Source organism: Parasteatoda tepidariorum, chromosome 3 (genome assembly GCF_043381705.1).
Source record: "Parasteatoda tepidariorum isolate YZ-2023 chromosome 3, CAS_Ptep_4.0, whole genome shotgun sequence".
NCBI classification, from domain to species: Eukaryota; Metazoa; Arthropoda; class Arachnida; order Araneae; family Theridiidae; genus Parasteatoda; species Parasteatoda tepidariorum.
In genome coordinates, this window is record NC_092206.1 from 20,335,386 (window position 1) to 20,457,281 (window position 121,896).

Below are 121,896 nucleotides of genomic sequence, written 5' to 3' on the forward strand. Positions count from 1 at the left end.
CTACATAACTTTAAACACCTTAAACATATCCCTATATAACTTAGAACATATCCCCATATAACTTTTAACCGATCCCTATACAACTTTTAACATTCACATCTTTATATAACTTAAAACTTTTATTACTTTTTAGTGTCACATAATACTTTCATTTTTGAAATAGTTGCTTTTTGAATTGACATAAAATTTGAAAAAGAATTTAATTAGATTATTTGAAATTTTCTTTAAATCAGGGATCGAAAAAACTCAGAAATTTTACCCATCCCCGAGGACGGCTTGTCCAACAATGTACCCGTCCTCTTTTGAAACTAACCCACAGATTCTAAATTAATAAAAATATAATTTTCTCTTATTTATTTCAAACATTTATGTAAATTGCACAATGAATTATTAGTTACTAGGATAACAAATACTAGGATTACATTATACAGTAATAAAAGAAATACTAGGTTACTAATAGTAACCTAGTATTTCTTTTATGAAATAATTTATTTCGTTTATGAAGTAAAAAAAAACGACAAAGGTCAAGTTATCTGGAATGTCAATTTATCCGAGCGCTTTTTAAATGAATCAAATATGACGTTTGTCAGTTCCACAATCAAGCCAATGATTTACAGAGGTTTCTGCACAAAAATGTGAAAGCGGTTTTCCATTTAGGTAGATGTTCATAATTGCGTTTAACGCTTATTGTTTAAGACTTGTCCAAATGCACATGCACAGATCAACTTTTCTTTTGTTTACCAATTACGTGAGCATGCGCATTTGGTCTGACGAAGGAATTAACGGGATTTCTAGATTAGAGGGTCATTTTAGAAGTGACTCTTGTAAGATAACAAAAATTGAAAATGTATCACGATTATTAACGGGAAAATGGCCGTCCGCGCGGACGTCTGATTCGAGAAATTTGTTGTCCGCGGGGAATTTCTGACCGCCGAGGACGGGCGGACGTGCGGTTTTTCGAGCCCTGCTTTAAATTTTAAAAGCAATTTTTATATAAAATCTATTACAACTTCATTGTATGCAGAAAAAAACTTGCTGAAAACTACTTTTCAGCATGCTATGTAAAGTTTAAATTAGCTGTGTTATTCAGTAATCGAAGAAATAATGTGCTTGCATTGTTTTATTTATTTATTTATTGTGAGCAATTTATGAAGAAAAGTATTTTTCAAATGGAGTTTAATAAATAATACATTTTTCAAAGAAATAGGTACTTTTCTTTCAGTTATTATCACCAGAATGATATTACTGTTTTCTTAAATGTGCTCAATGCATTGAAATTTTTTTTTTAATGGTTCGATCTACTATAATACACAAAAAAACAATCTGTACTAAACCCAAAATTCGAATAAATAAAAGGGAAAAAGATGAGAAACAATAACACGGACAAAATAAAAATTTACAAAAAAACAGGAAAAAAAATAGAAACACGCAGGCAAAAAACAGTAATCATAAGTAACATATTTTTTTTTATCAACAATTAAAAATTTAATTAGTCTCAAATGCAAAGTATAAAGGAATTTTTTAAACGATGCAAAATATCATACATATGGATTTAAACCAACGACCCCCCCATTTTCTTTAAAAAATAATAATTAATAAAAATAATTCATATTTTTATCAATTAAAGAATAGCATCATCAACAATGTTCATTAAGATTTATTTTAAAATAAGATATTTCGGATTTTAAGAAAATTCGCATTTCTCACATGTGTGTTTAATATACTCAGTTTCACAATGAATTTTACTATGCTTATTTTTTGCTCTCTTTTATCTAATTATTAACTATACTAATAGTATAGAAGTAGTTTTAATCGTAAATAATATTACAAATACGGAATTAAATAAATAAGAATAGTCATAAAACTTAAGCTAAAATGTAATTTGTAAAGTTTTTGAGTTAAAAATTCTTACTTAATGATTATAGTTAAAAATGATAATTACTTTATATTTATTTTGCTTTAAAGTATTTTTTAAAGTTAAAAAATGTAAGTTTCGTAAAAGTATATAATATATATTTATTTTATACCTTTAAAGAACCTTTTTAATCGAAATGAGCTAATTTTCTAATTGAAAGAATTTTTTTTTAACGAGGTAACTGAATGGGTCTCGTTGCTATTAGTTATTCTATTAATAATAGAGCAGATTCGATATTCCAAATGTATTAAGAAAGTACTTTTAGTTACAGAGAAAAAAAATTCCTCAATTAAGTATTTCTTTTTTTTTTTTTTTTTTTTTTTTTTTTTTTTTTTTTTTTTTTTTTTTTTTTTTTTTNAAGGAATTAACGGGATTTCTAGATTAGAGGGTCATTTTAGAAGTGACTCTTGTAAGATAACAAAAATTGAAAATGTATCACGATTATTAACGGGAAAATGGCCGTCCGCGCGGACGTCGGATTCGAGAAATTTGTTGTCCGAGGGGAATTTTTGACCGCCGAGGACGGGCGGACGTGCGGTTTTTCGAGCCCTGCTTTAAATTTTAAAAGCAATTTTTATATAAAATCTATTACAACTTCATTGTATGCAGAAAAAAACTTGCTGAAAACTACTTTTCAGCATGCTATGTAAAGTTTAAATTAGCTGTGTTATTCAGTAATCGAAGAAATAATGTGCTTGCATTATTTTATTTATTTATTTATTGTGAGCAATTTATGAAGAAAAGTATTTTACAAATGGAGTTGAATAAATCATAAATTTTTTAAAGAAATTGGTACTTTTTTTCAGTTATTATCACCAGAATGATATTACTGTTTTTTGAATGTGCTCAATGCATTGAAATTTTTTTTTCAATGGTTCGATCTACTATAATTTCCAAAAAAATAAAATCTGTACTAAACCCAAAATTTGAATAAATAAGAGGGAAAAAGACGAGAAACAACAACACGAACAAAACAAAAATTTAAAAAAAAAACAAGAAAAAAAAAAGAAACATGCAGGCAAAAAACAGTAATCATTCGTAGCATATTTTTTTTTTTATCAACAATTAAAAATTTAATTAGTCTCAAATGCAAAGTATAATGGAATTTTTTAAACGTTGCAAAATATCATACATATGGATTTAAAGCTACGACCCTACATTTTCTTTTTTTTTTTTTTTAAATAATTAATAAAAATAATTCATATTTTTTATCAATTAAAGCAAAGGCATAATCAACAATGTTCATTAAGATTTATTTCAAAATAATATATTTCGGATTTTAAGAGAATTCACATTTCTCACATATGTGTTTAATATACTCAGTTGAACAATAAATTTTTTTCTTGTTTAGAGTTTGAATATTAAGCATTTTTTGTGCTTTTTTATCTAAATTTTAACAATGCTAATAGTATAGAAGAAATTTTAATCGTGAATAATATTACAAATATGGAATTAAATTATTTAAATAAATAAGAATAGTCATAACTTAAACTAAAATGTAATTTGTAAAGTTTTTGAGATAAAATTCTTACTTTATGATTATAGCTAAAAATAATAATTGCTTTATACTTATTTTATTTTAAAGTATTTTTTAAAATTAAAAAATGTAAGTTTCGTTAAAAGATATTATATGTATTTTATTTTTAAAACAAAGAACCTTCTTAATCGAAATGAGCCAATTTTCTAATTGTAAGAAATTTTTTTTACGAAGTCACTGAATGGGTCTCGTTGCTATTAATTATTCTATTAATAATAGAGCAGATTCGATATTCTAAATGCATTAAGAAAGAACTTTTAGTTAGAGAGACAAAAAAATTCCTCAACTAAGTATTTCCTTCTTTATTTTATTTATTTTGTATGCAATCTTTTGCACCCGAAAATCGAAGAAAATAACTAAATAATTATTCAAACTAGAACTAATGTATTACAAGTCTAATTTATAATTAACTATGTGCAATAGAAGAAGCTGAAAATTTCGTTTTTTATTCGTTGATTACTTACTTAACTCTTTGAAAGCACAAATCAAGAGCGAACTAATTCTTCCAGATATTTTTCTGTTGAGAACCGATTTGCTTTTTTTTCCCCCACAATGGCAACGTTTGAAGCCCACGTGACATGCCGGCATGAGATTGATTGGTGTATACCAGATTGTCAGGGAAGTAAAAGCGACTGGAGCTCAATACCTACCACAGTAATGTCCAAAACTCTACTGGCCTTCAACAGCCCATTGCGTATATGCTTTACTTTACAATGGAATAGCCGACCGGCCTGTGTAGGGGGTAGGGAACTGTCCTTGCATCAGAAAGGTTCTGAGTTCGAATCCCGGGAAAGGCATGGATGTTCTTTCCTTCTCTGTACTATCTGTCCTCACTGTGGGAGCGACGTTGGCCCACCTAATAAGGTGCCCCTGAAAGAGAGGCCAACAAAATCGCCCTGTATATGCCTGAAGTGACGGATGTTAACACAGGTGGGCATTGGAAAAAAAAATAGAATAAATTCCAAATTCCTTACACGTTTAAAACAGCCATAGTTTCAGTTACTAAAAATAGATTTTTTAAAAAAACTGCAACCTAGAACAGAACTTTTCTTCAATTTGTATACGACCTCCTAGACCCAGGCTAAAGAAAATAACCAAATAATTATTTAAACTTGAACTAACGTACTACAAGTCTAATTTACCAGACTATGTGTAATAGAGGAAGCCGAAAATTCCGTCCTTTTGTCGTTGATTACTTGCCCAACTCTTTGAAAGCACAAATCGAAAGCAGACCAACTCTTGCAGATAATTTGCTATTCTGAACCCATTTGCTTGTTTTCACACACCGTCAACGACATTAAAAGGGTTAGCATCAGGCCGATATTGGGGATAGAAGGACCTCAAGTGGAACAGTTTACCATGGTCAAAGAAGGACACTCCTTTCAAAGACTTTTGACCCATTCGAAGGGGTTTCGAAAATTGTTCAGAAAGGGGTAGAAGGCTTTTGGAAGAGTAAATGGGGAGGTTTGAAAGAATGACGAGAATTAAAATTTGAAGGAATGTTAGCGTCCGAGCAAACTCTTTTGTAATTGGAAATGTGTAATTAAGGTTCTGCTAATGGAACGCTAATGCGTGAACAATTTGTGACAATGAAAGCAATTCAATAACCGTGGAATTTAGATGGCTTTGATGAGCACCTACTTATGAACGCAGTTGTTCAGGCGTGAAATAGTCACGGACCCTAGAAGAATTCTAGGAAATGACCACGTCAATCATATAGGAAATGATTTTAGCGGAACGCTTGATTCGACAGTAAAAATAACATAATTATTTTTGGATACAATGTAATATTCAGGAATTGAAGGTAACAGAATTTTAAATTTTCACTATAATTTACAAGAAATGCTAAAACAAATTATGTGATTTTGTAATAGAAAAAGGGGTCAATCAAATTTAGTTTTAGTCTATTAACAAAGATATATTATTAGGAAAAAAAATTATGTACATGGTAATCATATTTGATTGTCTTGAAAAACAGTTGAAGTATGAAAAACTGTATGCAATAACTTTCAAAGAAAGATAACGTAATTACAAATAATTTTATTATAGTAAAATTTTTGTGTAAAATTTTTGTGTAAAATTTTTGTGTAATGTGTAAAGGTTACACACAATCTTGCCAATTTCTGCGCGTTTTAACTGGAATTTTTTATTTTATTTATTAAAGTGGTAAACTATTTAAAGTGATTGAAAAATGTATACTTTAACATTTCATTTTCAAATATTTTGATTACCTCGACAATTAAAAAATTTAAAGACTAAATTATCATGCCTTAGTGTTTCTCAAGGATTGAATGAATTTAAAAATTACTCTTGAAAAACTTTTAATTTTTACTACACTTTCCCATTGAATCGCATCCCACACATGCTCTTGTACTTAGGTTCTGCTCAGGTTTACGTAGGTAAACTGTGCAGCGCATATCTATGCAAAGTGCGAAATCTCTCTAATGCTAGTATCTTTTGGTTGGCAAATCTGTCTATACAATTCTTTAAAGAAATATTTTTACCCGCTAGAAATATCTTAGAACAAAACCTCTTTCTTCAGTTTACTCAGTTTTTTTGTCCGAATAACCGAATTTTTTTTGTAAACATAACAAACAATTTTATAATATAAGGTCGGGATATAGCCTGGTCAATAGGGTGCTGGGCCCATGTCCGAGAGTTCGTTGATTCGAACCCCGTCGGCCGAAGGCAGATGCACGTTAAAATTCTGTCGAGTCGCAAAGTCCTCCATGTTCCCATAACAAATCAAAGCCTCTGGGTGTACTGGATTGGAGATCGATCGTTCTCTGATTCAGGTCAAAATTACGATCTGTGGATGAATGAATGGATGCATGAATGGGTCAGCCTTATAAAACGGGTGTGACGTATGATATGGCAGAAGTCGAATTCTTGGCCATAGATGGCGCCCTGAAAAACAATAATCGCACACTCTGCCTTAAATTTGCTCGGTTTCCCCAAGCAGGTTGTCCGTGTGGCAAAGTGGCATTAGAACCAACCAACCAACAAACAAACAAATGTAATGTTTCACCCTTAGTTTTCATTAAAATTTGGTTAAATTTGCTACAACTTTAATAGGGTTCCAAGTTTGAACTATATATATAGAACCAAGTTAAAACCATATGTAAGGAACCAAGGTGGTATTAAGTCGGAGCCATATTTATTGTTTGCAAATCGGATTTTGTAATATTAAGTTTGAACTTCAAGAAGAAAAAAGAATGATTCAGAAAAAGCATCTATAGTACGGTTAAAAAGGAAAAGGAAAATAAAAAAAAAGAAGAAAAAACCCAGCATGAAGTTGTTTTTTGAAAGTTTTTGTGGAAGAAAAAAAAATAAATTCTTCCGCTTTTTCAGATCTGTTATAAATCTAAGGGTCATCCTATTCTTCGCAGCAAATTTCCGCTGCATATTTTCATTCATAGAGAAAGACACAAAGTATTCTAGAGTGTATTCGAGAACTTTTAAAACGTCTGCATTGGTCGAGATAAGCCCTCCTTCAACCTGCAACCAGATGTAAAATCTCAAGTGCGAGCCGTTGAATTTCATTTCCTTTTAGTCAACTCCTCGAAAGTCGATGAAAAACACGGTTAAAAGATGGAGCAAGATTCAGAAAGGTCTAAAAAAAAATATTCAAGTGTAGGTGAAGCTAAGGTAAATGCCATTCTCAATAGGATGCATGACTGGTTTAGAAAGGGAGGTTGTCCTCCCCCCGCAATGCTCCCGAAATACAATGACAGAAGCCCCTGTTCCCCTGTTGTTTCTTTTTCTAGTCCTTGTAGAGCGGCTGTTTTGCTGAGATTTGGCCAGAGGAAAATCAACGTCTATATAGCTGTCATAAATATCTAATACTATAATTCCGATATGAAGCGTTGGAAAATTATGAACTCAAATTTAGAACAATAATGAGGTTTCGGACAGATGATAATAGGTAGCTCTGAAAAAATAATAACTAAATAGGATATAGTATTTTTATAAGGATCTAATACTATAATTCAGGTACGAAACGTTGGAAAATTACGAGATCAACTTTGGAACAATAATGAGGTTTCAGACCGAAGATATAAGGTAGCTCTGAAAAAATAATAACTAAATTGGTAATTTTATTTTCATAAGGATCTAATACTATCATTCAGGTATGAAGCGTTGGATAATTACGAGCTCAACTTTAGAACAATAATGAGGTTTCAGGCAGAAGATAATAGGTAACTCTGAAGAAAATAATAATTTAAACAGTTAATTTTATTTTATATTTTAATAAAGTACAAAAATAAAGTTATAAGAATAAGAAAAATATCGCACTTACGCATTTATTTATCTATAAAGCTTAAGTATGAATTTACGAAGTAAGATTAATTTTTCTTGGAGTCAATCACACTCGAGTTTTTTCCAAATTTTAAATCTGTAAGCTTGTTTCTCAATTAATTGTTGATTTCTAAGATTATTTTAGTTATTACTTAGATGAGAGATTATCAGATTTAAAACGATATTCGCTGTTACATATTAATATAGTAACGCAATCCAACGAAATTTAATTGAATAAATGATTTTTTTTAAAAATATATTTCAAGATAGACCATTTTTTGTTTTAAAAAAATATTATTCCGGCGGAAAACATATATATTTATGTTTCAAAATTAAAATAAGGTACCGCAAATAATTTCATGAGTTGATTTATTAATGCCTGAAACTATTATGCTAGTTTCATAAGCATTTAATATGTTTCGGTGCAATCTACACCTTTTGTACTTGAATCGTATATAAAAGTTTCTGAAATAATGTTTTAAATTCTTTTTCAGAATGCTCTTCAATTCTGATGTCCGGGTTTTTTTTGTGTTATTGACATTCTTGAACCCAACTCCTTTCTGCAAATTTTCCAGTTTCAGAAACAAGAAAAATTCTGTACCAAGTTTGGGTGAAGAGTGAGGAGAATTTTTCCTTTTCATGGCCACCGCAATCAAAAAATTTAATTAATGAAAAAAAAAAAAAAAAAAAAAANAAAAAAAAAAAAAAAAAAAAAAAAAAAAAAAAAAAAAAAAAAAAAACAAGGGTGAAAGGGTAGACGACATTATGAAGACCCTTGACATTAGAATTGAAAAGAATTCCGAAAGGGGACTCTAAAACTTATTTCAGAAACTTTTAAGGACTAAAATAGTGCTAATTAAATAATACTTGATGCAAGCTAAAGCATTGCTAGCTGAACAGTGCTAACTGCAGACTATAACAGTGCTAACTACAAACTAAAACAGTGATAACTAAACGGTGTTAAATTCAGACTAAAACTCCAAACTAAACAGTGCTTAATGCGAACTAAAACAGTGCTAACTAAACAGTTAGCACTGTTATGGTCTGTAATTTACTGTTACTTACTGCAAACTGGAACAGTGTTTTTACTGCAAACAAAAACAGTGATTACTGCAAACTAAAATAATTCTTAATGCATACTAAAACAGTACTAACTGCAAAGTAAAACAGTGCTAACTAAGCAGCACTCACTGCTGTCTATAACAGTGCTAACTAAACAGTACTCACTGCTGTCTAAAACAGTGCTACCTTTAGACTTAAACTGTGTTAGCAAAGCAGTGCTGACTTCAGACTAAAACATTGCTAACTGAAGAATAAAATTGTGCTAATTAAATGAGTATGTATGTAGTCCACATAATATATTTAAGATTTATTAAACTAGTCCTTTAAGTTAATAGTTGTACCTTGTAAATGTTCTCATGTAGTAAATAAGATTTCATCAAAAACAAATAAATGCATTACATTTATTCTTATCAATATTATTTACTTTTACCAATCTTACGTTAAAATTTCAATCACATGTAGTATTGTGGTTTAAAAATATTTTTCATGAAAATAATTTATCTATCTACTTAAAAGTTGAATCTGCCTCGAAATGTCTCAATATTTATGTTAAACACACAACCAGCTAGTCAGTTATTACAATTGGATTATTAAGCAAGCTAATAAAATGAGACATTTGCCAATGATTCAACTCATCGTCAATTTAAATGGAACAAAAGGTCCTAGCGAACAACTAACTGAACGAAAGTAGAGGGGTTGCTGATAATAAGATGTCCCCTACTTAGGTCAAATTTTTTAAGTACCCTTTCCTGCGCACACGGACTGAAAGCTTTTGAGTGTACTTGTGGAAATAATTTTTAAAGCTAATTTTCCAATTCTGCAAGTCTTTCTCAATTAAACAGCTGCCTCTTTGCATTATGACTACCTTTTACGAATTGCAGACAAGGTTTATTATACAAGATTTCAAGTACTCTCAAGTTCGTCTATAAATCGAAAAAAAAAATATTCTCAGTGCCTTTATCAGTTGAAAGGGTGCTGGTCTCACCCCTCATGGCCCGGGGGTGCCTGGGTGGGTAGTTTCTCAAAAGATTTCCGGGTGAGGAGGGGATGCTCGATCTGACAACAGACGATTCATATTTTCTTTTCTATGCAGTTTGCCTTATAATACTGCCTTATGAGGTAGGTATTTTTGCGACAACCGCATCCATACAAGGGCGCGTTTTTATTTTTATGAATTTTATTATTATTGTTAGATATTTCATCCCCTCTATTCTTGAGGTTGTTCGACGTTCGACTTTCTTTTTTTTCTTCTTTTTTATCCCTGAGGTAAACCGATCGTCAGAGTTTTCGGACCGATATATGAATGCCAATGTCCCCAGGCCAATTATTCCACCAAATATGGAAGGATTGGCGTATCGCGTTTCCCTTTAGTAATTTTTATGCATTTTTTGTTCTTTTTTTTTTTTTTGCCAGATACAAAAAAAATATGAAAATTTGAGGGAGAGGGGGCAGCAGACGTAAAATGATGGTGTGGACTTATAGGGGTACTTTGCAAAAGAAAATATTCTATTATGATTGCATTCAGAGGCACGACGGGTAATTTTATTCATAGGTCTATTATTGTATTTGGAGCGAAGGAAACCGCAACGCTTTCAACAGCTTTACCGCAGTGGCTTCAATATAGCCAATTTTTTGTAATTTTAGTTTTTTTTTTTTCATGATTATTTTCCATCGTTTTTCACTTGTACGCTTCTTTTGAAATTGTATGAAGAGAAGTGGGAAAACATGTTTAATCTCTATGTAATCTATTTTAGCATAAATAGCGTTTTTTTTTTCTTTTTTTTTCATCGAACTAAACATGTTGTGACTTCTATCTTGCTAAATGTTTCTTGAAGTCTTGTCTGTAATCTATAAAGTCAATGGTAGTTGAAAAAGGTTAACAAACAAAAAAAAAAAAAAAAAAANAGCATTCATAATTTATTGCAAATGACTACAAGTTTTCTTTTTTCATTCTTTACTGATTTCGAACAAATAACGATCAGATTTGATTAAACGTTATCAACACTGGTTAGCCTATGGAAAAGTACAAATCTATATACAGTGCAGAATTAAAAATAATAATTCATATGAGTGAAAGTTTTAGTGTGTATAACAATGAGAATTATATAGATCAACAGTTCCCTAATGGTGTTCCGAGGAAGCCTAGGGTTCTGTCTAAGAGTCAAGAGGCTTCCGTGAGTTAGAACATTTCCTAAATAACTTTCTTTTTCAAATATTTTTGTAACTTGTACTTATATTTAGATCAAATAATTTTATTAATATTTCGGGTGCCTTTGAGAAAATATTTAAAAAATGCCAATGAAAAATTTAAAAAATATATAGATATAATTTTTCTAATAGCAACGCATTAATAACAAATGAAATGTACATGCGTTTTTAAAAGTTGCATTATTTCCCATCGCACTTTTCAAATGAAAAGAAAATAATTAAATTCGTTAATAAAGACATACGTTTCACTTATAAACATTTTCAGCATTCAGTCTTTTTATTTTTCATTTCAATGAATACTGTAATATGGCTTATGTTAGTCATTTTTAGCTTATTTATATACACTAAAATCAAATTAAATACTAGGATTAGAAAATCAACCATCGGGCATAAAACGTAATTTCAGGATGAAACAATGAAAATATTGCATTTCACTTATTAAATATTTTCAATACGTCTTTTATTGGTTCGCAACTGTCTTTTTATATTTTATTTATAAAGTCGGGGCTCCATCGAAAGAAGCTTAATCATTTAGGGTTCCATAACAGAAATAAATTGGAAATCACTGGTATATAGACCTGAAAATATACAGTCGCCACGTATATATATATATNAAAAAGAGAGGATATATATATATATATATATATATAAATAAATGAAAACTATGCTTCTAAAAATAACGTGGATTAGAAATCCATTTGTCATGTCATCTAGCTAACAATGGGAACTTGTTGCCGATCTCATCCCATCTAGAAGAATGGCAAGTTAACTCCATGCTAAAGAAAAAAAACATCTATTAAAGCAATTTTGTTAAGATATCCACTTTAGAAGCCTCTTGTTGTCTGGGTTAAGTTCAAAGGAAAAAAAAACGTCTCAGGACTTGATTCATAATAAAATGAGCTCTAGACCCGGTTAAGTTTCCAAATAACCTAAATGTTATTCTCTTATAGTACTAATATAATATTTTCGAAAACTAATATGTATTTCAAGCAATATTTTCGAGAAAAATACTTTTGAATTTATTTTGATGAAATATCCAAATTTCGCTTTGAAAGCTATTCTCTGAAAAACTTAATAAATGATTAAAATTAACGAATTTTTGGGGATTCTTTTCAAAGAATGGGACTTAGATTCATATTTAGAAATAGCATGGTATGAAAGTTTCGGCTCAATGATTCTCAGATAAAAGAATCAGAAGGCTGGTAAAATGAATCCGGATCCAGAAATGAATCAAAAATCTGATAAAGAAGATATCTGGTAACGGAGTGTTGAGTTTTGTCGCTTTCTAACTAACGATTTCATTTTATTCGAATCATTGTAAATTCTATTACGTGTATGTCATTTCAATTTCTCTAAAGTATTTGCTATAATTTTTGCAAAACAAATTTTCAAACTAATTTCAACCCTGCTCCAATTTATTTTATTGCACACAGGGCTATGAATTTAACATTTTTTAGAAAATGTTTCTGAATCTGCCCCCAATACAAGAATTTTCCCTTAAATTGCATCAGGCTTGTCACTAACAACATTTTGAAAACAGATTTAATAAATTTAGTGAAGCTCGAGTTGTGCAATCCCGCTATTTATGAATACCGTATTTAAATATTTTAAAAGCAGGTAATTTAAATTTTTTAAAAAAATCAAGTAGTTCTGATTATTTTTATTAAAATTACTCTTGGTGTCATTTACTCTTTTTCTACAATTTTTATTGACTTTAATAAGTTCATTATTTTTTTAAAAATATTAAAACTGCTGTTACAAACGTAACACAATATGTAACTTCCAGTTTTTAATTCTTTTAAAAAAAATTGAATTTTTAAAAGTTAGCAAAAGTAAAAGTAACTGTAAATGATACCAAGAGTTATTTTAACAAAAACTGCTTAATTTTTTTCAAAACTGAGATAATGTTTTTTAAACTAAATATGATTTTACCACTAGATCGCCCAAGGAAGTCATTTTGACTGCTTTTTAACTTCAATTAGAAAAACAATGATGTATATAATGACATAATTTCTTAGAATTTTGTGATTTTTATAATTATTTTTATTGTTGATATTTACTGATAACTTGTTATATAACTGAAAGCGATATCAAAAATATTAAAAATTAATTTTAAGCGAATTTCTTTATACATTAGTTATTCTTTCACAATGCAGTCATTTTGACTGCTTTTGGGAAATATAGGTATTTCAGTCTTTCTAGTGTTAAAGTACACAAATGTAACAATTGCAAATAATCAAATTGTCCTATTATGAATATGTTCCTTAAGCTGAATAATAATTATATAATTACTTATTGCAATTTCGGTTGGAAAATTAAATTGAGAAAAAAGAAAACTGAATCAATGAAAATGAATGTGGCAGATTGCTTCGAAAGTACGAAACTGTCGATCCATTCTTCTCTAACTTGTATCAGAATTAGTGACTACTGCAAACTATTCCAAAATTATTAAAGTGTTTCTCCAATCTACCGCACCAATACAGAACTAGTATAAAGTGAAACAATAGACTGCTCCAAAAGCATTAAAGTGTCTCTTTAATCTACCGTACCAATACAGAACTGCCGTACCAATACAGAACAGGTATAAAGTGACACAACAGACTGCTCCAAAAGCATTAAAGTGTCTCTTTAATCTACCGTACCAATACAGAACAGGTATAAAGTGATACAATAGACTGCTCCAAAAGCATTAAAGTGTCTCTTTAATCTACCGTACCAATACAAAACTGCCGTACCAATACAGAACAGGTATAAAGTGACACAACAGACTGCTCCAAAAGCATTAAAGTGTCTCTTTAATCTACCGTATCAATACAGAACAGGTATGAAGTGATACAACAGACTGCTCCAAAAGCATTAGTCTCTTTAATCTACCGTACCAATACAGAACTAGTATAAAGTGATGCAACAGACTGGTCCAAAAGAATTTAAGTGTCTCTTTAGTCTACCGTACCAATACAGAACTAGAATAAACTGATACAATAGTCTGCTCCAACAGTATTTAAGTGTCTCTCCAATCAACCGTATGAATACAGAATTATTGACAATTAATACAACTGACCAAAAGCAAGAAGTTGTCCTCCCACATTACTCTATATTGATCCAAAACCTATGACTCCAAAACAAAAACTCAAACAACCAATATTCTATCCCATCATCGATCATTAATCTGATTCTAGCATGCTTTATTAGAAAATTATTTCTTAAAGCATGTAAATTATTATTTTAATTAGTTAATACTTTGATATGCAGCATAAAAGTAACCGGCTATTCCTTTAGGCTATTTTCCATTGAATAAAATTCCCACAATGTTAAATATTTCATTCGAAATGTTTTACGTTAAGTGAAAACTGTGCCAAGTGATATGAATTTCTCCCAGTTACAAAGCACGCACGAAACGACATGTTTGTAAAGTTCCAAACTTACAATAAAGTTTTCAAAATCTTCCATAAAGTGTTCCGACATCAAACAAAAATTCATTTATTCTTTTAAAATCAAATCTTTCCGAGAGCAGTCCGGCGTGGCTTGAAGTCTGAACCATTTCTGGAATGAAATTACCTCTTTTAAATGTGGATTTTCCAGAAATTATTCTCCCATTTAAGAATAAGTGGAGAACATTTGGAATGTCTTGCGTCCTCCAAATATGTTTCAACTCTCGTACGGAAATATTTCCTTTTAAAATAAAGTCAGAAACTCGATATTATTTTTAAAAAGTCTTCTTTTCGGTACTAGAAAGAAGATGGTGGAATTCCAGAAACTTCTATGCTGTCTTTCTTCAAAACCTTCAAAACTTCTTTCCAAGAACCTTGAGATGTTTCCGAGAACAAGTGGGGAGTTAAAATTAATCTCACTTAACCAGGCGTAAACATGTTCTGGAAGTTTAGAAAACTTTTAATGCATTTTCTTGGTATAAAAATTTCTACCACAGCAGAAGAATCAGCTTAGCGGTTGACTTAGATCGTTTGAGTTCTCACAGATTGCAGACGACTTTTATATACACATTAAGCATATAAGAATGAACAGACGTTTTGAATAATCAATTTTTGTAATTTTGATTTTAAATTCTTGTTACATAAATTTATAAAATTAATTCAATTTATCTAAATTTTTGTTGTCTTAAAACAAAAGTAACAGATATTAAAAAATTAGAAACAATATATGTGTTAAGTTTTCAACAATATAGAATTATTATCTCAAATATTACCGACTATAATTGAACTTTACTTAGCAATGTAAGTTCAAGACAAAAAAGTGCAATTTTCATTCCGCCTTTTTTAAATTTTAACAGCATATCAGTAGCATTATTAGAAGTTTATGTAGAAAGTTTTAAAAAAAATAATAATTTGCTTTAAAGTTACAGCTGAAAGTAGGAATTTTAATTGTGGATAATTAGAAAGGTTCTTTTTGAAAGAATTTAATTTTTCAAAATTAAATTTTTACCTAAATATGTTGTTTATACGTATTTAAATAAATTTAAATGTTATGGCTATCGTTTAATGTCATACCATACCTAGGAGTGAAATTTTCATTCTTTAACCAAAATTGTTTTTCGAAAACACATTTTAATTATATTTGCTTAGTTATTAGAAAATTAAATTAAGGTATTGAGTTAATCAAATGCACTTAAAATTAAACAAAATACAACGAAGAATATATGATAAAATTTTTATAAAAATAAACCAAAAACTGATGAGCAAGGAACTTTTTAAAGTTGTGAGAACATTGAAAAATTCCATAACGAGAAAAAGCAACTTTTTTTACGAGAACTGCCAATTAATATATAGATATTCACAAACTTTTGTCGATAACTGAAATTTAAAAAAAAAAAATTAAAACAAAAGTTTTTGAGCAAAATATTTCTCTGCTATTTAAAAAGAATAAAAGCCTATAAATACTGATATAATAACTATCATTTAATTAACCGATTTAAAAAAATCAGTACGCAATTAAAATAATTTTTTTGAACTCATAAGACAAATGAATTTGAAAATATTCGCAATTTTTTTTAATTCATTGATATTAACTTAAAAAATTTGCATTATTTATATTTTTATATATATATGTATTAAAATAAATTTTTATGTTTCCTTAACTTTTACAAATTTTTTTCTTCATTAAATTACTGCATTTAATAATGAAATAAAAATAAAATAAATAAAATAAAACAAAAATATGTTAAATGAACTGAACAGAAATTGAAATTGTCTTAATCCTTTCCAAATATCATTTTTTATACCTCAATTTAAGAAGTAAGTTTTTATAAATCTAATGACCTGAAAATTGTATTTTGTATCAGACCTTTTTTTATCTATAAAATTTTGTTTTTTCTCTTTATATTCACATTTAAAATTGCACGAAAAACTTTATTTGCTGTTATTAGATACATATATTTCTTCAATTTATATTTTTACTTTTAAAAATAAACTTAAATAACTAATAAAATTTATTTAATTATTTTCATCCATTGCTTTGAAAAAGAAAGATAATATTTCAAACCTTTTATTAAGCAAAATATCATTGCACACTAATTGATAACGCAAAACAAAATAAATAAATTTGTATTTTATAGTTACAACTGTGTGTTTCTTGGTAAAGAAGAAAATAAAGCTTTTTGTTAAAATTAAAGTGAATTAATATCTGTGTTCCATAAATGCAATGTTTTTCCTAGAATATATAGTTACATTTTTCTTTCCATCGAACAAACAGCATATTTTTTAACTCATTCTCTCAATTCATAAACTCATTATTTTTCAAACAATAGCTTATCCGCGAAAAAATCCGCAAATGTTTTAATGAATGACGTAATGGAAATTCTTTTAAAACAAATATAAAATTATTTTGTTTAAGTGAACACGAGTTTTGGTTTAAAATGGAAAGAATAAACTTATTAGTTTTTTGGAATATATTCATTAACGTGAAAAATATGACGGAATTTATATAATTTGTGTTATAAATAATAAACCTATAAATTTTACTTTGGAATTAAACTAATTTAATGTAGTATCTAGAGAAATAGTTTAGGTAATATTTACAATATTAAAATATAAAATTAAAGAGGAAAAAATTTATTTTAATAATTTGTAACTAATTTATAAATCCAACATTTTTTGGAAAGTCTTTTTTTTTTCATTATAAACGACATTGAATTTTTTTTTACAAAAAATTTTTTAATTTAGCAACCGCAATACATCTTTTTAAAATTCAATAAAAACGTTATCAATGTAATAATTAGGATAGAACTATCAAGTGTTAAGTAAAATCAAATACAAAATGTATTTCAGAAATCAATACACTGTTATCTTTGGTCATTGATTTTTCCTCACCAGCGACACTAATATCGTTACAAAAAAGAATGTTGTTCTTTAACTGTATAAACGTAAAACAAGTTTTTAAAGTTCAATAAAAAACTTTAATTTGTGCCTGCGAAACATTTAATACCGATTTATGGTTTATACTATGGACTTTAATTAGAAAGTTACTTCTATTGAGTTAAAACTAAGTTTGGAGCCGTTTATTTTATTTTTTTAAATTTTATTTTTTATTTTTTAATTTAAAAGTTTAAAGTACGAGAGAGCATCACATTTTCTCTGCCAATCTCTTGGCATTTAACGCGATATGCGCAAAAGTATATTCCATCGCTCCTCATCGAACTCAATCTGCACACTGCACTAATGTCAGGAGCAGCTATAGCGGCCTTGGAATCTTGATTTAAAGCAAAAAGTAATAGTTGTCGAAAACGTTCATTTTTCTTAATTTGACATTCATTAATGATCTGAATAACATAATAATATGAAAACTATCATTAACTATAACTTACAAAAAAAATTACATAAATTCAGATTAAACAAAACATCTGCTTTCGAATGATCTAAAACATTATCGACAGTAATCCAATAATTCAATGTTAGAATTAGCATTATTACGTTAAGTATAATGCTAAAAATAAAATAAATTAATTAATAAAATACGAAAAAAAACTCTTACATCTGATGTTTCAGTTAATATTTTAAAATATAATACTACATTATATCAAAAAAATAAACAGCTATATCAAAAAAATAAATATCTTTCGAGCAGCAAGTTTTACAACGAAATGCTGTTTCGTTTTTTAATTTTATAACTCCAAAACAAATTTTAGAAGTTCAAAGTAAAACGTTTAATCCACGCGAACGAAGTAATTAGTTCACACACGAGGCATTAATCAGCTATATCAAATTAAAAACAAATCTTAAATCTGACCGCCACATTCTGAAATATTTACTTCAGATATTTGCATTTTTTTATTTTCCGCATAGAATTAGCAATGGCGCAAAAAACCTCTTTACATGACATGCTGTTGAATAAGCTGTGTAATATTTTTTGCAGACTACATCAAAATAATTTATGTTATAATTAAGTCAGTAAAAAAGAAAAAATAACGCATGACAAACCACTATCTCTTAAATTGAACACACCTTATTTACTCGAATTTTAATTGACTCCAATTACCAGGTACTATAAATCACCCATTTCATTATATCGATTATTTTAATTGTTTTGGCATCACTCTTCACATGTTTAGACGAGCAAAAAAAAACACAAACAAAAACAAAGCAGGCAGATGGTACTGAGGAAAAAACAAAACAAAAATCAATCGCGAACATCCCTATCACGATTTATTTCTATACACCTGGTAAAGATGTATGTTGTAGGAAATTCGCCATTTTGATGCCTGTTTGTAGTGATCAAAGGTCATGGCATAAACAAAAAGGTGTGTTTTATGGGTGCACGAATCGCCAAACTCATAGTGTTCGACCTACTCCTAAGGAATTCTCTGGAATATTTTTTAATTCATTTTTTTTTCTTCTTTTCTTTGCAGGCAGGTGGTGAGGAAATAGACAAGCTGAGAAAAGTAAGGTGCTATAGATATCGATGTTCTATATGAAACGATGTTCTTTTCGGTTCCTGCCGATAAATACAGACGTCGTTTGGCGAGTTTTTTATTTTTTTTTCGTGTTTTGGAAAAGGCCTGGTGTTTCATATAGTACACCAGGTGCTAAGAGACATTTGGAATTAATGAGGAAATTTAGAAGAAGTATGCTTCGTTTAAAATGCAATTATAAAGATTGTAAGGAACTCAGTATAGGGTACTTTCAAATGTTTGATAAATTTTATCGTAAACAGCATTTTAAAATTCTGTGAGAAATTTCCTCAATCGATAATTTTTTCTCTTGCGTATCAGAAGGTCTACATGCAATATCAATAAAGGGGAATTTTATAGTTTGTAATATAGTATGTTCTAAATCCTTCGACTACACTCAAAATGGGACAATTTTGACAGTTTTTTTCTAAGATGATTTTGGTACTCTGACAAGATCTTGTACGAAAAAATGGAGAAAACAATTTTAATTTCTGATTTTCCAGTTAATGAATTAGAGTTTTACGATTTTTAATTCTTAATGTTATTAACCATTGTAACTCTTTTAGAACGTAAACTGAGACAACTTTACAGACATTATCAAAGATGGTTTATTGTGCCCTGGGAAATTTTTTAGGAAACAATCGAGAATTTGTCTTACCTTTCGATTGTCTATCAATGAATTTGATTTCATGAATTTCAATACAGCAAACTGTAAATATCGGAAACTTTTCCAATGTATAACTGAGACAACTTTGCCATTTTCTTCTTTTTGGTGGAAGCTTTGAAACTATGACAAGCTTTTCTGCAAAACAATAGGGGAAAAAATTACCTCACTTTTGAAATATCTATGAATGAATTGGATTTTTACAATTTTTAATACAACATAATTTAAACCACGGCAACTTTGCAAGCGCACAAAGTATAACAACTTCGCTATCTTTTTCAAACATATGATTTATTCTTGTATGAGAAACTTCTGTACAAACAATAGGAAAAACAATGGCAGTAAATAAACTAGGACAACTTAGATTTTTTTTCTGGGCTCCGAAAATTGAAAAAAAAAAAATTTTAAAGTTGGTCCTACATGTATATTTAATTCTATGTGTATATGTATATAAAGTCTATCATACCATGCATGGTAAGGAACGTATTCAGTTTCTAAAATGAATTACTAAAATATCATATATGTTTAATACCTGAAAGTTTGATATTGAATCTGGGAAAGCTTTATAGGGATTTACTGAGAAACATTATGTAAAATGTTAGAATAGTATATAATTAAACTCGATTCAGCGTAGTTACAATTTTGTAGGATTAAGGATGTTTCTGGGAAAAGTGCCGTTATCTAACGGAAATGCCGGAAACTTGTTACGTGCCTATTTGGAAAAAATACTAATTTCATTTTAATGTCGCTTTTGGAAGAAGAAAAAATGTGGCTTATCACTATATTGTACCTAGATTTTTGAATCAAGTCAACACCCAAATTTGAGATTATTAGGGGGAAAAAAAAGACAATTCAAGTCATTTCTGAAACTTTCACCATCTGAAAAAAAAGGCAATTTGAGTCATTCTCCAAAGTAGACACCATCATAAAAACAAGACGATTCAAGTAATTCTCCAAACTTGACACCATNCAAAAAAAAAAAAAAAAACAAGACAATTCCGAGTCATTCTCCAACTTGACTCCGACACCATAACTAGACAAGACAATTTAAGTCATTCTCTTAACTTGAATAAGAGAATTAAAAAATAATAAATAAATAAATAAAAGCGATTCAAGTCATTTTTTCAAACTTAACACCATCAGAAGACAGTTCAAGTCGTTTTTTCAACTTGACACCATTAGAAAAAANAAAAAAAAAAAAAAAAAAAAAAAAGAAAACAGTTCAAGTCATTTTCTAAACTTGATAACACCAAATAAACAAATGAAAAAAAACGAGATTGTGATATGGTATCCTACAGTTAAATAACAGTACTGAATGCAATAGATAAAGAAAAAGGAAAAAAACTTTTAATCCAGCACCTTCTTTTTATTTTAAAATCAATAATGACATACTGTATTGTTAGTTTTATGGAGATAGTATCAGACTAAACAATCAAGACTTAATTTATAGTTCATTTAATTAACGCCTCTCTCAGTCTGCTAAACTTGTTAAAATTCACACACCTCTTACACATAAAAGCGTTAAATTTATTGTTGATTGAAAATTATACGTCTAAGCTTATACCAATTGCCAATTATTTAAGCAAACATAAAATTGATAATACAGGTAGTATCATATCTAACGAGCTTTAGTGAAACCTAATTTCAAGTGTGAAAAAAGGTAAACGCATGATGGATTATGTTAGGTATCTAAACCAGACGTAGACAATGACTAACTTCATTTTTCAATTTTTATTTCCTGGCCTGGCTATCAATATATTTCTTTCATTTCCAACCATTTATTATCTTCGTCATTATTTACTTTTCGCTCTTTCTTCTTCACATAGAGCATCCACATACTTTACAAATTGGAAGAACGGTTAGTTCTAAGCTTATCGCAAGGGGGCGCGTCTGACAACTCTTTGTTTAATGGCGGATCTTTTTTTAAAGGTCGAATGATTTGTTTAGTATTACAGTAAAGGAAGTTCTATTTGAATTCTTTAGTTTTTCTCCCCTCTAGTTTTTGTTTTTATTTTTAGAAAACTTGCTGCTTTGTTTAGATAGATGAGAAAAAGGGCTTTGTTAACGGATATCTTTTCTAGAAGTTTTGATTTTTGATTCCTGTTTCTGGTTTGGAACAAAGAATTAAATGTTAAAAATTCTAGCCTGCGTTGCCCCTAGTGTTTTTCTACATTCAAGGTTCGCTGCATTAATGAATTTTTGCCTTAAAGCACGACTTTCAAGTACTGCAAAAGCACTTTTAGAGCGTTGCTGTTAAATTTGTGACTTGCTTACTTTTCCTAACTTTTTTTTAATTTTAAATCTGCAAATCACTAGTGAATTATATTGAAATTTATTATTTTAAGAATGGGAAACACAAAGATTTGTGTCTTTAGTACATTTATTTCATTTTATTTTCACAGTTGAGAACATTTTGTACACAAAAATTAACTGTTTTTTTTCCGCTAGCCATTGCGCTATTTACAATTCGAAACAAATTAAGTATGTATAAAGTATGTATCAACATTATATTATTATATATTTTAGGAAAACCTTGCTTAAAAAAATGCTTATTCAAATGAATGAGCTTATTTAACAATATCTATTTGAATCCCCTAATTTTATACTTTAGTAATTTAACTTTTTACAATGATTCAAAATAGATAATAAGAACGGTTATTACAGCACACCCTATAAACTTAAATTGCAGTTTGACTTTGTAATTTGCAACCCTATTTTAAAATACCATATCCATTTCATATGCTATTGCGCGATTTACTTCAGAACACAAAATTAATTTCAAATACTGTGTAAAACATTTTTCAATATCTTCGTTAATTTGCTTACTTTATGACGTATTGAAAAATATTAGAACATAAAGATTAACCTTCACATACTTTAAACATAAAAACCACATAGAATAAATTTTCTATAATCTTGCATAAAAAATATATTAAAAAAATACTTAATATGAAATATTTTAAAATATTAATGCAACAAGAATTTTTCATCGTAATTACATCGCCTATTATGTTTATTCTTCCTGAGTTTAACATTAAAAACTGAAATTTTATACAAAAATCGAACTAAATATATTTGTCGTAATTTAAATCACCATAACTTTTTTTATCCTGAAATTTAAAAAAAAACTGCTAATTTAAACACATTTATTTAGGAAAAAACCTATGCCTTATAGCTCATTTTACTGATACTTTTACTCTAATAACTAGTTATTATTCCCTAAGTTATTTTTATTCAGCAAATTTAAGAAGAAAAAAAATATTTAAACCATGCTTAAAAGGATAATGACGCGACATAAGCAGATATTTTATTTAAAATATTCTAAAGAGAAAATTGAAAGGACAAAACCTGTATATATATATAAATCTTTGATCACAGTTTCAAGTAAATCATTAGTAAGTCATAATGGATAAATATCGTTGCACGACAATGTCGCAAAGTGAGCACTATGCTAAGGGCTGTAGGGATTTTAATATCGTGATTAAAATCAGTAATACCGAAATTTCACGATGTATCGCGGCTAAACTAAGATATATTACTTTAAAATTTGGTCAAAAATTTCTTTTGTCAAATTATGTTTACCAACTCTCATGATTACCTATCCAATAATTATCGTTACCGATTATCCTGGTAATTCGATATATATTATTGATATTAATTTATACTGATATTTATAAACTTTGTTAATCTAATTTTTTTCACTAATTTTTTGCAAGGCAATCCGAAAAGAGCCACGAATTGGTGGTTAGTGGTGGTTAGTACTCCCCAGGCCAGAGACATTGAAAAATATTTTTTTATTTCCAAGAGCTGCACAATCAGTCTTCCCGGTGAGAAGACCTAGTGCGTTCTCCAGAAGGAAGTGGTATCCACTCTTTCAGGACCACCACAATGGGTGAGATACCGTTGGTCATGTTAATTTGGACGTCTAGTTTCTGCCACACTAGATGGCAGCACCGAGACTCTATTTGGATGCTAAAGTGCACTAGGAATTTAATTTTGCCGGAAATGCCAAGAGCCAATAAGGCACTCCAGGGATCTTCTATATGCCGCATAATCATACGAGATGGCCGCTGAGGATTTTCTGCATCCCGAAAATCCGGTGTCTGGGCCGGGGATCGAACCCGCAGACTTGGTCATTGAAAAATACCATTATTGCAATATTTAAAAAAAATTTTATGATGTATTTTGTATCACCCAACTCCAGTAAGAATGTGTATCTATCGTTACACATGATCAGTACAAACTTTTATTAAATGATGATTTCAAATTACCAAAAGCAATTACTTTCAATCAAAGCAAAATTAATCGAAGTGATTTTTGTAAAAACAAAAGAAAGAAAAAGAATAAATGAAAGTACCTAAGTTACTTCCGATGACTTATATCCGGAAAACAGGAAATCCTGAAAATTCCGGAAAACATAGAAAAGCATAACTCAAGGCGATTGGTTAACGATATAGGAAGCAGAACCAATCCATTTTTCTCCCATCTCTTTGGCGACCAAAACTCAATCGGTTATAATTACTAGCGGGACCTTTCGAAGAAAATTACTCCCCCTACCTCTAGATTAAACGAGCAAATTAAATAAGTAAAGGAAATATAATTAAAACTTTTCACAGACGCTGGAGAATGCAAATTAGATCAGAAAGTAAAAGTAGTATGGTCGCCTTGGGAGAAAAATATAGAAAGTTTGCCAAAAAATGGCTAGAATTGTGTGAATTGGCGATTTTCTGTTCATTTTATTTTATTTTTTTCATTTCTTCTGTTGGCAGGCTAATGATGATTGGGTTTTCTTTTGTTAGTTCTTAATTACGCTTAATTAAATTTTCTTTCAGATCAAGATGTAAAAGGATAAAAGTGGGGGTTTCCATTTTTTTTATTGCCATTATTTTTTACTCTTGGCGCGAGAATTAACAATCCGGTTTTGTTCCCGTTTGGTGAATAAGTACAATGAGATAGATTCCAGACTAATGAGGAACAAAATCAGCCCAGATATCTTATTTGAAAGCAGATCCGAATTCCGGATCGAATATTTTCTTTTTTATTACGATTTTAAATTTTATTCTTCTACCTGATAATGGTATTTGATAATAAAATCGATATCACAGTCCCAACTATTAAAAAGTAATTTGCGACGAATATTTTTTTGAAATTAATATTCATTTTGTGATACGATTGTTTAAAGAGCTAAAAAATGGGAATATTTTACTTTATTCTGTCGGCATAACACTTTGAATAAAACAAAAATTTAAATTATAATATACTGCGTCTATTATTATTTTGAGAAAGTTTTATTATCGTCAGTATCTCTAAATTTAATACAAGTAATATTATTGGATTTTGTTGAAGCATTTTAAACTTTCCTACCTTTATCTGTTTATTTGATTTTTTCTTAATCTGGTTTGTTATTTAAAAATGTATAAAAGTACGAATATATTTGGCAACAAGAACGCTGTAATATTGTTAGTTATCTAAAAAAATATATATATATGGTTAATATTTTATTAAAAGAAGATATTTTGAAAGATTAAGAAAATAAAATTGGATCTGTTTCTTAAATATTTAACAAATTTGCTTATATAAATTGTAGTTTTCATTTATTTATTGTTTTTTTTAATTATNTCTTAATCTGGTTTGTTATTTAAAAATGTATAAAAGTACGAATATATTTGGCAACAAACAAGAAAGCTGTAATATAGTTAGTTATCTAAAAAAAAATATGTATATATGGTTAATATTTTATTAACAGAAGACACTTTAAAAGATTAAGAAAATAAAATTTGATCCGTTTCTTAAATATTTAATAAATTTGCTTATATAAATTGTAGTTTTCATTTATTTATTGTTTTTTTTTATTATTATAAAATACGAAAGAAATTCAATGATAAACGAATTATACCATTTGAAATTTTGAGAATAACGCGGTTATATTGTTCATATATTAGAAACTACTAGAAAGTTACATTGTAATAATAACATTGCTTTCTGTTACAACAATGTTAGCAACAATATTTTTCATATATTTTATATTTGGAGGCTATTTTTTCTGCAGCATTCAACTTAAAACTGTCAGTTAACGATAAAATATTCTTGTAAAAAATAGAAAATTACATTAAAAACGCATGTAATTTTTTTTTAAAAAAAAGATTAACAAACATTTTAACGAACATTTTCGAGAAAAGTAGCAATTACGTATTCTTAAAAAAAATAGATAATAACAAATGAATAGGAATTAGTCAGAAAATTAATTGAATTAAAAATAAACAAATTTTTAAAAACAAATATTTAAAAACTAAATTAAATCAGAAAAATTACATTTCGGAAAAGTCTAACGTCCATAAAATAACAAGAAAATTTATAGATCGTCATTTAGTTTTAAATCTGGGCGTGTTTACGAAAGTGACCCAAAGCTTGAAATGCTTGTTTACGAAAATGAAAGAATAAAAAAATGTAGCTTTTCAGTTTTCACCCAAAATGTAACAACTGAACGAAGAATTAAGTGCTTATTTTTCTTTACATATTTAAACATAACGCATGTTAATCTTTACAGGACAAAGTGCCGGAGGTGACTAGGTGTATTACAGGTGTAATTTTATATTTCGTATGCAGAACTCTAAACGATAAAGTGAGATTTAAAATTCTAAATTCGTACAACGTCAGCTTACTGCCTCTATTATAAACTTATAGCACTCGTAGAAACTTTGTAAAAACAACAGTTAACTTTCAAAGTCTTTTTTCTAATGATTAATTTATTAAAATATATTCCAAGTCATAATTTATGCAAATGGTTGAAATCACATAACGGATTTATTAATTTATTCCTTTAAATAAGAAAAACAATTTCACGTAAAGAAAATTTGAAAAATTTAATCAAATGCCATGTCCATTTTTTTTTAAAATAGCTATGTCCATTTTTGAAAACACGCATTTTGAGCTGTGTCCTTCTTCATTAACACGCATTTCGAGCTATGCCCATTCTCGTATACACTCCTTTCAAATTATGTCCATTTTTGTAAACACGCATTTCGAGCTGTGTCCCCTTTCGTGAATACACATTTCGAGCTGTGTCCATTACAGTAAGCATGCATAAAAACTGATTGACAAAATTCGAAATTTTAATTTTTCATAATTACTTTAAGAAACGTTATAAAAAAAAATTTAAAAACATTTTTTTCCATTAAAAAGCGTATTCAATCTCCTGACAAGAAAGAGCGTATTTTTATTGTGCCAAATTTAAATAAAAGTAAGCATTCAATGTAATGAAATCAATATCAAAAACAAAGCGTGAGACGTTAAGACAAAAAGGGAGCGAGGAAAGACACAAATAAGATAAGGAAGTGGGTTGTTTTCGAGAACGATCCCCCCCCCCATAGAAAATATGTTATTTTCACTCTCAAATATATTTCAATATTTTTTAACATTTATAAATAGAACACAGAATAGTACATTTTACTAACAAAAGTAACATTTTATTTTGAAATGTTACTTTTTCAAAATTTATTTACATTTTTCGGTACACTCATATAAAATTCTATTTATTTATTTATTTTGCTTACTGGTAAATACACTTCATGGAACTTTTTTGAGCTTTCTGCAATTTAATTTTATAACTGTATTTTTACTTTTAGATGGAAGGTTTGTGGAAAAAATAATCGATTTTTTTTTTAAATTTACAACAATGTCTTACTTATTTTATTTTTATGTAAGGCAATTATTATTTTATATTTAAACAAATTACTTCATTTGTTATTTTAAATACGTTAGCACAAATTTTTGATAATTTCCAGTTATATTTTTATGTAAATTTTTTTAGGCTTAGTGAAAGATGCATCATAATCTGAAAAACATTTGCAATGGAATATTCATAAAAAATGACTAAACTTTTGAAATTAAATTTGACTTTTATTGAACAACATTAGTATGGCATCGGTAAGCTTTTTATGCAGAACTCATCTCGAAACGTATGTTGAAGAAAATTGACACAGCTCCAATTTCGTGTTAGAGAAGATGAGCATAGCTGAAAATGTATAAAATTTTCAAAAACACGCATTTCGAACTGTGTCTATTTTCTCAAACACGCATTTTAGGCTGTTTCCATTTTCTTAATTAAGCATTTCGAGTTGTGTCCATTTTCTTAAATGATCATTTCGAACTGTGTTCATTTTCTTAAAACAAGCATTTCGAGCTGTGTCGATCCATTTCCTTAAACAAGCATTTTAAACTATTTCAATTTTCTTAATTAAAGCATTTCCAGTTTAGTCCATTTTCTTAAACAAGCATTCTAAACTGTTTCCATTTTCTTAAACAAGCATTTTGAGCTGTTTATATTTCCCTCAACACTTTTTTTGAGCAGTGTTCATTTTCTTAAACAAGCATTTTGTGCTTCTTCTATTTTCTTAAGCCGACATTTCGAACTGTGTCCATTTTCCTAAACAATAATTTCGAGCTGGGTCCATTTTCTTAAACAAGCATTTTAAACTATTTCAATTTTCTTAAACAGGCATTTGGAGCTGTGTCTATTTTCTTAAACAAACATTTTGAGTTGTTTTCATTTCCTTGAATTCTTTTTTGAGCTGTGTTCATTTTCTTAAACCAGCATTTTAAGCTGTTTACATTTCCTCATACAAGCATTTCAAACTGTGTTCATTGTCTTAAACAAGCATTTTGAGCTGTGTCCATTTCCTTAAACACGCATTTCGAGTTCTGTCTGAAATAAAAAACTCATCGACGATTTACTTTTTATAAATTCAATGGTGAATGGTCTTTTGGGGAAAAAATATAAATTTCACTCTCGAAAATTTGAAAAAGAAAAAGGTTACACATCAAAAAGCAAAAATTTCAATAAAATCATTGATAATAAATGATAAATTGGTGCAGAGATCGTTCCATTAATATATTAATACCTAATGATATCAAACACAATGTACCAAAATAACATCGAATACCCATGACAAATTATTTCATCCATCAGCATTCCCTTTTGTTTTTACTTCACCCTTTCATACAATTTATTCAAAGAAAGAAAAACATTACGTTAGCTTAATCCTTCCATATCAGAAATATTTCCAACTGACCAGGGAATAACAAAACGTTAAAAAAAAATCCCAAATCTCCAGTTTTTCTCCTGGATCGTCCATCACCTGCGAATGACCCAACGTAGAATCCTTCTTGATAAATCGAAGGGTCATCAGTCATCATAAGCAAGAGAGAAGTCATCCCGAATTTGGGCGTCGGGGTACAGCAGCAAATGGTCCACAACATTTAATTACAGACCCTGGTAAAGTGCCCCGCCCTTGAGCAGTACAAGGCACTACCTATTTTCAGATCGGCACATGGGAATCAAATGATTGATTGCATCTTTATTTGCTGTGATGGACTCTCGATACAGCGTCCTAATATTTGAACACAACCCACTGTGACATTTATGACTGAAGTAATAACGCTGCGAACTATATTTGGCATTGTATGCGAAAACAATAAAACTTGGCGTTTATTTGGCCAACCGGGATAGCTTTGATCTAATATTTCCCATTTGTGGTCTAGGAGTTTCCACCGAGGATAGAGCATCGATTGCACTAATGAAGTTATTTGAAATAATAGAAGTGCTGATTCGAGCTATTGTTCAATAATTTAATTAGTATGAAAGTGTCTCTGGAGCTGTTTGTAATAATAAATTTTTAAAGAAATGAGATTATAAGGAAGTGGTAGTTATATTTTTATATATAATACAATTAAATTTATTTGATAAGTTCGGTGATTTGTCATAGTCACTTAATTTAAACAGATTAATTCATTACTAGGTTTTAATTAGGTTTGATCTAACACACATATAAACGTATATAATCTCTCGTTAACATGGTGTTTATGCAATGGACATTTTAAAGTACTGAAAAATTATTTATGTACTAGCCGCCTGAGGTGACCAGCTGGTTCACCAACACGAACTCACGGGTTCGCTCTTCCACAAAATATATTGCCCTTCACATGCATAAATTCAACGCTTTGTGGCTTTTCGTTGGTACTTTTTTTATTTTATAACCGTCGTTGAACAGCCGACCCAATTTCATGGGTTTACGACTACTTACGTTCAACTCGGTAGCCTTGTAATTTTGAACCAATCCAGAAGACAAGGAAACTCCTGGATCAGTACCCCCAGATGTATTGATTTGTTGTGGGAACATGGAGGACTTTGAGACTCGACAGATTTAACGTGCATAAGTCACCATTTACTACACGGGGAGTCTTCGGCCGGCGAGGATCGAACCCACGACCTCTTGGATATGGGCTCAGCGCCCTACCGACCAGGCTATCCCGGCCCTTTTTCGTTGGTACTTGTTGCCTTCGGTAGCATTGCTCTGATTCCTTCTCATTAGTATTTTAGTACAATGGGGTAAATCGGCAGTGGTTTGTCCACCTACGCAAACTCATCGCTTCGCGGCTCTATGCCGTCCTCCACGTGCACTAACTAACCTCTTCGGGGTTTTATAGCACGAGAAGCGAAATGGGCTGTGCTGCGCCAATTACTTGGTTTTGATTATTTAGCATTGCTGTCAATTAGGCTAATTACTTCGATAATTGCAAAATACCGAATTAAAGCTTCTTCACTTTCATTTATCCTTATATTGTGATTTAATGAGGAACATGTGATTCAAGTTTGAGATTTCGAATTTGATTTGAAAGTATTATTTCACTATACACAGTCAATTGAAGCGATTAGTTCTAATTAACCAAAATATTACAAAATATCAAGATGAAGCATTTTCAGTTTCTCTTTTTATCTGGTAATGATCGTATAGTTAGCATGACTTTCATTTAGAGTAATTATTCCGATAATTACAAAATATTGAAATGAAACTTTTTTCCGTAATCTAATGGAGAACGCATGGTACAAATGTAAGACCTATATTATGGTAGAAACTTAGCATTACTGTTAAATAGGCAAATTACTTTCTAATTACTCCGATTAATTACAAAATACTTTTACCATTTGTTTTTTGTTTTTTTTTTGTTTTTCCTTTATTTGATAAGAAACACGTGGTCAAAATTTGAGACTTCTATCTTTGTGGCAAACTTTTTATTCAGCATGATTTTAATTTGAAGTAACTATCTGAAGTATAAATATATATTGAAGTAAAATTGTTGAGTTTTTCTATTTATCCTATGAAAAGCACATGGTATAAATTTAAGATTTCATTCTTGATCAAAACATGTTATTTATCATTATTGTTAACTAAGCTAATTTCCCCTATATAATTTCAAAATATTAAAATTAGTTTTTCTTTATGGGAGGAACACGTGACCTATGTTTAAGACTTCTAGCTTTTAGCAAAATTTTATTTGCGTAACTTATACAATTGGGGTAATTTCTCCTAATTATCTCCAACAATTAAATTTTTAATAACTTCAGATAAAATTTTTAATAAGTTCTGAAAATTTACAACTTTTGAAATTAGATTGTTTCTCTATTTTCAAAAATAAATTTTCTGTATAAAAGCAAGAGAACGTTAGCCAACTTTTAAATTCCTCAATATGTTATTTTCCTAAAAACCAGTTCTAATATTGCCTGACTCTATTGTATGGTGTTCTTCAAATATTGCGTAAACACCAAAAGGTAAGAGGAGTTCTCGATTTGTTTATTTTTCCAGACAAAAGGAAAGGATAGCAATATCTACGTAAAACATTAAAATCTCCATATTCTCAATATTTTTCAAAAAAAAAAAAAAAAATGCAATATGTATCTTGTCATTTGAAAGTTCTAAATATTTGAAAACTTTCATTTTGAATTTTTTGTCACTTATGTTGAATTTTCCATTGCACGGCAGAATTGTATAGATGAATTTTTAAAATTTGGTTATTGTTTCGAAGTAAGAATGTTGAATAAATTATGCGTACATTTTTGTAAATTTTTTCCTACTGTCTGATAACTTAAAAACGCTGTTGTAACTTCTTAAGCAACAAGAGAATAATAACCGTTTTTATAAAAAAAAAATATTCAGAAATGTTTTTGGCATTATTGAAAAAATCTCATCTTAGGCGAAAAATAATAATTTTTACATAAGAGCAAATTGCTAATTTCGAAAGCTTACTTACTAGTAAAAAAAGTAACTTCGAAACANATAACAAAACGTTAAAAAAAAATCCCAAATCTCCAGTTTTTCTCCTGGATCGTCCATCACCTGCGAATGACCCAACGTAGAATCCTTCTTGATAAATCGAAGGGTCATCAGTCATCATAAGCAAGAGAGAAGTCATCCCGAATTTGGGCGTCGGGGTACAGCAGCAAATGGTCCACAACATTTAATTACAGACCCTGGTAAAGTGCCCCGCCCTTGAGCAGTACAAGGCACTACCTATTTTCAGATCGGCACATGGGAATCAAATGATTGATTGCATCTTTATTTGCTGTGATGGACTCTCGATACAGCGTCCTAATATTTGAACACAACCCACTGTGACATTTATGACTGAAGTAATAACGCTGCGAACTATATTTGGCATTGTATGCGAAAACAATAAAACTTGGCGTTTATTTGGCCAACCGGGATAGCTTTGATCTAATATTTCCCATTTGTGGTCTAGGAGTTTTCGCCGAGGATAGAGCATCGATTGCACTAATGAAGTTATTTGAAATAGTAGAAGTGCTGATTCGAGCTATTGTTCAATAATTTAATTAGTATGAAAGTGTCTCTGGAGCTGTTTGTAATAATAAATTTTTAAAGGAATGAGATTATAAGGAAGCGGTAGTTATATTTTTATATATAATACAATTAAATTTATTTGATAAGTTTAGTGATTTGTCATAGTCACTTAATTTCAACAGATTCATTCATTACTAGGTTTTAATTAGGTTTAATCTAACACACATATAAACGTATATAATCTCTCGTTAGCATGGTGTTCATGCAATGGACATTTTAAAATACTAAAAAATCATTTATGTACTAGCCGCCTGCGGTGACCAGCTGGTTCGCCAACACGATCTCACGGGTTCGCTCTTCCACAAACACATTGCTCTTCACATGCATAAATTCAACGCTTTGTGTCTTTACGTTGGTACTTGTTGCCTTCGGAAGCATTGCTCTGATTCCTTCACATTAGTATTTTAGTACAATGGGGTAAATCGGCGGTGGTTTGTCCGCCTACACAAACTTATCGCTTCGCTGCTCTATGTTGTCCTCCACGTGCACTAACTCACCTCTTCGGGGTTTTTTAGCACAAGAAGCGGAATCGACTATGCTGCGCCAAATGCTTGGTATTGATTATTTAGCATTGTTGTCATTTGGGCTAATTACTTCGATAATTGCAAAATACCGAATTAAAACTTCTTCACTTTTATTTATCCTTGTATTGTGATTTAATGAGGAACATGTGATTCAAGTTTGAGACTTCGAATTTGATTTGAAAGTATTATTTCACTATACTGCCAATTTAAGCGATTCAAATAAGACGAGGCATTTTTAGTTTTTCACTTTATTTGATAATGATCGCATATTTAGCATGACTTTCATTTGGAGTATTTATTCCGATAATTAAAAAATATTGAAAGGAAGCTTTTTTCTGTTATCAAATGGAGAACGCATGGTACAAATTTAAGACTTATATCATGTTAGAAACTTAGCATCACTGTTAAATAGGCAAATTACTTTCTAATTACTCTGATTAATTATAAAATATCTTCACCATTTTTTATTTATTTTTTGAGTTTTCCCATTTATTTGATAAGAAACACGTGGTCAAAGTTTGAAATTTCTGTCTTCATGGCAAACTTTATATTTATCATGATTTAGATTTGAAGTAACTACCCGAAGTATAAGAAAATATTGAAATAAAATTTTTTAGTTTTTCTATTTATCCTATAAAAAGCGCATGGTATAAATTTAAGATTTCATTTTTGACAAAAACGAGTTATTTATCATTCTTGTTAATTAGGCTAATTTCCCCTATATAATTTCAAAATATTGAAATTAGTTTTTCTTTTTGGAGGGAACACGTGACCTATTTCTAAGACTTCTAACTTTTAGCAAACTTTTATTTACGTAACTTACAATTGTGGTAATTTCTCCTAATTATCCCCAACAATTAAATTTTCAATAAGTTCTGAAAATTTACAACTTTAGAAATTAGATTGTTTCGCTAATTTCAAAAATAAATTTTCTGTATAAAAACAAAAGAACTTTAGCCTACTTTTAAATTCCTCAATATGTTATTTTCCTAAAAACCAGTTCTGAAATTACCTGACTCTATTCTATGGTGTTGTTCAAATATTGCGTAAGCACCTAAAGGTAAGAGGAATTTGTGATTTGTTTATTTCTCCAGACAAAAGGAAAGGATAGCAATATCTACGTAAAACATTAAAATCTCCTTATTCTCAATATTTTTCAAAAATAAAAATAAAAAATGTTAAAACAAAATTGCGAGTAGAAAAATTTCTAATTAGGAGCAAAACTTGAATTTGGGGAAAGAAAAATTGGAATTTTTTTTTTCGAAAAGCTTTAGAGATTAACAGTTTTAAACTCAAAAGATTTTAAAAGAATATTCTACTCAAAATTTTATAAACTGAATCAAGACATGAAGTTTGTTTTATGCAAAATTACATCTTCCATTTGAATTTAATCGTAAAATTGGATAACTGCAGCAAAAGTGAAAATTAACGTAAGCATAGGAGGAGGTTTGTGATTTGAGAGGAGTAAATGGAAGTCTGAAATTGCCAAAAATATGCTTACGTAATATTTGAATGGTGCCTATTCAAATTAATAACAATAAAAAAATAAAATAAAAACAAACATAATTATTAAGTGAATAAATTAAAACAACTACGGGTATGTCCCATGGAATATTTTTATCGAAAAAAAGAAAGGGGAAGGGGGAAGGAAAAAGAAAGCAAAAAAAAAAAATTACCACCCTCACTTGATACCACCCGCAATACTCCAAAACCGGCACTTTCTGAAGTTGCAAACGAAGTTGGAAATCCAGGTGGCTCCAACATCGAGCGCAGTCCCCACTAATTTGGTTACATTATCGTCGACCTTGTAAAGTGGGAATGACCACAGGTATTCGACAAAGAAAATCCATGGGATTTCTACGAACTCTTAATTGAGACATTAAAAGAGATGTGGTGGATTTCGTCAGAGTTAATGTGCGGTGTGCGCCGTGGTTTTTAACGGAAAATCTGAATAAGAAATCATTTGAAACGAGGAAATGACAGTTTTCGTGTGCTTTTCAACACCCTCAGATAATGAAAGTCACAAAATTATTACCTGCTAATGCGAAAATGTCTTCATCATCAATTGAGGGAGGTAAAAGAACGTATGTTATTTTATGCGTCATAAGTTTTTTTCTTTTTCTTTTTTGAATTCATCGCTTTTGTGGCATTGAGAAGCATCATTATGTTAATAACTTCATTTAGAATGGAACAAAAAAGGATCTTCAAAACTTTTTTTAAACTGTTTCTTTCCATATTTTTACGGAATGTTTTGAAAGTTCTCACAATTGTCGGTAGAACGAAATTGATTACTATGGTCGTAATTTTTAGGCCCCCCCCCCCCCTCTAATGCGTAATCTATCATTGTTGAGCAATATTGAGGAAAAGTAATTCTTTACGGCTAATTGTAATTATTTACTTTTCTAAGCTTCGTTATTAATTTATATATTTACTTAAATAAATAATAATAAATAAATTTATATATTTACTTCTTTTAGTGATTTATTTTTACATTTTTATAAACTTTTCAGCATTTTTGGATAATGGAAGTTACAAAATTATAACCTGATGATGTAAAAATGTCTACATCACGATGTGAGGGAGAAGAACTCGTGCATTTTTAGTAACTGTGTTTCCTTTATCCTTTATTCTATTTTATTTAGTTTTTTTTAACTTTTTTATTTATTTTTAAGTTTGGCTCATTGTGACTTGGTGATCGGAAACTGCATTATTACATTAACTACTACATGGAACTTAAAGAGGTTCTTTATAAAATAAAATATTCAAAGTATACCTTTACTTTTTCGGATTCGTAAATGTTTTTAAAATACTCGTAATAAAAATATATTAGCTGAGATATCGATCGATTGATTCGTAAATTTGGTTTAAATTCCAATTTTAATTATTATTCTCAAAATGATATTTTCAGTCCTTGCGTAATGCATATTCTAAAAATTGTTGAACGATACTTCAAAAAAAAAAAAAAAAAAATTCTGATTCATATGTTTATTCAATTTTCTAAGCCTCTTCCTAAAATCTTTTTTTTTTTTTTAAATTTTATTAATTTGTTGATTTTCTACATTTTTATTAGATTTTTAACACCCTTAGACGATGAAATTTACAAAACTACAACCTGTTAAGCCGGAAATATCTATATCATGTAGAGAGGTTGGTAAACGTGTGCATTTATTGTCAAATTTATTTATTTATTTATTTATTTTGAATTTGTCGCATTTTTGGTATTGTGGTTAAAGTATTATGATAATAACTTCATTTAAAATGAAAAGCAAAAAGGCTATTCATAAAACTATTTAAGTATTCCTTTCTTTACTTTTATGGAATCGTTAAATTATTAAAATACTCATAATACGTTTAAATTAAATTAAGTATACAATCGATAACTTAGTAAATTTTATTTGAAACCCAGTATAAACTTAATAATTATTTTTCCTTCAAAATGGACTCTAAGTTACAATTTTAGTTCTGAATGCGTACCTTTATTTCCAATAACCCCTTTCTGTTTTATTCGAATTCTGTAACACATTGAGCTATAATCAAAGAAATTAACTCCTTCTATATTTTAAATATCTTTATTTAATTCTCCTTATCTTTCTTAAAGTTATTTCTTGAAAAAATAATTTCGAAAATAAAAAAAAAATTGAGACAGTAAATTGAGAAAGAAAAATAAATTAATAACCACTTCTAATTTTCTTTAATTTGTTTCTAATAAAATGAAAATAAAAAGCGTTTCAAAAACCAATTGTTTTCCAGTTAGATTTAAACTCTTATATAAAGCTCTTAGGTTTGCATGCAATAAATTAATTTTGTCAAGTCATATAATTTTTACGCTTCATGAGACTTTTGTACAGTTAAAAAGCTATTAATCAACTTGCACGAAAAGTTAATTCGAATGAAAAAATAATTTATGCCCCCTTATGCATCGGAAACCGACAAAAAAACACCAAACACTACAGTATTTTCATAATTTCAGTTGGCAATAGTTGTCGTTAGCCGTAGAAATAATCATATTGATTTATTCAGAGCCTCCAATAAATACCGCGGCTGTTTTCTGATAAGAAACAAGTATAAATTATTGGCAATACTTCACCTGCTGCACAAATAGTGAGATATTTAGTAAGAAAATATGTTAAACTTCGGCAATTAACCCTCCTTGGAAAATATAAAGTGATCACGCTCACCGTGGTTCTTTTGTGGGGGGAATGAACTACCCCCTATAGCTCAGCCCCCCTCCCTCCCGTGGGTAACCACCTTGCTTGTGGGCAGGGCGTTCGAGAAATAATGATAAAAGATAAGTTTTGAGGCCTGGCAGATGTTTTGTAATAAGTTGCAGTGGATTTATTTTTTTCTAGAGAAATATACATTTCTACATTCGAATTGCTACAAGCGATTTGAAGATGTTTGGTAAAGGTAAATCATGCAGGAAATTGATTTGTTTATAATTTTTTTTCGAAACGGAAATACGTTTTTATTTCTGTAAATTATTTTTCGGTTAAAATATATGTTTTTTTTTCGTAGGTGCCATATTTATACATATTTGAAAGATCAAGATATCATTATGCTTATGTTTAGCATATTTTATGGATTTCGAGGCTTTTTTAAGTTAATTTTTTAATGAATGAATTGAGGAAAAATCCAAGCAAAACCTAAAAACATAAAAATACATTTTCAAATACTTTTTGAATTTTAGAGTAGTTTAAGAAAAATATTACTACTTTCCTGTATTTCCAATTTTTAGCATTGTAACAAAACATAACAAGAAAACATAAAAAATAAAAATTTAATTTATTACAATGAATTTTAAAACAACATTATTACTATCATTACTTTATGTTTATAAGTTTAAATTCATTTCTTCTAATTATAATCTGTTGAAGCTAATTTATGAAAATCAATGGAATTTGTATCTTTAACCAATTTATAAGTTACAATGTGCAATCGTAAACTAATATTAATCAAATTATGCTTAAACGAGTTCTAGCCTTGGGGACTTTCAAAAATTGCGGAAGTATATTTTTGGCAATTTCGGACTATTAGCTTTTTGCGCTATTCTAGGCTTACGTAAAAAAGTTACTCCTCCCCCCTCCCTAATTTTTACTGTAGTAATCTGATTTCAGGAATAAACTCAAATAAAATTTTTATCTTTGCACGAAACAAAATTTTTATTTTGAATAATTTTTACAAAATTTTGAGTAGAATCTTCAAAGATCCTTTGTACTTCTTTTTAGTTCAAAGCTTTCGACCTCTATTACTCTACGAAGAAATTTTTTTCCATACTTTTCTATCAATAAATTTTAATGCTAATTTGAAATTTTCCAACGTGCAATTATTTTTTTACATTTCTTATTTTACTTTCTGCGAATTTTTGTTTGTTTTAAAAAGGTATTTTAATGACTCACGTAAGCATTCTTCATGTCCCTCACCCTCCCCTTTGAGTAAAAATAAGAAAATTCGAACGTTTACTCCCATTAGATGTTAACGTAATACTTGAATGGATCCTGAACTAATTGACTGTATAACTCTCAAAGAATGTACATTGATAAAATTTCGCAAATAAATATCCTCGCTTGTAAATTAGCTTTGTCCTTTGGTGTAAATGAAACGTAAGTACGCACATTATTACGTACGTACGTTATGGTTTGATAACTTTTAAGTTTTAAGTGAAAAAAGGAAAGTTTTGAATCAAAAAACCTTCAATCAGAATACTTTTGTAATATTTAGACAACCCCTTGGCAAATATATCAAATAAAGCAAACTATAATTTTCATTCTATATGCGGAATTTGCTCGATTATAATATTCTGTGTTTCCTAACTGGTATTCCATTAATTTATTTCCTTTCCATATTCATCAACAAACTAGAACAAGCTGTACGGAAATTAACTAATTCGAATCGTCCTATTCAAATGACATTGAAAATTATTAAGCATGACAGCACAGTTTCGGAATTTACACCCGAAACGATTCATGTGTCTTAAAGACGTCTAATTCATATTAATGTAAAAGGAATTCATGTCAAAGATTCTTTGTCAAGCCAAGAAATTAATATTTATAAACAAAATTCCGAACGAAAGTTTAACGTCGTGTTTCCATTGATTTGTTTAATATAAATAAATAGAAAATAAATAGCGAAAAGATGGGGTAAAATGAAACACAATAGCTGAAATCCTTTAAATTTTTCACGAAAAGTTTCAGTTGTCGTCTATATAAGCAAGCATATGTTCCAATTACTGCATGATGTATTTTCGATAGATTCGAGAACTCCAGCAAATAGAGGCTATTAGATTTTATCCATAGAAAATATATTTCATTTTTAAAGCATAACTACTAAAATGAAGCATACTATCTAAAATCATTCAAATTTTTAACAAAAAGTTTCAGTTCAAATCTATTTTAAACAACCATGTGTTCCAGCTACTGCATGATATACTTTCGATACATTTCACTTCCGCGGCGGCATGAAATTTTAGAATGAAAGTTATTAAATTTGAACCATGATATAGAAAAAAATGATATTAGATTTTAACCATAGAAATAAAATATAATATTTTAAGATAATGAAATAAAGGGGGGAAATGAACACATCACCTAAAATCACTTATATTTGTTACAAGAAGTTTCATTGGAAATATGTGTTAGACAACCATACGTTTCAGTTACTGCATGATCTAAAATCTATTTGTTTTAAAAAATTTTACTCCAGTAAATGAAGGCTATTGGATTTTAATCATAGAAAGAAAATTTCCTTTTCAGAGGTAAATAAGGGGGGGAAATGAAACATATTACCTGAGATCATTTTAATTTGTAGCAAAAAGTTTCTTTTGAAATGTTAGACAACAAGTTTCAATTACTACATGATTTAGAAATGCTTATGTTTTGAAAATACAACTCCATCAAATGAAGGTTACTGGATTTTAATCATCGAAAGTAGATTTCATTTATTTCTGAAGGTAAATTTTCTTATTATTATTATAAACGTCGTTGAACAGCCGACCCAATTTTTGGGTTTACGACTACTAATGTTCAACTCCGTAGCCTTGTAATTTTGAACCCAATCCAGAAGACAAGGAAACTTCTGGATCAAATATTAAGAGAAATTTGCCTTCGTGGAGGACTTTTTGATGGAACTTACCCGCATTTGCGTTACATGGAGAGGAACACCAAATAGAACCTCCCACGGTTAGCCTGATTGCAAGGGGACTCTAACCCACGATCCCTCTACCACTGAGGATATTTCACGTCAGCACTGTGGTCGATGCTAACCGGATGCGGATACGTATCGACCAGCTATCGGCGGGATTCGAACCCGGTTCACCTCATTGAAAGGCGAACACTCTATCCCCTGAGCCATCACGGCTTTTTTCTCATTGTCGAATATAAAAATTCTTTTTCGTCTATAATATAATCTGACTGGTTTTGTCTCCTTATCTAAAAAACTGACATTAAAAGAAATGTATTGTAAATGCTTAAAAATAATTTTTTTTATTTAACTTCAGTGTTTAATAAAATGAAATATATGTTAATAGTTGATACCGAATTCTTACCAACAAGTTTTCGTTTTATATCGATTTATTGTATGTTTATTGAATATTGCATTCATCTAATTATTGTACCTAACTTTTCCCTTTTCTTAGAATAAATGTTAGATATCATTTTCATTCCTCCATTCATATCGTGTTTCGAACTACATATTGATAAAAATGTTCTTATAAATACATAGTATAATGTGATAAAATAGTTTATATTCACAAAAAGTTTAATTTTTCTTGCATTATTTGCAGTGTTTTATTGCCTTTCCCCCCGACATATGTGACAATATAAAGCACTATTACATCTTTAATTTTTGATATTTTTGTAGCATAAAGATATCGTTTAGAAACAAAAACAAATTTATTTCAGTGGGAAAAACGCAAGACTAAAACTGTGAAACAATTGAGGCTGTCAAAGCTTGAAGAGGGTACGTAACATTTTTACGAAAATAAGTTTTTTGTTGGTCTTGGAATATCAATCACCGATTATCAAACACCGAGAAATTTTCCAGACTACCTAAGAAGAGAATCCTACAATTTGGAAGCAATTAAAACAATCTTTCTCCAATTTACGCAGTTTTTTTGGTTTTTCTCGAAAGTGTAGATTTGTAACATATCCCCTTTTAAAATTGGCCGCATCAAGTGTATGTTTGTGCGTGGAAAATTGAGAGCGAAAAAGGAAGATATAGTAAATTTTAATACTAATTTCAATTGTTTCTTTATATACCAGCAAAGAAAGAATGGCGTAAAAAGTTAGTTTACCTCAAGACTGGCTTTAAAAAAGTACAAAAATAAATAAATAAATAAAATAAATAGGTGAATTATATTTAAGTTCATTGGAATCACTGCATTTTTTTAAAAAAATACCTTTGTAACTTTCTTTTATTTTTATACTATTTAGTTTAAACAGAACTAAAGCGATTTGCTACAAGTCTATTATTAATACTTTACAGAAGCGATATCTGTACAAAAAAATTTTAGTTTTTCAATATCTATTTTTGACAGTAATTCAAAGCTTTTAATCAATTTTTTGTGAACAAAATTAAGATTATTATTATTTTTGCTGTTTTCCGTATGTTTTACAGACGCAAGTTTCGTATAAATGAAAACTAAAATATTTTATTTCTTGTTTTCTTAAAAGCTCCTGGTTTCACTTACCTAATTGAAAGTTATTATTCTTAAGCATGAAATCATTACCTAATGCTTTTAAAAAAAATTCTTAATCATAAATTTGTTTCGAAATTGTAGTTTTTTTTTAAGATTTTTAAAAATTTGTTTGCTTAAGCATAATATGGACCAATGAACTTTATTAATAAAAAAGTGAAACAATTTTATCAAAAAATTCATTAACAAAAATAAAACAAGTTAACAGTTAACTAAAATAAATTAACTATTTCCTATTGTGGAAGAGTTTCGGTCATATACCTGCCCAAACAATTTTGCCTTTGTCCCCGATTAGAATCCTCTACTTCATTAGAGCCACTTAAATGGACAGCCCTAGGTGGGCCCTGGAGATTCGCAGAACTTTATACCAAGCTGTCCAGTTCTGGCTAAGCATTTCCAATTTAGCACTTTTATAGTTTTAAAGTAATTTTCTAAGCAGCAGTACCACCTAAGTCTTGGTCTTCCACTTTTCCAGTGGTGATTAGCTTGACCAAAAAAATCTTTTTTGTAGTTCGAGTATTAATCACTTTTGACAAATGCCCTGGCCGTTTTATCTTTTGAATAGCAATATATTTTGTTGTGTCGGGATATTTAAAGATTCTGAAAAACTCTATGTTTTTCAACATTAAGTTTCATTATGATTTATTTACCTACAATTTATAAAACACTAGCGTGAATATTGTCGAAAAACCGATTTATTATAATTATATTATCGCGTACGAAAAGCGAACAAATTGAGGGATAAGTTTATATAAACAAGGAAACTGTTTTATATTTTCAGTTTGATTTTGCTTATTAATTTATGCGCGTAACATAGCAATTTAGAGCCATATTTGGGTTTTAATGAGGCTTAAATATTAATGCAGGAATGACAAATGCGTTGCTCGCGATTCAACCTATTTTCTTCTAAACTCTGGTAAGCTACCTCATTTTTTATCCTTTTTGTTACGATGCGTTTTTATTTTTCTTCATTTTCTAACCTCTTTTGTTTTCACACACTTCACGAGTTTATGTTAGAATAAAAGACATAAAAAAATGTTGTTTCTCCTAATTATTACAGGAATTGTGGAGCAATTCGAAAAGGAACAAACTCTAAATTAAAATTAAATTTCTTTCTTAGATCTAATTTGAATTGTTTATCTAAATGAATTTCGCATGCAATTTTTTTTGCAATACGGATACGAAAAAAAAATTATTCTATCGAACGAAGTGCCTAATTTATTTTGCGTTTCAAATTTAATGTCTGTTTAATAAAAATAACTAAGTTTCGATTAAACATATTTCGCATTGGGGTAGACTTAGTTCTCCCAACTTCAATTTTGCCAGCTGAATGGTTTTGCTATCTTAAAATTTCCAGCTCATGTATAACATAAAACTGTCCTGCGCGGTGTTTCTGAAACTCCTGTTTCGAGCACAGACAAACCAAAACCAGAAATCTTCCTTCAGAACGTAGAACTCCTGTCTCAGAGCAAGTTCATCCCGATATCGGTCCCTGCCCTTCAACTGACGTCTACCGCTAGATGGCGATAGCTGACATTCTATAAAGAATTCCACTTCTTCGCCGGTGGCCGACATTTCCAACTTACGTTTTCCCTCAGACTTGCCATTCGGGCTCTGGCGATTGGCGAGAGTAGGGGAGATATCGCCAAACTCGCAAAAACTGCGAATAGCGAGAGTTTTAGAGAGAAAAGTACCTTTCCCTGTGAACTTGACAGGGTTCGTCAGAGGTGGGTTTTTGTTTGCAGGTCGTCTCTGTCGAACTTGACATTTTTTGCTTATTTGCGTTGTTGTGAATGGGAAGATAAAGTGCTAAAAAAAAAGGGTTTCCTTTTAATGATGCTAAAAAGGGTTGAAAAAAATTGATTCTATTCGAAAAGGCTAAAAAATAATATTTTGTGTTTTTTTGCTTCTGTGACCCTGCTGCTATTGTGCTTCGAACATCATTCATTCTTATGGACTACAAAGACTGATTTTGAGATTGGGGGACTTGAATACTTTTTTAAGGTAAGTTATTTATCATCATTTATTTCGTTTGGCCAGCTCCTGCACCTGTGGGTTGTTAAAACTGATTTTTCGCTCCTCTTGCATTGTTGCGAGGAACTTTTTCCTACTGTGTGATAAATTAGACAGTGAAATGTCTGTTTTATTTCATTTATGGAACTAGTAACAATGTTTTTTTGGATATCAGTTACTAAGTTGTTTAACTCCGTACGGGACGGGAGAATTAAGCTATCAGGCTGTTTCAGGTAAAATAATTTTTAGATAAATCTATCGTTTAAATTATACGTTTATTAGAATTTTTTTAATCCCGATTAAAAATGTTTTTTTTTTCAATTAGCAAAAGCTTGATACATTTTTCAGTACCATAAATTTTTTCCAGTTCTTTGCTATTCAACATTAAAAAAAATCACTAATTTTACTTTTTTTTTCTTTCTATTTTGACCTTTTGCAATTAATTAAATATCTGTTTTAATGATGATGAAATTTTCATAAAATAAAGTTGCTCGATTAAAAGTTGGCATAAGCGTGAATTGAGTTATCAGGTTGTTTCATTAAAACGTTTCCTTTTATCTGTTTTTTTGAATTATTTTGAAATATTTTTCAAAGTTTACTGTAAATATTGGTGATCTTTACATTGGAAACAATGAACTTATAATACGTTTTATTATACAGATTCAAAAAATTTCCTAGTAGGGAATACTTGTTATATTTACCCGATTTATTAATATTATATATTTTATTAGATTCTTTTTTTCTTCTATTGTTTTTCCCTTTCGTTTAAAAAAAATTTTATCAGGAAAAAGTTAGCACTATTTAAAGTTATCTACAATTAATTTTTTTAACGTTCCATTAAACTATGGAATTTGTTTTTGTCAAATAATTTTACTAAAAATATAGACATTTTTTTTTTTTGTTCTTTAATAAAGGCACTGTTTTCTTTTAGTTAAAAAAAACTTTTTTGTCTGTTTTAAGAATTTGAAAAAATAATTCTTATTTTTGTTACTATTAATGCGATATTTCTTCTTAATATCTATTTAAAACTTATCCAAATGAAAGATGTAGGAAAATGTTTCTAACTGTGTTACTTTTATTTTTGTTTTCTTATCATTTAAAAACTTTTCATATAAGGAAAAAAAATTTTTTTATAGAAAAATTATTGTATTTCGTCTGATTTTAAAGATTTTGTTATTTCATAATCAATAACAGTTAATCATAAGAATATTTTTCTTCCAATTCTAAAGCGATAATATTTATTTCCGTATAATAAATTAATAAATATCGTTTCGCCACCAAAATGTTCATATTTTTTTAATAAATTACTTATATAATATAAACGCACCATTAACGTATTTTATTGCATGTTAATTAAAAACACGAAATGCATCGCTAAATAAATCATTATTGCGTGATATTTGTATCAATTTAAATTACTTTTCTTGTTTTTAATAAGTTTCCTCAGCCGCGCATTTTGTAATTACGATATTTTAATTTGGATATGGCAAATATATAGATTGCCACTCATAATTTGAAAACGTTTTGAATAAAGTACACTTTGTTTTATGATTAAAATCTTATAAGAGTTTTCGATTAGTTTTCTTGAGAATGGATCGATACATTGATTTTTGTTAATGACTTTGCTTTTGTATCATTTTATTCGATTGAATGGATGACATCTCCTTATTTGATTCGTTTTATAGAAAATGGTTTCTTATCTTGGTATACTATTACTACTACTAAATATGCATCGTATGAAAAACCTCTCCTCGAATTTGTAAAAAATGATCCTGTTTTTGTTAAAAATTTTATAATGAGCGAAAAATCTATCATAATTGTCATATAATCGATTTTTTCTGTCATTGTTTTGTTATTAGCACTAGTTTATGCGATTTTTTTCTTTCTTCATCAGTGAAAATATTAATAAGCTTGAAATACTTAGTTCTTTTAAAAAAGCATTTGGAATTACTGATAATATTGAATCATGTTTTCAAATAATTTTTACGTCGACATTAAACTCAATGTTTCTTTAACTCAAGTTTGTCCGAGTCCATTGTTTTAAAATTAGGAATAAATAAGATCCTTTTTTAAAAAAATGTCAATTAAAAGGATTTTTCTTCTTTTACCTTTGTTTTCATTACGATGAAGTTACGTATTAGTTGTTTTTAAATTACGAAGACTCCTTTTGCGTTCCTAATATAGAGAATTATAAAAAAAAAATAACAATCTTAATTACAAAAAAGGAAAGAAAAAAATCGTCAATACTGACATAAACAATGTGAACAACAAAAACCTTTTGTTTTCTTCATTCTTCTGTGTTTTGACAAATTGATTTTGAGACTAATTATACAAACTTTCGTTGTTTTGTTATTTTAATACAGAGTATAACAGAAACTAAGACCATTTACTCTATTATTGTAAAAACTAAGTCCATTTACTTTGTTATTGTAAAAGCTAAGTCCATTTATTCTTTCTGCTTTACAGTTTTTAATTTCTGTCCCGTTTCAGTTTTTTGTTTTTGCATATCACTACCTGTTTTTGTTTAAATTGTTCATGGGATAAATCAGGATACGAATTTTGTAGCATAAATATTGTTTATAGATAATTGTTAGGCACTTTATTTTTATTCTTTTGATCATTGCATATTTACTTTTACCGTCGCGTGTAAAATTTTGAGTTGACATTTCGTCCTTTGACTTGTAAAAACAGAAAGGGGGGGAAAACTCGTTGTTTTCCGATTTCCACGCCATATTCACTTTATTTATTTCATCGCTACTATTTGTTTTTCCTGCTCCAGTGTTTTTGGTTTATAGAACGCGAAATCTTCTCAAGTGTGACCTATGTGTGACACTATGAGAATCAAGCCGTGGGAATCGAATACTGTCACTGTTTGAGATTTGTTGACATTATTTCCTGCGTTTATTTATACATTATTTTTCATATTTTGTTTTATTCATTCATTATTTACCTATTGGAATTTACTGTATTTATTTTAAGTACAATGAAAAAATGGTTGCGCTCGAATAAAAAAACTTGCGCTTGAGATTTGGAATTAAAAAAAAAGAAGTTTATTTTCTTTTGATTCGAGTTTCCTGTTACTTTTTATGGAAATTTTCCCATTTTCATGTGTTTTTTTTTTCATTGGACGTCATTTTGTGCGTGTTTTTTTTTTTCAACTTCGTGTCTTTTTTATTTTTTTATCTTACAATGATAAAATATTAACTATAATTGTTAAACTATAATTAGAAAAAGTTAAAAATTCTGTGAAAGTATTATAAATATATAGCTTTGTATTCATTTAAAATTATGCACTAATAACAGACAACTTTTAAATATTTCTGATGATTTATTTTTCGAAGTGTAAAGCACACGAGTTTCTTTTAAATTTATTTACTACCTTATTTAGAAGAATAAAAACGATTTATTGTAATAATATATTGTAATAAAAATATTTATAATACAATTATTTATATACTATTTATTTATATTTATTTCGATAATTAATTATATTATTTTATGATACGTGGCAGAAATACATTTTTATGCTTTGTATGTTGCGGAAATTATATGAAATTGCGCATCTCCGAAGAAATGCTAATTAGAAATGACAAATTTCTGTATCATGCATTATAATTACTTTATTTGTGCGTTTGAATCATAATCGATTCAGTTGTGCAACTTACCATTGTAATACTTAAAAAATGATTTTCGTGGAATATACTTATATGAGTTATCACAACAGTATTGCTTAATACAGCGAATAGAACTTTTGACATTCCTCAATAGAATTTATAGAACCACTTTATCAAACACAAAGAAAAGCTGTTAGATGTTTCATTAAATTTTTATGTTTTATTTTGGTTTTAAAGTGTGATTAATTAATCTTTAATTTAATAATTACAGAAATCTTTAAAAATGTCATTGATTGAAAAGACCAAATACAGGATTTATCAATTTTGTTATGCGTCCTTTATTGTTTTCTAAATAATTTTCATATCATTGTAACTTCCTCTCAAGCCGTTCATATACTTCAGACACCATTTGCGACAATTTATTAATTTGTATTTGTAATTCGTATTAATTAATCCGTCGTACTTTTCATTAGAACTTTTGAGATTTGTTTTGGCTATAACTTGTGATTCATTATTCTGTCATTTAATAATTACGGAAATGTACAAAATTATCATTGATTGATAAAAACATAACATACAATATTTCAATTTTGTTAAAAGCATTATGCATCATTTATGTTTATATCTTTGTTAGTTCCTCTCAAGTCATTCAAAGGCAATTGTTATTGCGACAATTTATTAATTTGTACAATTTTTTAGTGTATTTTTATTGCTACAACAAACATTCGAGTACCTATTAAGTTAATTATTATATCCATTTTTGATTGATAGTTTTCTTTAACAACAATTTTCATTTCCGACAAAACAGGTTTCTACTTTTGACCAATTTGCTTATCAATCTGAAACAATTTTAGATACATCTAGAAATTGTTATTCTTTTTTTGATGACCGATTTTATTTTAAACAAACTCCGTCCTTGTCAAATTTAGGATTGAAAATTATTTCAATTTGATTCGGATTGACAGTTTCTTTTATCAATTCCCTGTCATTTTCTTCATTCATATGGGAATTTCAAATTGAAAAATTAATATCGCAAAATATGACTTACAGACGGGTAGAAGAAAAATTCTATTGTAGAAAAAAAGATTTACTTGGTAGACAGTTTTCGTCAAATCATCTATGATTGATGTCTGGACAGTTCCTCTCCCTCTCCCCCCCATAATTTATTCGACCCTCGAAAGAGAAAAGAACAAAATTCAATACACACACATTCTAATACCAGCAGATGATTGATTTAAATTTCTTATACGTTGATCAAACGGATTTTGAAAAACGGAAGAAAAAAATGAAGATTAAAGCTTGTTTTCTAAGCATTTATGGTAAACAGAGGATTTAGTTCCGAATTCTGGATGGATGATAAATATTCACATGGTTTAATTTTTGACTTTTAAATGGGCGGGACAGCTACATCTTGTTGCTATGATGATATTAATGCGTAAAATGTTGCGGATTTCATTTGTGAAAACTAAGGTTATTTGGAGGCATCATCCTCAAATTCCATTTTACCGTTTAAACCATTTTTGTTCTAAAATGTTAAACCGTAATTTTTACAGTATTATAAATTTAATNTAGACAGTTTTCGTCAAATCATCTATGATTGATGTCTGGACAGTTCCTCTCCCTCTCCCCCCCATAATTTATTCGACCCTCGAAAGAGAAAAGAACAAAATTCAATACACACACATTCTAATACCAGCAGATGATTGATTTAAATTTCTTATACGTTGATCAAACGGATTTTGAAAAACGGAAGAAAAAAATGAAGATTAAAGCTTGTTTTCTAAGCATTTATGGTAAACAGAGGATTTAGTTCCGAATTCTGGATGGATGATAAATATTCACGTGGTTTAATTTTTGACTTTTAAATGGGCGGGACATCTTAGCTACATCTTGTTACTATGATGATAATAATGCGTAAAATGTTGCGGATTTTATTTGCGAAAACTAAGACAGGCTACTTGAAGGCATCATCCTCAAATTCCATTTTACCGTCTAAACTATTTTTGCTTTAAAATGTTATACCGTAATTTTTACAGTATTATAAATTTAATTGGAGTGATTTAGTGATTTTGCGATAATTATTACTGTAAAAATAAAGTTATATCAGATATTTTTGCTCCTAAACATGACGCCGTAAAAAAAGTACCGGCAAGCATTTTTACTGTAATTTGATCCGGAATTTTTTACCGTGTATGCGATGATTGAAACAAACAATTTCTTTTTTGTAAAATTTATTGATTTAACTGAATTTTTTTTTTCTTAGAAAATTTATGACAAATAGGAAAATTATTTCAAAATTCTATTTAATTTTTATTTGAAAATTTTCTTATCGGCTTGTTTATTTATAACAGAGAATTAATAATAAGTAGTCGCCTATCTGGTATTTATTTTATGCTTTTAAATTCACGATATTTAACCTTAATCTAGCGTTAAAAACCTAAAAATAATGCGCGTGCACATCAAAACACAATATTTTTAAAAACTTATATTCGTGAATTATTGATTTTTTTATACATAAAATGTTATGATCGAAGGAATAAAACACAGAAATAAAAGTTTTAAGCGATAGATTTGATATTTTATTTAAAGCAGGAACTTATTTCATATTTTTGTAGGTTTTTATTTGTCAGAAAGAGTTAATAATAAATGCTCGCCTTTGTGGTTTAATATTATACCTTTAATTGCGCGGTATTTAAGCTAAATCCTGTTATGTTTGTAATAATGCATTTTAAATTTATTGAAATGAGGGATGAAAAAAGAATTTGAAGAATTTAGTTCACTTTGGTATAAAACATTTCCTTCAATTCTTCTGTTTATTGATCAGGGAGAGGTAATATTTTTTTCCTTTGCGGTTTAATATTATTCTAAATGCACGGTATTTAAGCTAAATCCTGTTATGTTTATAATAATACACGGATTTACTGCTAACCACAATATTTTTTAAAAATAATCTGTTCCTGTATAATCCAATATAACAAGCAGTTTGTTTTTGCGCTGTTATGCGCCAATTTTCCATAATGACATCCCCAGAAGCGATAAACAATATGCGCATTTCCAAGTGCATGCGGGTAGTAATTTCCATTCCCTGAAATAGGATCTTTCACGAAAGGTTTTTAGTTTTGTCAAAGGTTTATCCTTTGCCGAAGCAAAGTAATCAATCAACTCTTCAGATAAAACCTTGGGGCGTAATGGCTGTGTAATTTCCTTATCCTAAGTGGGGAAAAATAATCCCAAAATATTTCCCGACTAAGTTCTTCTGGTGACAGAAACTGGAAACCGTTAAGGTTTGCATGCAGACAGACTGACCGTCGACCACCCTGGGATAAAACCCTCTTGCTGGACACGTTTTGCAATTTCGTTTCGCTAATCCCAATGGGCACCCTGCTGTGAATTATTCTTCGTTTATTTTCGCTCAAATTGGTAAATTTCCTGAAAATGCACGAAAAAAAAAAAGGACCACACTTGTGGAACTGTCATCGTGTTTTCATTTTTATGGATTGCATTGAAGGAAATAAATTAATTTACCACAGTTTACGTAAGCAGTTCCCAGGTTCTTATGTGCAACGTAATCCCTTGGAACACCATCTTGATTCGACGTGACGCTGTTTTTTTTTTAGGTAAAGATTCGTGAATTATTGCGTTTCGCTGTAACTTTTATTCTTATTTTTCTAAAGAACGTCCTGATTTTAATGAATTATTACTTTCGTCTTAGTGGAAGCTGCAATAAGTATTTTTAAGTCTTTCCTCTAATTTCATAATTTTGATCATATTTCATATTATTGCGTTCGTTAAAAAATTTTTCTCGTGATTTATTAGGACAGAAAGACTAATATCGCTATATCCTTATAACATAATAATTAACAGGATAGTATCGTTATATCCTTATATAATATATAATTATTACGAAATAATTATTAAGATAATATTAAGATATAATGTATAATTATTAAGATAAAATAAGTTACATACTTATAATATATAGTAATAAGTATAATTTATAATTACAAGAATTATATCGCTATATCTTTTATGATATTTATTTAGAATAATATCGCTTGTTTTAAAATTTAACTATAAGTTGTATAGTTTGTTATAGAAAAGTGTTATGCGTATTTTATTAATCCTTTAAATATATACATAAAATATTGAAAAAAAAATTTTTTTTTCTCCTAATGGTATATTGACTTGACTTGGATTAATTAAAATTCTCCAGTTATTTAATTAAATATAAAAGAATAAAATTCTTAGTTAATTATAATTAGCTTAGTTAATTATAATATAAATTAAATAGCGAAAATAAATTTAATGGACTATCTACGTTTCCGCCTAACCTTCAAAAGATGAAACATAAAACACTTTTTGAATAGCTGGTTTACTTTGATAAATTAAGAATGAATTGGTTTATAGAATTTGGTAGTTAAACTGTAAATTTCTGTAGTATTAGAGAACAATAATTTCTGTAGGAAAGTTTCGAAATTATTATGTTTTTTAACAGAAATTTTTTACAGTGTATCTATTGATATATATGTTTTTTTTCATTAGTCATGAGTTGTATAATTATGTAATTCTCACATTGTTTTTGAATTTTAGTATGCTTATCTCTATTATGCATTTGTTCTTCGATTTTTATTTGTTATTAAAATTAAAAACTTTCGTGCTCTGTAGCTATACGTCACATAAACGCTATTTTCTTACGCACATTATTTGTTCGTTTTTTTACTGGTTAATGACAAAATTAACGTTCTTTTTAACATTTCTATTGAAATATTGCATGATTTGCTCTTTTGATTTATATTTGCGTGTTGAATGTATTCATGTTACAAATCTCATTATAACATTTGAATTTCCATAGCCTTTTTTGCTCATCTTTACGTTAGACACACCCGAATATGGTAAAAAAAAATGGTAAAAAGTAAAGCGTTATGACTATTATACACGCATATCCTTAAAGGATGTATTGAAAGTTTCGATGCATCTGTCATTGTTTCCACTTAACTATGCATGTTAAAACATACAATTACGTGTGCGCAGGAATTGCTTAACATGTATTGTTTTGTTCCTTAACAAGTATTCTAGACTGTAACAAGAATATAGATAGTTTAATTTTTTATTTATGTCTAATATATCATAAGAAGCTGTACATGTCGGTGTACTTCGTATACTTTATGTACAGTACAGATTTAATTTATGGTTACATTGTAAAAAGAATGCTTGCGATCAAGTTTTAGTGTATTACTTTAAATAATATAATTTATAACTAAACTGTTACAGAACCAATAGCGGTAGCAGGGGGGGGGAGCATAATAGAATTTATCTCTGCTATCTACGAATTTCTAAAAACAATGTAGAGTATTTTATTTTATAACCGTCGTTGAACAGCCGACCCAAATTTTTAGGTTTACGACTACTAATGTTCTACTCCTTAGCCTTGTAACTTTGAACCCAATCCAAAAGACAAGGGAACTCCTGAATTAAAATAAGGAGAAATTTGCCTTTGTGGGGAGGATTTTATACCCAACTTTTTACTCGCGTAATTAACCCTAATTTATGTTACGTGGAGGGGAAAATCACGAAAACCTCCTACGCTTACCCTGACGACAAGAGTCTACCACTGAGGATATTTTTTCGCCATATACAGTATTAAAGAATTATAAATTTTCTGGAATTCATTTGTAATTGCTTTGCTATGTAATAAAATAATGATTAAGTATTTCTTAAAAAAAAAAAAAAAAACACGATAAAATTTTTTTTAAACAAAGTAAGATTAAATTATTTTTGCAACACCAACGAATTGTTATAATTTTTATTTTTTATTTTTAGAAAAACTACCCATAATGTTGCAAGTTTATATTATTCTAACCCAGTAAACGCTTAAATATCTTCTCTTTGATATTTAACTTAAATGTATAAACGCAAACGTTCGTGAAAGTAGAAATAAAATGTACAAACAAATACGCCGCTTATAGTTAAAGAACGCTAAAAGTTAATGAAAACTTACCCGTTTAGCGTGGATATATTATTTACTCGGTGAAAGGCATAAAAGAAATGCAAACGATATTAAAAATACGAACGGAAAAGGAAACGGAATGAGAATCAAAAGAATTTGCTGAAAACGATCCAAATGGTAACATTTTCTAATTACGCTTTATATATATTTCTCTCGCTTAAATTAGTTTTTCGAGCAAAGCCTTCCGCTACTAATCCGAAGAAAGTAAGCAACTAACATTGAATGGACTATTACCATGGAATAAATTGCCTTTTATCAACAAAAACTCGTACGAGAAAACTAAATGAAAAAATAAAATAAAAGTAAGATAGAAAACGAAAGTAAGAGAAATCGTTTGAGGGTTCTAACGTCTTATCTTCAATGAAAGAGAAGAGGAACCTTCATTTCGAGATAGGTGTTTTTCTTTCATTAAGTTCTTTCAAAAAGGAACTTGTATTTTATCCGCCAGTTCGATCTACAAATAGTGCAGACAAGTGCACTTTACGAACGTAAAAAAATTCACGGAATTGATGCATCAATACTTTCGGCGTATCAAAAAAAATGACCATTTACCTGGTTCACGTTTTGCAGGTGGTATTAAACGAACGATGTTGCTTCCATCAAGGGTCTATTGTCTGAAAGCGGGTTTTGTAATAGCAGCGGGCATTTAAAAAGAAAAAAAAAAAGAACAAGTTCATTATTTTGTTGAAATAAATTGCATTTGCACCAACTTAGCGTTTGTGATACGTCCTTGGCGAATATTATTAGAAAGAAGATTAAAATTGCTTATTTAAACTGCTTGGTTTTGCATTTGTTTTCATTAAAAAATATACATGCATCCCGATTAAATAGGACTCAATTCACTTCATAAAATCGGAGTTGCGTACATTTGGTAAGGATATATTTTACTTTTTCTCAGACTCTGCATATTTGTCATTCTAATTTCATGCTGTTTATACGTCATTCATATGTCGTCATGATATTTATGCACCGTTTATAAATTAATTATACTATTCAGTATGCTATTTCTCTTAGCAAAGCTGATGTTCTGCCTATTTGTCACGAATACAATTTATTTATTTTTTGCAGATTTTGCATGTTAAATAACTTTGCATTCCTTTTTCACTTTACTTTTTACAAATTATTTTTATTATCATGCTATTATTATGCTATTCGCTATTCTATACTATATTGTGTTATTTATGCTATGATTATTTGCTATGCTGTGATTTTATTATGCTATATCGATTCATAAATTATTGCGTAAATTATGTAATAATCATGAATTGTTATGCTATTAATGTATCATTCATAAATTATTGCGTAATTTTTATAATCATAAGTTACTGAAAAGATTTTAAATTCATACATACATTTGTTTAAAACACTAAAACGATTCTATTTATTTTAATTAATCCATTGCATTTAGTTTTTCTTATTTATGGAATATTCTCTAAATGCTTTGTTTAAGAAAACTAATTTAGACCAGGAAAATATATTACGTAGCGTAATTAAAAACAATATTTCTATTCTTTCAGCAACTTCTTTGGGAAGCCTGCGCTACTTTTTCTTTTTAATAAATTTCGTTTTACATATTAAGTTAGTTCGTTGAACAAATAACTCTTTCATATAAATATCACGAATTTTATTCACTTTTAACGCTTTGTTATTTTGTTTGTGGCGTGTTTGTATAAAGTAATAATCATTTTTCACGCATAATCAATAAGAAGTTCGTATATTCTCAATATCACACGTCAATAACATTTTATGTTCATTGTCTTAATGCTTTTGATGATTAAGTTTTGCTAGTTATTGCCGATTTAATGTTCATGCAAGCATTTAATTGTTATACTTCATTAAAAAAAAAGTATAGGAACACAGCATGTGTTAAATATTCTTTAAAAATATGTAAATTGTTCACTATGTAAATGTACTTTATGCATACAGGTGTTAATTCAAAAAGTTTTGTGAGGTCGAGAAAATTCTACTCATAGTTTTGTGAAAATAAGTTTCTGTTTTTGTGATTTTTTTAAAAATCACAGATTTTAATTCTTCTTTATGACAGGTCCGGTTATTTTGAACTTGTGAAATATATACTCTTAGTTTTCTGAATCAATTTACCTCAAAAACGGATTTCTTATACCAGTGTCTTGTGTATGTGAAAATAAGGTTATTTATATAATATGAAATTTTAATTTCTAAGCCTTGTATTTTTGAAATTAGGGGTTAAAGATGTCATCAACCCCGTTTTTATAATTAAAGTTTTTTTAAGGGTATAAGTTTTTTAAATTAAAAAAACTTTTTGAAGGCTCCATTTTTAAAATAAACTTTTGTACAAGGGGCCTGTTTTAATATAAAACATTTAATTCTGAATTGTCCGTTAACAGACATAAACTTCTCTTAAAATGATCCTAGTATAGATTAATTATTTTTTATACAAATATTGATAAATTTACTATTAGATACAATTATTGATTAATTAGGAAGTCCGTTTTTAAAATAAAAAAACTTTTTGAAGTGTCCATTTTTAAAATAAAAAAACTTTTTGAAGTGTCCATTTTTAAAATAAACTGTTTTGTACAAGGGGCCCGTTTTAATATAGGAAATAAATTTTTTTAATGGTCCGTTAACATTCTCCTTAAATAATCCTGATATAGATTAATTATTTTTGATACAAATATTGATTAATTTACTCAAAATTAATTAATAAGTGATATAAGTGTTTATTAATTAAGAACACTTTTTTAATTATTCTTCAAGTTTTGGAATATTTCTGCAGCATACACAATTAATTTAGCTCTAACAAAATAAAAAAAAAAAGAAGAATGTAAAACATCTGTAATTCCATAAATTTTTTTATACACCCTACACCTCCCTTCTACGGACGCTGAATCGATCTTTTCGGCAAATTCAATTCCTTAACATTTTCTTCGAATCCCTCCGAACATTTCTCTTCAGATTAATTTTTCCAACAAAAATCTTTTTCCCCAGTATCTGTTGCATAAAGAGCTTTCTATTGACTTTGTTTAATGCACCAGGGCCTAGATTCCATCTTAAGTGTTTTACTTACATATCTATTGTGCAAAACGAGGAATGAAGAAGAAAAAAAATGGAATGAAAGAAGAAGAAAGAAAGAAATCCGAAACGAAAGAATCCGTTCCAACAATATCTATAGCACCACTTAAGCGTTGTCGCCCAAAATGTCAAATTGCCGCAAAATCTGGAGGGTTCGCAGCGGTATTATATATCGTTCTCTGTCTCACAGCCTGCTGTCATATCTTAATGGCACGGAATGTCATGTGAAACTTTCTTTCCCTGTTATCTGGTAGAGCGGTAAAGCTTTTACCGGATGGTGCAGACGCGAGTTTGGAACAAGTAAAACGCGACGCTTCTGATGTTTTCGATGTTGGATAAAAGTTGATGTAGATAGGAATTGTTTTTAAGAATTAAAAAGCAATTGGGGAAGCGTTTTGGGCTGTTTTGCTTTTAGTGGAAGAGATTGTAGCGCTAATTAAAGTGTAATAGTCATTTGCATGCCAGGTTTCTTATCAGAATTCAATGCAGCAGTTAGCTGTTATATCTAGTTTTTTAAATAAATATCTAACGATTATTCATTCGTCTGATTTTCAAAAGCTTTTTAGTTATCTGAAAATGCCTTTTTTACAACTGTTGTTAGTTTAACAGTTATTCTCGACTGTTTGGTTAAATTATGGACCTTTTTAATCAGCCTCTTCTATGCTAATTATGAAAATAATGCACAATTTCAACAGGAAGCGAAGCCATAGTTATTATTGATATGACGAACACTGAATGAATCATAATGTAGATAATTTTCAATTCTCTACAATTAATTTTTAAAAAAATGATATGCTAATAATATAACAGTTATTACATAATAAAAAAATTCATTGGATCATTAATAATCCGCATTATGGCCACTGAATGGATTCATAAAGTAATTTTTTTTTTTGTCACTGTACTACTTTATATTTTAAAAATAGTTTTATATTGCTGCCATATTTTTTATGATTTTTTTTAACTGTTTGGCGCAAAAACGGGTGTTAAACATATTTTTAATACTTTTTTTACATTGTTTTGTCTTAATTTAGATAAAATAGGTGAAAAAATGTTATATAATAATAATAATTTATTGTTATGAAATACAGCATAAAGCACCGGAGTTTTTTTCCGTGTTTAAAGTAAAATCTGCCAATCAGGATTCGCTTTCAAACAGTTATTTTTCAAATTTGCAGTTATTTAGATATAAAAGAAACATTTATTCCTCGTTGAAATTTCTTTAATTTATAAAATTGATTATCGATAAATTTTTGAATATGAATGAAAAAATAAAAATAAATTACTCTTTTAGGCTTTATATTTAGTACAAATATAATTCTGATAATCAGACAGATTTGTTTTAGTAATTATTAAACCTTTTTTTATAATTAAAAAAAAGTACCAAATTATATTTATATATATATATATATATATATAGAAGGGACTCCAGTATCCCATCTGCACCAAAGGGTTAAACTGTTTATTTCATTTTTATTTTTATTCTGTTTTATACTTTTTAATTGAATGTGCCTTGAAATACGATTCGCAATCGAGACTACTTATGCATTTTCTATTATTTTTTTTAGTCATTAGTCCCCAATTTTCCTTAAATAAATTCCTTAAAAATGACAAGTTCGTATGTTTTTCAAGTAGTTAAACATTAAACGATAAATATTAAAAACATTCAAATTGTTATCGGTGATCTCTTTTATGTTATGAAATATGAAGGATATTGAATGATTTCAAAAAGTAAATATCGCAATTCCATCGAGAACGCTAAGTGTATACTTACTTTTCTTCTTTTGAAATCGTAAAAGCTAATTTCTTTCCATTAACAATAAAAAAATAAATATATTTTTCAAACATATCTAGAATTACAACCATGCTGATTTATCTCATATTCTTTACTCTATTTCACCGCATATATACTTTTAAGATGAGAGGTTTTAGAATCCGGTATCTTGAAAATGAAAAGTAAACAAATTGGAATTTTATTTTTTCTAGGGGAAAGAGGGAGAGTTAGGGGGTATTTTTTTTTTCTTTTTCGAAAGTAATTTACCTTATCGAAAGGGAGGATCTTCCCTAAAAATGATCCTTCGAAGAACTTTTTTAATATAGGTATTGCTGTTTTCAATCGGGGATATTAAAAGTAAATAACAATTTTGTGTTCGAAGAAAAAAAATGTAAAAGATAGCTATTTTGAAATTGATTTTGATTAAATTGTTGATAGTGAATTGTTCCGTGAGAGAGTATTTTTAGTAGCTTGTTTAGTAGCTAGTAGCACAGATCTAGTTGCACATCATTATAATGTACTAAACGTATGCAATTTTTAATTAAATATAGCATGGTTTTCATTAGGATTTATTTTATCGCTTTCATCGTAAGCACACCATTTTAAGTACAAACAATTGTTGTCTGTTGTTTTGAAAAAAAAAATTTAAAAAATAAAAAAAGAAGGAAAATTGACTTAAAAAATTAAGTAATAGTGAGATATCGATCTTTTTACTATGGCGGTAACGATATTTTAACACTAGATTGCCATTTTGACTGCTTTTCATTTGCAAAAAATATACAAATAATACTGCGTAATTTTTTTTCCAAGTGAAGTAAATTTTTTTATTGTTAATATTTACTAAGAACTTGTTATATAACTGTAAATAACATAAAAGTATTAAAAATTAATTAAACAAATTTCTTTACGCATTAGTTATTCTTTCACAATGCAGTCATTTCGAATGCTTTTGGGCATTGTAGGCAATATATACTAGTCTTTCTAGTGTTAAAAATGTATTTTCATGTATTTTCAATATTTTCTAATAAAAATTGTAGCAATGTATTAATTGCTTTAATGAAATAATAACTAAAGCTATAAAAATTGCATTATTTTTGTTATTTGTGCTGCACATAATTTTTTTATGATTTTTGTATATAATGTGAACGTTTAAAATACCATTTGAAAACGCTCCTAATTACCAATAAAAAAATTGAAATAAGGAATTTAAATATTTCAGACTATACATTCAAATAAAAATAATTGCTAAAGTGCAACGAAATTTTTTTGTCTAGTTGCTAAAAGTATGATAAAGTTTTAAGAAAATTGTATAGCCGCTTGTAAGACATTATAAAAATAAATTCCAGGAATTTCGAAAAATCTTAGTGAATACCTTACTACCACACTTATCCTTATAAAGTGGAAAAATAAATAAACGTTGATACCGGATTTCTTAATACCACTTCTTATTTCTTAAAACTTTTCTTTTTTTCAAGCCGATATGCGTAAAATCTCTTCTCCGAAACTGCTTGGATAAAGAAACATCCAGAACTTTATACACTAAAACTGGATTATCCTAAAATAACAAATATGTACAAGAACATTTTATTTTAAATCCTTTCTTTGAAGAAGAAAAAAAAAATTACAGTCATTTGAGAACTCCAAAAACGGAACAACTTGAAAGGGGTTGCTAAGCTGTTGGACTAACAAGCCAGGCCGCATACTGCAAATCTACCTAGATGCGGTAGGCGGTTTTGTTTTCTTTTGAACTGTCAATCAAATATCCTGGAGTTTATCGCGTAATCCCGATAATCCAGAATAGGCTTAGATTATACCCAATCAGGTTGAAGATTTCTTATCATGCTACCAAATTACACGCCATAAGGCGGATTTCGGGAAGGGTTACAAGGTGCCAATCTTTTGGGCAGTTGGACTAGGTTACTGTTTTTAATGGTGCCGTCAGTGACAGCTGTGAGTGGGGGCGGATTTTGAGTTACCCCAATGCACGAGTCGTAAAACCCACTGTCAAAAACATAACTCACGGATTTCTTTTGTTATTGAAATGCAGTTCTCCCTCAGGCATCATTCACAGCATGCTATTCTAAAACATAATGGTATAGATATTCTTTACTGAAGAGGATTATTTCGAAAAGTTGAAATATTTTTAGGAAGCAATGTGCTTACATAATGCAAAGTACATTTTATTTTATTTCCAATTACATTTATTTTCCATAAAAATCCTTTTTTGTTTATATCTAGTAACAAGCCTTCCTAAATTTTTCATCGACTGCTGAAATTAGTTGCGAAAGGTTTGAAGAGAAAACGTTGAATTCAGATTAAATTTTCCAAACCTCAGCTGTTTAAGTTTAAACAACTGATGATTAATTATAATTAAGTATGCCTGCCTGTCTAAGTATATATGTCCAAGAAAGATCCTTTCAGAAATTGAGAATTTCTGATATTTGTTCCGATTATTAGCTGTCACAAAGAGATTCGTGATGTTATAACAATCTCATGTCATCATTCGAGTTAGATGCAAATTGCCTTTAAAGAAACTACCATGCTTTTGTCTAATTCATACCATATTCTTCTTTAGTCAAGGAAGAAAAAAATTACAGACTACAGATAAATCTGGCGTCCACCTAAACAGGGCATTAACTTGATTATAATTTTACAGGCTATGATATTCTTTAACAGTTTTATACCCTCATATGAACTTTATAATTTTTTATTTGATGTAAAACGCCCTCGATGAAATTATGAAGCTGCAACCATGTTTCTCATTGAGTTTTTATCATATTTTCAGCTAAAAAAAATTTTAAAAAAACTGACCTGCTGATAAATATGGTTCCCCAGGGAAACAACAAACTTGAATTTGATTATGGCTCAATGAGCTTTAATATCTTACAAGAAAATACTTTTACCGCTGTAAATTTCCTTTACCTCCAGTCAATAAAGTTATTTAATTTTTGTTCAATAAAACTTCATAGCAATATGAGTCATCAAGGCGTTAACAGTTGTACAGTCAAACTTATGTAAATTGATAACTTGTGGTGCAACATCTTGGTGATCCACGCAGCTAAGCAATTCATATTGAAACGATTTATAATTGGTTTTGCTAATGTGGTTATTTCACAACTTAACTAGTATTATTGAAACGTCACCGACCGAACTGTGCAGAGGTCAGGGAACTGACCTTGCACCACAAAGGTTAATCCCGGACAAGGCATGGATGTTCTTTCATTCACTATACTATCTGTGGGAGCAACGTTGACCCACCTAATATGGTGCCCCTGAAGGAGTGACCAACAAATCTGCCCTAATACACCTGAATTGACGAATGTCAACTCAGGTGGTCACCAGAAAAAAAATAATTCGAACGTTTAGCTCAGTTCAAGCATTAAAATATCGTCGGTGAGGTATTAAACTTTTGCTCAAGAGCTTCTAATTTCCTCAACTGCCAAGAAAAATCACTGTTATTTTTCGAGATTGTTGAAATCTGAATGTAGCTGCATCACTTCGCACTTGAAGTTATAAATATTTTCGGATCTGCGAAGATTTTTCTTTTTTTCGGATACTGGCTTTCTCATTTTTTACCTTCTTCTGAAAACGAATGAAAAGATATCCGGTTTGCGTAGGAAAAAATATTCGTTTTAAATAAATATGTAATATCAAAGTAAAGTAGCCACTGATATATTCAGCTTTATGTCTAGAATATTGAGACATATATTAGAATGGGTGTCCCCATCATCGTTCGAAACGTGTCCCTTTTGTGCATTGGAATAAATTCAAATTTTTCTCTTATTTTCCCTTGGCTGTCAAGTCAAATAGGATTGGACAACGCTGTGCTATAGACAGCATCGTTTTTTTCCAAAACCGGATTCCAAAAGAGAATATCTCATAGATATATTATGCATGATAATGACGTTTACACCAACCGTTCTATGCAGGAATGACTTGTCCTGATGATGCAAGCGCCTCCTGGTTTCCCTCCAGCAAAATAAGTTCTCGATTGTCGTTTGCAACAACCATCAAGTTCTTTTTTTTTCTTCTTCTTTGAGGGAACAGATACAAAAAAATGGCCAGCAGCGGTGACAGATGGCTGGGGGGAAGAGAATAAATCATATGAAACATTTATGCAGTCATTAGTACCGGTTACTTTTGCTTCACGGGTTCCATTTCCATGCTCGCACCCAATGATAAATACTGAGGTTTGGATTTTGGTGTGTCACAATTTTTCTTGATGGATGTTCGCACCGCCCAGCAGTTACTGAGTAGCTGTGAAAAACCAAAAAGGATATCAAGGAGGGGTAGTAATGGTTAGGCAATCTTGCCTGCATAATAACAAAGATGATTTCTTCTTTACTCGCACCTTGGCTAACGATTCTGTTTATTTTTAGTGACGAGTAAATATGTTTACGTGAATATAGCTGTAATTTGCGACGAAGAACAAAAGTTACGCTCATGTTTTTCTTTTTCTCCCCCCTCCCCTGAGAATAATTTTTTGTCAGATGTAAACCGGGGTATATTTTAGAAATGTTGAGTAATATGAATATTTAGACTTAGCATCCTTTGTGTGCAAAATTTCGACTTACTATAAATTTTGCAATCGTAATATTTTAGCGAGAGATTCTGTGCATAGTAAATTTTTGGCAATATATATTTTTCTTTGTGATTTATTTGATGATTAGTTTAGTCAAGGGATTCTTTACACGCAATTTTTTGGCGAGAGCCTTTGTACTCGTAATATTTTAACGAGAGATTATCATAATGTATTATGTCTTACAATGTAAGGACTAATTGTATTATGTCTTTCTTACAATGTAGTATGTTTTACAGTGTAGTTTTTGACGAGAGTCTTCTTAATGTCTTACAATGTAGTTTTTGGTGAGAGATTTCGCCCGAGTAACTTTTGACAAGATAATACGCACCCTTAAATTTGTGATATGAGGCTTCAATGACAAAAAAATGTATAAATGATAACATATATTTTTTATTTCTATAAAACATTACTGTGGACCAATAATTAAGAAAGAATTTTTTTCACTGGCACTGTCAAAAAATATTTTACACATATTTAGAAGCAGTAATGTTATCCTAAATACCATGTAATAGTGTGTTGTATAGTTGTAAAACGTGTAACAAAATTTTATTTCCTCTATTTTTAACAGAATTATATTTAAGGTGACAAAGTGCTTTTTATAGTTTCATGCAAATATTTTATTTAACAAATTCGTATCGAAATATTGCACTTTTCGTTTTTATTTTCAGTGAATAAAATTTAATTTAAAATCTACTTAAATATATAGACTTATTTGCTCTTACGTCTCGTGTAAGGGATTTTTTATTTCATTTGAATCGAACTTTTTCCATTTTCTTCAAAGTTCTGAGGAAGATTTATCGAGAATTGTTATGTAAAAATGGAGATGGTAAATATTCATTGCTTTCTTAACCTGTCTGGAGAAAATGTTAAGAAAATCTTATTTCCAGAATCCTTTCCTTTTTCTAAATGCGTAAGTTTATTATTAAATTGAGAATTGGATTTATTGCGTTTTGATTTGGTTGTGTTTGCCGCATCGACAGATTCAAATAATACTGTAACCAAAAGCTTAAAAAAGTAACTGCTTCAAAAATATATTGACTAGCAAATAAATTTTATTCTATATCTCTAAGAATATACGATAAATTAGTTATAGTTTAAATTTATATTTCTAAATAAATTTAAACGGATAGCGTTAGAACTTATTTTTTGAATCTATATTTACAAACATATAAATTTTATTGTAAGTCTTTGGGATTATTCGATAAATTAGTTTGCAATTGTAAAATGTTTATTTACTGACTTATAAATAAATTTCATTGTATGGCTCAGAATATATGATAAAATAAGTTTGTAGATTGTATATTTCTGAGAAAAAAATTTTTATGTACACCTTTTAAAATATTTGCTAGATTAGTAGGTAATTTTAAAATGTAGATTTAGTGACAAATGAATTTATTGCTGTACTGTTTTTTTGGTGCGAAAAGCAATTCTTTAAGATGTAAATTCCATTTATAAATTTAAACTTTTTTTATAAAACCATTTGTTAAGCCTCTGTTTGATATCCACTAATTGATATCCACTAATTTGCTTCAAAGAGCCGTGGTGGCTCAGAGTTCTCGCCTTCTAATGAGGTAAACCTGGTACGAATCCCAGTGATGGCTGATTGATTCGAATCCCGCATCTGGTTCGCATCGACGTAAAATATTCTCAGTGGTAGACGGATCTTATGTTAAGAGTCCCCTTGCCGTCAGGCTAACCGTTGTAGGTTTTTGTGGTTTTCATCTCCGTGTAACGTAAATGCGGTTTAGTTCCATTGAAAAGCTCACCACGAAGGCAAAATTCTTCCACTACGTATTCCAGGAATTTTCTTGTCTTCTGGATCGGGTTCAAAATTACACGGCTATGGAGTAGAACATTGGGTCCGCTGACCAACGGCGGTTATAAAATAGAACATAATTTGCTTGAAAATAACTTACATGAAATCTGTTTAAAAGTAAATCGAAAAGGAACTTAATCGCATTGTTATAAATTATTATACAATAAGGAATTATATTATATTAAATACATTAAATAAATTACATAATTATATTAAGTTCATTATTACATCAAGTAAATTATTATATTATTATTATACATTATATTCCATTATTTATAATGAAGTATTGAATTAATAATTATTAAAAAAAATTCGGATTGTATAATGTTTTATATAAAATTAGTGCTAAGCATTTTCAATATTAAATACTTGCAATTTATTTTAATTACTAAATACCTGCATTATAACAAAAAATTTTCTGCCAGAACTTAGTTTATACAGCGTTTTTATTAAAGGTAATGTGTGTAAATGAACAAAGCCGAACATTTATTACTCATGCAGAAACACGTCAAAACATCCCAAAACAAGTCACAAATCATTCTGTTTTTATTCACTTTAGAATCACGTTAGCCTAAAAACTCGAGCCATTAAACTCAATTATAATAGTTCGGTCACTTTCGCAGTCATTTTTTATAAGAATTCTTTTTTATTTTTATCGCAAGACTGTACCGAGTTCCAAAATAAGTCTCGTGCGAGTCAATTTAGAATCGCTGAAACATTAGAACAGCTTGTTGCTGCTTTCGAACAGAAAGAATGGAAACAATAACAAAAAGAACAAATCTACTGGGGGCTGAGATGTATGGAGGCGGAGCGGGGTCAAGAAAGCAAAAGCGACACACGGACAACTCCAAAGAACGTTTGGTCACACGCGAGTTGGCGTGTCCGGTTTTGAGTGGTTTTTGCAAGCACTTGGCGAGAAAGACGCTAATAAGAAAAATGTCCGTGAATTCTACGTGTTCAGGTTGGCTATACTTTTAATGAAATGCTGAACCAGTCAAGTATTTAGGTGCGCTTGGAGACACTCGAAGTTTTGATTGGATGTTGCCTTTACGACTCGATGATGATTGAAGAGACTTGGGAGTTACGATGACTTTCTTAGAAGGAATGTCTTTCAGCGCCATTTTTTTTTTCTTTCCTCTTCAGTGAAAAGGCGATGAATTGCGATTGGACTTTATTTCGCCTACATTCAAATGTCTAATTGGTCGTTTCCTTTTTTATTTATTTCTTTAGGCTGTGTCTCGTAGTTCCCCATTGGTTAGAATTAGTAGGCCTCGGGTTAAATTCTCATTTATTATGATTTTACAATTCTGAAGGTGCTTGTTTTAAAATGGCATTAATTACATATCTTTAAATGCATCAATCCAAGTAATTCGAGTGAATAAATGGAGTTTATGCACCTTTTCGGTAAAATGAATTTTTCAAAACAATTTTTAAAAAAATGTTCGTTTGTACCTATGCTTTAAACTGTAATGTGAAACACGTGATATAAATATTTAATTCCTACAGGTATATTGTTTACAATGGCTCTAAGTTTTTTTAAAGCCTTTTTGAGGTATGGGCCCTGATCAAGCTACTGTTTAACTTTCTTATTGATTATACCTGCAAGTGCTCGAGTAAAATTATGTATATATTTTTCAAAAACGTTTAGATATATTAAAAAAAAGAAAGAAATCAATTTAATGTTTTGCGATGGTTATAATATTTGCTGTTTTTTATTCGATTTGATCTTGACATTATTAATAATACCAAGTTCTAATTTTACTCGCATTATTAATAATACCATATTAATAGCATTAATTTATTCTTTGCAGTAATGCAAATCGATTATTAATGATTCGAATGAAAAGCGACATTTTTGGAATATGAAAAACTTAATGAAATAAATATTTTCTCTCAATTGCAAAAAAGAAGAAAAATGTTGCCGACTTTCCGAACCCTTTCCTCAAGTATTCAGAAAAAATTCTTAAAATACAAATCATTTTAAACGATCCGTTTCTTAAAAATGAGAAGTATGACGGAAAAAATTCTTTTCAGAAAAAGCCACATTGTGTGAATAAACATTTTTTTTTTCAGCCTGAACTCTCGATTTTCGTTATTTTCGCTTTTATTTTTGTTTAACTACGTTAGGATATATGTTTTTTTTTCTTCCTCTTAAAAATATTCTTCACAAAGAATTTTCTCTCTAAAGTCCGCCATTGTTTTTTTTATGAAACATTTATTATTTACATTCCCTTTTAGTTTTTGACAGTGAATGTGAAGAATTTTCGAACGACTTATTTAAAAGAGCTTCCTAAGATTCTTCGCGGTTTTCGCATTATGCGTGATTTAAATCAGCTTTCAAAAATCTATTTTGGCCAGGCATGTTTTTTTTTTCTATTTTCTTTTCCTAAAAACTTCATACGCTTCAAAAATGAACAGATTGGAAATAACAGTCGACATGTCTCATGCGCTCAAATATAGGCGCCCGTTTTCAAGACTTACCAGACATGAATGAGAAAATCTAATTTATTTAGTTATCTAGTTTATTACCTTTATTTTCCATATTTCGTTGGCAGCTTTTACGTTTAATATTTTAAATCACTTATCTTTCTTTTCATTTGCGTCTGGCAAGCGCTTGAAACATATCTACTATAATTTCTTATCTATATATTTTTGACGTGAATGAAGTTTTTTTAATCAAGTAGTTTCTTATAGCTTAAGTTTCGTGAAATTATTTATTTAATACTATCAGACCCTGTTTTTAAAATTTGGTTGTTTTATTAAATAAACTTTCTTACAGATCGCAGCATAAAGATAATCTTTTTAGCTTCAAAATTACATTTGAGATTTTAATCATCAATTAATAAATATATGAAGATTAAATAATAAAAAAAGTCTATATCAATATATTGTTGTCATACTATATATTGGCGTATATAGAAAAGTCAATATATTGGATTTTCTTTATGTTTTTAGTTGTTTGATTTTGCATGTGAGATTTCAGTAATCTATTAACACGTTGAATGCCACTCTAATTTTACAGGCTTGCCCGTCTGGCCAAACGGTAAATAACTACAAACTAAATTTACAAATATTAGACTGATTTTGCTAGTTATTAAAAGGTTCAGCATGACATATCTGAAAAAAGTGGTAAATTATATAAGCCTACGAATTGTTTAGAAATAGTGGTGGATAAAAATCTACTAAATTGAATTTATTAAACCAAAGATCACAATTAATAAACTACCACTTGAAAATATTTATTCGCTGTCCGGAGCAAGTTGGCAGCTTTGTGTATATAACTAAAACTATTTTTGCGTTTTCTATATTACAATTCATCTATTTCTTCAAATCATTTTAGTAACGATAATAATATAAGAAAATTAAAAATTTACTCGAATTATGTGTTTCTAATAATCTTGGTTTCGCCGGTCACCGGTGACCCCCGCGGCGCTACGAATAAACTCAGTGCTGGTCACCGGTGGTCGCCATGTCATTCAACGTGTTAATAGATGTGATTAATACATATTAAAAAAGGTTCTAAAAATCAAAAAGAAAGATATTTCTTGGTTTCTGAATTGATTGAAAAATGTATAATTGAAATACTTAAAAATAAAAGAATTTAATCAAGATTAATTATTTAATTAAACTTTTCTAAAATATTGCTACTTTATTGGGCATATTAAATCATTTAATTGTTTTCTATTTGACTATATGAACAAAAACTACAGCCTAATGATTGGGCAGTAGTTTTTATTTATGTTCATTTATCATGTATAATGTTTTTTTTTAAACTAGTACTTTAATAAAAACTACTGCCTAATGATTAGGCAGTAGTTTTTACTCATGTTATTTTTTTGCCATTTTAGTTTGTCGTCATAGTTTTCATTCATTAACCGATTAGGCCTAACATGTTAAAGTATTTTAATTTTTAATTATTGTTCTACTGCACAGTTGTAAATAATTATTGTGATAACTATGAAGATTTTATTACAAAAAGAGTAAAGTTTTTTTTCTTTTAAATGCAATTTTCTCTTCGAATTGTATTACAGTGCGTATATGGCGCAACGACTTAAAAAAAAGAAGAAGAAAAAGCTTAAAACAGAACAATAATTTCTTAAATAAATCTTGAACATTATACTCGTCATTTATAGGCTAGAACCTATTAAGTATCTTTTTTCTTTTTCGAATAATATTTGCAAATTTTGTTCCGTAACTGTTCAATGCAACTTTTTACGACTTTTTCTTCTCATTCTCAATTTTAACGGTCGCCAAATTTACCGAAAGAAATGTTTTATAAAACGTTTTTGATCGTTTTGAAGCACTTATAGTGAGAAGAATGTCTCGCAGGAGAAGAATAAAAAAGAAGAAAGAAAATCAAACGATCTTTGTTGTATCGCAATTCAAACGATATTTGTCGCTTTCTGCTTCGACTTCATTTCGAAATTCTTTTTATCTTTATCCACAATAATTTCAGCAATATTTTTCTTAATCGGTTGATATTTATAGAATAATTGTTTAATTTTCAATTAACCCGAGTATGTTAATTTAGTAATTTAAAATATGTATATTTCATATAGAATTTTGAAAATATTACAATAATTTTCTTAATAATGCTGAGACATTAATATGTGCCAATTATAAATTTTCAATAATTTTGAATATGTTATCAATTTTTAACGTCCAGAATTTAAATACAGTGAATGAGAAGATTTAAAAATAATTAAATAGTTATGAAAATAACGAAACTCCCATGTGAAAGTTATTAATTAAAATTATTACACTTTGTTTATCAAAAAGTTTTAAGTAATTTTATAAATTAACGGTTATTTTAATTTAGTTAATTTAATTATGTTTTATAATTAAACTAAGCTAACTTCTGAAATAATTTTTAAATTTTATTTATTTCAGCAAGCCTTTAATTAAATAATAAAAAATTATTTAGTTGTGATAAGTTAGAAAAACTACACGTTCTTCGCTTTACATCATAACGTATATTCTGTGAATTTAGAATTTCATATTTGTAAAATATGTTCTAGAATGTTAAAATTAATTTTATGTCTTTAATTAACTCAAACAAGCTAACAAATAAATAATTAAAAATTTTATTTAGCGTTTGAAAGTAGTGTGTCATCTTACAAATAATTAAATTGTTAAGAAATCTATTTAATTTAAACTTAATGAATTTAGTAATGTAATCAAATGGAATTAAAAGTTGAAAAATACCTTTTAAATATAATTTTGGGCGAATAAATTGAAACATTTTAACCTTACATTGGTTTTAATAATATAATCTTAATTAAATTAAAGCTTTTTTTTTATTTGTGTTTGAACTTGTTTATTTAATGCATGCGCCAAATGTTCTTGATAAATTATGTGAGAATTAAATTTTAGATATTAGCGATGCATCGATAGCTTAGTCATGATCATTATACTCCATTGCGCAATTTTTGAACTTTTATTGAAAATTCTAAAAGCATTTTTTCCGTTTCTAGTTGAAATGTTATACCGTTAATGAAAGATAAAGAACGGGAAATAAAAAAACTAGAGATACTTTTTAACATAAATTGCAAATAAACGTAGAAAAAAAAATTTACTAGTGTACCGTTTTTTCTTACAAAAAAAATATAAATTCAAATTTCGTTTTTTTTAAAGCTTTTCACCACTTTTTCAATTTAACAAAGCGCAAAATGATTCTTTAAAAAAATTGAATTAAAAAAAACACTAACATTTATTTGCATAAGTTCATTTCTTACACAAAAAATTTCATTGTCATACTTATGTACGCTTTTTCACTAGTAATTTTTTGGAACATTAATTCCGCTAGGGGTCATTAGACCTCCATTATTTTGCATATGATCTTTCTAGAATTGTTCTCGAATTCGAATTTTACCTCTTTGGAATACAGCTCATCTTTCAAGAGTGCAGTTAAGTTTTGTTTTGTTTAGACAAAAGAATGTATTTTACTTCGGAGAGCGTCGATTTGTTTTAAAATACATTCTTTTAGAGTTTTTTTTTACTCTCGAACGGTTTTAGAAAAGAGAAACTGATGTGAAAAAGAATTTTGAAAATGTAGTGTCCTCTCATCCAAATGAAAATATGTAATTATTTTTCTGATTATAATTCTTTTATGTGTATTTCTTTGCATATTTTTGTATATTTCTTAAGTAAATAATTCATTTTTAAATATTATTGAAGAAATTATAAACTTTGTTACGTTTTATAACAATTGTTTTCCTAATTCTTTATAATTCGTTTTAATTTTATTAAAACGACAATTAATGAAGAGTTAGTCTTTCCTATTTACTGCAGCTCTATCTAGCGATTAAATTATGTGTCATATTTAAAATGTTCCTGTCTTCTAACAGTACAAAATATATATATATATATTCAATTATACTAAATAGATTATTCAATTCATTTTCTACGTTTATTTAAGCGTGTATTTTGTAAAGCGCATGTTTATGAGCGCCTTGGAAAGTACAAGTTCCTATAGGCCTATGCATGGAAGGTATACTTTGAGTTCTTGGTACGCTTAGATTGGAATACTTTTAGTAAACAAACTACAGGGGGAGGAGCATTTTAATGAATATTTACAACGAGATTCATTACGATTAATTTACTGAGAAATAGCTGCAATAAAATGCAATTATTTTTGGTGTTGCGAATTGCCAAAGACAATTATACAATGTTAAGGATAATTTTGTTTATAATAAAACACCGAGTAGTTCTTGGCAAAGGTAATGTTCCTACGTTTCATAATTAGTAACACTAATATTAAAAATTTTTTGATGCGTTTATTTTTTATAAAACAAAAATAATGCTGAGTTTAAGGGCTAGAGGAGGATATAATGTGCCAAATTAATTAATTTGTCATTGCGTATTCAAGTTATTTTTACCTATTCAGGGTATAGTATTAAGCGGAGCTATAAACTATGTTCGACACAAGAGGAAAAAAAAGCACCAGAGGCTTCTGAATCTCAAAAAAAATTATACGAAAATATACGTTTCGAAATATTGGAAACAAAAGGAAAATCGCTTTATGTATATGTACTGTGCCCAAAAAAAAATAAAGGATCGCACTGAATAACTTTTGATCTGATGATCGTATCCTCACATTCTAGGACTCAATATTAATGGTTATAGTGAGTGACTTTAAATATGATAATTGATTAGAGAAAACGATAATTTAAATTATTAAATCAGGCACAATAACTTACTTTCTATCAATAAATATTCCTTTTTTTCACAACGAATTAGGATTTTTGACCCCCAAAATGTAGGGGTTAGCCGTAATCTGGTAAATACGGTCCCAATAGTTTGGTCAGGAGAGTGGTTCAAGGTTTGGACCCCTTAATGTTAATATTTCTTTTTTGCGTATTTCGCCATATCTCGAGAACTTTTTAATCGAATGGAAAAACTTTTGCACACAGTTTTAAAATTTATTTATCCAAAGATTATTTCGTGGAAAAATAAATTTTAGTAAATATTTATTATTTTATTAGTTTAAAAAACTTGAAGTATAAGGAATTAAATTTTTTAAAACCATTTTAAATAATGGAATTTTACATGACAAAATATGAAATTTTAGGAAAATTAGTCGAAGTGTTCCTGAGAAATCAGATTTTAAAAAAGACGTATACATTCTTTTTACTTCTATTTCTTTTTTTTTTGTTTTTTTCGTTACTTTTATTCTTTTGATAAACTTACTCGCTCTTTTCTTATTCGAATCAAATATTTCATGTTTGCTTTAGGAACGTTATAAATTTTTATTAGGATTTAAAACTTTTGGATTTAATGTAGACGTAAGTTTTAGAACATTTTGTCGTTCATTTTCCCTTTCAGGTTTCTCATATTCTAAGTGCAGCTTAACTATACAATTAAATTTCCTCTCTACGCCATTTTCATTTTCTTAAAAACTTCCACCATTTCGTTGAAAGTGTTGTACTTCTTGGAACTTTCTCTAGTTTATTTCTTAGAAAATGTGCTAGTTTACGAACTTATTTTTCTTCACAACTGGAATATCCTTATAGCTTTTAAAGTTGTAACAGTATTTATTACTTGCACGAAGCCAGGAAATATTTTTCATTTTTCTAAGAAACGTGTGAAAGTATATATGTTCGAAAAAAGATTTTAACTGCTATCATAATTCTTGCAACTTAAAAATTTTGTGTAATAAAAATATACTATCTAGGAAGCTTTTTGGCAATTTTACTCTTTGAATTTATTATTTTTTTCTCTAAAAATGTAGTTTGCTTAGCCAAACATTGAATTATATATTTTATAAGTTTAAATAGCATTTAAATTTTTTTGAGTATATTAAATCTGTATTCTGAAGCAAAATGATTGTTTTTTATTTGGTGGTTTGGTAGCTGTGCTTTGAGGGTTAAAAAAGCTGAAGATTTGAAATGATTTTAAAATGTGAAAAACCAAAGGCAATTTATAGGAATATTATTGTTGCGGAATAATTTAGTTAGATACTTCTTTGACTGTGCATTCATTACTTGAGTAAAAATTTCATTCGTTTCAGAAATTTTTTAAATTAGAAATAAGTGTTAATATGCTCCAAGCGCTCAAAAACAAGCATCTATTTAAACGGGCGCCTGTTTTTGAGCCACCATATTTCCTTAGCTCCGACAGTTCTCATTTACTTACCTCGATTGTTACCATATTTTATTTACTTTAGTAGTCATCATAATTTTATTGTCAAGTCATATTGTTGTTAAAATTGATAGTTACAACCTTATATCGACCTCGAAAAATCATATATCGATAACCAGATCGATTACTATATTTCATTTGATTTGATGGTCGTAATTTCTTACTTATCTTGATGGTCAACGCACCACTTTTAACCATATTTCGTTTACCGCGATTGTGGTCATATTTTATTTATTTCGATAGTTTGTTGCAATTTATTTACTTCAATAGATAGTCACATTTTATTTACCTCAATTGTCGTCAAATTTTGTTTTGTTTGATAGTCTCCATGTTCTATTTACCTTGATAGTCGTCAAATCTTGTTTTGTTTGATATTCACCATATTCTATTTACCTTGATAGTCGTCAAATTTTGTTTTGTTTGATAGTCACCGTATTCTATTTACCTTGATAGTCGTCAAATTCTGTTTTGTTTGATAGTCACCTTACTCTATTTACCTCAATAGTAAACCGCATTTTATTTATCCCAATGGTAAATCATATATAAAAACTAAGATAGTCATCATGTGTCGCTTTACATCAACTACCATACTATATTTCATTTGCTTTAATAGTTCTTATTTTTTACTTATCTAGACTGTCAACACATTACTTTTACATATATTTCATTTCCCGCGATTATTGACATATTTTATTTGTTTCGATAGTCTATCGCAATTTATTTACTTCGATAGTTTGTCATATTTTAATTACCTCGATAGTGGTCCAATTTTGTTTTGTTTGATAGTCACCATATTCTATTTACCTCAATAGTAAACCGTATTTTATTTACCCCAATGTTAAATCATATTTAAAAACTAGTGTCGCTTTAAATCGACTACCATACTATATTTCATTTACTTTAATAGTTCTTATTTTTTACTTATCTAGGTGGTCAACACATTGCTTTTACATATATTTCGTTTCCCTCTATTTTTGACATATTTTACTTGTTTTGATAGTTTGTCACGATTTATTTACTTCGATAGTTTGTCCTATTTTGTTTACCTCGATAGTCGCCAAATTTTGTTTTGTTTGATAGTCACCATATCCTATTTACCTCAATAGTAAACCCTATTCTATTTACCCCAATATTAAACCCTATTCTATTTACCCCAATAGTAAACCCTATTCTATTTACCCCATTAGTAAAACCCTATTCTATTTACCCCATTAGTAAACACTATTCTATTTACCCCAATAGTAAACCCTATTCTATTTACCCCAATAGTAAATCCTATTCTATTTACCCCAATAGTAAATCCTATTCTATTTACCCCAATAGTAAATCATATTTAAAAATTGCGATAGTCACCATACTTTATTTACTTCAATTGATGAATTTAATCACGGAATGAACTTTCCTTTTGCTTTCCGAAGTTTTATCAATCTATTTAAACAAATAGAAATTATAAAACCTCTTCCTCCATTTCTTGTGGTCACCAAGAAAAATATAATCTGTCTGATGCGGTAATTATTCAGTCTAACGATTTTTTCCCTGAGAAAAAAAAAAGGAGAGTGAGGTCTTAGCGCACTGGCTGTACTTACTCCCTTAACGAAATGTGTCGCTTTAATTAACTCAGGGGCGCGTTTTCGATAACGGAGCTAGAGACGCTTTGTGAGTTCAAAGAGAACGAAGAAAAATATCAAAAACTATAAGTGATCAAATGGGGTTGGGCGCTGTATTTTTCTCCTGTGTTCAGTTTTCGCTCTAGGCTATATTCCTGGCCGGCAAAAATGGGAATGATTTTAAACGAGAGGCGCAAACTAAATTTCGATCTGTCCAGAAAAATTAGTTCCTCCTGATTTTAAATGATTTTAACTTTAATTCCATTACGGATAGATTGAAAAGCAGGGAATATAATTGGTTTAAATAAAACGAGAGCGACATTACTGGAAGACTTTTTTTATTAATTGCATTGCATGTGTATTTAAATTCGAATTGTTTATTTTGTTTTTCATGAGAGATTTTTTTTTTCTTTCTCGGGGATGTTTTTGTGTTAAATTTTGTGCCTTGATTTTATCTAATTCTTTCATAAATTTTTTTCATCAATTTAATTTTTTTCTTCTTATGGAATTAATAAAAATATAGAACCTTTTTTTTACTGAAAAATATTTAATTTCATTATTAGAAAAATTGTTATTTAGTTGATGGAATAAAGTAAAAAGCATGCCGTTTTTAACTGATCAGGAAAGCACTGATTTGGTATTGAACGATTAGTTCATTCATTATATTAAAACTTACTATCACGAGTATTTGTTGTTTTGATTACAGATTATCGCACGAGATTATTGAAAAATATTTTATAATGAATATTTATAGATAGATTCTCTCATTGTTCATTTCTATTGCACTAAAAATACTGAACACAACATTAACGTGTTTAGCAGTTACTTACACGCACTAAGCACAACCATATTAGTAAATTTAGTCAGAAGATTAATAAGAATCTGTTTTTTTTTTTTAAATCTATTTATTATTTTTTTTACCGGAATAAGTATAGCATACACCAACTATTTTTCTGTCAAACTTGATAGAATACACCGCCGTCGAATTTGAAACCTGACGTTCTATCAGTAGTTTACAGGTTGTGTCGCCGTTTCATAAAATATTTTTTATTAAATGAGACAATTATAACTCATAATTAATTCAAGAAAATCGCATTTGATCATAATGAGAAGATTCGTGCGAAGTTCGCATGATAGAAAAGTTTATATGATTTTTTTTTTTTTTTATAAATTAAACATCTCCCCTGGAGTTAGAAAACGTGATTCATTAAGAACGTAGCTCTTATTAATTAACTTACATCATGTATTTCACGAGCCTGAAAATTACCCTATCCATTTCTGATGTATGCCTTACACAGTTTCTTATAATAGCTCGCATTAATTTCTTTCTTAAACAGCTACTGTTGAAAAGTAAGTTGATAAATCCCTTCACGAAGCTAATATCTAGTTTCCCATGGCTGAATCGCCAATGAGATTTATGTCACTTCGAGAAAAAAAAAAGGAAACAAAAGACTTTTCCTGAAAACGTCAAACCCCTTGCGTGCAGGAGAACATGTTTCCCGTTGTCACCAAATCTTATTTTTCACCATTTCCAGTGACCCATTTGTGACGTCGTCTTTCTAGTGTCAAATCTCTTCGCCACGATCACCAAATTAATTTCCTTTTTTTGCATCTCTTGGCGCTTTTTTTTCTACCCTCTTGCTGATTTTGATCCATAGCTGTCCCCGTGTGTGCCACAAACAAAACACGCCAACCCAATCCCAAAGAACTACAGCCATTAAGATGCATTCCAAACATGCACTTCGTGTTGTAAGATATTTTTCAGTTAAAATAAATAGATGGTGCCACGTTAAAGTGAAGCCAAAAGTAGGAAATCCCATATCTGAACCCATTAAGTTTCGTAAAAAAAAGAAGGCAATACCACCCCAATGGTGCACCCCTTACCCCTCTTTCTCCGTCATTTCCATTCTAATTTGTCCAACGTTGCCTCCGTGATCATAAACTTAATCAGTTGCCTAGGTTACGGTTTGGGCGTGAGCTTTCTGCTTCTGTACAAACATCATGGTCAGCCTTTATCATTATTATAGCTACCCTCTTGAGCTTATAGGTATACATCGAAAGGCTTGCTAATGGTCTTGCCAAGTTTCTTGTTGAGTTACCGAAGCACCTAATCTATATTGGAGGGTAATTACTACCCGGGCAATGTTCGCGATTCTATGGCTCTACAATTAGCAATGCGCGATCGCTCTCATTTTTTTATACTTTGTTCTATTCCAGCTACCCCCCCCCTTTTTTTTGTTGGTCATCGGGCGGAAAAAACATTGGTCGTAACTAAAGTTCAGGTCTTTTGTTTTTGTTTACTTTGCTTTAACTGCCTTGCTAATTGATGGTAGCTTTATGGACTAAAAGGTTTGATTTAAGTACCATAAAAAGTTTGTGTTAATGGTATTTTCGCAGAAAAATAAAAATATCTACATTATGGCATGATGCCCATTGCTTTGATAGCTCAATATGGTAATGGAATTCAAATTGAATTGACTATCTTATGGTGTATATATTTTTATGAAAGGAGATCAAATTTATTTTTTGATGTTTTTAAGAAGGTTTATCCCACAATTGAAAAATTCAAAGTTTGAACAGAAAATAATCTTTTTTTTTCTTATTATTTTCAGTTAAAAATAAACTAAAATATTATAGACTTTACTTTGGATTATACTTTGTTAGCGTAATATGGTAGTAAAGTGGAACTGATTATCGTTAGAAATATTAATACATTTATGAATTAAGATGCAGGTTTATTTTTAAAATTTTTATATTAATCAAGTGAATTCTGTGAAGTTGTTTAAAAATTAATTTTATTCGAAGATTAAATTGAAAATACTAAAGTAAATGTATATTATTTTTTAATTAATATTATTTTTTAAAGTAAATGTATATTAAATAAAGTACTGCCGCAATACTACGGTTTGCAAGTTTTTTATTTAACTAGATGATATCTATTTCTATTCTTCTATTTCTATTCTTCTATTTTTAGATGATCGAAAGAGATTTCAAAATTAAATGTCGGGAAATCAAACTTTTGTTTGCAGAATGGTATTTAGGTAGATGTCATAGTTTAATTTTATAACGGTGAAAAGTATGTTTATAAATAAATTGGGAGTTAAAATTTTAAAAAAATTGTTAGGATTTTTTAATTTTACTACTTTTTTAATAGATAATTAAATAATTGACACTGAATTTATTAAAATTAATTTAGTTGTAATTTCAAGCAAAGAGACATTTTTACTCCAAATGGTTGCAAAGATAAGCTGGAGGATGAAATTGATAGTCCGAATTGCTCCAAATGGTTTCAAGGCTATGATGCTGGAATAAAAATTAATGCTTTGAATTGTTCCAAATGGTTTTAAGCTATTATGCTAAAAGGCACCAAATGGTTTCAAAGTTGGTGCAAAAGGACGAATCTGATGTTCTGAATTTCACCAAGCGGTTTAAAAGCTGAAGTGCGAAACTTATGTTCCAAATTTTACTACAATCAAAAATCTTTTCTCTTTTGTTTTGTTTTGTTTTTCATTTCAAAAGCCGAAACACCATAATAATAACATTTTGTTTCATCTAAGAAATGTATGGAATGTATCTGTTCGGTTTATTTTATGAAAATTTGTTCATATTCGATTACATTTAATTTCGTCGATTGCTTCACGCTGTAAAAAATTCCAGCTCAAATTACGGTAAAATGTATTGGCATTCAGGATGCAGGTGTTTTTTTTTAACCGTAAAATCAATTTTTACTGGAACATGTAATGGAACCAAAAAATCTGATGTGCCGTAATTTTTTATAGTAATAATTATCGTAAAATTACAGAATCACTCTAATTAAATAAATATTACTGTAAAAATTGAGATATTTAACTGTAAAATGGATTTTACAGATGATGCATCCAAATTGCTAGTACCTTATTCCGAAAAATATTTGAACAGTGTAATTAAATCTTTAAACAAAGTAAGCTATTTTTGTTTTTGTTTACATTTATTTTTTAGGTTTACTCATTTAATCGTGGAGATAATTCAAAACGCGATTTAAAAATATTTTTTACATAATTTCTTTTAAGAATAATTCTAACAAATTTTATTATAAGGATGTAAGGGATTGTTTTAATTAACCTTTCGTGGCAAAGGAAATTTCTTAGAAATGAACCATAATCTCAGTACGAAAAACCACAAAAAGGATTTACATTTTCTACAAGATCAGAAATTCCTTATCTTTCCAGGAATGTGTAATTAATTAGTTTTATACCTTTACCTCGTTATTCCACAGACTTTATCGAAAAATAACTTTTATAAAACAAAACAACTTTTTGTTACGCCGACATGAAACTTAAAGCGATGAGTTACTTAATCGAGTTGTCAACGTTGAAAAAAGTCAAAAAAGATTTATCATAAAAGTTTAATTATCAGCAGCTGCATTAAATTGGGTGGTTTACGAACTCCACCCGAGAAAATGGTTATTTCCGTAAAATTACTCCGTAACTCTGTAACTAAACATACGTTTTATGTTATATAAAAGAGTGTATACCTAGACAGGACATCACTGATATATTTGATTTATTTACTGGATTTTAATAGTTTTATGAAATTATTCGTACGAGTGTAACTAATTTTGCAGGAGTGCCATAATTAAATGTTTAATTCAGTGATGATTTCCTGCGAGTCAAAATTGCACCTTTACAACCTTTGGTAAACCTTTGCCATTGAAAATCTAAACCTTTTTTACACTTTTAGAAAAGGTCGTAATTTAGGTGTTAATTTTTTTTTTGTCCAGTTAATTCTTCATTTAGAATTCAATCCTTGATTTATTATGGATTTTGAAAAACTTTCATGATTTATTGCGTAAGTATTTTTTTAAGAACAGCAATTATAACGAAAAAGCTAATTGTGAGAGATAATTCATATTTATGGAGTTAAGTATTAAATAGGAGCATTAATATTATTTTTTTTTTGGTGCGAAATTTTTTTTATGAAATGAAGTCAAAAATCGTTTTTAAATTAATTCTAATTTTAAAATGATATGAAAAATACCAAATTTATAGTTTGAATTTTTTAGTTAAATGTTTACCTTGACAGTAATAGCGAAACAGGTTTGAACATGTTCATGTTATGAACATTTGATATAAAACACCCAATGTCTCAAAACATTTTTATTTCGTTTTGCTGAGTAAAAGATTGAAATTAGTATAAAGGTAGCTTTTTATTCTTAGCTGCATATAAAAAAAACTTACTACAAGAATATTAGTTGTACATACATTTGCGCATATCTGTAGTGCATACATAGGGCTTGCGTTTCTAGATTTTCACTTATAGTACCTAATATATAGGGATATCCCGATGGATTTTTAGAAATAAATATTCAAATTTTTGTTCCAGCATTAGATAATGAGTTAATGTAAGTTTTGTATACATTTTTTTATTTTCCATTTAAATACATTTAAAAACAAAACTTTGATAGGGCCAAGTTGAACAAAAGATTACAAATATTTATTATTGTTATCGTATGTTTACCAAAAGCACTTTAATTTTATAAATATTTCTCTAAACAGTTAACTACCTACCGATATAACTTAAAATTATGGATAATTTCGTGAAATAAGCGAATAGAGAAAACAGTGATTCCCTCAATAAGGTGACAATTCTCTCTCCTGTTATTTCTGCTTAAACGCCAAAAATCTCATACGCAGAATTTCTACAAAGTAACTGCTTATTACAAATTGGATGATAAAAACTGTAAAATGTCCTTTATTTGTTCCAAAGGGGTCATAAATTTTGAGCTTTATCCCCAAACAACACGTTTTATCATTGAATGAAATGGTTTTATCTCGTAATATCCTGTGATTTCTTGTACTTCTTAACAATATCCATTCGAAACTTTCTTTAAGGAGAGAATTCTACAACCTGAAAGGAATTTTAGTTTCAACTGTCCAAGGAGTTTTGTATAAGACTATAAACTGTAGAAAGTTGTTGGCGACACAATTGGCCCCTCAAAAAAGGACTTTTGTTGTGTGTAATTTCCTTCTTTTTTTTTCTCTAATTGCGCCAAGAATTCGCGATTGACTGGGCACGACGTCTGTTGGTCGTTGATAGCAATTTGATGTATTGCCCTAAGATTAGCCCTCTTTTTTTCTAGTGTCTTTGTTTCTTGGAGTTCTTCTGTACCGCTTTGTTTACGCTCTCTTGGTGTTGAGAGTGTCTTCGTTATCGATATCGTCTTCCGATTCATTAGCTGCGTTTCTTTATTTGCTCACTTCACTTCTTATCGCGAACTTCGTATAATTTTTTTTCTTCTTTTTTATCGTCTGCTTCAAGATTTGAGATTTTTTTTTTTTACTCTATTCTTCTTTTCCTGTCCGTGATTGGTGACATAGTGATGGATATCCAGCAGGAAGTTGAATTCTCGAAGCGATACGGCTTACAATTCAGAACACTTTAAGTTGTTTAGAACTATAAATCTTGTAACTTTGTTGAACAAGAATACAAAACTAATTCGCTTTGTTTTCATCTTACAAAGCCTTAGCTACTATTCTGTATGAAACAAGGTTATATATAAATGTTTTATTTCAAGTATGGACATCTTGTTTTCCAATAATGCACAACTTTATTTTCTTATTTTGGAACAATTCAAAGTTTTTAAAAGAGTAATTTTCTTGATATATGGCCGATTTTTAACTTTTAAACGTTTTGTTTTCATTATTTTCTTATTTTGGAATAATTCAAATTTTTTAAAAGAGTAATTTTCTTGATATATGGCCGATTTTTAACTTTTAAACGTTTTGTTTCCATTATTTTCTTATTTCGGAATAATTCAAATTTTTTAAAAGAGTAATTTTCTTGATATATGACCGATTTTTAACTTTTAAACGTTTTGTTTTCATTATTTTCTTATTTTGGAGTAATTCAAATTTTTAAAAAGAGTAATTTTCTTGATATATGGCCGATTTTAAACTTTTAATCGTTTTGTTTTCAATATTTTCTTATTTTGGAACAATTCAAATTTTTTAAAAGAGTAATTTTCTTGATATATGGCCGATTTTTAACTTATAAACGTTTTGTTTTAATTTTTTAAAGTTAAAACTTTTTTAACTCATGAAAATTTGCATATTTCTCTTTAATTGTTATTAAGACTTTTCCCATTGTCTGACACTAATTAAGATTTGCTTGTTCTTTTAATACTCACTAAGATTTTCTTAAAATATTTACCAAGATTTGCTAATTTTTTAGCACTGTTATTATGATTTTTTTATAAATTTTCTAAAATTTGTTTGAAACTTGCAAAGCTTTTTCTTTTCGTTTTTGATTAATATTTATTGAAATATGCTTATTTGTTTAATACTTACTAATATTTGCTGTAAGTTAAGTAATTTTATTAAAATTATTATATTTAATTTTATTTAAGGTTAAAATTTTTCCAACTCTTGAAAGTTTTCATTCATCTTTTTAACTCTTTATTAATTAAATTGTACAAGACTAATTAAGAGAGCTTAATCTTTTGATACTTACTAAGATTTGTTTATTTCCTAATACTTACTAATATTTGCTTACTTGTTGAGCACTTATTAAGATTTTTTTAACTTACTAAGATTTGCTTATCTTTTTACACTTTTCTAAGATTTTTTTCTTTATTTATTAAAATTAGCTTATTTGTTTAATACTTACTAAGATTAGCTTTAATAAAATTTCAAAGATTTGGTTCCATGAATAACACTAACTAATATTTGCTTATTTGCTTAACGCGTGCTTATTTGTTTTCTTTAACTAGCATATTATTTTGTAACTTGAACTGTTTGTTACATGGTAACCAATATTCTCAAAGTAATATTTATGTAGAAATTATGTATTTATTTTCTTCATCAGATGAAGTCAATTATCGCGTTTTGCATAATTTTCACGATTTCTTTGCTAATATTGCGTTTAATTCCCTGTTATTGCGTGAATACTATTCCTAGCCCACTCATAAATCAAAAAGTTCACAATATTTGAGTTTTATGTGTGAGCCACGCCTTGATTGTCTACTTTTTGGTAGTTGTTTTCTACACGTAAACATTTTATGGTTTCTTACTAGACCTTTGACATTTTCCTTTTTACCTTCAGAATATTTGTTTCTTTAAGATCTCAATAACAATATTTTAGGATAAAAGGTGAATTATATTTACTTATATAATCTGGGAAAATTTATATTATTTTTTATTCACATAGGATAAGAGTAAATTATTTTTTGTTCCCAAGCGATAAATTATTTTATGCACTAATCTAACAAAATATGATATATTTATACAGTTAATTATATAAAAAGGAATGCCCCCTAGTGCATTTCAATTATGGTAAATCAATAATTATTTAACTAGTTTGTAAAGAGGTACAAAAAATGTGGGTAGTTTTTTCTAAATTTTTTTTCTGCGTGATTGAATGTTTAAACAAAGCACATTATTTGTCCCTGTAAACATTTTTCGCAAATTATACCCTTGAGCCGTGGTGGCTCAGGGGATAGAGCATTCGTATTCCAATAAAGTAAACCGGGTTCGAATATCAGCGATGGCTGGTCGATATGAATTCCGCACCCGACTTGCACCGACCACACTGCTGACGTGAAATATCCTCAGTGGTAGACGGATCATGGGTTAGAGTCCCCTTGCCGTCAGACTAACCGTGGGAGGTTCTCGTGGTCTTCCTCTCCATATAACGCAAATGCGGGTTCGTTCCATCAAAAAGTCCTCCACGAAGGAAAATTTCTCCTAATACTTGATCCTGGAGTTCCCTTGTCTTCTGGATTGGGTTTAAAATTACAAGGCTACGGCGGGTTTTTAAATGAAATAAAATTATACCCTTGTAGGTTTAATGACACTTCAGTTCTGATTAATTTATTTATCTATTGCTTTGTGTTTATAATTATCATGTCTCATATCAAGAGAGTTTTGCGACAAAATCGCCAAAATTGGCTATGATTATTTTTGATGGCTGTGTAACTTATTGTTATATAATTAATGGAAGGATATTGGAATTAATATAAAATTTAAAAAGTAAAGAACGGTTTTCTACATAACTGAAATAATTCCACAATTAAAAAGCAAAAACACGTGTTTTATTCACCCTTATCGGGAAAATGGCAACCTATAAGGCACAATTTTTGCTTTAAGGGTTTAAGTTGTTTTTATTACTAAATATTTAAATGGATAAAAATAAATCAGACATAAGAAAGCTAAACAAAATTTAAATTTTTAAACGAATGATTATATTCAATTCTAACTAATAGCTAAGGAAAAATTGAAACTGACATTTACAACAATAGACAACAATCTTTCACTAACATAATATTTTTTTAAATCCTTTTAAATTTTATATTTTATTATTTTTGTCCTTTATGGTGATTTGTGGTTTTCATTACTAAATTTTCAATAAATAATAATGCAGTAAAAAATTAATTTTTAATTCAAATAAATTCAAGCTTTTAAGCCAAGTAAATTCAAGCTGATATTAGTGCTTGACTTTACAGGCAATGATCTTACTGTAACGTAACACTTTGTCAAATCTATTTAAATCTAACCATTTTTATTTTAGTCATTTATAATGATTTATTGTTGGTTTGATTACTAAGTTTTTAAACGGATATAATTAAATCATACAATATGAAACTAAATATTTTCTAACTCTGAATTCAAGTCGGGGAAATTGAATGTGACATTAACTCATGACTTTTAGACAACGATCTTTCAATACCGCAATCCTTTGTCAAATCCTTTTAAATTTTATCCTTTCTTATTTTTGTAGTTCAGAAAGGCATGCCATTATTTATTTTCTTTTAAAGGCAGGTAACTTAGCCGAAAACTGAGATTCCACGTTCTCTTAAGGCTACTTATTTCGCCTCAACTCTTCAAAAACGAATGCGAACGCAGAAGAATAGTTTTAGAACGAATAGGGCAAAGAACAGTTTTTTTTTATTATTTATTTTGATACTTCGTAACCTGTGACATAATACGCAATACTAGATTTTTCCAGTTTTCTTCCAGTTTTTTTTTCTTTTTCTCCGGAATAAAAATGCTTCACTGAACTTTCCTGGAGGAAACCAGGGGTTGGGGAAGGAGAGCGTAGAATGTTTCTTTGTTTTCGAAGCTAAGAACATGAATTTCAACGTTTTCTAAAGAACAAAAATATTCTGTTGCTCTTTTTCCTTTCTTATTTTTTTATTTTTATTTTTATTATTTTTTTGTCATTATTTGAAATATTAAAGAGAAGGAGAAAAATGAGATTTTCAACTTTTTTTTTCGCTTATAAAAAGTAAATACCTTTTTTTGTTTTGTTAAATATGATTAAACGCGTGAAAGATTTAATTATGCATGGTACTGGTCACTGCCACGATTTCAAATTGTTGTTCTGTGGGTTGTAAAATGCAAATCGTTTTTTTTTCTTATCTTCTCTTTGGTAATCTAATTATGCTTTATATTAAGTTTTATTTTCATTGATGTATATTTCTGCGTGATGTAATTTTTCGGAAAATTTAGTAAAAGTTAATTGTTTCATATACTAATTCGATTAGATATATTTTAAAGCAATAAATGTAGCAAAAATGTTTTTCGTAGGGACCATTTAAATATTACGCAACCATTATGATTGTTCTGAAGTCTAGCAAAATCTGGAAAATCTTATTTATCACTCCTTTGCTTACATACGATGTCATTTCAAAATTAAATTACTAATTTACAATGTTTAGTTTTAGGGAATTTTGTTTTCATACGTAAGCATTGCTTGCAAAATGCGTGCGTAAGCATTAATAAGCATTGCTTGCAGCCTTTCATGGCCCTGCCATCCTTTTCTGGGGAAAAGTAAAAAAGAAAAAATAAGCCCTAATTCCACCTTTTTAAAACTTTACGTAATATCTGTACGGCCCCTTGCATTTTGAACTTTATTTAATTATGTCACTGTTGAATTTTTCAGGATATCTTATAAACGTATTACAGATTTAACCGTTCATTTTTATTTTTAAGTATTATTTGTTTTAAACGTTTTTTTAAAATTAATCTAATTTAATTTGTAATCTCTATTTGCTCGAATCGTGGGTTTAATTTTTAATAGTGTTTACTTTTTGTAATTTTTTTTAAAGTTTGCTATACAATTACTCTATGAAATTTTTTAATTCAAGCCTCAATCACAATAATTTTCAATTTTCAGAAAATTTCTAAATAAACCGGAAACTGATTCGTATTTAAGCATAATATAATTTGTGACTACTTTAATCAGCTCTTCACTTGTTTTCTAAAACTTGTTTTCTATTTTCAAGTTTTAAAGCATTTTACAAACGAAATATACTTCCTTTGACTTTATCTAAACTTGATCTTTAACGCAAGTACCCTTAAGAACAATAATATATGGGGGGGGGGGGTACTGCGGTGAATATTTAAAGGAACATGCACCTTTTCAGAATTTTTTTTTTTTATCTGCTATAAAAATCAAAGAAAGCTAGAGAGCATTTAACAGCTTCTTCAAAAATCTAACGACCCGTTAGTAATGCCATCTTAAGTGAAATTTGTTTAATCAAGTAATGCGAACTATTTTTTGGAGGGCAAGAAAAAAAAATAAAAATAAAAAAACGCTGTTTTTTGCATTTTTTTTCTTTTCTTTTGGGAGTCTTCATTTTCTTTTATCCCCGAAGCATTGGATAACCGAAAAAGCCTTTTTCGACGCTTTTTTTTATAGAACGAAAAAGATTAAAATAAAAATATATCCGAACTAATGACTCCAGCGTATACATTAATTAAAGCTAAAATATCTTAACTTGAAAGGGCTCAAAAACCCGGGATCATTACGTTTAGTTTTCTCGTGCTTTGATAGATCGAATTGCTAGAGCTTTAGAACAATAATTAATCACCCCTGGCCGCTCATAATAATGAATGGATATTGGGTTTGTACTTTGTGACCGTTTCAGCACACTTACTTTTATTAGTTTTTTCCTGTCTTATGCTCTTTTAAACTTAAAATTTATTCATTATTATGAGAAAATAATATTTTCTCTAATATTTATATGATTATGATAAAAAATTATAAATTTGCAGGCTATTGAATTTTTTCGAATTTTTTTGTTCTAATTGCGTGACGGAAGTTATTGAATAACTTTTCTTTTGCTATTAATTTGTCGTACATTGTTATCGCAGTAGAGAATAGAATGATAATTTTTCCATTGATTTTACTAAGAATGGAATATTAATATTTTAATCAAGTCTTACGAAGAATAGAACACTAATTTTCATGGAATTTTTTTTTACGAAGAATAGCATACTAATAATAAATAATTATGAATAATTTTGTCATAGATTTTTTTTAATGAAGAAAAGAATAATAATTTTGTCATGGAATTTTTTTTTAATGAAGAATAGAACAATAATTTTGTCATATTTTTTTAACGAAGGATAGAACAATAATTTTGTCATATTTTTTTAAATGAAGAATAGAACAAAAATTTTGTCATATTTCTTTTAATGAAGAATAGAACAATAATTTTGCCTAAGATTTTTTTAAAATGAAGAATAGAACAATAATTTTGTCATATTTTTTTTAAATGAAGAATAGAACAATAATTTTGTCATACACATTTTTCTTAAATGAAGAGTCGAACAGTAATTTTGTCATACATTTTTATGACGATTGGAATGACAATTTCGTCATACAAAAAAATTTTACCTTACGTTTTTACGAAAAATATTTTTAACTTGAAGCGTGAAATATTTTTACAGAGAATAGAATAATAATTTTTTCAGATAAAAAAATATTGGTTAGGGAATTTAAAAATGATCAAGGCATTGTTGTAGCTATAATTAAATGTACCTAATATTTTATTTATTTATTATTTTTTTTGGCGGGGGTTGTTGGATCTGTTATTTATTTCACCTTTAATTTTTGTTGCATAGTTTTTTTAATTGTACTTTTTTATTTATAGAAATCTAAACAAAATTTAATATTTAATTTTACAGACTTTTAATATGTTGTTAGCTTAGATGAAATGAAACGCGATGATTATGTGGTTAAGACACTGAGCTGTCTATTGTGAAGAACTTGGATTCGATCCAGTTTATAAAATTTCCCAACAAAACTTCTAATAAACCTTAATATTTTTGTATTATTTGTTATTGTCTTAAGAGTTTATTTCTTTCTGCTCATTGCAAACAAATCAAAATATTTGAATTTAAATTTTTTTGAAGAAAAAAATTATATTAGCTATATTGAAATATTTTCTTTGTAAACCAAAACTAAATTTTATCCCATAAAACTTATGAAATGTAACTAAAAATATTTAATTTTCTAAGTTTGCTTTGTATTACGTAAAATCCATTACAAATAATAAAGTAGTTTTCTTTCCTTTAAGGTATTAAACCAGTTTTTAAAGGTAAAAAGGAAATGAAAAGAAAGAAAAGTAACATTCTTTTAGTTCGAAGTTTTAGAGAAATTTATTTCTGTCAGCTTTAAAGATTTTAGAAACAACGCCGATGTGTACTAACGGATTCCCTGTATTTATCGGTTAGTTTCCTTGGAGAGGCATGTTAAGTTATATTTTTAGTTCCATTAGTTTATTTTTCTTACATTCCTTTCTTCCGGAGTATGAGTTTTTTTAGTTTACTTATTTCCGTTTTATTTTTCCTTTTCCCGGAGTATTTATTTTTGTTTTATTTTGCGGAGTTTGATAGTATAGCTAGCGTTTAAATCCGCATTCTGGTATTAATCTGAGGGGTGTATCATGGGATTTTACTTTTGACAGATGAGATGGGATAGAAGAATTTGGAACTAAGGAGTTAAAGTAAGAAATGCTTTCAACTTAAATTATGTTTATTTGGCGACGACAGTTACCAGTTTGGCGCAATTTCACTTTGTCCAAGTACTCTTTATTCGCTAATGCTTCAATCCTTTTTATTTTTTTACCTCTTTTTGCATGAATAAATAAAAATAATAAAATGAAAAGTAAATAAATGAAATAAGTAATAATAAAATCAATATAATATGAATAATTCTATTTCTTGCGTAATTTTTAAGAAAAAAAAATTCTTTAAGCTGCAATATATGTCTCGCAGAGGTAGAAAGTTAGAAAATATAGTGATTAGTTCTATTAAAAAAACTAAGACTAAATTAGACCACTAACTAAAAGATAATAGTAGTCCAAACGCTTTTTCATTGGCCCGTTTAGAAGTTTATTATAGGTTCTTTGAAAAAGCTAGTAAAAAATTAAAAAAAAAAAAAAAANTACTTACATAGAGGGAGAAAAAAAATACAATTTAGAGAATGTGATGTAATGTAATACAGTTTTTGAAATATGCTATTTTAGTTAAAAATATTAACTAAAATTCAAAACCAAAACAGCATACCATCCCCTTAGATCGCTTCAGAGGACTACTGATAATTACTTTATGGTGGTTACAGCAAATTTAGTAATCCGGGACCAAAACGGTTAATTTCGCGCATGTCTCAACACAGACGTACTTTTTTTTAAAATTTGTATTAACCCTCTCATTTCTATATTTAATCCTTTTATTCACACTGGTGTATGCATGTCCAGTAATGAAACATGCTAATTTTGCACAGACTAAAATACTAAATCAAAACAAGCATGCCATCCCTATACATCGCTTTAATGCTTTAATCATATCCATATTCAGAAATAACTGAGCATGCGCATTTTCGACGTATTTGTGTCAATGACATGCGCAGTTACTTCTAAATTCTGAACTAAATTACTTAACGCGAGAAGATGTAAAACAGTATTAAGTTTCTTCAATATTTTTAACTCAAAGAAAATCCTTATTTTTAGGACTGATATTTTAAACTGTGTCGTACAAAGAAAAATTATGTTAGTACTATGAAATGCTCTGTTTTATTTTCAAACTTGCAAAAGTAATATTATTTGTCAGTTGAAAATAATGTTTGAACTTGTAATGAATGTTTCTTTTACTTTCAAATAATGCTACCTTTACTTTTGAATAATGTTATTACTTTTACTTTTAAATAACGTTACTTTTACTTTTAAATAAATGTCTTAAGTACATTTAGAGAAATTACTTCCATCTTGTTAATTAATGTTTTTGTAAATTGAAATGTTTTTAACATCGAAAGTAAAGTCAACAATGCTAATTAGCTGCCATTTTTTACTCTTATAACGATAGAAGACAAAAAGGAAAAGAAAAAATTATTTTTCCAAATGCGTGTTTTTAAAGAAAATATTTAGTTTTCTCGAAAATTGTAACCAAGAAATATTCTTTGACCTCAAGGGACTGAAATTACTGTTTTTGAGCTCCTACCCCTTGGGGGGAAAATTCGGTGAAAGTTTTTGATTTTTTACTAATTCAGTGGAAGTAAGAAAAGAACCATAAATCGAGTTAACGACTACATATTCTTTTCTTTTACAATGAACTAAAAATCATGAATTTGTTACCTAAAGCAATTACTTGCTCGTCGATGTGTGATCCCCAATTTTCCCTTTACTCCTTCGCATTCCTAAAAAGAAAAGGGATAAATACGAAGGTGTAAAACGGGAAAAGGGAAGAGTTGGGGAAAGAGGAAGGGGAAACAGTGCAAGATAGACCCATGGCAAACATTACATTTATCAGGTTAGCGTTTACACATAAGCAAGAGAATAAAGAAATAAGCCTAAAGACATTTTCTCGCGTCAGGAGTGAAACAACTCAGCTCGTCTTTATTCTTGCGGTCGCTCGAGAATCGTTCTATTTTCAATGATAGGGAAAAGTTTCCTATTACACGAAAAATGATTTATTTTTTTGCTAATACAAAATTTAAAGATAAGTTCTTTTCTCTCATTTTTGAATTTTTTCTATTATAATGTAGCTTTAATAGTTATCTTCAAAACAAATATGTTTTTCCATTAAAGTCACGTTTACTTTTAAACTAGTTTATACTAACTACTTTTGTTAGAATCGGTGTAACTTATTTTTCAGAAGAAAAATAAAATTGTGCTTTTGTCGAAGAGTTATTAAAACTATTTAAATTGCATACATTTTTGACCTCGTTTAAATTGTTTTTTATTTTTTTCGCCTTATTTTAAATAGTTATTATCGAAGTTTAGATATAGTTTCCCTTTATTATAGAAGGCTACGTTTATCGTGATTGTTTCTATGAATAATCTGTAAAAATTAAAATTCCTTCTAAATACAGCTCAATAGGTTCTCATTATTAGAGAAAAATATTTGAATTCTTAGTATGTTAGGTATACTTTTTCTATTCTAAAATAAATTGTTCTAGAACTATCTGTTAGAACGCAAGAAAAGTCTTAAATTTGTATAATGCAAAAAATGTTGTTCCTAGTTCTAATTCAATTAAATCCGATTTGATAGTTAATTAATAATTTTATGTTTATTTGAAGCTAGAAAAGAGAAAGATATCTAATTAAAGGAATAATATTCTTAAAAGATTTAATTCATATTCCAAATCAAATCAAATATCTTGTAAATAATTAAAATTAACAAAATTCAATTTTTTAGTACAAAACAGCAAATCTTAAGACATTTTAAGTCCATGTTTTTAATCTAATCCAATCAAATCTCTTATAAATAATTTTATTTTTGTTTTGAGCGAACAAATAGCTAAAAAGAGATATTTTAAGATTTGAAGTTCACGTACTGAATCCAATCCCATAATAAAATTTAGAAATGCATTCAAATATTTAACATAATTCTATCCGACAAAATACTTATTAAGAGAAAAGAAAGATATCTCTACTAAAACTTAAGCAGCTTAATTCTCTTGCTGTTTATTTGAAGATTTAAATTCTTTGAGATGTTGCTTCACTTGTTTTAAATGCAAATTACGTTAGCATTCGTAATCTAAATTAATTAAACTCTTAAAAGATACGCAATTAAAGTCACTGATTTCAAAGCGTAGCAGTTTAATATAATTTAAGTCATACATCGTCTAGCGTTTAATGCACTGTTATTTTATTAGTTCATTTATAATTAAAGGATAGCATTCTTCCGTTTTGTTTATGAATTCCAATGATCATTAAAATTTTTGCCATTTAAGGTAATTATTATTGCAGTCATTGGTAATTAAGTTATACTCTGATTTTTGAAATTAGAATTGACAATTGCTTAAGTTATATTTCGAATTGAAATCAAGCAGTTTATGTCTAAATGTTCTCGTTACTTACATAGAGGGAGTTGTTCGCACTGAAAACTCAACATAGAATGTGATGGATGTGAAATAAAATTAATCACGAAAAGTTTTTCCCTCGGTATAGCGTCCAGTTAAGAGGAGTATTTAGAAAATATTTGTATATTTCCTTAAATGTAAATAAAAAATTACAGAAAAATATTTTATTTTATATTTATTTCATAACAAACGTTGAACAGCTTACCCAATTTTGGGTTTACGATTACTGATGTTCAAACCCGTAAGCTTGTAATTTTGAACCCAATCCAGAAGACAAGGGAACTACTGGATCGAGAATTGGGAGAAATTTGCCTTCGTGGAGGACTTTTTTTTTGATGGAGCTAACCCGCATTTGCGTTGCATGGAGAGGAAGACCACGAGAACCTCCCATGGTTAGCCTAATGGCATGGTTAGCCTAATGGCAACCCATGATCCGTCTACCATTGAGGATATTTCACGTCAGCACTGTGGTCGTTGCAAGCCGAATGCGGAATTCGTATCAACTGGGATTCGAACCCGGTTCGCCTCATTGGATAGCAAATGCTCTGTCCCCTGAGCCATCACGGCAACATAAAAATATTGACTCTAACTTTTTAATTTTTCCCAAATATGTTTGAATAAATAGTAAACTTGAACTTTTATTAAAGCAGAATAAAGAAATTCAGCGCTCATATGTCTTACAGATTTCTCAACGTAAGCCTATCATTACATGATACTGATTCTTTTCTAAATAAATAAGTTGAACAATATAGCTTGAATTCGAAATCGAGGAGGTATTCTTATATGGAATTCTTTTGAATGAGACTTCCCCAATGGAAGTCGGAGATTTTTACGCCTTAATAGAGAGAGTGATAAGAAGCCTGCGATAAGTAATCCGACCAAATAGGTCTTCTTCGGTGATAAAAGTACTGGGGGATTTCCGAACAAATTTGTTCGCAAAACTTGATAGCTAGATCTGAATTTATGTGAACGTATAAATAAGTTGTAATGCATCTTTGTATTTTATCTAGAGTTTGAACAATTCTCTAAGCAACGCCGAGAAATAAAATCTGATTGTTTTTGTAAGTGCAATCGCAATGGAATTTTATATGGACAGTTGTCTATTTATTCGCTGATGTGGGTTAGTGTATAACTCTGTTATGCATCGTTATTTTTATCATTCTGTGAATCTTGAACAATGTTATACATTGACAGGTGTTTCGCTCATGTATTGGGGCTATATAGAACTAAATCTTTCATTGGCAGTTACCTCCTTTTCATATGTAGACGTTTTTGAGCATATAACTACATATATATATTCACTCTTTCATTCACATATGTACACGTTAATGAGCGTGGAACTACGTTATGTATTGAGAGTTAACTCATTCACATATATACATGTGAATGAGCGTAGATCTATGTTATGGACAGTTGTCTCATTCAAAAAATATACAATTAAATGAGTGTAGAACTACTTTGTATATTTACAGTTACCTCATTCACACTTGCAAATGTTTACTTGCGTACTAATGTATATTATGTGCGTTAATGAGCGTAGTAGTATCGATGTCACATATCGTATCGATGAACTCATTCACATATGTACACGTTAATGAGCGTAGAACTACGTTACGTATTGAGAGTTAACTCATCCACATATGTACATGTGAATGAGCGTAGATCTATGTTATAGACAGTTGCCTCATTCAACAAATGTAGAATTAAATGAGTGTAGAATTACGTTGTATATTTACAGTTACCTCATTCACATTCACAAATGTACACTTGCGTACATATGTATATCATATATGTACGTTAGTGAGCGTCGTAGTAATGGTGGTAATTATATATTCATAATTTTTCTCTATTCATAATTTATATATAATCATAATTTAAGGTAGAACCATGTAGCTTTTTGTGAATTGCAGAAGAAGCGTAGGATTATGTTGTTTTGACTTTGTGCAGATAAACTGACCAATGATTATAAGTAATGTAATAGAATGTCAATGTATTGGTTAACTTTATTATAGCGTAATTGATATATTCACTAAATCATTATAAAATGATGTTAAGTTGATTATGTTACTTCAACGTTAATGATTATGTGTACATATTTATTAAGGATTGTAGAATGCTATTATCTTGATTACTTCATTATTACATGCATTCAATAATTTCACGTATCTTTTTTATTATATATATACCTTTTAAATTTATCGTGCATTTGTTTTATGTGAGCGAGAATTTTTTATGCAATTCTCGTAAGCGGATATCTGTAATAGTTAAATTTGAATTTACAATAGCTGAATTTTTAAAATGCTTCGGTATCGAATTTTTATTTGAGAATTTTTCGCTATTTGTTTTACCAAACTTATTATTTTCGTATTAAACATTTGCTTAATTTAAGCCAAATTTAAGTATCCTCAACATAAAATAACTTTTTAAAATTATATATTGAGTCAGTATTCACTAAATTATATTTACAAATCGTAATAAATGTATACATTTTCCACATGTTTCCTATTTATATAATATATAATTGATTCATGCGGATTTTCTTTACGTTTAATTTTCCGTCATTATTTATTTTCCTAAAGTTCCAGTCTTAAAAAAACGTACTAACATTAGAAAAAAAAAGAATAAAAAATACAGCGTGCCATTTACTTTCTGCTGAGAGACGTATTACTTCTTTTTCTCTCAATTTATTCGTTTTATTCAACATATTCTTTTTTCCGTTTGAAATAAATGCCCAAATCCTTTTTTCAAAAAAATGTAATACCTTGCACGAATATATGACAAAGAAGAAAAAAAAATATTGATTAAACGTTGACAGAAGAAACATCGCTGAAAAAAACCTCACTTTACAAACCGAATCGGGCAGTCAGTGCCTGGGCACTACAACTCCTGAATTATGGAGTGTCGTTCGAACCATTTTTATTCTTTTTTTGTATACTTCTTTCCACTATTTTACTTCTCTTTTTTCCCCCTCTTTTCATCCAAACGCTTCTGCTGTTGACAAGAGGAGGACGATGAATTCTTTGCTCTTGCAGCAAAAAGTTTCAAAAGATTTGGCAAAGATCAATTTACCAACGTTTACGACCTCCAAGTGCATCGACGATCTTGCCTTTTTGAAAGAACCTGGTCTTGATACGCGTCGTTTAATACAAATATTCCTGTTCGAAACGAACTTGGAACGATAAATTCAGTCTGTAATGAAAATAATCCAGAACAGTTTTTTTTTTCAACGTTATTTTTATCACTTTTACATTTCCCTTTTCTTATTAGTTGAGAACATTTAGGATGGTCAAAAATTTTTATGAACATTTCGCTAGCACTTTATTGTTTTTGTGCTTTTTTTTTGTTGTCTTAATAGATAAAATAACCGACGATGCTTTAAAAAGTTAATAGTTTAGAACGTGCGATCTTTGCGTAGACGCACTTTTAAGACTGCGATCCTAACCTAGAATTATTGTGAAATTTATTTTACTTCTGGCTTGGAGCGAGGATTTTGAAATGAATTTGATGATTTATTCATACATTTTATTTTCTGAGCTAACATACAAAATTCCCCATGGCCATTTCATGCTTTGAATTTTCAAAATTTGTTTTAGTTTTTAAGTTACAATAAGTATTAGTTATAATAAATCATTTCAGACAATGCTGAATCCAATAAAATTTTGTGATTTAATATTTGTATAGTTATAGAATGTTTTAATTAAAACAATCTTTTATTTTATTTTAAATAATAATCGACTATATTAGTAAGTAAATCATCCAAAATGTTTAGTTTTTTCGAATTTGTTGGACGTATTTTTTTTATTTGTTCAATATTTAGTAAAAATATTAGTCTTTTATGACCCCCGGGTTTAAGTTTTAAATCTTATTTATTCTAAATAAAATGACTGTTTAATACATTTTTACATTGCTGTTATTTTTTATGAAGAAACCTACTATGATTATTAATGCATTGTAGCATATTTGTACAACCAAAATATTGTTTAATCTTGTATACTTAAAATTTTTGTATTTTTTATTTAAATCAATTTATATATTCCCCCTAAAACACACTGAATTGTTTAAACTCTTAGCACATTTCATTTTTTCAAACTAATATAATTTTTCTAAAACAATAAAGGTTTGCAATAAAGTAGAAAACAACATATAAACTACAAATCACATAGTTTAAAGAGACAGCCGTTTCGGTACTATAGCTAAGTACTATCGTCAGTGCTATGAGGAGAAATGATCCTGATATTTATGTACCAAAGTCGATTGACTGTCTTTCTCTCTCTCTTTTTTTAATATACAGTTTCTTAAAATTATTAAACTACGTATATTTGCAAAAAAAATTGCGTGTTTTAATAAAAATGCATTAATGCTACTGAATTTATATAATGATTTATTAATTACTTAAATAATATATAATCATAAAAACAGTTTTATGAATGAATTTTTTTAATGTATTTTCATTTTTTTTCCAGATAATTTGTGTACCTTGCTTCTTTTTTTAAAAATCATCTGCTGTTTTTATGTTCAAAAGATAAACACTATTACTTTTTCTGTTGCTGCAAGGGCATTACGCTTTCAACTTAACTTACTTAGCTTTTTAAAGTCCGAAATATATTTCTCTTTTGTTCTCCTTGCAAAGCCATACGGAAGACTTAAATAACACTTTTGGAATATTTGTGTGCTCTTGTCCTTATTGCAGACGATCATCTACTATTACTTCAGCGGGGTGGCAACTTCTTTCTCATGGAAATGGTCCATAACATTTCCTGGTACAAATTTGAAACAACTCTTCTTAACTCTGTAATGAGCTTAAAACTAATAACCAAGATGTGTTGTATAATAAAGCAATCCTGAAAACACCTCTCATACTTATCCTTTTTCATTGTTCGCAGAAATATTGCCCACGTACGAAAAAATATCTAGTTTTCTCATTAGCATTTACCAAGAGCTATAGTGTAGTGCTATGTTTTTTTACTCAAATACTTTTCTATTTTTGCTTCTGCTTTTTTTTATTTTTCTTGTTCAATGGTTAATTAGTCTTTCGTTTCGGTTCTATATATCTTTTTTCGTGAATCGGTTTATCTGGTATATTTTAATAGGGCTTTTCTTTCATGTTTTTTTAATAGTTTTATTGATTTCCTTAGCGGGAAAANAATTAAAATAATCATTATTATAGATTTCATTTAATATGATTATTTTATTTTTCACTATTATTTTGTGGTATTCAATTGGCTTTAGACTAAGATTTTTTTTAAAAAATTTGTGCTAACTTTTTTGTACTTTAATATTTAGCAAAGATATTTTTCCTTATTAGAGAGATTTTGCAAAAGGTTATGGTTCTCCCTAAATCTAACGTTAACGTTATTTGAGCTGCATTGTGGGAAATTTTCCTTACAAATCACCGTGTCCCAAAGGTGTGGAGAATTTAATTAGCGTTACGGTTAACGTAAGACAAACGCTATGCAAAAGCTCTCCAATCTCTTTCTTACAGACCTTAAAAACTAAAGGGAAATAAATATCCAACGAAATATAATTGACCTACGTGTTTTGAAATACCTATTAAAATATGGTTTAAGTAAATTGATACCTAAGAAAGTAGGTCTACCATAATTTCCGATAACCAACATTCTGTAATATGTACTTTTAATCGGTACACAAATGAATGGAGTTGAATTAACCAGCTAAATAATACATTACTTTTGGAGTTTTGTGTTAAATTAAGTTTTTATTTTATTATTATCAGGTTTATTCCTGTATTAAGTGTGGCTAGCATTATATCTATCATTATATCTGTACTAAATCTAAATATATATATTATTCAGTACTGTTTCTTTTCATGTTTTTCACTTGATTAAATATATCTATCATTATCACGGGGCTAACTACATCTATATCTAATAAATCAGCTACGTCTAATACTTTCTTTCTGATAATCTTTTTAAATAAGATTTTTTTTTAATGTTGTTGCAGATATCTTCTTTTATTTGCTTTTAAACTATACTTCTTATCTAATAATATCTATCTTTTGTAAGGTACCAAAGAAAAAAGACAGAAAGAAAAATTTGCACCTTTTCAATTTTTGAACTTCCGCAAAACGTTCATGTCTTAATGAAGTCAATATTTTTTTTTATCATTTCAATCAATAACGAAGACAACAAGGAAAATCTATCAAGAATTTTACGTGTTGCAGAATTTTAAAAAAAGTGACTTTTTTTCCCTTTTGCTAAGTAGGCACTTTCTTTATTTTTATAAGTATAACTTTATTTTTAACTTAACTACTTTGTAAACTTAAACAAAAAAGTTCATAAAATATCTTTAAAGTTTATAAAATATGAATACTTAATATCTCCTTCACATTTTAACGTTTTTTGGTTTGCCATAGTTTTAAGATGCGTCCTGTTCAAAATTGAGTTACCTTTTTGTACTTAGTTATACATTTGTTTACTATTAATTTTTTTTTAAACAAATAAATTTAAATCCACCATTATTCAGTAGTGATATGTTTCGATATTTTTTCTTCTACTTCAAATTACTTTACATGTTAAAATATGACTCTAGTCTGTGTAATAAAGCGGAATAGATAATGAAACACACAAAATAAATCAAAAATTTATACTTGTAAACAAAAAATTTTAAACATTTTTTGAACTATATATTAACTGTAATATAAATAGGTATTATTCGCTTTAAGTTTTTGTGTGCGTGCAACACTTGAACCTATTATTTAACTTTTAGGGCAAGTTTTATATTTTGCTCCTAAAATGAAAGTTTAGTTTGTTAAACGTTTTTCCAGGAACTATCATAAATATTCTGAAAGAATTTTTATTTTATTTAGTTCTATTTTTTATCTTTGCTTCTATTTGTCTTTTTCTATGTATGTATAGTTATAGGACTCATTAAATGTAATGATATTTTCGTGTAGGACATTTATTTTTACTCAAAAGAAACGCAACTTAAGTTGTTATGCAATTTTATGAATTTAAGATAAAAGCAGATTTAAAGGAGGCGATCAAAAGATAGGCTTTTAGACGAAATCTACAAATTTTTTCAATGTGAATGTCATCAAAAAAGCTGAATGTAACTTTTCAGTGAAGCTGAGATTTCGTAGATTACTGTATTCAGTGTCAAAAAGCGTCTGATGATGGTTTACGAGTTAATGTGCGTCGTAAATATATCGCCCAGATGGGTGACAGCGATTGTAAATTTTGAGGGGACGGGTATAACCCCCCCACTCACCTGTTCGTCACCGGAAGGTATATAAGCGAGTTCTAAAATGAATTTACTCGAGTATGGAAAAGAAGGAAATTTTAGCAAAGCAATAAAACAGTCAAAGCTGAGAACCGATCCTGAAGTTTTTGGCAACGCCCCACCATAAAACTTCTACCAACAACTAGTATCGTTTTCAGTTCGAATAGCCAGGAAGTTAGGATATACGAGCCACAAACGGTTGGCAGCACATACAGAATAGGATTTGTAAAATATCTCTTGGAATTAGCATAGACTGCGTGAGTACAGATCTGACAACTCGAAATAATTCATAACTCGTTTTGGAAGCTTAGTGGTAGACTTGGCAAACATAAACTTTGTGTTCCAAGATTCTACTGGAGATTCTGCAACAAACTTTTGAGTAAGTTATATTCAAGTTCCTCTTGCTTAATTTTGAGTTGTAACTTACTTAATTCTATCTACCTTGCGTATCTCTAAGTTTAATGAATTTATATAGTTATATTATTTTGCTATAGAGTGAGTGTTTGGGAATTGAGATTATATCAGACTCAGATGAAAAAACTTGAAGTAAACTGTCATCAAGTTCTGAGGCGTGCTAGTTATAAAGGATTACAATTTATAGATCGTTGAATTATTTATAATAGATTCTATTGTTCTCTAGATTCTTCTGATGATTCAAAAAAATAATTTAAATTATAACTTGGGAAACCAAACTTTGCATCCCTAATTACACTAGAGATTCTGAAACAAAGTAAATTTTTGTTATCTATCTAAATCTTGATGAAACTTATTTAATTTTATCGACGGCCAAATTTCTTTAAATTTAATAAACTGATCTCCAAATAGTTTAATCTTTTCAGAGTTAACAATATTTGAGATTAAATGACGACCCTGAAATTGTAAACAAGTTTTAACGTATGTGAGTACAGTGTAAAAAAAAAAACCCTGTTAAATTTACAGAAAAAAAAATGTCTGCTGGTGTGCCAGTATAAAACAGTTTATTTCACAGAAAAATACTCTTATTTAAAAATGTTTTTTAAATAACAGTATTTTCAGTTTTTTTAAGCAGTTTAGTACTGTTATTTTAACAAACAAACTCTGGTACTTTTTTGAAGAAAAAAAAAACATCTTATTTTAACAACAACAACAAAAAACTATAAAATAGCTAAGTCAGCATTGTGGCTTTTCCGAACAGAGAGCAGAATTTATATGATCAGTCAACACCAGGGTTTGAACCCGGGTCCCTGAGCTACGTCAGCTCTAGTGCTAGATTATGAAGAAAAGTTATCTAGATCTAAGAGAAGTAGTAAATCATTATTAATTAAAATAATCATTATTAAAATTTCTTTGATTTGCTAAATCAATTGTTGATAAATTTTTGAAAATGAATGAAAAAAAAAAAAAAACCAAACTACCTTTTTTTATTTTTATATCTTTGTACAAATTTCGATAATATAAATTTTTTTTTTGCAAATATTTAACTGTTTTTTAAAAAATACTCATATATATATATATATATATAGTATTTAGAGAGCCAGAAAAAATATATAAAAGGGACACCGGTCTCCCACGAGCATCGAAGAGTTAAAACCTGACTATATAATTAACGCCGTGAAATCAAGCATTTCATTCAAGCTTCTATTTTTGAATTTTAGAAGATTAATATTGTCTCAAGTTTCTCAAAGCGAAGTTTCAACAAATTCCATCGGGATTTGCGCTATTATTTTTCAAATCAATTTATTTTTGGAAAAAAAAAATATGTACGCAAGTTTTGAATTTAAATTAGTCATTACGTCAGATTGTTGACTAATCACATACTACTTGTTACAGTATAAATCTGATTATATAAGTCTTTACAGAAAACTTTCAAAACAAATTAATTAGTTATTTGCTTTGAAAGTCTTAAGAATCGAAAACTTTAATTGCCTTTATTTATTTTGTATTTAAATTATAAATCTTTTGTAAAACTAATTATGTCCCCTTTATTTAAAGCTAATCTTTTCTTTAAATCTTAACTTTTGAGTATCCTTAACTAATTAACTACAGAATGTTCTTAAATACTGTCTCGTCTTTAAATATTAATTATCTGTAGATAATATCATTATAAAATTTTAATTGAGTTACGTTTATAAATGGAAACTTTTACTTGTTTTAGTAAGCTGGTTTTTATATTTAGTAGCTATAAATTCAGGAATAAACCAGCTATTTTTGATTTCTGATGTAATTAAGTGGATATTTGTTAACTTCTTTTTTGGGGAAATATACAAGTTAAAAGATTCGGATTTTCTATCTTTAACTGTAGTGTCTTTATATTGTTTTTATTTTAATTTTATTTTTTTTAAATTTTACAAAATCTGAAAGTTCTATTGGATTTTGTAAGCAATGAATAGAATATACTAAAATGTGTACTAGATGCTACGAGAATGTAATATATCTGTTTACAGTACAAAATCTAGAAATGCTATTGCAAACTATAGGACGCTATACTGCGGAAAGAACTTTTTATGACGAATTCTGTTTCATCTCTATTTGTATTTTCAAATTTTAAGTTTGGAGAAAAATGGGTCTAGACAAACGTAGAGTAAACCATGAAGTTTCAAATGCTGAAAAAGAATTTTTGAAATATTAAAATGCAAACAAATTATTGCAGATTAACTTCTCCACTGTGTAATCCTCAGTAAATGCAAAGGAAATAAAAATAAAAAATTGAAGGATAACTTCTGCATAATCCTTAATAAATAAAAGCAAATTATTGCAGGGTAACTTCTGCATAATCCTTAATAAATAAAAGCAAATTATTGCAGGATAACTTTTGCATAATCCTTTATAAATAAAAGCAAATTATTGCTGGATAACTTCTGTATAATCCTTTATAAATAAAAACAAATTATTGCAGGATAACTTCTGCATAATCTTTTATAAATAAAAGCAAATTATTGCAGGATGACTTCTCCTCAGCTTAATCCCAAGTAAATGCAAATAAATTATTGCATCAAAAAGCAAACAAATAGTGGCTTGATAAATTCCTCACTGCGTTCCTCCAAATAATCCTGCCATAATTTGTTTACATTTTGATATTTCGATGAAAAAAAAATTCTGTATTTGAAACTTCATGGATTACTTTAGGTTTATATGAATTAATTTTCTATTTTTAAATTACTTATGTAAGTAAAAGAGAATTTTCCATGAAGGATTTCTCCCGCGGTATATGTACTACTTCCTATGTGGTAGTACCAGGCATTGATTTTTTCTACCGACATAAAAACTACACAGGTTATTGTAAATTTGATGAGCTTAGAAATTTAAACAAAATTGTTGCTCAGTCATGTTAATAATACAATTTCTACCATTTTAAAAGATATAAAAACTGTAAATTTAATTGAAAATCAATAATTTGATACAAATATGTATCTTCCTCACCCGAAAGAACTCAACTGTCGAGGGGGTGGAGACGGGGAGGGAGAAATTTTAAATATTTTTTTAAATCCTTTTCATTAAGTTTTCACAAATAAACTGACGGTGAATATTTACTCTATTTGGTACAATTTTTCGATGCATGTAAAATTATATGGTCGTCACCCAGTCGGAATTCGAAATATAAAGCGTGCAATAAATTTTTCTATTAATTTTTTCTCACAAAACAATCGGCAATTCGACTATCTTCAGTTCTTTAAAGATATTTAAATGAAAAAACAAAATAGTTATTAGCTTTTAGATTTTTGAAAAATATCTTTGTTTTATGCAATTAACGTTAAAGGAAATTTTTTAGCGTCATCCAAATCGTATTGCATAAATTTAAACTGCAATAAGATTAGCTTTTTAAAAAAATATAAAAACTGAGAAACGTGTAGTTTTAAATAGCTTACTCCAAACCACAAATAGCATTATTTTATTGCTTTAAAGTTTTTAGGAAAAAATTATCGAAGCTCTAAAAATTATCAAACGATATTTCTCCTAATCTAATAAAGCGACCTCTTATTTTCTACCTTTTTCGAAAGGTATTTAAGCTGTCTAATAATACAATATCAACAGAAATTTGGTAAGCACAATAAAATATCGAGAAAGCACAAATTAAGAATTGAACCTAAAATCCAAGATGTTGAGGTTAGAAGCCTCTTAATAATGCAAATACTAAAATTGCTATTGCAAGTTTAATACTCAATAAATTCTAAAAAAAAAATAGCTTCTGAAATTATGTGGGTATTCGAATAAAATTAACATGTTAAATTTTGTTTGAAAATGAGAAAAAAATCCATTCAACAGCGAAAGCACTTCGTTAAAAATGAAACTTAACATGTTGTTGTTTTAACAACATAGCTCAGCCACCTTATTATTAGTGTTATTACATTTTATTGCATGTCGAAGTTGTTAAAATAACAAATAATGCATATCGCATTCTATTATTTTTTATTTTCTATTTAAGTATATAATTACATTTAAAACTTTTTCCTTTACATCGAATATTTACAACATAAATTCTAAAAATAGACTTTTAAAATATCAACTATTCATTAATGTGTTAATTATGGCCCAACATTCCGTAGTTTCCGGATACCTTTGTAAGCCATGTTCTCATGAATTGTTAATGAATACCTGAGAGGTTCAAGGTCATCGATGTAAAATTTCTTTTAAAGCTTGTTTGCGGTTTTATATCTCCCTTTAAACTCAAGGCCTGCAGCATCACGATCGCCATCTTTTTTTTCTTCTTTTTTTAACGATTGCTTATCAAAACTGGTGTTTTACTTATTGAAGTTGTATGTTGGTGGATGCCCAGACTTATGTCCCAACATTGTATCAGGTAAAGAACTGGTAATATGTTTCTGTTTAAATAAGTTTGTTAAAGATTTGTGTAAGAACAAGTGTCTTTGTTTGTGTTATCAGTGGTTTTCTTATTTGAACCCACTCTAAAAAAAATGTATGGTCAAAACTAACAGAACATGGTAAAATTTACCATGTTTCCGGCTCTATGGTAGCACCAACATGCTAGGTAATTTTTAACGAAATACTTTGGTAGTGATTTTGCTAAAATTAACATAAAAATATGGTTTTATTATGTGTGATAAAATTTGATAAATGTTGTAAAATTTGGAAATTTTATCATGATGCTTCGGAGAATAACATAAAAGCATTTATTCCGTTCTATTTACTCTTCTTCAGTTATATATAAAAAAGTTTTATTGGATTTTGTACGCAATGAATAGAATATACAAAAAGGTGTACTAGATGCAACGAGAATGTACTATATCTGTTTGCAGTATAAAATCTAGAAATGCTATTGCAAACTGTACTGCGCTATTGCAAATTATAGGACGCTATACTGCGGAAAGAACTTTTTATGACGAATTCTGCTTCATCTCTATTTGTATTTTCAAATTTTAAGTTTGGAGAAAAATGGGTCTAGACAAACGTAGAGTAAACTAAGTTTGGAGAAAAATGCGTCTAGACAAACGTAGAGTAAACCATGAAGTTTCAAATGCTGAAAAAAAAATTTTAAATATCAAAATNTATATATATACTCGTTGCTGTCAAACGATATTTACGATTTTAATATTACACCAGTCAAGTGAATGATGACTAGACATTTTTTGTACCGCAGACGATGCGAAAAATTTACTTAAAAAGAGTTCTAAACTTAACTTAATACCTGAAACTTAAATACCTGAAGTAGATTTAAGTTTTAAATATGTTGTTGGTACGTTTTCATAAGAGATCTTATTATATTATTACTTAGGAGTAAAAGTTATAAATAATTAATTTATAAATAATATAAGTTCTAATTAATAACAATAGTTCTTCAAATAATAAGTTCTATGATTTTTCCTTTCTTATAATATAATATAAGGTCGCTAAAATGTGAATTTCAAATATCATGCTTGTAAAAGATGCAAGAAAAAAGTTTCGAATTATATGATTATATTTTAGAAAAGTAGTGAAATTTTTGATATATATAGTTATTAATAAAATATAGTTATAATATAATGGTTATGATACTAGTTATGTAGTTGTGAGCTGACAACATTAGAAGATTTTTTTAAATCTATAGATATTAGTTTTATTGAAAAAATTATGATGAAAAATTAAAATTCTAAGTGAATATTTTCAACATCTTCGTGTCACGTATTTACTTAATTCTGATTAATGTAATATAAAGTTATAACACCATTTTTTTTAATAAAGTTATAACACCATTTTTTTTCACTAAAAATTACGTTCTAAATATCTTATATTATTCTCTTGAATTGTTGGAAAAAAGAGCTAAAAATTGTAATTACGATGCATATTTTGTAAAAAGAATTATTATTTAAAAGCTCCGATGCACTATTTGTTGAACAGAATACGTTTCTACTAATCTAAAATTTGATTAAAATGTAATAAATTTAATTATGGAAAGAATCGTTTGTTTCAATTTCTGCGAAAATTTTAAAACTTAATTTTATTTACTTTAACTCGATTATATTATGAATACAACTTTTTGATTTAAAATTTCATCTATAAGTCTGAATGTTATTTATTTATTTTGAAATTCATCATTTTATAAAAATGTACTTTCATCAAGAATATTGTATTTTATTTTTCTTGATACAGATCTTCACTAATAAATGTAATTTAATATTTTTATTCTTTATAAAGTTTTGAATAGCATTTTACTCAACATATGAAAAATTATTAAAAGCATCTTTTACATGCTGACATTTTATTTCTATATATTTCTATCAGGTCAAATTTTAAAATATATTTCTAGATGCGTTTTATTTTAGGAATAAAAACTAAACGTAAAATAATTAATTACTGCATAAAATGTAAAAGAATTATTTACTGCATAAAATGTAAAATAATTAATTCCTGCATAAAATGTAAAATAATTAATTACTTCATAAAATGTAAAATAATTAATTACTGCATAAAATGTAAAATAATTAATTACTGCGTAAAATGTAAAATAATTAATTTCTGCATAAAATGTAAAATAATTAATTACTGCAATCAACTGCAAAATAATTCGAAGTAAATCGGATGAGATAAAAGTTGGAAAAAAAAGTAATCAGTAACTTTTTTATTCTTTTAAATTTTGTAGAAGTTGTAATAAAAGTGTATTTATAATTTTATAAAAATTTCTGAAAAACAATCAGTTTAATTTACAGACTAAACCTTTTTTTTTAAATCGCAAGTATTTTCCTAAAATAGTTTGCTATTTTTTCAAAAGAAAAAACATGCATTTAGATTTTTGAACTTATGATTATGTTTTTTTGTGTGTTTTTTTTCAGTATTATATATCTAACGCAGGAACTGTTTTGTAAAAAGTTCATTTCAGAACTTCAGTTGTGCATTTTCAATAATTAAATATTTTACTTCCCACATTTTAAATAGACACTTAAAAAAAAAAAATTCTCATACCTACTGCGACCTCTAATCGAACCAATTCATGCGTGGAGTTGAGATAGAATTTCAACTGTTCATTTGACTGAACGTTGAAAAAAAAATTTTTTTTTCTGAAAAGAATTTGTAATGAAGATCTTTTGGGCAAAATGATCTTACCTGTGAGGCAATGTAATCTAACCTCTAATAGCCTTTTCTAAAGTTTGATAATATGATATTTTATTTCCTGGAGTTCAAAAACCCTTGTGGCTTGGGTTGATAGTATTGTGATGGATTTTTTTTGCTTCCGATTTATTTTATTTTAATGATATCTATGTTCAGGTTGGAAAAGCTTCCAGAAATTTAATAATGTTCTATTCGAATACAAACGACTGGAAAATAATAATGTATTTCCCTCAGATATGGTGTTGGTAATTTAGGAAATTTCTATATTTAATTTTTTTTTTGTGGATAATTTTCTATTAAATGAAATTTATATTTTTTGATAGATAGTAATAATAAGTACGAAAATGCTTTAGATAATAATAAAACGTTTTTGACTTTAGTTATTAAGTTTTTACTCATGCCTTTTCTTTTTTAGTGTTTTAAATTTAGAGAAAAGTATTGTAAATCAAAAAAATTTATGAATGTATATAATTTATTTAATTCTAATGCATTTTGATTTTTTTTTCCAAGCAAAGAAGTTTGTAAATTACCTTTGTTTGGAATTCATATTAAACAGCTCAAATTATCTGTCTCAGAGTAATTTCATTAACGGAAGGTAATGTTCGGTAATAAGGTTTTGGAAATAATGTAAATAAGTAAACCTCTTATCTTATTAACCATATTTAATGGAAATGGATTATTATATAAAATTAGAGTTGAAGTCAGGATTTTATTTCCGGTTTTAGATCGAATTCGACTATCGATATGTTTTCTTTTTCAATGAAAATATTGTGTTAAAATAGTTTTGACAGATTCACATTTTCTGCAAACTCGATCCTAACGAATTCCTTAATTACTTCCTAACTAGAACAAATTAACTTATAGACATTCATGTTTTTTGTTTAAAATAATCAGAGTTTAAATTTCATGTATTTTATTGAATTTTCATCACGTATTTTCAATTTGCACTGTGCTATTGTCTTTGTAATTAAGTTACTTAATTAATCAGTACGATTTTATAATTTTCTTAATCATTATTAGTGAAATTCATTTTATGAATTAGATATTATTTTGAGCTTTAACAATCCAAGTTATTGAGTCAGAAACTATTTACATTTGCATAAAGTTTGTTTAAAGAAGTTTCATTTAACTTTTGGGTTAAGTTATTGCATATTCAACAAATTATATTTAAATTTCAATCTTTCGTTGATAGTTAAAAATTCTTCTTGGTTTAACACGGAGTTTAAAAAACCATGCTTTACCCCGGAGCAACTGTCAGCGAAAAAAAAAAAAAAATTTTTAAAAATTGTACTTGAAAAAATTGTTCTTTCACATAACGTTCGCAATACTACTCATAAATGATGTCACCGAATCGTCATTAAATTTATCTCTATTGCAAAAAGAATATTACTATCGTTTGAAATGAAAAAGGTTTAAAGGTAAATGTCGTCTGATAATTAAAATAAATATCGTTTTGAAATAAGAAATTTGTATCGTCTGGATCTGTCGAATTAAAATCGTTTGCGATACATAATCGTTTTCTTTTATTGTAGTATATTGCAATTATTGTATTGAATGAATTTTTTAGAAGCTCTTTATACATCGCGCATAAGAAATGCGCAGAAACGATAAGGCTCGAGTATAATGAATAGTGTTTAACAAAGTGTTTAAAATTTCTTCTCATTTTTAAACTTCTTAAAGCTCCACTTAATGAAACATTTACGTTTCATTCCCCTTTCCTCATAAGAGTGTTCGAGAAAAAAATCATTATTCCTCAGCATTTATGCTGTCAAGTAACCTAAAAGAGATTTTATTTTTATTTTTGTTGAAATGCATGACTTTGTGGGGGGAGGGGGATAAAATTGATACTAAGGTAAGATTGGAACTTAGCAATTATTTTCTTCTCCCTTCTCTATCTTAATATTCTTTTTCCGTTTTTCGCTGACGTTGGGTGTAAGATTTTCCAAGGCTCCGCCCCTCAAATTTACGGCGATTCAGTTTTTTATTTTTATTTGTTAATTTTTTCTTTTATGTTTTTTTTATTTACTGCAATGCAAGATACGTCGGGACTGATTGACATTGATTGCAAATGATTGCTATCACCAGTCCCTTCATTTTTTTTTTTTTTTTTTTTAATTTTTAATGCAGTTTTTTCCTGCCCATTTTTGCTTTGTGGGTTAACTTTGTTAGTTTCGTTTGTCTTCTCCCTACCTTCATTAATTTTGTATTTAATATCACTCTGACGGTTAAATCGTGCTTCTTTTCACTGTAACTTTGAGATATCTCTATTAAGATAGAATAATTTGGCATGCATTGCACGCATTTGGTAGACGTGTTTTTATTATTGAGTGTGTATGTGTGTGGCTTGTGTCCACTTTATTATGCATAGTAAATTTCCCTTTCATCAGTCGCACGTCCTTTGAGTAAGTTTGGACTGATCCGATAAATTTTACAACAGCTCCCTTCGATCGTATTGAAGTTGTTAATAGAAAGACTCGTATTTATTATCCGACGAAATATGTAATTTAAACCGAAAAACATATTTTGAGCTATATATTTTGAGCTATTTTAATCTAACTTTATATTAGTTAAAACTTTTTTTACATTTACATACATAAAGGAATATTAAAGTGAAAAAAGCCACGGGGGATTTCTTATGAATCTCTTGTACTGATCTCAAAGCCCCAACTTATTGAAGTATTGAACTTAGCACAGTATGATTTTCTTATTTCTATTTAAAAAAGTGAAATAATTCTTACGAACTGTAATAATTAGAAAAAAATTTCCTGCATTTTTAAATTTAAATTCTATAAACTACTTTTACATATATTGACAAAACTAGAGTTTGTAAATTATTCCCCAAATCCTAGAAACAGGATTAAATATATCTTTTGAATGAATATCTTTTGAATATTTTGAATATCAATATCTTTTGAATATTTCAAATATTGTTTTATTCGTTTGTATAATATTTTTAAATTATATTTTATTAGTTAGTAATAATTTAAAAAAAGATTTCTTGTTAGATATTTTACAAATTTCAGAGAGATGTAAGTGAAACAGATGTAGCTTGTCTGTATAAATAATAATTCTAATCCTTGAAACGTCATTAAAAATAACCCCAATTAATATTCAAAGTAGTTTTAATAATATTTTATTCATCAGTATAAATTGATAAAATTTTTTACTCATTGTTATAGGATTTTCAAATAATATTTTATTCTTGATTCTCACTTTCAACGAACGCTTCTTTTACTAGAGAAAACAGACATTGGGTGTAGATTTTTCTTCAAATCTTAGTGACATTACTAAAAATAACCTTTGATTAGTATGAAACTTTCAAATAATATTTCATTCGTTAGTGCAGCATTTTCAAAACATATTCTATTCGTTGGTATAGTATTTTCAAATAATGCTGCTTTCGATGTTACTACTATAAAATAATGCCATTATTTGTTGCAATAGAACACTTCCAAATATTGTGTTTTATTCGTTGACTGTTATTTTTGTAAACAGTATATATATATATATATTTTGTTTTATTAACGTTTCTCTGTTGCTCTCTCTGTTTTTTNCATATTGTTGTTTAATATATATAGATTACGGTTAACAGAAGAAGATGTTGCACTGTAAGAAAATTATCGTTTTCTATTGGCAGATGCGTTGTTGAAAATTTACGCCGAACTTGCCATAGAATGTTAGTTAATTGGAAATGTATTTATTTTATTTACTTTAGTAATTAAGTGTCTCACTACAAGTTATATTTCTTTCTGTCAAATTTTCTATACTTACCATTAATGCAGTTGTTTTTGTAAAAAATTTTATTCCTAAATCAAGTGAGTAATAACTGAATAATAAAATGTCATTTGAATTGTCATTGTCAAATGTCACTGAATTTTCTGTGCTTAATCAATGACGCATTTGCTTCGGCAATAGATTTTTCCGAAATTAAGAGGATAATGGAAGAAAATATCTATAAAATCTTCCGCCGTACATAAGAAAAATTCTAAATTTTCACACAAATCGTTTGACAGCCAACCCCCCCCCCTAATAACATTATCAAAATATTGTAAATACTCTTAAGCACTATTTGCACTTGGCATTTCGAACAAGAATAGAGTTTTCAATTTTTAATTAAGTTTTTTTTTTCTCGCGGAAGTTTGAAAAAAAAAAGAAGGGTTAAATGCGTTCCGTATGACCGCATACATAAAGCTAACAAAAAAGTGCGTAGGTTCGGCAATTTCGATGTAATTTTTTCCTAAGCTCATTTTGAACGTTTTTAACGGTCGATCATAAATGTCGACGACCTGCACGTGTAAATACGGTTTTTATGTATACTCTAAACACATTAAAGACATGATTTCTAACTCCCCACTTCTAAAGAAAGTACTAATTCTAACCTTAACTCACGAGTTTAAGTTTAAAAGCTGTGTAGCAATTTCTTTTATTATTTGTTTACTTTTTTGCAGATTTATTTATCCTCTGCAGGAGAGAGGTTGTCTAACCTGTTTCGGCATTTTAATAGAAATGCTGAATAAGATACTTGACAGGAAATAGTAAATGATGTATGAAATATATTGTATAAGATAAAATGCAATGCTTGAATGAAGATGTAAGTGCGATTCACCAATAATAGAAATATCTTTCACTATTAAATACAATGCATAAATAAAAATTTGGCAAAGAATTCTCAACAAAATGGGTTTTTTAATACTTACATATTAATGTAATTTGCTTATACTATTTCAATTTTAGTATGGTGAAGCATAAATACGTATGTTTTTTTTATCCATACCTATTGTAATTATGTATTGTGACAGTAATTCATAAATGGTGTTAGAAATATACTCTACAACATGAATTTGAAAATCTGATTTTAATCAATAAGAACAAAAATTACTATGATAATTTGTGAAGCTTTTAAAGGACTTACGATGTTTCAGAATAATTTGTTTGTGCAAAATAATAATTGAACATTTTTAAACTTTGATAGTATTTTCAATAATACTTAACCGTACTTGTGCAAGTTGTCAGAATGCATTGTATAGTTTGATCTGTATATTGCGGATTAATATAATAGTGTATATGTAATTCCGTAATATTCAATTGAATCACTTAATTCCAAAAGGGTACAAAAGTGTATCAATTTTGCTCTTTCTTTAAGAAGTTGGATTTTGCTCTTTTTCAGGAGTTAAATTTAGACATTTGTGTACAAATTGTGCTTCCTAAAATTTCCTTATAAGTAATTATTAACTTTAATTAATCTTCTATGCTTTATTAATCTTATATACATCATTCTGGTTTATTTTATCTTTTAAGTGTATATTTAAATTTTGATTCTGTCTTATTGGTTAATAATTTTCATTTTTCTTTCATTTTAGATTTAAAGTTGAAGGTGAAACACATAAAATTCAAAAATTTTCGGTGGCTGAACTCACCTAGTTACTTGGTAAGTTTAAAACTGTCATTTACTTAAAAAGTATCATAATCATTGTAGAAGTTGTTAATTTCAATTGTTCTGTCATCGAAAATTCCATTAGTGCAGTACCACCAAATAATCCAATTTTGTTTGCATCAAATAGAATAATGGTCTTTTAATATTTTCAAAGACATAGCTTTGATTTTCAAAAATTTTCCTTAAAGATTCATCATTGATTTCAAGTAATTTATTGTTGTTATATTTATTTTGCACAATGATTTGGTTTCGCGAATTTTCGTGTTAAGCCCGGTGTGAGCTGAGAGATGTAAAGACACGCTATATCAATTACCTTACCTCAATATATTTTGTGACTTTCTCTCGTTGCTTTCCTTAATTTAACTGCGCCTAAAAAATTAACATCACAAAAAAACAGATTAATTTTTTATTACATCGTTTCTTGATTATATGCTTATTATCTATGCCTGGTTTTCACACGTTAGGAATGCCCAGAGACGTAACACCAAAAAGAGTTTTTTATTTAGAATTAAAAGAAGAAAACCCTCTATTTATCTAATTTTAATTGAATAACTTACCGAGCTAAAATTAAACCTCTTACGTACCAGTCAGCAATATTGTTCTGATGTTATTTGAAGTGCAATCCAATAAATTTCTTCGACATTTGTGATTCGCTGTGCTGGAAACTTACATTAACTTTATTGGATCGTTGTTTCAGCGGACGTATTAAACCCCAATCTTGCGTAGTCCAAATTTTTTTCCACTTATTTCTAGCATTCAGCATTTGAAAAAATAAGAATAAAAATAAAGCATTCGAATGGAAGCGAATAAAAACTAAAGGGGAAAGTGACATAATGACCTTGGCGAACCAAAAGATTTTAATTTTCTTCTCAATCAATTTCTTCCTAGTCATTTCAATTAATCGTATCATTCTTGTGTTGTGTTGTTCTCAGCAAAGAATATTTTTGGCAACTCATTAGCCAAGCGAACCACTTCATTTCATTTCATTTCCTCTGGGTAAAAGAAAGAAAACGATTTTTATTTTTCGGCGGGAAAGTGATAGCTAAGCCTAAACTGCTAAGAAATCGATATCGAAACGTAAAAAAGCACATTGGAATTTTTTTTCCCTCCGTTTCATTTCCTTTTTTTAGTCTTTTATTCGTTTCTTTGTCATTTCTTACTTTTCGAATAGCATGCCGAGCTCTGTTACAGATAAATTTATTGCTAAAAAGGGTAGTTTGCTATTCACTTGGGGAAGAAAAAAAAGAGTAAGAAGTGAAATTACGATGAGTTCGAAGAAGAATACGAAAATCGTTCATATCCTTATCGTTTTAAAAACAAAGAAAATTCTCGCTTTTAAAAATTCTCGAGCATTATTTAACGATGTTTCAGTTATAATCCGAGAAAACTAGGCATAAAAATGCAAAGAACGAATATTTTTAAATAAGACTTTTTCGTTTCCATGAACTTTTCATACATATTTAATGATTTCGATGGATATAAATAGCATAAGTCTGAAGCTTTTTTATTTTTATTTTATTGAATTGCATCGCTTAAATTTTTGAGATATTTTACTTAAAGAATTTTTGAAGGAGTTAGTTGCAATTATGATATTTTTGTCTCTTTTAATTTGATGCTTGCTTTAAAAAAATGTATTCTGAAACAGATAATTAACAACTTTAATTTGAAAGGTTTAATCTCTTTTAATTTTTATCTTATTAGTTGACGTGTAAAGCTAAAAAAGAAAACTCAAAGACAAAAGAAAATTTTAATGCTTCAAAATGTCGAGAAATATATGTAGTTTGTTAATGAAATTTTCTTTTAATTGCAACAAAACGTTTTAATTGCATTACTTCAAATACCAATAACATACTATATTGTTGTTTATTGTTTGTGTTTTCATTGAAAAAAATTGATTATGTAACAAATATTTTATTACGATTTATTTTTAATTCATATATTCATTGCACTTACACTAAACTGTGAGATAAATTGAACTAAATTTTTATACTCAATAGAACAATACGTTTAATTTATATTAATGCTTGAAAATGTCTTCATTGATATTACTGCCTTTAACAGTTCATAATTAACCTGATATTAGTTAAATATATAATTCAATGCATAATAAAAATTAAAAAGCTATTCTTTAAAGTTCGGAGAAAATAATTTTATTGCTAATGCATATTAAAATATGTTAGAGGTAATGCTTATAAGAGTGATAATGAATAATTTATCTAGAATTTTATTTAGCAAAAGCTGGGTGCATACACTATAAAATTTTACAAATAGATTATTTGTTGAATCATTGCTTATTTTTAGTTTTTAATTTAATTAATATATTTCTTAATCTCTCTCTAGTGTATGTATGACGTAGCAGCAATTTTCTTTGTTTAGTGTAAGAGGGAAATATCGTAAACATTAATTTTAAGTAAAATGTTAAAATTATAGTTTTGTAAAACTAAAATTAGCCTTCAAAAAATAAAGTTATTCTTTTACATTCTTTTCAAATCTGAGAATTTGAAGTATTGCTGTTCGCAAATTTAAGAATAAAAAATTATATTGGTTAACGTATTTGATTCAAAGAGTTTAAGTATGTTTGTTGAAATCGATTAAAATAATTGAATTGCAGATTTGAAGTAGATGAAATATAGTACGATTCCTGAAATGTACCTTTTACCGAATAATTTTTTTAAAAATAAATTTCCTTTTCGTCAATTTTAAATTTTGCATTCAGATTTTCTGAATTAAATTAAAAGTTTCTATATTTTAACAAATTTTAGAAATTCAAATACTCAAGGGATTTGAGAGATTCAAATACCAAAATCTTCCATTCTTTATTTTTTCAATTTTAGAAATTTCAATACTCAAGAGATTTGAGAGATTTTCATTAAGAGCTTTGAATCCCAAAATCTCCCATTAACAATCATTTCTTGGCTTTTAATTGCTACCAAAAATACTTTGAGCCCCCTGAAATCAGATTTCAATGCTTATTAATTTCTTCAGGGCATCGCAGATACCATCGATACCATCAAAAACAGAACCGAAATCTTGAACACAACACAGATCCAAAATTTATCGAAATAAAAAACACAAATATTGGAAAGAATTGTGCCTATGCACCATGTGTAGAATTATTTGTTGAATTCTGCCTATGCACCATGTGTAGAATTATTTATTGAATTCTGCCTATGCACCATGTGTAGAATTATTTGTTGAAAACTTTTCAGTACTTCCCCTCAATTAGAATTATAATCGTATAAATGAAATTGTAAAATATATTTTTAAAAAAAACTAAATTGTAATTTAATTCAGAAAATGTGAATGCAAAGCTTACTATATATTAAGGCTATATAACCTTAACTATGTAGAAACTCTAAAACATTCGTGGGAATATCAAAAAATACGAGTTTGGGAGATTCGAAATCCTTAAAGTAACCATTTCTTGGCTTTTCATTTGAGCTCCCACCATTCCAGAAATGAGATTTCATTACTTGTTAGTTCTTTCTTGAGCGGCATCACAGATGTACAAAATCCATACCATCAGAAAACAGAACCAAAGCCTTAATACCAAATCGATTTGTTCTCTCTGTGAAAACATGACATAGAATAAATATCAATTTCTGCTTACAGTATTACGTGCTTCATCCAATCGAATGCTTTCTGTAATCTAACCGGACAACCCCTGTTTCCTTGTTATCCGACGCTTAGACAAGGATATTGCCCGGAGCGTATAAACATCCACATCATTTCATCCGCTTTGATACATGGCTAAACCGAACTGTTATCCTATTTGGATACGCTGTTTCCACAACCTGATACTTTTCTGTATTATCTTTTACCTATTTTTTTTTCTTTGCGTATATGTACGTATTACTTGTATCTTTTCTATATGGTTTAAAAAAAACCAAACTCAAGATCTGGGATTATTGATAAAAAGAACTATTGGGATAAGGGGAAAACAACAGTAAGTTCCATATAATAAATGGGGGGAAAGTAGACTCAAATAGGAGTCAATAGGACTCAAATTGGAAACTTTCCGTTCTCTGTAAACGTTCTTCTAAAAGTTTCGAATACGTAATCCAGGATTATTCATCGGATTTTGTATTTGAAACGAAAGTTTCAATAATTTAAATTGTAAATATTTAAAATTTTTTCTTTGATATTCCTATTTAAACGTAAACAAAATAAATAAAATGGTAAAATTTTTGTTAAATAAATAAAATGGTAAGTTTATAGTTCAGATAGTTAATAGTTAAGTTTATAGTTATAGTTCAGTATCAACGTTTGAGTGGAACTTTGAATCAAATCTATTCTATTCTTACTCGGTTAAAAATTTTAGAGCGCGTCGAGCCATAATATCGTTCAAGTTTGCTAAAACTTAAATATTGTCCTAAGTTGAACCATAATATCGTTCAAGATTGCTACAACTTTGACTTGAATATTTTTTGCTGTGTCTTATAAATAAAATTGAAATATATAGAGATCTTGAAAAAAATGCCCTCCTCAGCATACTGAAAAATTTACGTAGAGAAAATTTTTAAGAGGAACTTGATTGGATAAAGAGCTTAATTTGTTAACGTAACTTGATTTGTTTAGTAAACTTATGTAACTTTTAAGCCTTTTAGGCTTAGATAAAGATTTAGGCTTAATAAACGAAAAATCGTAATCATTATTGAAGAAAAATTTTTTTTTACACATTTTAAGGAAAACTATATCAAAGATTTTACCAATATTTTCCGGTATCTATCTTTTTTTGCGCAAATTAACTAAATTTCTATGGGAATTTATGCTTGAATTATTTTTAGTTTCACCACATCACTGATAAAAATGGCGCTTCCGCCATCTAATGAATTCGAGCGGTGGAAGTTTTCAACAATTCTTTTTTTGGGGGGAATTGCAGTGAGTGATTAAGAATGAAGCAGGAGGAAATGACGAAAAGAAAAAAAAAATAAGTTTGTTAAAAAATAATAATAAAGAGAAAGAAATATTCCTAAAAGATTTTTCAAAGACATTTTTCGATATTTTCTTCTTTTAAACCTTCTTTGCTATGTAACTGCTATTTTCTAAATTGGTCCGCGGATTGAAAAGTTTTCCCTTTTTATTGCTGTTTTCCCCTGGATTTTTCACAAAGGAGGGAAAGTTTCTACTTCGCCCCATATCAGTTAGTTTCCTATAATCCAACTGATACGTTGTAGGAAATCACTTTTGTGAACATTTTCTAACCACAACAATGAAAGTTTTTCCCTTCACCGGAAAATGATCATGAAAAGGAAGAAACGTTTTTTCCCCCTTTTTCCCTAAACTTGTGTCAACCAGAGCTTAAATTTAAAAACAGACTGTTTTGAAAGGAATGTTTTTAATGCTGAAAACTTAATAAGTTTACTGCATTTCACTGTAAAATGTTTTAAAGATCTGTTCTCTCCGATCTTTAAATTTCTATACAATATGTAAAGTTTCTTTTTTTAAAATTTTTTTTTTTTGCGAAAGTTTATTTTACATCTAATTATAGAATAACTTTGATTGGAAATTGTCGAGAGGCTATTAAAAGTTTGCCACGAAAGTTTGTGCAAACATTTTTACTGAGCGTTGCAGTTCCTAGACTATTAAAATTTAAAATGAAAATTGTGTATAACGAGTTCATGGAAATCTTGTATACATAAGCTGCCATAGATAATATAAGATAAACTGCCGTAATAGATAAAGATGAGAGATAAAAAGATAAGCTGCCATAATAGAGCGGTTTCTAAATGGTGAACAGTTTAAGGGGTTCTGTGAGTTACTACTTTTTAAAACCAGTGTTGAACCATCCGATTATATTTCGATCCAACCTATAATTCATTATTTATTTAATCTTTTGATTGCTTTAAGGAATTATTTCAAGTAAAAGGCCAATGAAATGGAAATGGCATTTTAAAAAAGAAAATATATTTCTAATAACAATATATTGAACAACAAACTGTGAAAAGGGTAAGCATTTATTAAATATTGCATTAGTATTTCTTATTGCGCTTTTAAAATCAAAATAAAATAATTAAATAAAATAAAGAACTGTTTCCCTATCAAAACTTTATAGCAGTTCTTTTCATCTGAAAGTAAATCATAATTTGGCTCATTTTCTTCATTTTCAGCTTATGTATGTACACCAAAAATAAATTCATATTAAGACTGGATGTAGCACAATGATGGCAAATTTTAACTATCGGACGTAAAACCTAATTTAATTTTATTAGTGATAAAACGCTGAAAAATCTAAATTCCTTTAAATAAATATTTTAAAAATAGTCTTTTATAGGTTATAACATTTGCAATTACCTTAATAAACTTTATTTATAAGGTCCACTTCCGCCAAAAAAGGTTGATTATTCTTAGAGTTTTGTTGCCAAAACAAATTAGGAACCTTTGCCATTAATATAATTGAAAATTTGATCGTAAAATGTTATATTTTAAATATTTTGCGAATTTATTTAACGATATGTTGGTAGATGATCATACGAACAAAATATTAAGTATGAAACGTAAAAAACATTACCATTTTTACGTTTAAACTTAATTTAAATTTTTTTAAAACTTAAAATTTTCATTTCTATAACATGAGGGAAACTCAGTTTACAAAATGTGAAATTTCTTTTTGTTACATTCAGGCTTTTTTATTTGATATTATTGGTTTACTAATAATTGTTTGATTCAGGTTATTACGTTGTTAGAAATTTAGGAATGACTTGAGCTTTAATATTTTTTCAAAAATACTGCAATTATATCATGTCAATGAAACCATATCGTCATACTTGTTCAACTTGCTTTCACATTACTATGTTACATCTTTTTAAGGTTATAATAAATTTGAAACGCGCAAAATTTTTATTGACGCAGTATGACCGAGTTCTTTGCAGAATTTTATTTTAAACATATTTTTCCTATTTTTTTTCATTATTTTATATTAATTTCAGGCAAAATAAGTGAAAAATACCATATTTGGTATTTTAATAATTTATGATTAGGAAATACGGCATATAAAACCGGTGTCTTTTTCTGCGTTAAAGGTAAAATGTTCCAAATACGGCTCATTTCCAAATAACAAGTTTTCAAATTCGCACTTATTTGTTGCTATTTATATCTAATAGAGACATTTATTCATCACTTAATTTTTTTTTATTTTAGAAAATCAATTATAGATAAATTTTTTAATGAGAGTGAAATAATTTTTTTTTCATACTTTTTTTGGAGGGGGATTTTATATTTTATTNTACAAACTTCAAATTTGGCACATAGTTCAGAATTGGATGACAATGCATGAAAATGAAGAGAAAAAAGACATACTAAGTAAAATAAAATTAAAAAAAAAATTAGTATTTTCGCGATTGTCTTTTGTTATCGATTCGATTATTTCAAATTAGTGTCACATGTCAGTTCAAAAGTTTTGTGTACAGTGAGTGAAAAAATTGAGATTTTGGAAGTGAGTTCAAAAAAAAAAAAGAAAAAAAAAGAATTAAAATAAAGAATAATATTTTTAAAAACCACGTTTTTCTAGTGGAGAATAATAATTAAAAACAAGAAATTTGAAAAACAAAAAACGTGGGGCGCATGAAATACATAACAGTACATATACACATACATATGCACATTTCCTTACTACACACATGCACAGCTACATCCACATACACATGCATATACACAAACATATTCCACATCCACATTCAGATACAATTACAGATATACATACACATATTCTGATGAGCACACATACACAGACTAATATAACATTACTGTTATGTATTTCATGCTCCCCACGTTTTTCAAATTTTTATTTTTTAATTATTATTCTCCACTACAAAAACGTAATTTTTAAAAATATTATTTTTTATTTTNATTCCACATCCACATTCAGATACAATTACAATTACAGATATACATACACATATTCTCAAGAGCACACATACGCACACTAATATAACATTACTGTTATGTATTTCTTGAGCCCCACGTTTTTCGTTTTTCAATTTTTTTTAATTTTAATTCTCCACTAAAAAAACGTGGTTTTTAAAAATATTATTTTTTATTTTGATTTTTTTTTATTAATTAAAAAATACCAAAAAATATTTTTGCTTGCAATTATAAAAATTAGAAAAAATAATTAAAAAAAAATGTGCTAAAGAGTGTTATCTACGTTAAAGGGTTAATGATTTCTTTACTCTGATACATTAGTTTTTCTGATAAGGTAATGTATTTAAGTATCGGATCATGAGATAAAAGTATTACTATAAATGTGTGCTTTATTTATCACAGTTTCTTAAAACTCGTAATCGAACTATAAATAGTTTTCGGTTTTTAATTACATGTTATACACAATAAATTTTTATACTTTCCACGAAAACTTTTATTTAATATCTTAATTTGTTAAATACATCCCCTGCGATAAGGTCATTAACATTTCAATCAACCTTTTTGAGAAAGATTTTTGTTTTCGATATTATATTGCTCAATAAAAAAAAAAAATTACTTTATCCTCGTTCTTAAACCTAGGTGAATCCATAATAGTACAACACAGGAGAGCTTTTATTCCTTCCTCATCTGCGCAGATATTAAATTACCGTTTTTAATTTATATTTGTGGCATTAAGTTTCAATTTTATATGCAAAAAGTAAATTTTTTATATCTCGATTCAATAATAATTCAATTCATTGTAATCTACTGAATGCACTGCACTCTTGCATAAAAACATATTTAGTCTTTCCCTTTAGAAACACATTGAAAAAAATATCGTTTTACGATGTTTTTTACGACGTTTTCTCATGACTTTCGAAGATATGTAATAACATTTACAACACCGGACCTTTTCAAGGGACCCAACTCCTTAGAATAACATTACGTCTTTTATGTCTTGTAACTAGAATTGAAATGTATCCCGTTTATTGCTCTATCGTGTTGCATTATGCAGATGCTAATGAATGAATATAGAAAATTTATACGGGGTGCTTTTTTTCGCCAATCATTCGCTTTTTATGAACCATGGAAGAAACACTAATTGGCAGACTAGCTGGAACGTGGTTCAAAGAAAAGCAAAATGGCGGACGCCGTTCTCTTAAAAGGTATTGTTGATGGTTGAATATATTTCCATCAAAATTACTCGCAGAGTGCAAATACTTATGATATAAAAGTCCGTGAGTTATAAATTTTCCACCAATTATTCAATAAAGAAATTAAATTGGCGAGCGCAGCCTCCACGACAAGTTTATGTTGGGTTCATTTTTGTTCTAAGGTGATAATTCATGAAGAATTAAAAGGGATTTTTTTTTCTGCTTCACCGCACACAAAGGTGTATGTTATTGCTATCACCATAGAAATGTATACTTATTTCGATTCAGCTATTGAATTCCTTCAATAGCTTCTTATTAGGAGAGCGAAGAGTGGCACATTTTTCCCATAAAAGTGCAAATTAGAAGTGATTTTAAGTTACCGATTGAAATTGACGTTAAAAATGCGCCGCTTCAAACGTTTTTTCTTTTCTTAACAACCTTGATCGGTTGTATAAATTGAATGTAAAGCTTTTCTTATAATATCATAATTAATGAAATAGAATTTCGCTTTTTATGCAGTTAAGGAATTTGCCATCTTAAATCAGGATTTTTTTATCTTGAGTTGTTTTATTGGAACGGGATTAATATAAAATAATTTATTTTTAATGAATTACGTTTAAATTTTTTTTAATTTTTTATTGTTTGAGTACTTGTAATATTATATTATTACTGTTTACTTATCATCTATAAAAACAACCCATAAAAAGTGATATTTTGATGAATTTTTATTTGTTCTTTAATAATGTTAATTAATACAATTAATAAATTGCTAACGTCCTAAGTTTATCGTTTGTTTAATAATAAAAAACGAAAATTAGCCCAAAAGTTTGATTTATAATAAAAACCGATTCGTTCCATGTTAAGTGTCTGTTATCATTTAATGAAAAAAGTCAGTTGAGATTTTGTATACAAACTAGATACA

General features: G+C 28.5%; 1 long non-coding RNA gene across 1 annotated transcript; it reads left to right on the forward strand.

The window, feature by feature from the left end:
• The first annotated feature begins 42,937 nt into the window (after positions 1 to 42,937).
• Positions 42,938 to 113,949, forward strand: LOC139425129 (uncharacterized). The gene is made up of 2 exons (XR_011636358.1): positions 42,938 to 43,497; positions 111,845 to 113,949. It is a non-coding gene; the product is annotated as an uncharacterized lncRNA (long non-coding RNA).
• Positions 113,950 to 121,896: the final 7,947 nt, after the last annotated feature.